The sequence below is a fragment of the Corapipo altera genome, unplaced genomic scaffold, assembly GCF_003945725.1.
Source record: "Corapipo altera isolate COAL_440 unplaced genomic scaffold, ASM394572v1 2b, whole genome shotgun sequence".
NCBI lineage: Eukaryota > Metazoa > Chordata > Aves > Passeriformes > Pipridae > Corapipo > Corapipo altera.
Genome location: NW_020884874.1, coordinates 26,629,237 through 26,773,415, shown reverse-complemented (window position 1 = coordinate 26,773,415; position 144,179 = coordinate 26,629,237). Strand labels below are relative to the sequence as shown.

Below are 144,179 nucleotides of genomic sequence, written 5' to 3'. Positions count from 1 at the left end.
AATAATCTTGGCTGTTGTATGAGATTGGTATTTGGCACTGAGATGAGTGTAATCAACTTAGTATAAATGTTTTATTAATCTGTCACAAAGAATCACTTTTAATTCTAGACAAGAATACACAATACTCCAGAGCATGAACTCTGTTTAAGGGGTCACTTTGGGCTTTGTTTAAAGGGTCAGTGAACTGAGCTCAGTACAGGCTAAACCTCATATCTTCTGGAAAGCTGGCAGGGACATGGCTGGAAAGGGCCCTGTGTTTTCAGGTAGGGGCAGGAAGGGACTCTGTGCTGAATTGCTCCAAAGCGACTGGAAGTGAATAAACATAGCTGCCAGGTTCATCATTGGGGAAGATCAAGTTGTCCCCATCATTTTTTCTAGCATTGGAAACTGCAGTAGCTCCTGTTCACTTCTCAGCGGATCTACCACGATGTTTGAGCAATTGGAGCAGCTACTTCTCCAACTAGGAGGGATTCAAGGGAGCATAAAACTATTTCTTTGGAACTTCAGCTCTGATTGCCTGAGGTGTTTGTGGATGACTAAACCACTGATAATTATTATGGACGTTACTACTTGTCTCGGTTTTAGCTGCAGTTGAAAGAGAGCAATTATTTTTCCAGAATGTTTACCCTGGAGGGCCCAAATACATCGAGTTGTTACATTTTTTTTCCATCTGACTCAGACAAACTGAGTTTGTAATAAAGTTATTTCCATATTTCTTAATTACCTTATCATTATTGCATAAATCCACTCCACATTTTATGTAAAAAGACTGAGTGTGCAGATCAGACATCTAATAGTTTTTTCATTATTTCAAATCAAGTAACCCAAGAAACAAAGGATGCTATTTACCTTTATAATCAGGAGGTTAATGAACATTAGAATGATTAATGGACAGTAGAATCTACCTTCCAGTTAACTTCCATAGATCTCCTGAGAGATAAAGACAGACTGCAATTTGGTTGTTCAGGACAAGAAGACAATCCCAGACCTGAGTATACCTTCCCAACACCTTCAGACATAGGATATTCTTCTATATAATGAATTTTGATTGAAGATGATATTCCCAACAGATATATGTTTTTTACCCCTGATTGGTCCCCTGACGTTGGGGAAAAGAGTCCTTCTGACAGCTGGAGAAACAAATTAAAATATCTGCCCCTTAAGAGTGAAAAAACAGAATTTTAAGAAGGGAATGTGCTCAGGAAGTAAGGAGACTGCTTAACATTGGTGCGTAACACATATAGGGGAACTAAAAACCTTTGAAGTAGTAATGATTAGGTCTTTACTTGAATGATGTAACTGAGGGAACTGCCCACCCACAGGGACTGTGCTGGTGTCCTATGTAAACCCAAGCAGGTGCAGAGTTACAATGTCTTTACACAATGACATTAATGTGCTCCTAAACATATTTCAGTGAGACATCCCGGGATCACATTTCTTTCTGATGGCTCTTCAAGACATCCAGATTTTTCTTCTTATCTAACTCCAGCAAGCGAGACTAGAACTTGCAATGTTATTAGAACTTATAGCCATGATTTTATACATTGTACGGTTACATTTTGTATCACTTTTTCCCTCTAGTTCCAAAGTCAACTAACTCTTAAAATATCAGACTGAAGTCCTGTGCGTTGATTATGCCTCATGTTCCCTTCTCTAGTCTAAGCTACTCCTATAGGTAGTAGCTTGGGGGGGATTTGCTGTCATTTATCAAGATGCTCCAGAGTTAGGTCATCAGTCTATATCTTTGTTGATAGATTTGAAGATGACTTTTTGCTTTGGACAAGGTCCAGGGGCTTTCCTTCAGCCCTTTGATCATCATTTTCTGGGCTGCAAGTTTACCCCTTCTTCAGTATTTTTCTGTTCCTCGTGGTCACTAATTGCCCACTAGACATCATGGTGGTAAACTCCATAACCTGCTTAGAGGAGATGTTTGTAGATGAAGCCAAATACGGAAGTTTTAAAATGTGTGACCTTAGAAGAAAAGTCAAAAGACATGGTTAGTCCAGGAAAGGGAGTATAATATTTTTTCAATATCTAAAAGTTTGCTATAGAGAAAACAGAGGGTAGCTATTTATGTATAACAATGTGAGGACTCTAAAAGGCTTTCCATAAATAAGAGGTTTAGATCTGAGATTAGGAGTGTTTCTAAGTCACTAGCTATAATCAATGTTTCAAGGTTACCTCTGGTTGATTATGGTCACCTAGTCCCATGCCCTGTTGGATAGGTGCTATTAAAAAATTCTGATTAATACTCTGAGGTAGAGGTTATTTAGTTAACCTAATTTCTAGAGCTCCGTTCTGCTTGTATCTCACCTGGAATTACATTAATTTCTTGTTACTTAACTCAACAAGCCAGTCTTCTTTTCTCTATTGCAATTTCTTTATGGAAAACTCAGGAAAAATAAACATTCTTTTAATTAGGATTATAACTCTATCTTCTGTACAGAGGCTTTTGTCCTTCAGAAATTGGTGTGTGGAAAGAAGATAGCTCTACTATGGGCTTAGAGATACCTATGAGGTTATAGTTGGAGAAAGCTGTTCCTAAATCTCAAATAACTCATAAATTTCCACTGCTCACTATTTATGGGATATTAATGGCATTAAACCCATTTTTTGTTGAGCATACTGTCTGGCATCTTCATTAGGTAGTAATGATCCTCAGTGGCAAAATTTCGATGAAGTTTGGAAAGGTAATGTAACTAAATATCTCAAAGGCAGGTGTCAAGAGATGGTGCCAGACTCTTTTCAGTGGTGACCAGTGACAGAACAAGGAGCAGTGGCCATAAACTAAAACACAAGAAGTTCAACCTCAACATGAGGAAAAACTTCTTTACACTGAGGATGGCAGAGCACTGGAACAGGCTGCCCAGGGAGGTCGTGGAGTCTCCCTGTCTGGAGACATTCAAAACTCACCTGGACATGTTCCTGTGTAATCTGCTCTGGGTGACCCTGCCTTGAGAGGAGGGTGTGACTAGATGCTCTCCCTGAGGTCCCTTCCAACCTTAACAACTTGGTGATTCTCTGAAAGATTTATTATTCAACAAGGCTCCTGCTTTGCCTTTGGAGTTAAAATCAGGTTTGATTCTCATTTTGTTCTTGCCTTTCTCACTTAAGCCAGAATTTGACAAAGATTTCAGCTACACTGCCAGTCTATGCAGGCCTGCTACCTTCTTCCTATTTTCTGCAATTGATTTTCATCCACTTCTGGGGGAAGAAAAGATAAAAAAAGAGATCATGGTTTCTGAAGATAATTTTTATTTCTTCAAATACCTTTTAATATGTACATTGTCTGTCAATGAATAAGTCATTCATTCCTGCCTGTAGTCTGTCCCTAATTGCTAGTTTGTAGCTTGAAAATATGGTGGAATTGTAAGTAGATTGAGATTTTTAACTTTTCTGCCTTTTACAAATGTCAAATTGTACAAAACTGAAATAAACTGTTTTAAAGTGAAAAAATCCTGTTACTTTCCAGTTTTTTTTCTGCTTAAATAAACCTTTGTGTTTTACTCTAGAGAAATATGTATATGTAAAATGTGTCTCTGTGAATGTATATATATGACAGAGTGGGTACAGGCAATTTGTTGGAAAATTAAAGTCGTGTTTTGATATACAGTCTTTTGACATACAGACAATTACTGTAGCTGATAACAAGGTTCTGGTAACCACATAGTTTTCAAAGCTCAGTTTCCCCCATGGTGTTTCATCTAACACTCTTGCTTATCATCAAGCCCACTTTTTAGACTATAATTACTGCCATACATCTACTGCCTCATTGCTTCAAATAAGTAGGAGGAGCAGTGCCCAAACCAGCCATGTTAGGAACTGGAGATGGTTGCTGTGGATGTTCAGATAGTTGTGACTGAGAGGATGATAAGTATCTTGGTACTAACTTTGAGGGTACTTTATTCGTTGTTTCTGTTTTAGTAATCTCAAAGAACTCATAGTGGATGGTATACATGCTGAGTTCTGTCTCCCTCCCATCTGTGCCATAATCTCAGTTGTTGTATCTATAACAGAACTTATTTTATATGCATATCTATTTTATAATCAGAGTCCAACAGCAAGAGAGATCATTTTGCTTAGCAACTTACCTGTAGATACTGTGATCTATTTATTAAGGTAATAAACTTAATAAATATTGTAAATTTAAATGTTCATTAAAATATAAAATAACTGAAAGTAGCATCTGAAGATATGTCAAATGCAACATCCAGTTAAGTGCAGGAAAACCAAGCTGTGTAAGTGATAACATATTTTCCTATCCACGGCTTGATGTTCCCGGCATTTAATAGAAGTGGAAAACAAAAATAAGCATGCAGTTCCTCATCCTTTTGAATCTCAATAATGTTTCTTCAGCAGACTTATCTTTTTAGCAGCAACTACATAGTAAGGCTGTAAGTCAACTGACAGCTTGTTTGAGATGATGAAAGGAACTTAGCGTGTTTTCATAGATGAGATGTGAAGGTGTAGTTCAGATAGCAGATCAAAATATATATTTCATTTACATGAAGAGAAGGACATATTAGCATTAAGGTTAAGTAAACAGGATTAAATGCTGCTATCTTAATGAAGTTAGAGCAACCAAGAGGCTACAGCAGCTTGAGGTTACTGTGAGTGATGCATTTGATATACTGTATACATGTAGTTAGCAATGAATATGCATATTAGTGAGATGACTTTTCACAGCCATTCCCAAAAGTGACATTATATCAATTCCAATATTCCTCTTTTCCCCAACTTATTAAAATCTGATTTTCTGAGTGCTAACTTTGAGTAATTAATAAATTTAGTGAGTTTGGGACTTGTTTGGTTTATTCAAATACATTTTCCTGTAATAACTATAACTCATTTTTTTCCCTGTTCAGGGAACACTCTTAACTAAAGAAATTACTTAAGCTTGATTAAATTGTTGAATATCGAGTACTCATAATATGAAGACTAAATCGCAGCCAATAGTCTTCCAAATCTGACAACAGTCACACTATCCAATACTAGAAGGGCATCCTACAGTGCAGTTTTCTAAGAAGGATAATGCTCAAAAGAAGACAAATTTCATACATGCCTGTGGACCCTTGTTTTTTTAATGCTTAAAATTGCATGGGAAATTATGGAAGAGACGTCAGTTCTGAGAAGGAATATCCACACTAGAACTTAAGAAAAAGCCTGTAAATGTAAACAAGCAAATGAAAGATATACTGGAGTTAAACCTTCAACAACCATAAAAATATACATGAATTTGTTCCTATATGATTTCTTTTTGAAGCTTCTTATAATTAGGAAGAATGTGAGAAAAAAATATGTCTCTCTCAAAGTCTCTAGAAAAGTTCTTGCAGGTACTTAGAGATATGAATTGTCTAAGAAGGAAATGAAATTTCATAAACCAAACTGTAATAAACAAGTAGTAGCACATATAATAAGCCTGTTGAATCCAAATCTGATTTATGTATCCAAATTTCTCATCAGAATATACAATTTAAAAAGAACTTCACCAGATTTTTTAGTGTTCCAAGTCTTTCTTCCAACAGACATTTCAAGGTATGTCACTTATGCAACTTCAATGGACAAAAATTTAGGAAAATAAACAGAGACAAAAGAAATAATGCAGCATAGATAAAATTTTTACAGTTTTAAATGCCAAATTATCTTTTTAACATGTTAGGGTTGTTTCATAGGTATTATTTACGTGCACAATACTTCCAAAGTCTGAAAAAACTCCCTCAAAGGGCTATTCTACAAAGACAGTGATAGCATTTAAATGGTGTCTATTAAGTATGGAAGTCTAATACGTCTTACTAGCAATGTAAGTGTTAGCTCACTGGGGTAAGTAGATACTGTAGTTTTAAAGATTTTTAAACAAGGAATTTACTGGGTAAGTAACTGAACAAGGTCATGAAAAATGTCAGAAGCAAGAAGGTGTTTTAAGAGAATCAGATCCATGGCTGTTAGGGCTAGACAATGGACAGACCTTTAAAAGTAAAAGAAGACGTGAAGTAAAGGAAAATAAACACAGATAAGTACCTAAATAGATATTAATACTATGTGTTGGCTGGCACATGCCAAGTTCTATGATTAGATCAGATTAGTATTTCAACATTGTGAGGAACCAAAAAGGGACCCTTTTCAATGCTTTGATAAAATATTTGGGTAGATCAGAGATCTTAGATGCTGTCACAGGAGTTAATATGATTTTTATTTCTAATATTGTCTTTTATTTTAATTTAAGTCATACCAGAAAGAAATAAGACACATAAAATTCATCATGAAAATAAGAAGCAGTATACAGCATAATGATGCTGAGCAAGACACCATATATTGAGAAGTATATATTTTTTTTCTCTCCTGGAAGTATGTGTTCAGAAATTTAATCTGAATTAAACAGGTCAAAATGGAATGACAGAAGCTTGACTAGACGTTTGAATAGATAATTTTCTGACACTATGAAATACGTTGAATTTGCCATGAGTTCTCAATAGCAGGCTGTGTCAAAATGTCTCTCTCTCTAGATCAAAAGAAGCACTTAGTGTAAAGTGCACACCATGTACTTTCTTTCAATTAGAGCCCCGTGCTGAAAAGCCAGCTTTCAGTCCTTGCTCTCTCTGCTCCAAAGTCCAGGCTGTCACCTCAACCTGTTCTGAGCCAAGGATGGGCAGGAGACTAAAACCATTTTTCACGTGCAGAAGTAGGAGGATCATACTAAGTGAGCATCTGAGAAAACGTGTTTCACCAAACCTAGTGCAGAGAAGCGTTGACACAATGCTTTTTGGGAGAACAGCCCCCACCACTGCCAGCATCACTTTTGCACTGGCACATCTGGTGTAAGCTGTTAGCTTCTTTTTGGAAGAACATCTCTTTTCCTTTCCCCTATGAAGAAAGAAAATAAGTCCTCTGATTCTTTTTCACATCAGGCCACCAGAATTGGTTCATTTTGTATCCACATAAATATCATATAAATAAAAATGCCTGAACTGGTTTTCACCACAGAAGTGTCACTACCTTAAGCCCACAGAGCATCAACGAAGAAAATTGCTGGCCCAGATTGACTGAAAACATTATATTATATAGGAATATTTTAAATGACTGAAAATGACAATGAGTGTCATCACCTACTCCAGTGGTGTATAGAGATCATGACACTTTCCAGTATCTGGATCCACCAGAGGACCTTGGGGTCAGGTTTATTCCAGTGCTTATTCATGTTGTTTTATTTGGATTATTTGTTACCTGCAAGGGAGAGAGGACTCTAAATAGGTTCTTTTCAAATCGCCTTCCCTCCAACACTAGACAGAAAAAACTTTCCATAAAATTATATTCTAGTTTTTGGACTATAAGTATTAATACAGAGTCAGGAAACCTGGAGATACAAACCTAAACTATGCTGAGCACCACCTTTCCTTCTTAATAGTTTTATTAATTATTCCATAGAATCTCCTTTTCTCTCTAAAATTTAGATCAAGCACGCACAGAGTCCTGCTTTCCATATCCACAACGAAAGGTACTTCTCTTAAGTCCAAGCCTCCAAGAGGCATCAGCCTGGCATCTTCCTTTCCTTTATTGCAAGCAGTAGTTTCGAGGCCTAGAAATTCAAACAATCTACATCCTGTAATATTTGCTATTATGACTTTTGTCTCTGATCTCAGCTTCCATCAAGAGGTGTTTCACTCTGCAGTCCTCCCCTCTTCTTCCTATTTGTACTTCTCTGATAGCATAAACCATTTTAAGCCTGCTTTCCTCTCTTTGCAATTTGCACACTTAAAATCTACCTAGTGGTATTCTTTCTTCCCACCACATAATGCAGAAAATGTGTCCAACTGAACCTGATAGAACCTGCCATTTTTGGATGTCATCGTTTGCTCTTATCCTCCTTTGCTCTGTTTTCAGTGGGTTAAACCCTCCTCTGATCTCCAGGGGATGTATAGCAAAACTTATCTATTTTGTCAAGGTAGGATGTGAAGTAACAAGTTCATCACATGATCTGGCAGATTTTTTTGGTTTTGGTGAAGATTTCTAATATAAACATTAGTTCCATGGAAGTGATGTATGCAGTTTGAAAAATATCAAGATGAGGTGTAGATAAGCTGTCTGTGAACATTAATACACTGGAACCTTCTGAAAGGATTCAGAATCCTGGTGCTGATGATTAGTATTAAGACAGTTTTCTGCAAGGAAAAAAAAAGATCCTTTAAAATCAATTGCATATACTTAAATATTTCTGGCTTCATCAAAGTGTCTGTTTCTAGCTGTAATAGTTATAAGGCAAAACGTTCTTCTCAAGGTTAAACTAAAGTAACTCCACCCACATCAGCTCTGCTTAATATATTCCAAATAATATGATTTATGATTTTAAAATCTGTACAAAAATGTTAGTCTAAAATATGTGTACAGTCATACTCTAAGCATAGAATGGTTATTCTCCTGGGCTTGAGATCTACAAAAGCAACTGTATGGGTATACCTTTAAAGGATCAGACTTCAACTTTTTAAATGCCCTATATATTCCACAAATGCATGCAAGAGACATGCAAGGCACCAAATACAGCAGTTGAATCTCAGGGTATCATATGGAGCAGTTTTCAAACCCCTAAGTAGCAGATATATTTCAGATCTTCACTGAGTGTATTATTTACAGTGTATAGAAGTAAAATCATTGGGTTCCTGGCAGGACTAATGAAAACTGAATTTTTTTTTTATTCTGATAAAAAATGAAATACAGCCTGTAATTCTGGAGCTTGGCTCATTACAGCTCTTTAACTCCTGTTCTTCACAGAGTGAAGTGAAATAGCAGCAAGTGCTGTTGCAAAATGTAAGGCTGCTATGTCACTCAATTATTGTCTTGTAAAGCAACAGTCTAGGGCAACCAATGTCTGTTGTATTCTGCTATCTGGAAAACATCAGATATTTTTCTTGCCAAAGAAGATTTGCAGTCACAAGGAATGAGATTGACTTTTTACTGTAGTCATTGCCATATAACCAGCTGGCATCATTAAATCCTGGTCCTTATGACAGCAGTCTTCTTACAGTTGAAGACTGCTACATTGAACAATGAAAATGTCTACACAACCTGTAATATTGTCGTGCTATACTCTAAAAACCCTTAGGTTTTTAATGTTTACACTGTTACTGTAATCAAATCAATAAAGCATTTTAAGAAATTCTTGACTTCTTAGTGCAATGTAATAAAGATAATAATTGATTTCTTTACATTATTGACACATTATGAAATAATTATTTTTCATTTATGAAATGTCGATTATTAGATGATTAATTACCCCAGTTCCATTGAAATTACAAGCAGCTTATTAAAGATTTTGGTGCTACATATTGACAAGTAAAATTTTTGCAGCTGAAATGATGCCGTGTTAATGAAGACAATTAGCAGAACTTTTTATACTCAAAGGGAGCCTTCCAGTAAAAATTATGCTGAAAATAATTAAGGTGGTGGAATTTATTTGATGAAAAATTCATCACTTCATCCAGCATACATTGGAAAGCAACTTGAAATAAATTAATTGGGATTTTCAATTTATTCTTATCCTATTTTTTATGAGGAAAGTTATGATGAACCTAAATACCGGTGTTAAAACCTGTTGCATTAAAATTTCTCAACAATATCTAATTAAGTATATAAAAATTAGTCCTACACAGCACTCCTTCAGCTCATTTTCCTCCAAGAGAGCCACTATCAGAATCAAGATGCCCCATAGTTCATAATGAACTGTACTTTAGGTGGTTTGCAGGAGTGCTGGTGGAGAAGAGTTATGTGGTTGGGGGGGCTGGTAAATCCCACTGCCTGCTGAAGGCTGTGCAGCACTGAGTTTCCATGCTGAGCCCCAGGAGTTAAGTGATGAATTTTGTGACACCAAGGAAAAAAAAGAAATCAAGTAGTGTAAAACCAGCAAAGTTCAGATGTGGGGCTTATTGACCCAGTAAGAAAATCTTGATTTCAAACTCAACACTAAATGGAGTCTTTTACTTGGGTGGACATTAGGTTTCTTCAAGAACAAATTTTGGTTTAGCAGTTAGAATTCTATCTTTGATCTTTCCCTGAATAACCCACACCTAGAAAAGGCAAGGAACCTGAGCACCTTGAGTCAGTCAGGACCTTTGAAGTATATGAGTTTTCGCTGTTCTCTCCTGAAAGTCCAAAATCCATAAGGCATGCTCTAAACTGTTCATGGCAAAGAGGCTGAATGCAGGGGAAGTTCCGAAGCCTGCCAACATCCACAGTGAGCAGATAAACCCCTAAAATCAAAATGGGGATTATCTTTTATCTAGTCATTCCAGTTTGCAGAAGGGAAAGTGTCTTTGTCGGGGGGGTGACTAGTTGTAAAGCACGAAACATGCAATACATGGCACTAAAAGATTTCCACACTATTCTACCAGTGAACAACAAATGACGAAGAAATATTGGTAGAAATGGTTAGATGTCAAAAGCCATGACCTTCCCTTTGTCTGAATGAGAGAACCTCCTCAAAATTAGTATAATAGGAGAATAAATTTAAAGCTGCTTGAACATGATGGCTTGCCCTGCTAAACTACTTCACTGTGTCCAATTAAAAAAGAACAAACAGATGGCAAGGTGAGGTTGTGGTTCACAGATTGATGGACTTCATTCAGGCCAGAAAAGCAAACCATGTCAAGAAAAGTCTTCAAGTGCAGGAACTCCATTTCTTGCACAGAAAAATTGCTGAAATAGTCCATGCTATCACTTCAACTTATTTCAACTGGCATTTTTCTGTGGAAATTGGAACTGCATGAGGCCAATCCATAAAGAAGACTGCCTGAAGTTAATCTGTTTTGAAGGGCTTCTTGGATTAAGTCATAGGGACTCAGTACATACTTCAACCTCAGTGACCAAAAGTGACATTGCTGGGCATGCTCATTAGTAGATACGTCTAACAGACAATTTCCTGATTACTGCTGCCAAAAGTTTACCTTAGAAATCAGAGAGAGTATTTGAGGCTGCAATTTTAGATATTTGTGAACTCTTTTCTTTCTTTAAAAAGAACAGTAACATTCTTCAGTGTTTGAAACATGAACTGAGAGAACAACATTTTGGAATAACAATTGTAAAATTTCTGCTAGATAACCGTCTACTAAAAAATGCAATAGGAATTATATATAAATAGTAGAGTGTGATGATGATCCTTCAGTCATGATACAATGATGCTTTTGGGACCTGCAAAATTAGTTTCTTAGTCTTAGTCACTTTGTAAGTTTTCACATTTAAATTTTGTAGGCTTTTCTAGTATAATCAGATGACTAAAAGGTTTTCTTCCTCTCATCAGTAATAGTTATCCTGCAGTCCTTTGCCCAGGAACATGTCTTTAGGTAAGGAACATTCTTTACTTGTAAATTTTAACCAGAGGCTTCTTTCTATCATCCAGAATTTAACAGTAAGACTTTCTCATTAAATTCCTGGTTAATTTGCTTTTGTGTATAGTGTGGATGTCTTTCAATTTCAAAGAATATTCTCATTCCTAAAAAATTCATCATTCATTAGTGGTTGAGTGATGACAGATGTTTTTACTGATTATCATATTTCTTTACTTTCAGAAGATCAACTCTTCATAAATACTGAACTGTGCTGTTATTTATGAGCTTGTTTTCTTCAAAGAGTTTATTAATTTAGTAGTCACTTTATGATCAAGAAAAATGTCTATAATTACTGAAATAAAAAAAATAATTGGAAGAGGTTACAATTTGCTAACTGCTGTTTTTTAAAAGATACCTAAGGCAATTTATTCAGGCTGAATCTCCAACCGAGATTTGGTCATTTAGAGATATTATCGACTATTTTGTTGCAAACTCCTTCTCTTCATCCTTGGCCACTACTTCAACTATCCTCTGTAAGACCATTGCTGCTGTTGTCTTCAGTGTTGTTTTCACTAGGTTTACATAACAGAAGAGCAGGATAAGGAGTTAGTGGTTTGTTTAAGGATGAAGAAATCAGGGAAAGCAGCAGTCAGGCATATGTAGATTATGCACAGAGGCTACCTTGTACCTAAAAGCCTCAGGCAAATATCAGAGAGACTTGCCTGAGTATTTACCCTGAGATTGATGAGGTGCACATCTGCCAGCAGTGTGCAGAGACTGAAAACCTTTTGCTAGGGGTCCTGCTGTGTAGCAAGACAAATAGGCCTGAGGCAGGTGAAGCACTGAGTGTTGTGCCTGCTGGTTCTGAATTGGAGGAAAACCACTTTGAAAATCTGAATGGGGTGAAAGCCAACACACTTTTGATGATGTGCTGAAGGCTCCTGAAATAGGTGCTACTCATTAATTACTGTATACAAGAAAGAAATGAGCTAGATTAAGGGTAGAAGTATAAAAACGTGTTTTTGTGTTGCACGGTGATTTTGAGGAAGCTAAGGCTGTGCTTCTTTGTAGAGAGCAAAGTGATGAGACACCCCCATTCCAGTTGCAGTCTTTCCTCCCATGCAATGCATATTGATGGATATGGGATTTTAAGAACTTAGATGTATTATATCCCGTAAACTCATACATAGGCTATCAAAAATGTTCCAGTAATTTACATGGTTGATTTAAGAAAAGACAGCCTGTACAGACTTTATCTGGACTAGCAGTTTATTGTGTTCTTGGCAGTTCCAGTGGACTTGGTTTTATTTCTCCTTAATTAACCACTCCTATTTCTCAGGCTTTCTAAATCAAGAAGGATCTTACGCTTTTCCAGGGATGAGAAGCAATTTATGTGACGTAGCTTTTTTTTCTACTGGGTATGAACCACTTATTTATTTCTTGATAATGTTAAAGAATGTACTAAGGATGAAACTATTTCTGGTATTTTTTTCTGGATTAGAAATTGCATGGCCTTTCTTTAAGGTGAAATATCTTTACTGAGTTTAACAGGCAAATTACTGAGAGTTTTTAATTCTGCTTAGGGAGAAAATAGGCCAAACACAGGACTTCCAAATACTTGAAGGGTTTGTTTCTAATTTATTACATTTGACTTTATAGCATGAGTTATTCTATTGTGTTGCTATGGCAATGTTAACCAGGTTGCCTATAAAATTGTATTCTCTGATAGAGCAGTGGGATGAACTTATCACATTGGATATACTGAGAAATTTCTATATACATACCTACTCTAATAATTTTTGCTCTTAATTTGAATAGTATTTGATTTGCAGTGCCAGAAATTTGCATCAAAAGAAATATATATGCTGTTTATACTACTGGTTTCTGTAATCTTTATGCCGGCACATTTTCCTGTAAAATAATTTTCTTTAGGATAGAATTGTACATAGCATATGTCTACATGGGATTCGTCTGAGAGAAAGTTTTGAATGAGGAAAATTAAACATATTAGGATTCTACCCTACATTTAATCACTATGCCTTGCAAGGAATATATTCAAGTAATGATTTTTTTTGTTTTAAATCAAGAGCCAAGATTAGAGAATACAGGGAGTGTTGGTGTATAAAAGCCAAATAAGCATACTTTTTGATGTTTCATAAAGGGTTTGATCAAAAGGTCACTACTTTGAAAACATGAACATCTTTGTCCTTATGACAGCTGTGTATATAAATCACATAGGATTTGCCAATTGTTATAATATTAACTGTACAGTAAAGCTAATTTGCTGGGAATGTGTAGTGTTTCTAGCAAAGCATTTTCATCCAAGTATTTTTCCACTGACATGAATCTTAAAATACATTTCTATTAAGGTTTTTCTATTACGAAAACATTGTGTTCTAAATATTTGTATAACTATTTTAAGCTTCTGTTCTTAAACAAGCAAATATTTAAAATCTCACACTTTACTGTTAGGTGGAAAAAAAATAAGCCAGAAAATACTGGCAAGTACTGTAAATAATATCTGTTTCCCAGCCAGGGCATCTGGTCTTTTGGCAGACATCCTTGGCAGATCTTTTATATCAGAGGCTTTGAGTTCCTTTCCCTGAGAATTTTGTTTGGTTTATTTTGCAAAGTGGGAAATGGACACTGATGTTCCTACTATGTATGATATTTGGAAATCCCATTTTGCCTGAGACCTTGAAGGGAAGGTTCTGTAAGTATGGCCAATTAAAAGATTACATCATATTGTTTCTTGGGAAATTAGTTTGACTGGAGCACTGCATGTGGAAAGTATCTGCTTCTAAAGATTTTCCAAATTATACTTAAACAAAATACAAAGCAGAACAAGCCACAGACAGAATTTCTGTTTCGGATGGATAACTTTTAAAAGAAAAAGCTAAAAAATATCTAGAAGGAAGGCCAACACCATATATTGATTAACCTTATTTATAAAAGCTGTTCTATAACTGAATACTATTGGTTGGGTACATTTGCTCCTGGCTGGGAGCAAATGATGTATTTGACCTGTAGATTGTTCAGGTTGTTCTAATCATAGTCTGTTCATCTACTCAAAAAACATGACCACACCGATACTGTGATTTGTATTAGTCATGTCTTACCCCTCAAACTGCCCTCAGGAGGACTTATCATAAAGTCAAATCCAGAACTGTTGACTACAATCCCTCTGAAAATTATTTGTTCATAAATTTTCCAGTGAATAGCTTTTACAAATTAATTTAATACAAATTTTTAGAACAAGTTCATGAGTATTTGATATTCCAGATGCATTATTTAGTGTTTTTAGTGTGTAGTCATTTCATTAGGTGTGTATTTTGGTGAAGTTATGAGCAGTTACTGCAAGATAGGGTTTGTTTTAGTCCAAGAAGTGTGAAGTTTTTAGAAGTACATCATAAAACATGGTAACAAGCTGAGGAAATGTTATCTCTTTTTCCCTATTTTACAATCAAACTGAGAAGCATAACTTTTCAGAAGCTGCTGAGTTGAGTACCCAGACTCAAAGGCAAATCTCAGAATTAGGCTCGGCATCTTCTGGAAATTGAACCCCTTTACAGGTGCTGCAAGAGAAGAATCAAAAAGCACAGGAACACGAAAGTCAATAGACCACATGGAGACCCCAACTATTATTTTTCTGTACGTAATATTTATCTAGAATATTACAGCTAAGTATAGCTACATTTCCCTCAGCTAATGGTAATAGAAGGATTGGTGGTTGTTTACTCTTGTATTAATTTTTATTAAATAACTGTAATATGTCAACTTCACTTCTGAATATTTTGGGTGGCTTTCTGATTCCTTTCAGTATTTTATAGGGTTTTGAATACAACTGCTTCTACTGGCTCACAAAAAAATGTTACTTTACAACCCTTTTTCTAAAAACAAGCACTCATTAGAAGGTTCACAGAAGTGTAAATGGAGATGCTAAGGAATGGACAGTCTTGTTCTCTAAGCAACTTCAGAGATGAGATTTTCATGATTCACCCAATTCTAGCAATATTTGCCATCAGCTATGCTGCTCTCCAACTGTCAAAGTGGGAAATGCTGAAGGATAGAGAAGTTGTTACCCTGACAGTCTGTCTTTGAGTACAAAGATTATTTTGTCTACAGAAAGGGCTCTAAAAATAACCTGCCTCACAGAAGACTAAATTTTCTTGTCCCATTTTGTGAGTTCATTGTAGAACTAGATATCAAAGTGTCTGCACTATCTCTGACCACAGATCTGTCTTGCATGATTTCCTGTCTGATACTAGCTTGTTTCTAGGAAATGCTGAAGGATTGAATATATGCAAGGTATGCATGCGCTATTATTTTATCTGTTATCCTTTCCTAGCTTCTGACAATCCATCGACTGGAAGCCAGAATTTGCAGTACTAATAACTCTTTTTCTTTCATTAATTTACTAGCTCCTTTTTAATCCCATCTATTATTTTGACATCCACAATTCCTAATGACCTCTGTTAATGTGTTATGCAAAGAAATACTCATCTTGTTTAAACTTTTCAAATGCTTTCCCTTAATACACATTACTCACTCTCAGGACTTCATACAGCAGCCATATCCCACAATTGTTGCTTTTCCAGAAAGCTCTAGAGACCTCTTCTTTTGTAGATTACAAGTTATGTTTTGCTCATTTTTGATGCCTTCTCTGCTCTTACAGAGTCTTCTTATAAGAAGAAAGGAAGGAGAGAAAAACCCGATCAGAAATATATTTCTTTCAGTTCCTTCAGATAGTTTCTCTTATTCTTTGTAAACCTTGTTTTCTTTAAAGTTTTTGGTAAATGATTTTGGTGTTGGATGAATCATGCTTTCCTACATATCTGTAAGTTCCACAAAATATTAAAATAGATTCGTGAAAAAAAATAAAAATGAGAAAACCCTCTTACCCTGCTATACTGTCATGCTTTCATCCATTAATTATCTTTTTTCCTATAGTTCAATGTCTACTGGTCTGTAAATCAAACTTATTGAAGTGTAGTTTCTTATGGCACCCTTTACAGAAAATGACATTATATTTTCTGGCTATTATTACTCACATGCTGATACATACATATATATATATATATATATGTGTGACAAAGACGTTACATAGCACAAATCATAAGACAGTAATTTTCTATGAATTTCTTTGAAACTTTTAGGCAAATATGATTTGCTCTTGGCAGTTTGCTGCTATTCTCTTTGCCAGTGTGTTCTAAAGCCTTCCCTAATGACACTTACATTTGAGATAGTGCCTGTGACTCATCCTGATTAAGAAATGGCTTGGGTCTGGAAAAATCCTTTTGTTCCTCAATAGGGAATACTAATCCAAATAGTTCATTTTGGTTTTCTGCTTTCTGTTTATCACCACTGAATTTGACTCTTTATGTCACAATTAAAATTTTTTCTGTCTCACTTAAGGACAGGTTTCCAGCCACATAGGTATTTAAAAATATGTTATTAGCACTTCTTATGAGTTTAGAAAATTGATCATTGCAATCTCCTTCTGCCTGTTTTACTATAATTATGGAAATAACCTGAAAATATTCTTAATCCTCCTCCATTTCCCTTACATGGACACTGTCTGTACTTTCTGAAAAATATCTTTTGTTGTTTTAGTAACTGCCTTTGGCCCATTGTATAGACCTTTTCATATATTGTACATGTTCACTTTGAGTGTCTAGATATTGCCTTTGCTACCTATAAGCATTTTACTCTTATGCTGCTCATTATTAATTCATTAATTAATTTTTAAAAATATTTCTCATTTTTAAAAATTTAATACTGCTTACAGGAATTATGTTACCCATTTCATCTTTTATTCAGTAAAATTATGCTTCTAGTTACGCTCACTTTATTTTAATATAATTCAAATAAGTAATATCAAAATAACATGCTCATATTGTATTGCTGCCACTGTGAACCAACGGAACAATTTTCATATGGGCATTCAACCACTATGATTTGCATCTTTTCAGTCATCTCGGGTAAGAAAGGTTACCCATAGCTTTTCAAGTACTTTTCAAGCAGGATTTTCAGGGTGACAGAACTCTGCAAAACCTAGTGATTAGTCTCAGCCTCTCTCAAAAACCTGCTTCCACTGAGGTGTAAGACAGAACTACCTCCTGAGTTTCAACATCATATGTGTGGGTTAGATGAGTTGACAGTGAGGTGGATTGAGAACTGTCTGAACGGCAGAGCTCACGGCTGTGATCAGCAGTGCAGAATCTAGTTGGAGGCCTATCATCATTCCACAGGGATCAGTACTGGCTTATTAAAATAACAGCTTAATTTACTAGCTATTCACCTGGAAGTAGAGAAATTATTGATCTTATCCAACAATGTGCTGGAACTTACTAAGCAGGTAGCCCAGAGAATTTTTAGAGGAGCTGGAAGATAATAGTGTCTTTACTTCCTCTAAAGGAAGCAAAAGGCTTGCACATCAGGAAAGCACCTGCTGCGTTCAACACCATGTGGTCTATGTCCCAGTGACTACTTCCCCTGCTCAATAAACAAGAATTAGGTATTTCTTATTTATATGGTTAAGAAAAAACAGTATTTAAAATAATCAAAGTCTGCATTATAAAGAACATTCTTCATCTAAGACATCTGTGAGGAAAAAAAATCCTGGCCAAAAAGCTACTGTATTGCTGTTACTGTGCTATATGGGAGGTTATAAACTGAAGTAACTAATTTGTCAGATAAAACTGAGTTGCATAAAGTGAATTGAAATAGACTGGAGATATGCAGTAGAGAATTGTGTTGCTATTTGGAAACCAGTCTATGGCTTGCAGAGCTGAGATACCAACCATTAATTTGTTGGTGCTGGACACTGTCAGAGGCAAGATTATGAGAGAAGTTCACACCTCAGCAAGTCGCTGCTATATCTGAGCTATCACCAATAGCAGCATTCAGGGTAAAGCCTCACAGACCTAATCTTTGTAATATCAGAGAATCAGAATCAGATTAAATGTCTTATTTTCCTAATTTATGAGAGGTATTTTGTAGCACTTGTCTGGCACGAACACAGCTTGCACACGTTTGTGCTATAACTGAATTAAGTTTATTACCAAGAACATCGGGTTAAATACAATGTTCAAACTGTAACACGTGATGCTTCAACCAATGACATTAGAGCACGTCAACGCGCATGTGTGAGAGTCCTAGAGAACTACAAGTCCCAGAATGCCTTTCAGTATTCCTCCTGTAATAAGAACTGCTACAGTGTTTAACGTCTTGAAAATTTAGGTAGTTTAATCCACACCCGTCTTTAAAACATCTGTTTTAACATTTTGGGCAAATGAAGACTAAATATTTCCTTTTCAATGCATTTAATAGAGTTCTAGGCTTTTTATTTGATCCACTTTCTTGGAGGAGTCACTGCTTATTCTTGTGATTATTCTGCTTTATTCCTGTTTGAGAAGGACTAAGAATCAAAAAAATAAAATTAAATAGGAGGAAAACCCTCTGAAATATCTCTTTATTCAGAGTTATGACTCGTTACATGTAGCTGCGATAACAGATCCAGCTATCTCAGCCTAGAGGTAGCTTTTGATATGACAGCTCTAAGAAAATAAAGTGTTTTGCTTAATCATAAATCATATGTTCTTTTGATTCCAAGTATTTTCAAAGGAAAAAAGCAAAATGAAATCTGTAAGCAAATTTCAAAATGACAACTCAATTAACTTTTATTGAAAAACACTCAAAAGTAAATAAATGTTTCTTGTTGTTGTTCTTTTTTTCTGGCACCCAATCATGCATATTTTTAAGAAAACAAAATGAATTTAGAAACTTCTTAGTTTCTCTCATTCTATATCAGTTCTGTTCTTCCTGTTCAAGTCATGCCCTGAACAGTGAGATACTGATATTTCACAAAAAACTGTTACAAAGTTTTCATTTACACTCTGTGATGCAGATAAAATTCTGGGTCTTCTCAGCTTTTCCACCTGATCATATATTAGATATGAGATTTTATTTTAATGTAGAACAAACAGTCTCTTATAAATCATTCCGTGAAGTTTCAGCCCAGATCCCATATTAAAAACTATGTCTATGTTCTTTTACTCTGCTTATCACTATGGAACATCAAACTTCAGCAGTGTTGGGTGCCTTGAAAAGCGTTTCTGAGGTCAGTGTACCAAGACGTTCCTTTTTGCTGTTTTTCTATATGTAGAGGTTACTAAGTACAGATCTCCACATTCTCAGTAGCTTGCCTTAAAACCTGATCTTAAACATCGGCATTATTACAAATGAGCCAGTTGCTTTGGGCACCACAGTCACAGGACTGTGCTCTTATATTTTTAAGATTGCTACATTTTGGAATTTTAGGACATTCTTAAATGAGTCTTTATATCATTTAAGGACCCCACAGTTGCTATTTAATGAGACAAGAATAACTGTATGAAAGAATTTGTGCTTAATTAAGTCCACATATCCTCAAAATAAATCCCTTCCAGATGACTTCAGACACTTGGTAACTTTATGATAAACCTGTAGACCTGTTTCAAAATAATGAGAGAGCATGCTCTGCATAAGCTGCTGACAATGAGATACCAAAACCATTACATTCACTCAGGAACATGTTCGAGAAACAGGATCCTGGTTGAAATAGTAACCATTGCCTATTTCAATTAGCGTTTTCTTCTCAGTGTGGTTATGCTGATCACTGCATTACAAAAGAGGGATCAACAAACCATGCTGGAATTTATCAGAGCACACAATTTACTAATTGTGTACTAATAATTTACTAATAGAATTCAAACTCTGGAAGGAAGAGTGTACAGCTCTGAAAGGAAATTAAATTAGCTTGGATTTGCTATTGTAGCGATTGCTTCTGCTGCTCAGGTTTATTTGCCTCTCACTAGTTTAGACATACCTAGTTACATTTCTAGTTACATTAATTTCAGTGAAATGATCACATCCTGATTTTTTGACAGCAGAAATGACGAACATAAACATGTCTCAGTACTAAAGTAAATTTCATGATTAAACAGGAAGGCTATACAGCTACTTGTATTTGGGTAGAAGCCTGAAAGTACATATTTTGTCCTCATCTTTATCTCAGAAACAAAAGAATGTGGCTCTAAGATTATTAATTCACTGTATTCTGTGATGCAATAAGGCTTTATCAGCACTTAACTTCTACAATTTACTCTGGAAAAAATCTGAGTTGTTAAAATTGCTTTCACTGTAGTTAAGTCTCACTGTCTCAGATGAACTAAAATTAGACTCAGATTGTTCAGAAAGCAATACCTTTACTCTGAAACATACCTGAAAAATTAAGTTAAAATTTAGTCCTAAGCAAACCATTTTATTACATTTACTTTTTCCTGTTTTTCAACTCTCCACAAAATATCATTCTAGAGGCCAACATGGTTTTTCAGATATTTTGAAACCTTGTCACTTTTTTTTTTTCATAACTCCTAAACCTGTGGAATGACCCCAAGATTAGTTCAGTTGTTTGGAGCATCTGCTACTAACACCGAGACTGTGGGTTTGATCCCCATGTAGGCCATTCACTAAAGGACTCGATGATCCTTGTGGGTCTCTTCCAACTCAGAATATTCTGTGATTCTGTGAACTGAAGTGGACTAGAACCTTATTGGTAACAAAAAGTCTGAAATTTTCTGTCTTTTAAGAAAATGTGTGACAGTCCATCAGCATTCACTTAATCTTGCACTAGTTCAAAAAATCAGGATGTGATCATTTCACTGACATTAATGTAACTAGAAAACTTACTGCACTAATAAAGAAGTACATTTTTACATTTTCCATTTCCCAGAGAAGTCTTTTAATTACCTGACAAATTGTGTATTTTTTAAGTAACTTTTCATCTGAATCAAACAAAAAATTGTCAAAAGCACAGCATGTCAAGAAAAGGGGAGAAACAGCCAAATAAAATTTCAGAACATTAGTTTTTATTAATTTTCTTATTATACATATTGGATATCAAAGCCTAACATTATTATCTGAAATGAAAAAAAAAATTCTCGTAACATCACACATTTTTTGTGGATCTGAGATAATTTGTATCTTTTTTTTGCCTTGCTTATATTTTGCCTAATTTCTTTTTGATAGATAAGTGAACTCTAGGTAATTGCATTTTTTGTATTCCTACCACAAGTGCTGTGTCCACCGTTTTATAAACCAGTTGTTTCATGTTCAAAGAGGAAAAAAAAAAAGCACAAACCAAAACAAGGAAAACTTTGGTTCAAATGAAAGTGTACTTTATGCCACATTAGAATGATCAAAAATCTAATTTTCTAAATGTGGACCAAAAGAGAACAGTGAAGATTAAGACTTCCAGAAAAGCGAATCTTATTGGAGGATGCAGTCCTCAGACCCAGACATTTAATACTTATCATAATGTGGAATGAGAGTACCATCTAACTGCTTGGCTATACTAGTTAGTTTGTAATAGGATTAGATTATAGATTTTTAGTGAGATACCAAACCTCTGTGATTCCCCAGTTAAAATTCTGTACTGCTCATGAACCTCACCCAAAGAGTTCTACAAAAATCTATAGGGTTGTTGTTTTATTGGTTTACATTTTGTTTTGGAATGTTTTTGAGGGGGTTTAGAGGATACATTTTCCTATCTAATGCATACAAGCTATATTTTGTTTCATTCTTTGCATTCATGCTTTGCATTTTGTTGTTTCACATTAAATTTATATGATTATTAATATTTATCACATATTTATGGACATTTTAGCTGTCTTAGATGTTCCATTGAGCCACATAATTCGCAATCTTACTTATCTCTTCTTTAATTTTATTTTGCAGCTGTTTTAGAGAATTTAGATCATAAATCTATGTGAAATTTTGTTAGACATTCAGCAACAGATTACTCCTTCTCCATGTATAATAAACACATTTAATATTTACATCCATTTTACATACTACTCCTATTAGAGTATGATTTAGTTCTAAGTCAGAGTCTAACAAATGTTTTTCAGGTTTATATATTATGTGTATTTTTACCAGCCCAGTTTATACTATTAACTTTTACAAGGATTTATTCATCTAAAATGATCTTGATTGGCAATATGTACTGCTTACCTCCCAGATAATCTTTTTTATTATCTGGTATCAGTGTCAGTCTTATAGGATTCTACACAACTGGAATGTGGAAAAGGGATGATCCTACATTTTCACAGCTGAAAGATAGTAAGTCTGACTTTTTTCCATGGCCAACACACTCTGAGGTCCTGCATTTACCAATTACTTGATACAAACAGGAAAGACTGGTAAAATAGCTTGGAATTACCTTTAATTTTCTTTATTCTAAACTAGTTTGTCATCAGTGACACTGACAACAATTGAAGTTAAAATAAGCACAAATTTAATAATTCATTCAACATACGCAAAACTATGCTTTCTTTGAAAAAGAAGGGGCTACTATTGTAACTTAATACTGAACAAATAAAATACATATCAGCAGTTGAAACCAGTGACTGAGATTTGCAATAGAGTGTATATATGCATTACCAAGGCACTGAATCTCTATTAAGTGATAAAGAGTGACATAGACTCATTCACACACATTGATTAAATCTCCTGTGTTTAATTTTCCTCATTATTTAGGAATTTGTTTCTTGGTTTCCACGGTAGTTGATATACAAAGCCAGGGCGTCTGTGTATTTGCTTGTACACTGTCCTCTGACTTCTTCCTCGTATCTTTCCTGCCAGGGATACTAGCCTGTGTTGGGCAATTCAGTGTTGAGATGAGTCAGCCTCAAATAATTTACACAGGTGGATGTTGAAGATGAAAATTTATGGGTCTGCACCTTATTACTGGTAAGTACACCAGTATTGAGGAGCCAGGTTATGTTAAATCCCAGGCAGAGCTCTTTCTAACCAATTTTCCCCAGTACAATCCTGTATAGTGATTACTGAAAAGTATGCGATATTTTTCTTCATGATTCTTAAGGCTTAAGTAATTTCTTACTTCTCTCCAACTTTTAGAGTGTTTGCATGGGGAGAAAGTGCATACAGCTTATTATTGTCTATGGCATGAATATCTAGAATAATTCCTAACCAGAAAAGCAGAGACTGAAGTAAACCCATAGAGCTGTATCACTGCACAAAAGTGTAAAAAGCCAGAATGATGGCAGCTTCTCTTCATGTTTATAAATTTTAGCAATTCCATCATTCACTAATCTTTCTGAAAGTCTTTTCTTATTTAATAAATGTTTTGATATTTTGTTTCCTAGCAGTCAAATGGATGATATGGAGGATGCAAAGGATTTGTGCAGTTACTTATCGATGAGAAAGGCGACATTTCTAAATGGGAATGGTTTCAGCAAAACATTTTTTTTTTTCAAGTAGAAATAACATTTTCCAGGAGATAGAATAGTGGAATGTGCCACTGGCAAATCAGGGGATACTAGCACATTTTAAAAAGTGTGAAACCCCTGGTAAATTTGTGTAATGTCAGACTGTGTTTATTCTTTGCTTCTCAAAAACTTGCAAAAGTATTTTGCTTTGTTTCCCATTAGATCAAAGATTTATAAAGAAGTGAGAAGTTCACAGATTTGGTCCTGTCCAGTCCCAATGGACAGTGAGATAACTGAGAAAAAGAGGGAGGAAAAGGCAGGGAAGACAGAACTCTATAATCTTCTGAATCCTTTGCCTTGGGAGATAGCAAAAGAAAGAGCTTTCTCCACCAGCTTTATGGATGACATGTCTCTTGATGTACAGAGGGCAGTGGGAAGATAGGCCTTTCAGGTGTGCTCTCTTCCATATATCTCCAGAGACATACACCAAGAAGAACCCTGCATTAAACTTTCTGTTAGGTCTCAGAAGATTTATAGAATATGGGGAGTCATGTTTGGGGGCCTAGAAATATTCCTCCACACATTTGAGTTTGCTAGGAGCCTGGGTGTTTGAGAAATGCTGCTGAGGTTGTAAACACAGCTCTGTTCTAACTAGTCCTAAGCAGATTCAATGTGGCATTAAACAATTAGAAGGAATCATATTTAATAAGGAAATGGTTAACCAGTGCATGGAAATATTACCCCAAGTATTTTTTTTAAATAAATACTAGAAGGTTTGGGGGTTGTCTGAACTTGTTTTGTCTGTTTCTTTGGCAATTCAGAGGGTGACTCTTTTAGGCATGTGGGGGTATATTTCAGGTGTTATGACAAAAAGGGACCTCACTATCATTTTAGATTAGTCCTAAAATCAAATTTGCATTTTGTAACTTTATCTCCCTGACTTTCAGTTAGACGACTTCTTTTAAGAAAGAAATTTATATAATGAGGGCGGAGAGATGCTGGAGTAAGTTGCCCAGAGAAGCTGGATGCCCGACTGGAAGAGTTCAAGGTCCAGCTATAGGGGCTTTGAGCAGCCTGGTATAGTGAGAGATGTCCCTGTCCACGACAAGCAATATGGAACTAGAAGATCATTTAAAGTTCTCTTCTATCACATATGATTCTGTGATGCTATGATAACCTCTATATGTGGGAACAAGCTGAGCCAGCCTGCACTTGGGGATTCAGTTAATTAGAATCAAAAAGGAGTGTTTTGGCCTTGACCATGTTTTGAAAAAGGGAGTACTGTGTTCTCGAAGTGGAAAATCATTTAATGGTCTGTATGATAGCGTGCATGGTTTATACTGTGATTGAAAACAATCACAGAATGATAGTGCGTAAAGGTGTGAAATCAAAACATCAGGTCCCCGAAGTCTTGGAAATTCTAGTTAACTGCATGGCAACACCAGATGCTGTTTACCTGAAGAGGTTAATAAAAGGGGAATGCAGAGAGAGATCTGTGGAGAATCCCGAAAATGGAACTGTGTGTGTGTGCAGTCCCATTCCTTAATCGCCGATATCTATACTGCAGAGCACCCACCCTGGCAACATTTAAGCATTGATTTATTCACTGTTACCATTACGTGAATCAGAGAGACTGAGGCATGAGTTGGCAAATAAGACAATTCCAACCCAGATGCTTGTTTAGGAGTCCCGTGATCTCAGTGATGCGCCAGGTTTTTAGCAAATGACTGCAAAAGTTCGGCAAGTCTGCTGGCACTGCAGCCCTTTACCGGAGTACAGTTTATTGCTTCTTGACTTTTAACAGACTGAGAGAAAACTAATAGTCTGAACAATTTAGAGCTGCAGTTTGTTTGCTTTTCAAGGCTGCAGTAGCTCATTGAGAGGCAGACAATCTCTGCAAAGCGTGGGCACTTGACAGGGAAAAACAACACTGTGATGACTACCTGAATAAGTGGAAGGGACTTCTGGAGGTCTTTCATCTCATTACTGTACAATTAATAGCTAGACATAATCTAGACATTAATGAGGGATGCAAATGGAACTTCAAAGAAGTAACGTAATTAGTTCCTGAATTTAATAATTCACAAAATTACATGGAAATGCTGTACTCTTTTATTTTAAATAAGTCTAATTAGTTGGTTTTTTCCTAACTCGGCTTTTTTAATAGACTCTAAGTTTTGCCATATGGAAGGTGTACCTTAGAAAATTCCATCCCTGACTCTCACATGTTCATAGAATCATTAGAATCACAGAATATCCTGATTTGGAAGTGACCTGCTTGGATCATCAAAGTCCAACTCCTGGCCCTGCACAGAACCATCCTCAAGAATCACACCATGTGCCTGAGAGTGCTTCCAAACTCTCCTTGACCTCTGTCAGGCTTGGTGCTGGGCCCACTGCCCTGGAGGGCCTGTTCCAGTGCCCAACTACCCTCTGGGTGATGAACCTTTTTCTAATACCTAACCTAAACCTCCCCTGACAAAGCTTCAAGCCATTCCCTTGGGTCGTATCGCTGGTCAGCAGAGAGAAGAGATCAGTGCCTTCCCCTCCTCTTCTCTTCACAAGGAAGTTGTAGACTGCAATGAGATCTTCCCTCAGTCTCCTCTTCCCCAGGATGAACAGACCAAGTGACCTCAGCCACTCCTGAGGTCTTCCAGGTGTCCATTAGATTTAACAGTCACTCTGTACTGTAATATGATTTCTTAAAACCTGTTGCTTCCTTTCATTGTGGATTTCTCTGGACTTTAAGTTCTATATGATGAAATTGCTGAAGATACATGGTACCTTTAAAAAACATGGCACCTCAGATTGTGTACCAAAATTTCATCTGTTAACATTTCGTTAATACCAATTAGTTGGTTTATAAATGTCTACTTATAACTGTGTGATTAAAAATTTTGTCTGAAAATATTTCAGTAACTTTTATCCTCACAAAATGGTGTTATTTTACCTCTATAATGCACAGTTTACCACACTATCAAAATAAAATAATGAGGTTCTTTCTATTCAGACTAAGCATGCAAAGACTAATGACTACAAAATCTTTATCATCTGAAACGGGCAAACAAAAGTTGACGATCCATTCTACTCCTCATGTATTATATTTCCCATTTTCTTGTGCAGCAGTAATTATTTTTATGTGTGCAAATAAATTGTATTTAGTGTAATTCGCTTGTTTGGGTGTCTCAAAATTCCACTTTAGGAAATAATTGTCATAATAATTAAATGTTCTTTTCACTAGAAGCATCAGCTTATGACAGAGATCCCTATTAAAGAAACCAGTACAATTGTGGTATATGAGATGGGCAATATCTCTTTAAGCCAGGCCCTTCCAGAGAGGCAGACTGATGGGCTTATAACAACCTCAGTGCAGCAAACCTTTAGACTTGAGAACATGAATGGATGGCAACCAACCTTACTTTCTAACCAACAAAACTAAAATAACCTGAAGGAAAAATTAGTCCAAAAACTTAAAAATAACTAAATGTCTGAAAATTTACAAGTTTACAAGATAGAGTGATTTAACAAGAAGATATGTCTTTATCTTAAATAGAACACCTTCTGCTCAAATAGGCTCTTACTTTGTTAAGTCTGTTATGCATGCAGTTACTCATCCCGAAAGTAAAAAAGTTGTTGATAGCATCTCTAGTTTTCTTACAAAGATTTAATGGATTTTCAGGTATAAAAGCTAAAGTAATGAAACAAAGCTGAAGCCTTCTAACCTGGAAATATTTGTTTCTTGAAAAGCAATTTTTTTCCTTAATGTTCTTCTCATGCACATTCTCTGTTAAAATAGTTGATTAAAAATGAATTTTGAAAATGAATCATTCTGTAACATCTGATAGTTGTATTAATAGCAGGATATCATATATTATTAGATAATACTTATTATGTCAAGACTTTGAAGACAGAAATAATACCAGATTGTAATTTTTAAGCTTCTACCAGAGCATTTATTCCTGTCTGAAAGAAAATGGCTTATTTTTACCATGCTAAACAAGTAGAAAAAGAAAATTGAAGTGTTGAAAATAAAAGCTGAGTAGGAACTTTTCAAACTGATTGTTTTCTTGGAGTAGTGTGATTTTCTAATTTTCATTTTGAAAAACTTCTCTGCAGTTTTTAATTTAATTTATCTTAATTTTAAAAGAACTTTAGCATTATGCTAAACAATTAATTAAAATGGAGATTTTAACAAAAGTATTCAGAAACCAGTAGAAAGATTTTAAAACTTGTCTGAATGAAATATTTTGATTTACCTTATCTAAATGTTTATCATTATGATGGGGAGGGGAATATTAATTAATTTAAACAAAACAGAAGCACGTTTTGCAAATTTCATAACAAGTCTCAGCCTCTATTCTAAGAAGGTTATTTGGAATTATATGGAATTTTATTGTTATTGCTGCAAGGCTATTAAAATTTGAACTAGTCAATTACACTTTTTGGACTTCATGGTGAATCCTAGTCCCAGAGGGATGCAAGGGAACTAAAGCCTTTATTGATTTGCTTCATTTCAAAAGCAAGAGGAATGAAGCCTGCTACCACAATTCTTCCAAATCATTAGAGTCCAGAGTGCACAAAGGGAGACAGATTTAAACAGACGTGACATCTCTTATATTTTAGGCACATGCTCCCAGCAGTTGATCAAGCTTAGTATGTGCAGGTTGCAGGTATAGACCAGGATGTACAATGAGACAGGAAGCCACTGTTCTGCCAGATAGATTCCAGTTAATTCATCTCAGCAACGTGTTTGCTCAGAGACAATAAAATTCAAATCAATTTGAATTTACTTACCACACTGGCAACTTTGCTACCAGCTCCCAGTATATTAAGAAGCCAGATGGCCTGAAATTAGCCTAATAATACATGGAGTTAATGGTGAAATGGATTCCTGGTGATTTGTGATTTAGGAGTGATAATCAGCACAGTATGGGTTGATAGGCGCTCAGCTTGAGGATAGGATAGACAGGAAAAAAACATAGCATTAACAGGGACAGGCAGGCACGGCTTCTGTCCCTAGGCTACTGAAACCAAGCTCAGCAGCAGCAGAAGGTGGCATGTTGGCAGAGGTCCCACTAACACCACCTTGGACACAGCTAGCTGGATTGTGAGTTTGGAAGGAAGAGTGTGGAGTGGTAGCCACAGGTTTTCTGATGCTCTGACCTACTGCTTTCCCTTCAGGAGTGTCCAGCACCATGACTGAGTCCAGAGTGGTGGCTAGACAGAGCTGAGAAGTGGTTCAGGTGGTTTCACAAGAAAATGAAATAAGAGGCTTGTAAAGGACACCTCTGCCCCAGCTGCTTTTGTGTTACATTTTGGAAGGTTCACAAGAGCTGGACTGAGAATTTGCCTGTGTGGAGATTGAATGGTTTGATCCCACCAATGAAGATGTCAAAAATTAGCAGATAAGAGAATGCAAGTCCTGTGTTTCTGAATACTGTGGAAGTACAGCACTTTACCTGTGAGTTATTATAAATTGATGCCACTTTTTTGCTTCTTTACAAAACTGTGATTTTACAGAACTGAAGTATTGACACTCATGCATTGGGGAATAAAATGCGCAGAATAGTTCATCTAAAAATCCACAGAATAATGGATAAAAAATACTGCTTTAAATCCTACATATAGTAGAAAGGAAGATCCTATTTGCCATGAAAGGATTTTCCAAACTGCATGACAGTCCTAAAAGTTGGTGAAATGGGTACCTTGACTGGAGCATATATTTTTACTATTGCTTTTAAAAATTACTTGAATATTTGAAGAAAAAAACCTGCATTCTTTAATGCACAAACTGATAGGCACAAAAATTCTGTGAGCAGTGCTGGAGAGAAATTCTCCCTTTATTAACTGTACAGTTGGGGACAGGGGATAAAAAAAATACCACACGAATTTTGTCACTGTAGCTAAGGAAAACACTTAAGATACTTCTAACACATTGAGTTACAACCCTTCCTTTTACAGTCATAGCAGTACAACAATTGAATTACTCTATCCTTCAGCATGGATTGGCTAATATTTCACAGTATTTCAGAGTTTCTTGCTGCTAATAATTTGCTTTCTTCAGGCTGTACACATAAACACTGATGATGTTTATACAGATATATCACTGGATGACTGAGACCAATACCTTGGAATTATCAACCATTGTGAATTTTTGTTTGGCCTTCGTGTTTATTAAATCTTAAACCCACTCAGAGAGCCCAAAATATGCTTCTGTGAATAATCCGTTTTTCATCCCTTTCTAACTCACGCATAAATCTCTGTCAGGTGTCCAGAATTCAGGTGGAGAATTTTCTGGATGCATCTTCCTGCTGAATGCAACTTCATTGGTAGTTTATTCTTTGCCTTTGATGATTCTAGGGTTTAGAGGGGGCAAGTAGGGTGGAAATGGAAGATATTTTCCCACAGTTAATTTATTGCCCATGAGAAAAAACTGACAGTAGCTATTGGACTGTCTGATTTTCACATGAATAAAGACAATCAAGAGATACTACTAGTCATGTCTTGAGCACTACCTGTATTTTACTTTCACATGACTCTTAGGGGGTGCCAGGGCTCTGGTGTTAGGTTCTGACCTACAATTTCCTGAGCAGAACTCGTAACTTAGGTTATGAGACTTTTACCTCTGAACAAAAGGTGATCTGAGGCACCTATTTAGAGTTCCAGAATTGACTGAACTGTTGGGTAGAAAGAGCTACATCTTTCTATTTATTTTTAGTCTGAGTCAGCTCTGTGTACTATACAAATTATCCATTCATATTCTGGTAATATTTTCCAAGAAGTTATTTGGTAGTTCCATTTTTAGGAACTTTTCTTCTATTCCATTTTTCAGAAACAAATCAATTGTTACCTATCCTAGGAAATATTCACCCTCCCACATACCAACTTCCTAAAATAAAAGTTTCTCATTCTAACCGTGTGCTTTAGGCAAACCTCTTTTACTTTTTTGTGTTTTGAAAACTTTTCAATGACATTAATTAGAGCTTATTTGTTTTCAAAAAAAGATACAGCTCTTCAAGTATATATGATGAAGGATAAAACCTTTATTTTCTTTATTATAGCACCGGGAATACCTTCCAGAATATAAAATACTTCTTTTTAACAGAAGAAAATACTGGAATAAATTTGGTAGTCTTATAGGTTGAATAGAATACTTTGGACGTCTGGGGGCAATTTGATCACACGGAGGACTAATTGCAAGGTAAAGGTAATTTTCAAGGTGTGAAAGAATGTCTACTTGAGTTTCCGTTGTTGAAACTTTTGTCCAATCCCTCTTGTACTTTTGCTGGTCATGTCCAAAAGGTTTTTCTGAAACTTGTCTGTAGCCCAACAAGTAATATAAAATAGTAAGAAGATCCTCTCTTAGACTTCTCTTAAAATTGAAAATACACCTTGCTATTTTGTCCCCCGTTTCAAAGCTGCTCTGACTTACAGAAGAAGTTGTCTCTGCTTGCTTGCTTGCAGAACTCCAATTGGCTTCTCTTCTGCAGAAAAAGAAAAGTAGAAGACCACATCTTTAAAGAGACATAGAAGGCAAGGAACACAAATTCTGGAAAACAGCAGATGAACCCAGGTAACCTTGTAACTTATAATAAATTAACAAGATGTGCCTACATCTGTAGACTGAGTAATTAGACTTAGAGATTTTTGCTACATACCAGGTCTCATGCTGAAAGTTCGAATTTTTCTTCCCTTTTTTCTTTTTTTTTTTTTTTTTACATTTTACATGCTTTAGACTTGGATGTTATTTTATTAAGTGCTCTGATTGCTGGAATATAGGACTTGATGGACAGATTACATCTTAGGAACATGATATTGCTTTTTTTTGGTCTGATCTCCCTGAAACCTGAAGTCTTGCTGTCAATGCTGCAGTTGTAGGAGAGACAGGGGTTTGTTGCTACTCCCCAATAATTTTTTGCTTCCTGTAACCAGAAAGAATATAATAGAGGAAATATTCCCTTTACTGCTTCAGTTATTTGCATTCAGGAACACAGGTAGGTCAGAGGAGAGCATATCTGAGTCTATGACTCCATGATTAGAACTACTGTGTCTGAATCACTCTTATCAGGAGAGTAGAACAGTTAAAAATCAGAGTTCAACAGGTCCAACAGTGTGAAAAGACAGCATCTGTTAATATTTTATATTCTTCTTACAGCATTCTGAAGAGGCATTGCTAAGGCTTACTCTGAGAGACATCTCAGGATGCTTGCTTGACATCTGATACCATCATTCAGGACCCCAGTTTTCATGGCCCATCGGAAAACATATGCCTTAGATTTGGAGGAATACATAGTTCATGTGTTTGCTAAGGAAGCCCACTGAGCAAATGTCACTCCCTGAAGCATGAATTCCTCTGAGTTTGTTAAGTAATTCAGAGACATTTTCACTAGGCAAGATTTTAAAATAAGGGAAGACATCTATTTTATTCCATATATGTATTGGAAGCCAATCCACCAAAACATTGCCAAAAGATGTGGTTCCTTTGTGCCAAAATGTGACACTCGAGTCTAAAGGTGGGTGTTTCCCTGTCAAATAGCAGAACTGAAGGGAGTCATGTCTTCTGCTTTCTCAGTTTGGTCTTTCATAAAATACAAATACAATATAAAGGGGAAATATAATGGGTTTCAGCCCACTTCCTATGCCATTCTACATTTATTTTGTTATATCTGTAAACTAGTAGATTCTTTTTTTGGTCCAAATACTTGATTCAGTTGCTGATCTAAAAGTTATATTTCTTCAGAACCAGGGTCTGCTTTCGATTTTAAAATCTATCAGCACTGAACACAAAGTAATGAGATGCCTGGAAAAAAAGGAATTGTCTCACAGTAAACCAAAGACTTAAAAAGAATAAAAAGAGAAAGACAAAGAAGAATTTGTCAAGGAAATTGGTTCCACAATTGCTTCAGTACTTTTTTACCTTTTACTCCATTGCATGTGGTTCATTTTGTGTGGTGAGCCAGCAGAAAAGGTACATGTGTCTGGAAATAGTGTAGCAGTTGCAGTTGTGTGAGTGTAATAAGAACTATCACGCTAAAAATGAGCCATGCCAAATGCCTCTCCAATAAGATTTAACAGCCATGTATCTAGATGGCTGACCACACTGATGACTAGAACAAATATATCATTGGGTTGTTTTATGAAGCGGAGGGATATATTCTTGCAGTGAATCCCTGAACCATCAAATACTTTTTACTACTCTCTCATCCCAAAGTCTTTCCTTTCGTTGCTTCAACAGTACTCTCCTACTTTTAATCTCCCTTTTAGTAATAACTACAGTTGTAATAAGCTCAGTTAGAATGCAGGAACTTCAATCCAAACTCCCACTGTATTTACCAGGATGAGCACTGTCTTGATCTTCTTTTCATTCTTTCTCTCATCTTTCAGCAACTGTTTTTTCCTGTGATTCACAATTCCCCACTGTAGAGGAGTTAAGAGTGGAAATAAGGACATGAGAAAAAGATGAAGGTTAACCAAGAAGACATAAAGAGTGCCATGAAAGTGTTGTGTTCTTGGATTACAAAGAAGAATTATACTAGCAGGATAAAGAGAAGAATTTATAAAAAATTCCTGCAGAAATGTCACTAATGACAATGTGACATGAAATTACCAGAACACGAATAGTGATTATGATGAGTCAGTTACACAGTTCATTTTACATAAAAATGTGCCCACTTGAAAGCTGTAAATGGCTTGGTTCCACAAAATGGAAAGTTATGCATTTAGGAACAAGAAATATAAATCATAACAATGAAAGAAAAGAAAAGAAAGAAAAGAAAAACTGGAAAGCAGTGATTTTGATGAAGACTCTGGGTTAATAGAAGACAAGCCACTTAAGCTTCAGATTAAAAAGAAAAATGTGATTTTTCTCTTTACAAAAAGGAAAGTTTTGGTAAAAAGTATGCATGGCCTGTGTTTATTGTGTTGATGAGATTAATTCTGCAATGGTGCATTCGGCGTGGGTGTCCATATTTTTAAAAAGAAATTGAAAAGAAGAAGAAAAGAAACAAATTAAAAATTTGTTACATAAAATATTAATGAGTTTTGTATAATTTAGAGTATCAAAGAGAAGACTAATGAGACACAATTACAGCTTACTCCTTGCTTCACAGGGAGAAATTATAAAGTCCTCAAAGTCAGTTCATTCTGGCAGGAACCAATAGTTGGAATTTGAAGCCAAATGAATTTGAATAGAAATAAAAGTTTATGTTTCAAAAGATGGATTCTCCATCTTCATGGATAGCTGTCTGTGAAGCAGAACATTTCTGTAATATGCCCATTCTATTTTATTATTCATTTCAACCTTTTTTTCCTGGGCAATAGATAGTATTCCTAGCACAACATCAACATACTTTTTTCTTTTAATGTATTTGTGTATTATTAAAGGAGGAATTCTTAGCCTTAAGATTTATGATGTCCATAATGCAGCAATTGGATGGTTACTGAACGGAAATATGTACACTGTCCTTTATCTTTAAACATTTTGGGAAACACTGGAGGGTGAAAGGTTGTATGAGTTTACTGGGTGAACGATTGTGTGAGTATATTGATCCCTTTCATTTCTATTTTCTAAAGGAGCCTGGAACAGGGTTTTAAATCATGTTTGGAAGATGGCTTTAGATTGGACCTCGACTGTGTCTTTTCCCGTGATGAACTTTCCCATTCCAAATTGATTAGTCATTGACTGTCAGGAACTGGGAGTTGAAAGGACTTACAGGGCAATAAACAGGCTCTTGCACAAACTTTTCCAGTTTGACCCAACAGGAGTTAAACAAAGGTAACTAACCCATGACAGATGGTCTTGTTCATTTTATTCAATGTCTGAAAGACTTTCTTACACTGCTGGCTCCCTCATTGTTGAGGCAAAGTGGTCCCACCAGTCTGACATCATGTCACTGAACAAGATCTCTAGCTGAGCAAGGCTGAAAGTCACATAACAAGGACTTGAAGACAAGTCCTTGACTATACTAACTTTGTCAGACAGAAGTATATCCAGAAGGGCTGTATTCATTTCACCAAAGACATGTCATCGTACAGTTGCTGCTGCAGACATAGAATGAAGTCCACAATTTCTCTATGCTCTACAGTGCCCTTGCTAGTCAAGAGGATTTCCAGGCAGCCGGCTACATGGCTCCCATAGAAACGATGTGTATATATGAAGCTCTAAATGAAGGTTGTGTCTATGTCAGTGACACACCCTAGTCGTGTGTGAAAGCAAAGAGCTTCCCTGAAATGTTCATATATTTGCACATGGATACACACAGTATGTATGAACGGTGGCACAGAACCCTAATTTTTTAGAATTAGAGATTAATAATAAATCAAATTTTCTTTGTGTTCCTGAATGATCTTAGTACCAGATTGCAGGGGCACACTAGTAAGTGGTTTTCTACTCTGAGAACACAACGCTCTCTTTGGCAAAACATCGGTCAAGGCTGACACCCCTTTTTGGTCCTGATTAACTAAACTGCAGGTGCGGCTGGCTCAGCTTGTTCCCGCATCAGCTTCCCTGATAACAGTGTGAGACTAAACCACCCTCATTGCTAGGCCTTCCATGTTAGGAAAATCATAGAATCATTTGGGTTGGAAGAGATTTTAATTATCATCTGGTTCCAACCCCCTTGCCATAGCTAGGGAATCTTCCACCATGCCAGGTTCCTCAAAGCCCCATCCAGCCTCACCTTGAAAAATCACCAGGGATGGGGCATCTACATCTTCTCAGAGTAACCTGTTTCAGTGCTTCAGCATCCCCACCATAAAGAATTTCTTCTGCGTATCTAATTAAAATCTACCCTTTTTCAGTGTAAAGCCATTTCTCTTTGTCATATCACTACATACCCTTGTAAAAAGATCTGTAAATAGTTCCTCTGCAGCTTTTTTGGAGGCCCCTTTAGGTACTGGAAGGTTACTGTAAGATCTCACCGGAGCCTTCTCTTTTCTAGAGTGAACAAGCCCAACCCTCTCAGCTTGTCTTCATAGGAGATATGCTCCAGCCCTCTGATCATCTTTGTGGCCTCCTCTGGCGCAAGTGTACAAGCTCATAAGTTTAGTGCTGCCACAGTGATCCTGCATTTGGTAACTGAGGCATCCTTGTCATATTGCAATGGCATAAAGTTTACTCGAAAAAGTAATATCTTCTGTTTGGTGAAGTAAAATAAATTGGAAAAAAAGATAAGCTTTTGGGAACCTAAGACTATATCTCTTTAGGATTTGTCTGCTTTTAATTTTATTTAGTCAATAAACTGTAGCAGACTGATATCCTTGACTCATTGGTAGTGCAATGCTCTGCATTGTAAATTGCCTGTAAACACAGGCCTGAGGTAACTGAACCCAGTTCTATTGTTCTCTAAGTAGAATTAAAATGGGAAACCACATTCCCCAAATGTTTACTTCTAATTTCTGCTGTGAAACTGAAATGAAATATAAAGAACACTTGGGTGAATTTGTGCTATGACTTGATTTTTTCTTAGTCTAGTGGGTGGATAAGTAATTTTCTTCATTATTAATTTTTAATTCTAAAATGCTGTGGCTGAACATGCTATCTTCAAAAGGAAAACATGTTTTAATGCTTATTTTGAAACTAATAATTTGTTTTATAGAAGACTTTCATTCTGTAGATACCATCTTGTAATACCAGACTTGGGGCTATCATCTATAGCTGTACTAGCTTAAGGACTGTATCTTAAAATGATTGGAAATATTGAAATACTATTTTTACTTTAATGTTTAGACCTGTATCAGAATGGATTTGAATTCTACCCATTTCTGAGAACCCTTATGTTGCTCTGAGCATTTAGTAACAGTGCTAAAACTGCTTTTGGGTAGTAGGAAGCATGATCAGTTCTAGAGATTGCTAAAATGCACAGCTTCCAAGGGAATCTCATTACTGTATTACAGCAAATAGCTACCAACCTCTCTGTACTTCACCTGTAGCAGAACCAGCAAGTCTCTTTGGCTACCACACTGGGAAGAGGAGCTGTTCATGAGAAGTGCAGTGGTTGTTCAGGGAGGGTTATCTCTGTCTGGCAGCTCAAGTCTGCCTGTGGTGGTAGAGAAAACCCATCCCTCCATACATCTGAGCTCCACTGCTTTCCATGCTCTACTGTGTCCTAGTTAGGACAGCTGAGACCAGTTCATCACTGGATGGGTATAATCCAAAACTGTATGTTCTATAGCCTTCCATGCCATTTCCCAGAAACATAGTAAAATGCTGTTTTACATGAAATAAAAGCTTACTAGTAGCTTCCATGCTGTCAGAGAAAGTGAAAATTAAAATAACAGTTTTTTGAGTATTTAAGTGAGTGAGGAGAGGATTGATTAAGCAAGAGCAGATTCAAATAAAAAAGATACAGATATAGCTTATTGATTTATTTTCATTTAAAAATTTTTGCTCTTTCCAGCATGTATGATGTTATGGGAACTACAATTATAAGAAACTATACAAAAATAGAAAAATATGAAAAAAATCAAAATGCCAACTGTTTCTAATTTCTTACCTTGAAAGAGTTCTTACACTTGCATGAATCTATGTCAATTACACCTAATAACTTCCTGGAAAATACTGACTCCCAGGGAGAGAATCTTGTAAAGGTAGCCTGATTTTCCAGAAGTTGCATGGATCCTCAAACTGAATTATGAATAGTTCTGCTTTCTTGAATGGGCTATTCTGTTCACTCCAAAGAAAGGGCATATATGCCTCTCTTTCTTAGTTCTTCAGTCTTGGTTTCATACAATCCCGTTGTAATCACTTAAATAAAGCATTAAAGAGAGACAAATAGCTCATGAAAGTTGTGGGTTGCCTTTCCTGGTGACCCTGTTCTCAAATATTTTTCTGCTGTCTTATAGAACTAATCTTAGTGCCTTAAGCTGGTAGGCAAGCATCCAACTTTTACCCCTTTTTATTCCCTAGTTGTTTTGGTTTTTTCCCTCAGTAAATCATTTTCAATGTTAAGTATATATGTAAGATTAGGAGTGTAAAATATAACCTTTTGTGTAGTTAACACTTTGAAGAGTAGTAGTATTGGCCTGTAAAGTGTTATTTTTATAAATTCTAAACTGATTGTGTTTTCAGTAATATATCATATTTGAATGGCAACTATGAAAGTAGTGTATTGATCTTGTATATTGTCAAGGAAATATGATTTTTTTCCCCAAGGTTTTTCTTTAAATTAAAGTTTAAACCAGTTTATTATTCTTGAAAGGTAGTTTGGAGAATAAACTCCCATTTTAATTAGAACACTAATGAAAAACAAAACTGTCTTTCTTTTAGGGGAAAAAAATCAATAATACTGTAGTTTAAACAGAAAGTGATAGTTTGAGGCCTCCTGAACTTTAAAAAAATATTTACATCCTTTTGACAATATGTCCAAATACTGTTTTAAACTACTGCATCTTGAAATTTAGCCAGGATTCATTCATTACCATTTATGATAAGGAAATTCATCTACTGAAAACAATTTAGAATGATCATATACTGAGCAAAATATATTTCCTTCTGATGGTAAGAGAACTGAATCTTAATATTTCAAGGAATCGTTAAGTAATATTATATTCCATTCCATTTTACTACACTTATCCATAATAAATTTTATTAGCTACATTAACATAATGAGTAATACATTATATCAACTAGAGCAAAACTGATAATGTACCTGTCCAATGTGATTTTTTAAACACTAAATTATCTCACCTGTTTCTCAGATGGCTCTAGACATCTGCTTGGGTGGCTAGTTTGTTATTCAAATATCATCTTTCCTAGATGGACATGTTTTAATGAGACTTGGAAATGTCAATGAACCTAAAGTACTGATACTCAGATCCTCACACACGCTGTTTTCAAATGTCCTTAAACACAGTAATTGTCTGAATCCCAACCTAGGATTTGAAGACAGACATTTTAGTTTAGAAACATGTGCACCCGACCTCATAATTCCATTATTTCAAACCAAAATAATGCAGATGATTCTGCATTTGCTGACATAGACACACCTTTCACGATGATGATCACTGCAGTGACTTGATATGGTTCTAAAAAAATCCCAAGTCCTACTCTTTAAAGATCCTGCACGTGCAGCAATGCTATACACTAAACAAGGTGAGGAATGGAACTTCACTAGTCAAATACTCCTATACTTGTGTTAGGATACTGTAAGGGTGTCCTTGCTCTTGCTCATGCAACTGAAGAAAGGTAAGAAAGAGAGTCAAGAAAGAAGTGTGTTATAAGCTTTATGAAAACCAGAGGGATACTCTCCTTCCTCTACAGAAATAGAAGAAATTAGAACTTAAGAGTATGCCTGAAATAGTTTTGAGCTATGAAAGTATAGCTTCAAAATGCTCATTTTTTTCAAGATCTTAAAGAAGAAAAGAAACCTTCTTACAGGCAACCAGTTTTCTTATTCAATCGCTATTTCTCAAGGCAATTAGGATACAATTGTTACAAACTCACAAGAATTCCTGCTGTTTTCTTGGTTTTTTTCTTGGTTCCTTATGTTTTCCTAATATAAATAAAATTATGAATGGATTTCCTCTTAAAATCGTTTCATCAGTACACAGCACAGGAATGTGGTTTCCTGAGCATGACTTCCTATCAGATCTCTGAACATCTTCTGTGAACAGGTTTTTACCACTTCTGTCTTTCTTTGTGAAGGAGAAAAATTCATGTCTATTAGGTCTGCCAGAATGAACTGTCAGGGCACTGTCAAGGCCAGTGGCTCCCCAGGAGGAGTCCCAAGGGGAAGGGCAGGGACAGTCAAGGCTGTTGGTGCCCCCATAGTCTTAACATCTGTCCTTGTCATAGTGGTCATTCAAATGCCTTTTAAGAAGAACATTGATTTTCAAAGACTTATACTTTTAGACATTAAAAAAAAGAAAAGAAAACAAACAAACAAACAAAAACAAAAAAACCCAACCTGCAGGAACATCTTCTGTCAATAAAGCTCTCTTTGCTTTCTTCATTTTCTGCCATACACAATAACAGCCTACCTTGACAGATGAAAAAGCCAGGTCTCTGCAATTCTTTTCATGGGAAAATTAATTCAGTCTGAATAAGTAATAAAGTCTGACAGGTTATTTCAATTTATTCTGGGACTGAATATGCTTGTCTAAGGCCCTGTAAGACTTAATGTACTGAAAAAGATTTAGGGATGCCTGTACATAAAATATTATGCTAGTCAGAGTTAACATTACTTTTATGTTTGAACTACAAAGGACAAATAAGTTACTATCAGCTTAATTCTTTGTAGTTTCTCTTCAGAGGAATTGAATCTCACACTGAAGGCTCTTGTTATGCAGACGGCTTACCTGAGCTGTAAATTTAATACATCGATTTTGAAGAAGAGCACTGGTTCCTTTTAAATCAATCTGTGTTGGTCTTGCATCACCCTCTTAGCTGTAGCATCCTGTTGCCTTTCTGTGTCACATTAAATGAAGTAATCAGCACCTTTAACATCGCATATACTTCACTGCAATGGAAGAGATTTTTCTTCTCTATATTCACATAGGAAGTTCCTGACTCTTCCCAGTTCACAGCAATCTTGAACTGAATATGTTTAACTTATGACAAGCAGAGTCCTAAGTAATATTTATGGATATTATATTAAATTGTTGTTGGAATATCGTAATCCCAAGGGCCTAAACACTGGTAGGCAATTTTTTTTTCTGTTAGTAAAAACCTTGGATGCTTTTGCAGCTTGATGTTGTTTATAAAATGTTGCCTAAATCAGTCCAACCCCCTAGTTGCACTGCTTTCTTGCCATATTTCCATTTTTTCCCTAAAAATTTTCCATGTTCTTTCTTCCATTGTAGTGGTTTAAGCCCAGCTGCCAGGCTAAGCACCATGCAGCTGCTCATTCACCTCCCCAGCCCCAGGTGGAATGGGGAGGAGAATAAAAAGTCGAACTTGTCAATTGAGGTAAGAACAGTTTAATAACTGAAACGAATTAAAATACCATAATCACAGTAAACAATAAAAATTATAATAATAATAATAAAGAACCCCAAGGAAAATAACAATTGATGCACAATACAATTGCTCACTGCTCACTGTCTGATGGCAGACCCTGTCCCCAGGCCCTAATTGGCCCCTCTTGTGGGTAACTCCCCCATTTTATATGTTGGACATGGCGTTCTTTGGTGTGGAATATCCCTTTGGCCAGTTCAGGTCATCTGTCTTGGCTATACCCCCTCCCATCTTTTTCATGCACCTCCTCACTGGCAGAGCATAAGACGAAGAGGTCCTTGACTGAGGATAAACATTGTTTAGCAACAACCAAAACATCAGTGTGTTATCAACATTATTTTTGTACTGAATCTAAAACACAACAATGTACCACCTACTCAGAAGAAATTATCTCAGCTGAAACCAGGATGTACATTTATTGCATTTTTGCCTTGATATCTTTTCTTGCCAAATCTCGAGCTTATGGAAATTCAGCTTCACTCACACTGTTCATCCTAGCATGTGTATACAAGATCCTTGCCACTGTCAACTCAGGCATTTTTGATGTAGAGTCTTCTTTCCCTTGATTAAAATAAAGAAATGTCCACTTATAAAGAAATTTATTGGTTGTACACTGACTGAGTGTTAAAGCTATGCACTATTTATCAACACAACTTTTCTGCTGAGTGATAAAGATGGATGTGAAGATAAGTGGAGCTACACTGAAAGTAAAGCAGGCAACACTGCCATGAAAAGGGCATACTTTCTTTTGCAAGTTGTTGTGCAGTTTGCAAGTGTGTTTGCAAGTGTGTGTCTGCAGTCATCAATCCACACAGCCACAGAAAAAAGGAAAAGCAAAAATATGTCTGTAGTAATCAGAAAGAGGTGCTTCAGACTACTTCCACAGCAGTGTTGATTACGTTTCACTTTCCTAAATGTGCCTATCAAAGGGTTTGAAGTACTTTCAGCTGATTGCTTAGGCTGGATTCTATAGAGTAAGACTCAAAATAATTTTACAACGCTCACCCCATTTCCATTGCAGTGTAATTCTGATTATGGAAGAAAAGAAAAGTTTTGTCACCATTTCAGATATAAGATATACTGCCTCTCAATCTCTTCTTACAATGATTAGCATGCATATTAACATGAATCATTCACATTATATTGGTCTAAACATATGTTCGAGGTAAGGCAGCTATCATCTATATATTTCAATAAATTTTTTAGAGAACTTCTTTTTAAGAGTTTAGGTAATAATTTCCTGCAATTGACACAATGTTGTTGACTATTTCATTGTTATTCTTTAATTCCTTAGTAACTGGCTAAATATTCCATAGCACTGAAAATAAATATTATGCTGCTGCTTTTAGCAGTAGCAGTAGCATAAAATATAAAAACATTATGGTATTTATCCAGTATTGACAAACTAAACTGCATGTATAATATTGCTGAGAAATGCCCTCACAGCTTTTCTTTTATCAGAAGAAGGAAATCAGCAAGCAGATTTGTTTTTATAAAACAGGTGTTTCCTTAAGGAACATAAAAAAATATGGAACAGATACATAAATGTTTTGCTTACATCCTAAGGGGTTTTCAATTAGTACAGAGAACTCAGTCAAAGTGACTAAGGCCTTTACAAACAGATAAACAGTGATATTTTCAGATATATTTATTTGAGGAAGGTGGAATAGCAGCCCTGAGTTTACCATTGGACAGGTATCCTCAGTTGAGACGGGGAAGAAGAGGGAATGGAATACCAATGATACCACTTTCCCTAAATACAAAATGAATTGTAATCCTTCCCTCGATCTGAACACATTTATGTGTGAGTTTCTCATGTATCTGCTATTCATACCCTACCTTTTTGCAGTACATTCTGTGAGACTACACTGCAGAGGAATTCTGTGAATGCTTTTCATTGTACATGGGCTGTTCCTATAACATAGATAAAGTAAATATGTCTTCAGATCTCCACTGAAGAGCTTTCCCGAGATATTTCAAAAAATCACCTCTTCTGCTCTCTCAGGTTTTTACAATAGTTTCTGATCTCAGCTAGGCTGATGGCTGTTCCATGTTAGACCACTTATCATTCTGCTAGTCACCTCTGCCTCTGATATGTCAGTGTACTTCCGATACCATAATGACAAACAGCGTAGAAAAAGCTGATCTGCAAGAACATGTGGAAATTAATTACTTTCACCTTTCTCTTTGCTGTCACTGTAGTTCATAGTTAATTCACAAGTATTCACACACACAGGTCTGAAAATTATCTTGTTCATAATCCTGCAAGATTTCTCATTATGTAAAATAGCTTTTTACCTGGACTTCTCAAACCCCCTTTGAGTGCGCTGTTAATGCCAAAATCTGTCACTTGAAATAATGAACCCATCAGGGAAAAACATATGATAATGTTTACTGTCAAAGAACTTAAATAGGTTGAGCCTATTTCTTACCACAAATCACAAATATGAAGTGATTTGTTGCTTAGGAAATACCTCTTTCCATCAGCTAGTTGCAGCTATAATCAAACATTTATAAATCATGTCAACAAGGTACAAATCCAGTATTCAGATTTACATATGGCATGTAGATAAACCTCTATTTTAGCATGAAACAACATAGATCTATCTGTAAATATTACAAAGCAAGTAAAGAAACCACTCTTGCTAACCACAGTTCTACCCAAAAATCATTCTAATTCTGATTCACTCTTTCATCCATAATGGCAGCAGACAATTTCTTCAGAAATATTCTAATACTACACACAGTGTCTTGTTTTATACAAGTAAATGCTGCTTAGTCGTTCAGTGTTCCCCTCTGCCTCAAATTCTCTATATCTCAAGCTATATGCCTATATGAGCTATGTCTCAAAATCTGACTCCAAGATTTATCACAAAATACTAGAATGCTTCAAGTTGGAAGGAATCTCTGGGAATCACAAAGTCCAATCCCCAAGTCAAGGCAGGGCCAGCTTAAAAATTAGAATTAATTCCAAAGTTTGATCAGATTGCGTAGGTTCACATGAAGTTGAGTTGACTGTCTCCAATGTAGGTGACTCCACAATCTCTCTGAGAAAAAAATTTCGCTGTTTGATGACCCTCTTTTACTAATGCCTAACCTGAACTTGTCATGCTGCAATTCGTGTTCATAGCCTCTTGGCTTTTGACCATTCATTCAATTCCAAGAAAAGTCTTCTCTCCATTATTTCAAGTGACAATCCATTATTGGGCAGTTTTATATAGCAATAGCATCTCTCCTCAGTCTTTTGTGCTTTGAGCTGACAAGGACCAGAGAGCAACCTTCCAATAACATTGATGAGCTTTAGCTTAGATGCATTAGGTTCCATGCCTGTTACTGCAGTGTTCTCTAACTGATCCTCCTTCATTATGGGTAGTTAGTATTCACTGTGGGTAGTTCAGCATGTAAAGTTCTCCATACACACTCTTCTTTGTCCAGACCTGAGTGTTCACATGCTTCAGCAGAGATATCTTTGTGTCAGATATCAAAGCTCTGCTTCAAGACAGAAAAAATGCATAAAAATTTACTTTTTCTCACCATATACACAATTTTCTAACGCTCTTCCAAAATCATTTACCATACATGATGAAATTCATAGAATCTTATATTAGTTGCGGGATGATGGATAGAGTTAAACCTAGATGGGACTCAGAATTTTAGGGTAAAAAGCAGTTGCAACTCTCTGGATGGACTGAGATCGACATGCTCCCCAATACAATGATAAACATCTGCTCAGAGAAGCAGAATGGAGTGTGGAATGAAGTAGAGATTACGTGTCCCCCTCTCCATTCTAATCCCAGCAGAATGGGAGAACGTTGTGGTACTGAGACCCTACATTACCCGTCTGACAAGGGAGAATCAAGATGTTCTGCTGTTGAAGCCAACAGGCCTGTGGAATCCCCTCCTCAGGTGCCAAGCCATGACCACCCCCACCCCTCCCATTAGGTACACCAATCAAAATTAAAAGGTATTTATGACTAGAGCCACTCAAACTCCACCCAAACATAAAGAAAAGAGAATAAAAGTAAGTTGGGGGGGAGAAGATCTCCACTGAAACTGCCAGAATCAATCAACAGGCTGTGCATATCTTCTCCCTTCCCCCAGAAGGATGTCTTGGGTGAGAAATATGCTCTACACGCATTAAATGTGGTTTTAGGACTAGAGCTTTTGCTTGTGCTTACCCTATAGCATATTAGTAGATTGCTTCATATCAGAGCTTGTGCTTGCTTAATATATGTATCAGTAGATTGCTTTAATCATATTTTTGCAGTAGACACTATCACCCACAACCTTTGAACCTTATTAATCTCTCACAATTTGTATTAATAAAAAGTGTTATTCCATAAACTGTTAAAGTGAGTCCTTGCAGCTGCTGGCAGCAGATAACACCTTGGCAGGATCTGTTGAGTCCCCCCTAACAAGGGTGGTTGAGGTACCCTCTGACCTTGTGAATCTGTTGGTGAAGTGTCTCATTATGAGACACTGACAGACTGTTGGACACCAGGGTTTCAACTTTTCTGGGGGTACCGTCAGGCAAAAACCTAAACTCCCACCTTCCACATGACAGTAGCTATGGCCAATATACTATTTTGAAAACAGAAGAACCAAAACCAGATTTGTAATTGATAACATTTTCTAATTTGGAGTTAAATATAAAGTTGCTAAATGATTTGAAGACAATTTGTACTGTTTTGCACAATTTGTAGTGGTTATCAGAGACACTCTCTCTAAATTAATACCTTACGGATTTAAGAATCTGATATTTAAATGATGCATATTTGAAAACTTTGATCACAAGCTAATTCCCAACTGAAGATGTTCACAGAACTGGGCTGAACTCAGTAGCCACTTTTATTGGTACACAAGAGATAGCTTACAGCAACAAACAGTAGCTTGTTGCTACTGATATTCCAGGTAGAGTTTTTTGTTCTTCCATGTCTTTAATCAGAATTAATTTCATTTATCATATGTAGAACTATAATATTCATTATGTGTAGGATTATATTAGAATCTGTAAGATGATTCTGTTAATTTGTGATGTGTGCTTTAACTTTATCCTCAACTAGAATAAATTGTCTTTTTTATCTGTGGAATAAAGATTTGAGGTGGAAATATTAAAAATATATTTCCCTAGAGCAAAACCAAACTTATGATTTCCTTCTTGAAATGGATTTAATTGCACAATAGAAAGAGGTGCTTCATGGTTATTTTGAATTTGTTTTATAGTACAGAAAAGTTCTATGAAAGTTTTCTCTTTCTTCTTCAATTCCTTAAAGGGCAGAAAGAGTTCAGAGAAGCTATAAAGAAATAAGTTCTGAACATTTGCGCTTTTGTCCATTGCTATTTTATTGAGACCTCAAAGGCAACATCAAGGGAGTAGATAAAATCCTTTAGTTTTTAGTTGTATATAGATTTCCTATGTAATCATAACATGCAATTACTGTAATTTTATATTTTGAGTTATTTCTACTGTAACAGCAAAACATAAACTTTATAAATATCACATGTTTTCTTACATATTCTACAATTTAGATAGGCTGTTTCTTATTTTTTGTGCAAGAAAGTGAAATAGATACCTAAGTTCATATTGAAAGTCTGCAGTTTTACTGAAAAGATAAAGCATAAGTAATTGTCTACACAGAGAAATAAGCTGTAGAAGTAATTTTGTCCCTATGGCACAGCAAAATTCCTGAATAAGTGACTTCTGAAACAGAGTAACTAAGTTGAAACAAAGAATCAACACAGAAAATTATGATTTTATAGTTGCATCATTTTATTTTTAGAACCTACAAGCCAGTTTCTATGTGCAATGAATGCCTTTATTTTTGACCCCCCTATTAAAAAGTGTTTCAAAGACAAATGTGACTGCATAGAACACAATCCTTCCTACATCTATCCTGAGATCTATTGCACTGAACAAAATAGTATGCACTGCAATTTCCTGCTGTGTTTGGAGAATAAAGGGATCAGAGAATCTATATTTTAACCGTAATTTGAAAGACAGGTTTGCAAGTGTACGTTTTTCAGTCCTCACTTTTTCCACGTAATTACACTTAATTACTGTTTTCAAGAGTAAGCAAAAGAATACAAGTGAGAGGCTTATCAAATTCTGGCTCCTAAATGCACAGCTTGTCAGTAATGGGTTGAATCAAAGTTTTAGCCTGCAAAATTCAAATCTGGAGTTTAAAGATGAGTTTCACCTATGTAGCTTCACCATGTAGATTTGTGAGTTTCTATCAAAATATTTCTTTCTCTTTTTACCAGGAGTAAAGAAAGACACAACATACAGGAAAAAAAAGTCGTATACAATGTATGGATATATGATGTGGATAATTATGTAGATAGCTGTTATGATCTAAGACTATGGGTATGCAAAGAGTGCCATACTGGGCTCATAGGATTTCTTAATACACAAAGACATGGAAGCTTTTATCCTCTAAATTTCTCTACTTTATTGCAGATTATCACAAATCCACAGAAATCACCACTAGAAAGTATACCTTAGATCAATAAAGCAAATATATATAAATATATCAAGCTATTACAAATTACTATCAGCAATCAATGATTAATCAATGTCAATCAATAACAGGACAGTGATCAACTACAGCAACAACCAATATAATAACAGCAACCAAGTAGGTACATTACAGGTTATAATTAATTTATTAGTGAAGAAACTTATCAACAATATTAAAGCAGATATGCTTATGATAGGTTACTTTTATGAATATATATAGAAGGGGTATCAAGTGAAGTATATTTCAGAAAGGGTGAAACCATCCCAAGCGGAGGATAAATCAGTCCCAAAGTTGGATCCAACCATCCCAAAGGTGTGAGGACAAACGAAACTGACCCCAAGGTGGGACCAAAGTGGACACAAAGAGAGACAGAGTCACTTCAAAGAGGGTCCATGTCGCAGAGTCCAGAGTCATCATCCAAAATCTTGTAGAAAAAGTTCATGTGAAATTCAATCTTTTCAGGAAAGGAAAATTAATTATAGAATGAGAAGTTCTCAGAGAAAGAAACTCCATTTTAGGTAAAAATGAAGCTCTTTTTATAGCCTAAAGATATAAGAGGGAGTAGAACTACACCACTTCAAGCAGTCAATAATGTTGTTAATTTCGATTTTTCATCTGTAACAGCCAATAATTAGATAATTAAATTATGCTTTCAGTTCTTCAAGACTAATTTTATTTTCCCTGGCTACTTCTACTTTTTCAGATGATAAATTGTCATTAGAGCTTCTTGGTTTTGTTCTTACTGATGGTATCTCAGGATGTCTAGAGATTCTTGATACCCAGCTGTCCTCCAAAGTTACCAGATGCAGTTTTTAAGGACATTTCTAGTTCACAGGCCTTGTTCTGAGACTTCCAGCTCCTGCTTTGGCAGGCAATTTTTCTCTCAATATTTTTCAGGAGCCATTTTCTTCTGTTAGTAATTTTATCTTTTTAACCAGGTGTGGTGGGTTGACCTTGGCTGGACGCCAGATACCCACCCAGCCGTTCTGTCACTCCCCTTCCCAACCAGACAGGGGAGAGAGTAAGGTGGAAAAACAACTCGTGGGTTGGGATAAGGCAGTTTATTTAAAGCAAAAGCAAAGTGGAAGCTTGCACGAGCAAAAGTGAAGCAAAGTGAAAGATTGCATGGTTTATTCCCATCAGCAGCAATGGTTGGCCACTCCCAAGAAGCAGGGCTTCAGCACGTGTAATGGTTTCTCAGCAGGCAGCCACTGGAGGCAATGAATGTCCACCTTCCCGCTCCTTGCCTTAGCTTTTATATCTGAGCTGACACGATATGGTCTCAAATACTCCCTTGGTCGATTTGGGTTAACTGGCCTACTTGGGTCCCCTCCCAGGGTCTTGCCCTCAATTGAGGAAGGAATGTTACAGTGCTGATGCTGTGCTCAGCAGTAGCCAAAACACCAGTGTGCTACCAACATCCTTCTAGCTACCAGGGCAAAGCACAGCACTGTGAGGGCTACTATGGGGAAATGAACTCCAGTTCAACCAGACCCAACACACCAGGCCACCTTTATGACTGCTCACGTTAATACTGTAGTGAAAAACACTTACCATCATGTAAGTTGTTGGGCAAATATTATCAAAAATACAATACAAGTTTGCTGGTGCCTAATTTCTGAAAAGTTATACCGGTGGAAATGAGGCAGAACAATTACATTAGACACAGTCTAAATTGGATGCAGGGGACAAAGTACTCCCTACCTTCAGAAGAATGCAGTTAAGTCAGCAGAGAACATTTCTGTCAACAACTTGTAATGGGTGTTGCCGTGGGATTTATGGTGGTGAAAAAATCTCCAGAGCAGTTAATTAGGGGTGAGATAAGAAAGGGTTTATTTGCCAAGGCTAAGATGTTACAAGACGCGCGCCCCTGTGCCCGAGAGGTTACATTTTATAATACCATCCATCCAATCCCAGATGTGTCCACCCTGTGGCTTTTACTCTGGTCCGCCCCGGATCCACCCCCTGAAAATGGGTCTGGGGTGCATTTCGGGACCACCTACTTCATCACCTTCATCATCATCAGAGCACAAAGGGTACATAGTTACCTAATTCTTGACCTATTCTGTGGTTTAGGCCCAGATATGCTGTTCTGCCAACAATCTAGGCCTTACCTTGACAAAAGACTAAACATCTCTGCTAGATTCAGGAGTAGGATTGATATAGGGAGCATAGAATGGGGTAAGAGGGTTAAGGAATGTGTAAACAAAGGTGCTACAGGGAAAGGGATAGGGAGAAGGGACAAGGGATGCTGCTTTTAGAGTCTACCTATAAAACTTACAAGTCTTACAAATATTAGAAAAATAAAAAACTATTAGGGATTTAAGGCATCATGGGCATGGAAATAATGTGTGTGTGTTAAAGAGAAACACCTCAGAAAATCTGAGGATAAGCAGTTGAAGTGTTATTATGCTGCATTTATAATGTTTGATATTATCAGCTCTGCCCTTGTGTCCCTCCGTCTGATTTAGAAAAAGGCTGGTTCAAAATAGTTAATATTACAGTGTTTGTTGGTAAGCTGATTCAGCATCTACCAAGGTAATTGCAATTTATTTGTTGTTCAAATACCCATGACTAAACTGGGAGATTTTCACCTGAATTGTTTTGTTTGCCTTAAGAACTTTCTGAACCATAATTTAAATGGATGTAGGCTGAAGGTACTAATTAAAAGTTGTTTCTTGTTTGGTTTTATTTTAAGTAGAAAGAAAATTTTCTGATAGTATAACAATCGCAGCACAATTTTGAAGAAGAATGTCTCTCTCTCATGTATAGAAACAGATGCAGGATTGTTCTTCTTTTCCATCTCTTGCTCCCCTGTTCCTCCTACTATGTAAATAAAGTTTTAACTAAAGTACTTTCTGTTCTCTTCTTCCATATTGTGTTCAGCTTAAGATCACCTCTCTCCCCAGTTTCAGTCTCAAATCCTGTCAAGCTGCAACTGCAAATACATTCAAGCCCTGTAAAATGAGCGTAAGTAAATACTAGTATAGGTGAGAACAGTCTCACACTGCTCCTTTGTACTTAAGCCTTCTCTATTTCTACACTAAATCCTACTGTACCGTGCAGAGTTTAAGGAATCTGTATAGCCTTTTATTGAGAATTAGACCAGATAAGCCAAAGTTAAAAAACTCACCCAGATTGCTTTCTTGGGCCACCTACATAGATAAATAAATGACACAGCATCTATTTCTTTTCAAGAATGCAAAAAGAAAGCAGCACCTGCCTGTTCCATGCAGACAGTGTAATTTTTTTTCTGTCTGTGAAGGTAGCATTCAGCTAATTTTTGTTCACTAATTTTTGTTCACTTGTATCATTGGGCTGATGGCAAAATTTGATTAGATAAAGCAGAGTAAAGAATGTGACTACAGGAGATTAGGGTAAATTTCTAATACAAGACTGATTTTTCACTAACATCATGTTCTGACCTTAGCAGGTTAAAAATTATGGGCTTTCTCTGTATCTTCTTCTTCTGCATTTCCTGAAATTTTGATAGCTTCTTTGGCACACTTTTTTCTGGTTACATAGCATTGGTTATATGGTAGGGAGAGGTGAACCTCCATCTGGTCAGTAAATCTCCAAAACATTTTGTATTATAGTGTACTGAGCTTGAATAGCCCAAGCTTACTGCTCCTGAAAGTAGCACATCCTGTTATTGAGGGGCATCCTTCAACTCTGGACAACCCCATGACCTCTTATCTCTGCCTTTCTTATATAACTTAGCCAGAATTCAGGTGAGCTGACACAGCTGAAAGCCTGACACAGAGAGATAAATAGAAAAACAAGAACTTAGGAAACAAAGGTTGTTTTCTTTTCCACTTAAGCAATTTATTTTGTTGCCTCTTTTCTGTTTCTGCAGCCTTGTCTGTAGATTTCTTTCATTAAGGCTGTCTAAATGACAAAAACATTGTTTTCCAGGAACAGGAGAAAATAGAAGAGCTAATGGGAAAAAGAGATGCAGTTTGAAGCAGTAAAAAAAGATCAAGAGTTAATCTAAATCTTACTTATTGGGTTTTTTACATCCCTTTTAGTCTAACTTTTCTCCCTTTTGATAGGTGGTTTATACTTGAACAAAGCTAGCTGCTTTTAAGCAATGATTCTCTTCAACTTGGTCAACACCAAGGCTGGCCAGAGAGGTGCCCCTAAGGCAATGTTTTATCCTCTGGTGCCTGGAATCAGAGTATTTCCACAGAATTTGCAGTTCAGAAAATCACAGAGTAGCTGAGGTGAGACGGCCTTTCAGGAGATCCCCTAATCCAACCCCTCTGCACAAAGTATAGTCACCTACATAAGTTTTCACAAAATCTGCATCCAGTCAGATTTTTAGTATCTCCAAGGTCTGAGACTCCACAACCTCTCCTGGTAACCTGTGATTGTGTTTCATTACCCGTATAGTAGGAAAGTGATTTCTTACATTTAACTGAAAGTATTTAATGAAATATATGTCAGAGAAAATTTCACTAGATAATAAACTAAAAATTGTATTCTTACATGAAATTAGTTACCTGACATGGAAGAACTTACATCAAGTTAGTTACTTTGGCATTTTTTTATACCAATGTTCATTTTAGCTCAGAAAACCCAACAAGTACAACTTCTTATGCCTCAGGAAACTTTGACTCATCTTTATCTTCTGGAATTTCTCAGTAAAACAGAGCACCAGTATATTAGATTGATGAAAAGAGATAGCTGAAAAGCCAAAGCGGTGGGTTTTTTCAATTTTTTTACAGGTTTTTAAAGAAACCAAAGTTCATCTTGAGAGGGACAATTAAAATTAATAAAGGGGTTCTCAAGTGGACTTAGCGTAAACACAGCACACAGTAAACCAGTAATATTTATGCTGACTATATAATCTTATACTCAAGACAAGAAAACAATATACCCAGAAGAGAAAACACATATGAAATTAATGAATGTGAAAAGGGCAAAAACGCAACAGGGTGCAAGAAGAAAATAGTGTCTGTAGAATTGTTAGACTCTGTGGTCAGGGAAACAGCAGACAGAGAATAGTGGTTACCATGGTATTTCAGTGCTAATTTAGTGCATATAAATTTTTGGTAGCATAGTTGGTATATCGGTCACAGACTGAAATGACGTTAGTAAATGAAAGGCAACTATGGCATGTGGTGTAATTTGTTTTGTAAAGATCCAGTGTTTAAAGATTCAGATGTGGATAATTCTGTTATTATAGGGGCATGCTAAAGTTTTTTCTCTGGTAAATTTACCAGGATTAGCCTAGCAGCTGAAGAGAGAGGGATGTGAATTAGAAGAGCAGCCACACTGATCTGCCCATCACTGGACACAAAAGGTTGATGTCGTGTCCCTGGACCTTCAAGCTTTCAAGGTATCTGTTAACTGTTTCCCCAGTTAATGAATTTCCACTTTGAAATACATTTTTTCTCTCTTCATCAGTTCAAGTATTTGGTTGAAGTGAAAGAATAGATTAGAATGGTTCAATTTTGGTGTATCCTATAGGGGCAAGGAGAGCTGGTGAGTCTATAATAATTCTCAGTAGGGCATTTACAATTACAAGACCAACAAGAGATGCAGGATCTTTTACTTTATTCTGCTTCATTCCACTACTTTTTTCCTTTTTTTTTTTTTTTTTAATAAAAGCAAACCTTGTTCAAACAATACTGGTTATTGATTATATGAGCTTTTGGACAAAATTCAAGTTCAGAATGATGATATAAAACTGAAGAAAATGTCATTATTTAGATCTTGAACAGGTTAGTCTACAGGACTTAGGACAAGTAATGGAGTCATATATGAAGAAAGAACACACTGAAAGGACTGAGTATGAAAGCAGGAAACAAGACTGAAAAGGTAGCATCATCTTTCGTCTTCTTGATTGCAGTGGGTTGATTTTCTAAATTATCATACCAACATGTTCCACAACCATAAAATGGCACCTCAACAGTCACAAGTAACTCTGCAATAGAGGCAATGAGATACAAAACAATTGTGAACATGTGACGGTGGCCTAAATGATGCTCTCAGACTGCAGGTTGGCAGGCAAAAGCTTTTATTGTAAACAAACTTGTTCTTTTTATCTGCTTTTCCTCTGTCCACATGCTAATATAATATATGTCATTGGTTAAGTTCTCTTGTTCACGCATCTGTATCTCATCGCTAATTGATCTCTACCTTCTGTGCATGCGCCTGACAGGTCATCAGCATCTCTTCTCATGTCCAGACACATTCCTCTATCTGCAGCTGTTTTTCTTCTCTTTCTCACACTTTCTTCCTTAATGATGTTTTACTTGTTCCTTTGCCAGGCCACAGCTGTAGCTCAAGGTCAAAGCTGCCTTACTACAAACATGTGACTGCACTGTGTATATTAAAGCACAAAAATCAAAATTTACAATGGTTTTATATGTCAGTAGAAAGACATATGAAATCTGATCTGATGCAGATTCCTTGTTGTGGACAGATGTTACACAACATTTTAAAAAGCCTGATCTTATGAACTGATCTGCTGGTGCTTGAGTGACTTTGAGCCAGCACCAGCTGTTGTGATTTCGACATATTTGATATGACAGAAAGAGTCCCAGAGACTGCTTTGTTGCACTGCCAAACTGTGTCATTTTTACTGAATGTCAAATGAGCAAATATTCTATAGTTTTATCTCTTAGAACTGCTTGAAACCATGTCTTAACACCACTTTAGCACAATACCTGCACTCATTTTTGCACATTGGTTCTGAATCATTCTATGAACATTTTAGTTTAGACATAGTTTTATTTTGGCTAGATAACCATTCCTCTTCATGCAGACAGATTTACTATGAATTCAATTATATTGCATTTGGAACAGAGAAGGGGGACCAAACAAAAGTGCTTAAAAGTTAGTGATATGAGTCTGTGCAATTTAGTGTTCTAATAATGAAAGACTGTAGGCTTTCGGGTTTTTTTAATTGAACGCTTTTTCGATGCATCAGTATTAAAATACTGCAAAGAGGTTGATCTTCTTCATGCTATATACTATCTCCTATAATTTGAAGATTTAAAAAATTCCTTAGACAATAGTCAGAATCATATATTAAACACAAAGATATTAAGATAGCTGAAGGATAGCTGAATTGCTATCCTTCTGAGATCTCCATTCAAGTCCAACTTAGAAACTCTAAAGTCATAGAAATCTTAAATGACAGCAAGATAATGGTCTTTGATATTTGTTACTTATTAATCTTAAATTCAGTGATAGCAAAATAATGCTATTTGAGATTTATATGCTTAATTATATAAGTAGTTCTTCAAAGACTTAACCCATATTTTTCATTCTTTGAGTTTAGTGGTGTTGTGTAATATATAAGAACTCCATTATTTTCCTAAAATACTTTTGGATTATTTTACCAGTCTTTTATTTTCCCCTAAAAAGCGTTTTGATTATACATATGGACAGCTGCCATTGTAGCTTCCACTTTCCAAGTAAGGCTAATTCTACTTTTGGCAGTGGCTCTTCACAGTAAATAGTCTGGAAGGTAAAAAAGGAGAGAAACTGTATTTCCAGACACAGGTCTTTCCTAGGCAGTACAGTATAACATAGGAATAGAAAGGCATGGAGTCTGTAAACTTTTTCAGTTCCGATCTTCTTGAGTATCATACTTGCTTAATTTTTTTTCTCAGTATTCACCTATATACAAAACTAAAAGTTTTGTATCATAAAAGTTATTGATTAGGAGGTAAATCCATTTAATAAATATTTTGATAATCTGACATAACTTTGATCTCAAGGGCTTTAATTAAAATTTTCTAGGGGTTGTCTTCTCCAGCCTGACTTACATCTGTGTTTTCTAATCACTTGCCTTTATTATTCCACTGGTGCATTTTGTAGCTTCTACCTTCCTTTGGCATTTTCTGTAAGAAGGAATGTAGTTCTGCAGTATGTCAACCAGAAAATATCCTCCAACCTACTGCAAATCCTTTGGCAGATACTTAATTCTAGGACTGAGAACCCAAAGACCAAGGAAATTATATCTTCTGTTTCATTTCTGATTTACTACAACCTGCTCTATCTAATGGCTCTAGCTCCTACAGCATTAAAACAGGATGAACAGTCAATGTTTAAATAACATATCACTCACCTCTTAATCACAGGACATGCTCAGATCATCACAAGGCCCTAACTTACCATACAATCATCCCTGCATTGGATCATGATGATTGAAGAATTACTGCACATCCTTAGTATGCTACAAAATCCAGATATTATGTAGTCATATGAAATGACTACAGAAAACCCTTTAGTTCAGCAGATGTCCTCTGAACGTCTAGATAGGATTAGTTGTTGTCTAATCAAAGTCTTATAATCATGAAGATGATGTGATGATGCTTATTCTGTGCGAATAATATAACAGTAAATTGTTCTGAGGCATTTTCAAGTTTTGTTTTAGGAAAGGAAAATTTACTTAGCTGAACTTGCCAATGAATGATTTCTTTACCACTAAAATGAGACTAGTTGAATTCCAAGTAAATGAAAGATGAGAGCAGACAATAAAGATGGACAGTGCATAAGTTAATTACTGATAAGGTAATAGCAATTGCGTTGACATTCTGAGGGTGACAGTGCAGTATGTACAGCAAAAACTATTTGGGCTAAATTTATTTTTTTAGTCTTTTCTGGAGCTTATCTGTACAGCACAGCTTACAGCATAGTCACAGAAAATATTAGCCCATGTCTGTTAGATTAATTTTATCTGTTTTAAATAGGGAATAGACCCCAAGCAATTCAGCTGCATTACCAAAAGTAAACCATCCTAATGTTTGTGATGTTTCAGGCTATTTGAAGGTGTTTGATGGATCCCCAGTGAGATTCTGTGTTTTTTCGGCACTAATTCAGCAGAAAACCTTTATGAAGGTCTGTAATAGATTTTCTCTTTAAAAAAATTCAGTGTCACCTTGAAGGTAAATAGCAACAAAGAAAGCAAACACAGGAAGGTTTTAAGAAATGTATGTAAAATTAAACCGAGAAAGCAGTAAGACTACTTTTAAATGAAAGAGGAAATCCAATCAAAGACTACTAACTTTGACCAAAATTATTAAAATTAGTCATTCTTGGAGGTTATGAGATGTTGAGTAAACTGTTGTCCTTCTTCAAATTCATTGCAGTGACAAAGGATACAAAAACTAACCCAACATATCTCTATTTGCACAAGATATAAGCATGTCACCTATTAACTGATGTTTTAGGAGACAGGAACACCTGACCATTTACTTACATAATACAGAATTTTAGAATTAGTAAAGTTGTAATAGTATTAATAGAATAATTCAACAGTTTTTCACACCAGTTAAATGAGAAAACATATAAAAAAAAGATTCTTTATCATGTTGGCACAATCACATCTAATATGATCTAATATCACTACTCCCATTAATATTATTATGTAGTTTTCCTTCACTATTAGTTTTTTAATTTTGATTGTTTCTTGACTGATTTTCTTAAAAATCAAATTCAATTGATGCCTAAAATGTTGCTAAGAAAAAACTCCCAAGCAGTTAATAGAGGGTGAGATAAGGAAAGGGTTTAATTTGTGCCAAGGCATAGATGTTACAGGATGCACGCGCAGGCTGTACCTGAGATGTTACATTTTATAATACTGCTTGACCAATCCAAGTTTTGTCCATCCTGTAACTTTTGCCCTGGTCCACCCCCTGGCCCACTCCCCAGGAATTGAGTCTGGTGGCTTTTGGGACCGCTTCTTCATCATCTTCATCATCTTCAGTGTACAGAGGGTACACGGTAACCCAGTTCTTGACTGTGTTCTGTTGTTCCAGCCAAGATATGAGTGTTCTCTAAATAGCCTAGGCCTTGCCTTGACAGAAGACTAAACATTTTCTACTGAATTCAGGGGTAGAATTGATATGGGGAGCATGGAATGGGGTAAGAAGGTTGAGGAATGTGTAAACAAGAGGGTACCAAAGGGTGAGGAATAAGGGCTGCTGCTTCTAAAATCTACTTCTACTTCTTATAAAGCTTATAAAATTGGGAAAATAAGAAAAAAACAGGTGGACCTTACGGCATCAAATGATAGAGCAGACTAATTATCCACCTACTGTAATACCAAAATAATTTTAAATTGAAGTATTAAACCCCGGAAAGATAAGTATTAAACATGGAATTGTATTTGCTGTTGATACAAAATATAATTCTGAATCTTTCTGTATTCTCTGGTCTCAAGGTCTTTTTCACTATTTAAGTAGAATAATTAATTCTGCGATTCATGTCTCTAATGAATAGATGAAAATGCTGTTATTAGAACATGTTATGTACTGTATGCTGAAAAGACTCTAATTTGTCTTGATATGAATTATGTCTTTCATAATTTATGTCTTAAAGATCAGATATTAGTTTGAACTGACCTACATAGCATTAAGTAAATGTCAGCGCTGGGCAAAAGCCTTCCAGTGTTGGTGACCTGAACAGAAATGTTGTGCCAACAGTACATCAGGTTTAACAAAGAGATATTCAGTGATTGCATGCAGATAATTTTCTATTAGCATTATTTTTCATCAACATTAATTGCTCTCAGTTTGCTTTATAATATCCTGCAAAAACTATGTGGAATACCCTATGGAAAACACCATGTGCTCGATATACAGCACCTGCTTTAAACAAAAGAAATTCTTCTCATGATAAATTCTGTTTTTATTGACACCTATGAAGGGTGATTGAATTGTTGTTCCTCTCTGTTGAAGATATGGTTTCAGGAACACAAAAGTAATTTTCATCAGGAGGAGAAAGTATCCTTATATATAGGATGTAAATCCATATGTATGGCATGATTTATAAGAAGACAAAATAAATAGTTTTAGTCAATAATAAGAAAAAGTATTTATTACATTAATAGGAGATTCACAGTAAGCCTGTGAAAGATGATATGCTATATTGAGGAAGAACATGTCACTTGGTAAAAACCAGGAGAAAGCTGTTGCCAGTGTAACTGATGGCCATAAATCCATTCTGACTGTAGGTGCCTGGAGTTTCCTGTGTAGGTCAGCACAATTTAGACTTTCAGCACTTTATTTTCTTTCTTAACAGACTCTGGTACAATAATTGAGTAACTCATTAAATACCACAGACTAAGTAAGATCAAGTTGCACGCATGCTCACAGAGAAGTCCTTAATGAAAAATTCTTAATGATATCATATGTTGTTGTAATAATTCAGCAACAGAGGCAATTTCCTGTAGTGTAGTTTTTAGAATTTGAATCATTATCTACTGCACACTTGCACTGTATCTACTCTTTCATTATTAGTCTTGATTTTTTCTTCTTCCAAACTCTTACATGACATCTCTGGATGCTGAGGAGCAGTTTGGCATGTCAGCCCCCGAGTACCTCCACAACCACCTTGTAAGACAGGGCATAGGAGCACATCTGGGGAGCCTGTTCTGCCCTGCCCAGACCCCGGCACAATGAGGCTGCAGTGGGGCTGCTGAAACAGGAACCAGGACTAAAAGAGTTAACTAAGATATCTTGACCTGCTAAGAAACCCCAATACCTGTTTTGCTAGAACATTTTAGGAGCACTGGTTAATATCATGTTCTGTTCTGCTCACTGGACCAAAGGCCTTATTATAGAAAGAATAGGAGTAGTACACACACAGTAATAAATTAGGTAAACTAGACGTTTGAATAAGACCTAGAAGGCCCAGAGCCAGGATTTTGCAAGCTTGAAGAATTCAGGTCACCTAATTGAAGAGGTCAAATTGAGGAAGATGTCCATGGCAACCACCAGAGGGATGAAGGCTTGAGGAGAAGACCCCCACAATAGAAGATTGTGCATGTCTGGATGGACTCTGCCCAGAGACTAGCCTGTTTATTAATATATATGTTAAATGATGTAACCATGTATCTAAAGTGTATAAAATAGCTTGCTTTTGCACTTTCAAGTTGAGTAAGTTTGTCCAACACGAGCTGGCTTGCTCCCAACGTTGAATAAACAAATACCTTGCTGCTCAAAGATCCAAAAGTCTATGAACAGTTCTTTATACCGGATTTTTTTTGGATTCACTACTAAAGGAACAGTTGCTCCTCTCTCTGACATACGTCTCTGAAAAACTGTTTAGTGACTGGATTTTGACCATAATGACCACTTTATCCTCAGGAAATTTTTTTAAAGGAAAATAGCAATCTTTGGCTCTGGACATGTGTCACCTTACATTTGTGAAGTGGTGTCCATGTGGAGAGCTTGTATGATGCTCTACAAAGACCAATGTTGGTACATTTTGTACCAGTTACAAAAGATTGTTAAAGTCATAGCTTTTTAGACTCCTTAAGAAAAATATGAACATACTTTTCTGTAGAGTCAATTCTTTCAAATACTTCAAAGGACAAGCCCTCCTGAAGGTGACCAATAAAAAGGAGAAAGAACCATCCAGCCTCTATTTCAGTACTTGTTAAATTGTATACAGCACTTCCATATTTGCAATATTTCTGCCAAAGTGTGAGCATCCTGGCATAGAATTGTTTCTTTCTCTTTCAATATGACCTTTTAATAGCCTGAAACTATGAATGACAAATAGAACCATGTTTTCCCACCACCTATTTTGTTTGTGTATACCAAAATGCGACTCCCTGTTTCACAAAAAGTGGCACAACAAGGTGTTCATTTTCCAGTGGCCAGAAGTAGAACAAGAATGACTTCATTTCTTTTACTTTTCCAAGTGCTTTCCTCTGTACTTTTTTTTTTTAAATATTACTTCATGTCTTTCCTGAAAAGCTAATGCTTTTACATGTAATATTACAGGGGAAATAATCCTTAGTATCATACTTTTAAACTGAGAAGAAAGTCTGGATATTTGCTGTGCAGAATCTGTAGGAAGTCTGGGACAAAATCAGTACTTCGATCACTACTTCACTTCTTGATCTGGGTCATTTTTACACCTGTAGCTATTGACCTTTTGAAAAAAACTGTACAGTACCTAGTCTAGGTATAAATATGAAACTTTATTCTCCAGAGTTGTTAGTCTGATACTTCTTAATAACACATAAGTTCATACTTAAGAACTACAACCACAGAATGAAAATCTTTGAATATGAATGAGAAGTAGTCAGGAAAAAAATTTCCTTCAAACCTGAACTCTGTAATGGAAGCAAGCCTGCAGTCAGTGAAAAAAAGTCTGTTTGAGTATAGTCTGCCAGGACGATAAAAATCACCCTTTCACTTCTCCTCCGATACTTCGAATATCTGCTGAAAATATAGGACATAGTAATTGATTGATACAATATTTTGTATTTATTTTATATTTTCCACATAAGCAAAATATCTCTACTGTTATCCTATCTATTAACTATGCATTGACTATGTAGGATGTTTGACATTTATAATTCTAGACTAGAAGACAGGCATTGGAGAGCTGAAGCACTATCTCTGTCCTTACCTTACCCTGTGGCCTTAGGAAGCATCTTCAACTTTTCAGTTTCTCCATCTGAAAAACAGAGATAACATTTTCCTATCTAGGTAGCAGGAGTCCTTTGAACTAATTCATGTCTTATCAATTTTATGCAAAAGCAATAGGAGTCAGTCATTTCTGCAAAAATGATTTAGCAAAATGGGTTTTAGTCTGTTGAGAGACCATTTAGAGACCATTTAAAGACCATTGGGAATTAGTATTTTCAAGTCATGATCAGTTTAACACACTTTGGAGGAGTCTTCATCAGTCATGGAAGAATAAGCATCTTAGGTTTTTTGGTTTACAAAGGAAAACTCTGAAGAGATATATGATAACAGATTTACAGACCCATGAAAGTATTGTATAAGATGACAGTGGTACTGTTACTCACCATTTCTCACAGTTCTGGAACTTGGGGACAATTGGTAAAACTGATAGATAGTAATTCCAAAAGACATATAAGTATGGTTTTATACAGCAGGTCATGAATATCTGAAGCTTCCTGCCACAGGAGTTCATGGAAAGAGGAAGTATTTTGAGGTTCAAAAAGGAGCCGAACAGATTTATGGAATTTAAGCAAAGAATCTAGTAGTTTAATAATTTGCTCTTCTGATCTTCTTTGCTTTTTGTTTTAATGAAGATGTGAACTGATATTTATGGAGAACTGTTGGACTTTTTTCTAAAGAAAAATGAAAGGAAAATGTCTGAGAAGGTCTTGAGTTCAAAGCTTTAAAAACACTTGCCATGAAGAAATCTTGGTATCTTAATCATTACAGACTTATACAAGTTTCTTCATGCTTCCCATTTTTTTGGGAAATCCACTGGCAAAAATGTTTAAAAAGTTATGTTATAGGCTTTTGACACATTTTTTGTCTAACAGTTTTATAAATTCTGACTTAATACATTTATTTGAATAAAATAACCCTATTAACCCTATTTATTACCCTAACTGAATCAAACAGCTTTTAACTTATTCTCTGTATTAACCATATTTAATTCAAAGGTTTTAAACTTCAGCAACTGCCAGTGCTTAGAGTTAAAATCTCTGCCTGCAAAGTTCAAAAAAAGATATTTCCCCTCTCTCTGAAAGAAGCATTCTTCAATAAAGCAGAAAGGACTGGGAATCTCTGAAAAAATAAAAAATCCCTTTTTTTATAAGATGAACCTGACCTAAATTGTAGAGAATAAAATGTCAAAACATCTTTATATCTACAATCAAAATATGAACTTGTTGAGCTTATATTTATACAAAGAATGTTTATGCAGTGCAAAACCCATGAAATTATCATTAGGCAGTTAAAATACTTACTTCTGTTCTGTAATTTTTGAATGACTAAGAGGGATGGAGGTTTTATGAAGTGTTGATTTACTATTTGAGAAATGTCACTTTTTGTAACAAAAGAAAGGCTGATTTTCTATTCACACCAACTATTTACATTTACTCAAGTAAAAGTACTTGAGGATTCATGACAGTTTTTTTTTCCTTTTCTATACAAAGATTTTTTCAAAATAAAATGAAAGGCAATTTATGCTTCCTCATCTCTATCAGTTCCTTCTTTCCAAAAGAAATGTCATCCGTTAGTGCATTACTTTTAAAATATTTTTCTCCAAATCTCTTTATCAATTTGTACTCCTCCTAGTTTTCAGACCACAGAAGTTCTTATGACCTTTTAGTGATATTTAATATATTTCTCTAGCTAATCACGAAGGAGTTTCAGTGCTGTCAAAAAAACCCAAAAAACAAACAAACCAAAACCCTATTTGCTTTTAATCTTTTTATTTTTCAGAGAAGATAAATGTCAAGCTTTGTTCTTTGAATACAGCTACTCCCTTATTACAGCTTAGAGTAGTGCAGATACATAACTGTCTGTCTCCAGACACCTTCACAAAAAGAGTTGTTAATCACAGAGCATTCTGCCATGTACAGATTTTCTTGAGTTGTGGTAAATATGGTAGTAACCTTCTCACAAGTGGGATATTCTGCACTTTTATTAACTAGGACATTGTCTTGTAAGGAAAGCACTTCATCATGTGCTTACTGATAGACTTCCTCCAACTTTCTTTTAGCAGTACATTGAAAATATTGATCCTCCTTTATCACTGGCCTATTTAAATCCATTCCATTTGCTGTTCATCTTCTACTCTCTGTTTTCTTCTATTTTCTACCTTATAGTGCTGAATCTGCCTTGCTCATTCTCCCACTCCCCAGTATTTTTTGGTTTTCTATTTTTTTTTTCTTATAAACCCTGCTTGCCACACCTGACAAGGCAGGAATTACCCGGTGGTTCAGGCACTGAACCCAAGCCTCACCATAGATCATATAGATAATTTGCACACTAAATGGGAACGACTGTGCAAATATCCACATAAGAAAATTATTTTCAGTTCAATTTATTCCAAAAACATAATTGTTAGATCAGAGATGGAGAGAGACATTATTAAAGATTATTTTGACTAACAAAGCAAATTTTATTTTTTTGCAATTTTTCTTATGAGCTTTTTAGTTGTTTATTTAATATCTAGTGCAGAGTAGAATGGTCAGTGGTGACTGTAGTTTCAGTTACTCTGAGAACTATTATTGCATATAGCAGTATTTTTTACATACATAATCCTTAAATCAAGGTAAAGAGTACAGACAGTGGGATGCTCGACTGTATGATATTCAGAGGTCCATTCAAAAATTATAATGACCTCTAAAAATTTATAAAGTTTTGAGTGCTCCAACTAAAGAAACATACCTTAAATTAATAAAGTCCATTCATCATTTTAACTGCAAGCTGGAAACCCAGAGTGATTGAAGTGGGAAGAGATCTCTGAAGATCATCTAATAAAACCTCCAGCACAAACCAGGGTCATCACCTACAGCAGGTTGCTCACAGCTATGTCCCACTGGATTTTGAACATAACCAAATGAGAAGATCCAACAATATCTTTGGATAACCTTTGCTAGTGTTTGATCACCCTCAAAGTAAAAAGTATTTTCTTACACTTAATCGGAAATTTTTTCTATGTTTCAGCTTGTGCCCATTACCTCTTTTCCTGTCACCGGCCATCACTGAGAAGAATCATGTACGTTTAATCAAATGTACGTTAAGTAATTTTTCTGACAATACTAAACTGGGAGGAGCTGTGGACTGCCTTGAAGGTAGAGAGACCTTATGGAGATATCTGAATAAACTAGGGAGCTGGGCAATCACCAAGCGCATGAAATTTGACAAAATCAAATGCTGGATTCTCCCCCTGGAATGGGGCAATTCTGGTTATAGGTACAAATTGGTGGACAAGAGTCTGAAGAGCAGCCCCATGGAAAGAGAAATGCAGGTCCAGTTCAATGTCACATTGAACGTGAGTCAGCACTATGCCTTGATATTCAAAAGGGCCAATCATGTCTTGAGGTGCATCAGGCACAGCATCACCATCTGGTTGAGGAAGGTGATTGTTTCACCTTGCTCTGCACTGTGCTGGTCAGCCCTGCCTTGAGTGCTGGGTGCAGTTTTGGGCACCTCAATACAAGAGGGATATCAAAATATTAGAATACGTCCAAAAGAGAAGGACTGAGATGGTTAAAGGTCTCAAGGACAAGAATTATGAGGAATGACTGAGGTCACTTGCCTTGTTTAGCTTGGAGAAAAGAAGGCTGAGGTGTAACATAATCGCAGTCTACAACTTTCTCAAGAGGGACAGCAGAGGAAGAGGGTGCTGATCTCCTCTCTCTGATCACCAACAATAGGATACAAGGAAATGAAATAAAGCTACTTCAGGGGAAAAGGAAAAAGTTTTTCACTGAGGGGGTGGTTGGCCACTGGAACAGGATCTCCAGAGAAGTGGTCATAGTACCAAGCCTGTCAGAGTTCAAGGAGCATCTGGATAATGCTCATAGTCATATGGTTTAATTTTAGGTAGTCATTGCAATAAGTAGGTAGTTAGACTCAATCATCCTTATAGTCCCTTCCATCTTGAAATGTTCAATGATTCTGTTTCTCTCCTCTTTACTCCCTCTGATCAAATATTTATACACATTAATAAGATCACTCCTCTCCAGGTTGAACAGTTCCAGCTCGTTCAGTCTCTCCTCTTAAGTCATATTCTCCAGTTGCTTATTTATCTTTGTAGCCTTTCACTGGACTCACTCCAACACACCCACTGCTGACTTGAAACGAGGATCTCAGTGAGCTCAGTACTCTTCTGAAAAAATGAAAATTTTTTCAGGAACCCATTTCACTGATGTGTATAGTGGAGCTGGGCGAAGGGAAGGATTATCTCCCTTGACCTGTTGGCAGCACTCCTCCTGTTGCAGCCCAGTAGGCTGTTGTAATTTTTAGCCATGAGGGCACATTGCTGGCTTTGATTCTGCTTGGTGCCCACCAGCACTACCATAAACTTCTCTGCCGGACTGGTCTACAACCAGTCTCAGCCTGTACTGATAACTGGAGTTATTTGTCCCTAAGGCTAGAACTCAGCATTTCTACTTGCTGAAATGCATGAGACTTCTGTCAGTCCATTTCTCCATCTTTTCAAGCTCGTTCCCAATGGCTGCACAACAGTCTGGTTTAACAACTACCCCTCCTACTTTTGCAACATCACTTGTATGATTCAGGTCAAACAGCAAACAATGTTAATAATTGTTATATATACTTCTTATCTTACAAAAGACAAAAAACCCCAAAAATTGTTCTTGCATTTACTAGCAAGTGTTCATATATATAGATCAATTAGTTCTTGTATATGCCCAGGTTAAAAAATGTAGCTAATCTAAGAAACAAAATGCCCAGTAACATTTATTATGGGAATTGTTGAATTTTGACTCTGCAAAATGGGAAAAAATTCTAAACCCACTGCAGACAAAATATAAATTCAATTCAATTTTGCATATTTTTGAATGCTACAATAAATTGTAATAAACAGAATAAGATTATATGTATTTTTATTTTTGCCTGAAAATGCAGCCTCTAAATCATACTTTTTGTAATGTAAAATTGTATCTGCAAATGTGTAATACAACATGATTTATCTTCAGGCAAGACAGCTTACTTTGGAAGTCTTGATGTTTTCATTGGTAAAAGACATTTTAAAGAATGCAGGTGTTTTATATTAAAAGCACAGCAGCTGAAACCAGTATTTATTGATCAACAGCAATAAAATTTTGATATGCAGGCAAGCTGTCAAAATATAAAGTTACATTGGGTATTATCAGAGTTTTAATACCAGTGACAATACTAATATAGTGCATACATATGCAAAGTATTTGTTTCATCCCTGAACTTGGCTGAGAAATGCAGTGAGGAAGGTTTTGTTTTCACACCCCCTGTGATGGTGTGTATCCCCCCCGCCCCTTTTCTGCTTAGGCAGTAGACATCAGTGATGGTCCTGATTGCTCCATCTGGCTTCAACTGGTCTCTAGGAAGACAGATAACACACAATAGCTAAGGGCAATAAATCTTGCTGAGTTCTAGTTGAGCATGTGCCAACCAAAATACGGCTGGTATGCAAACGTGACTAGAAGTCAATCACATTAGTCCATAAATTATGGACACCCTAGGGTCCACTAGTTATCCTTCACAGCAGCACTCTGCATGCCAGAATCTCTTGACTATATTAAATATTGTATGAACAATATTTACAATATGAAGAACAGCTATGTTGTCTTTAGGAGTTTGAGGAAATTACAAAGCTCTAGATTTCTAGAAATTATTTCATGCTGGTTTTGACTGTCTATAAAAATTCTTCCAAGTGTTTGTCACATTTAACTATATAGAATTGCTTAATTACTTCAATAGAAAATAATGAAAGTTAGACTTTCCCATTTACCACTGTTTTATTTGCAGAATGAATCATACAAATATTTACACTACTGGAAAATCTTCTTTCAGTGATTTGGATTTACCTTATTACCAAAGTACTAAAAAGCAATTAAAAGTTTTGGAGAGTAATTTGTTTGTCAGAGTCTCTTTTCAAATACAGATTGTCACAATAATTGCTTATGTCATATGTCACTTTCCGTAGAGATGCCAGGAGTGACTGGAAAAAACTTTTTTATATGCTTTATGGAAGTAAATTTAATTTGATGCCAAAACTGAGCATGAAACTCCTCTTTCCCAATAACATGGGTCTTTTAAGCTAGTCGTGTGTAGATTGTTTAGTCTTCATTTCAGCAACTGCACATAGTGATTTCTTTCCACACCAGAGCTTTTTTTCCTCACAATCAGATAAAATATCTTTTAAACTGAAATTATGTGCTGCCATTTCAGCTTTGGGGCTAATGAACAAAACTGAACTCCTTGCACTGAAGTCTTGACAGTTCAAGGAGGTCTGAATGTTTGGAATTTAGGTACCATGTACTCAGTTGATAAACTTTTCAGTAAGTGTACCTCTTTCATAACTGTGAAATCACCAATGTTCTCCATCAATGTGAGACTTGCCAAAAGCTTAGCTAAATATACTGACTAAATCTCATTTTGTGTACGTGAAAATAGTTTTCTTCAATCAGTTACTTTGTTTTCACATTAAAGCTTGACAACTTTGTTTCAGCTAGCCTAATGACCCTTTCTCAACCTGTCATAATGGGATTTCTACATTGCTTCAACTTGCTATTCTTATTTTTATACGGCAATATTAAGTATTTCTTTTTTATGGAAATTGAACTGGCCAGAGTTACTCGTGTGAGGCCAGAGTTATTCATGTGATCTAACTCTTTTAATCCCAGATGTTTTGTACATCCTCTACTTGTTCAGGACCATCGCATCACACATCAGACTAATTAGTTCTGCATCTGCCTGTGTTTACAAGATTTTTCAAAAGTAATTTCCTAAAATTTGCTGAAAGGTATTTTAATGGATGTGTGGGATGGAAAGAAAATTCACTCTTCCTCAGTTCTTTGTTTATTGTTTGTTTGTTTGTTTGTTTTATGTTTTTAAATTAAAAATAAACACAAAATAATTCCCCTTAAGGTTTCACAATCAAATTTAATTGAATTATTCTATGCTGATATAATGATTTAATCATCTAAATGTAGTAATTTAATTAAAAATATGAGATTAACATGAACTTTCCACTGATCATTTTTTTTTGGTTCTTAATATGATCCAGTACATTTTCTCAGTGTATTTGTTTTTTCTCTTGTCTCATTACTTTCTTAAATTGACTAAGATGGTTGACAGGCTTATTCTGTCAGATTAAAAAATTTGGCATTAACTGAAATAAAAAAGAAAAAAACGACAGCATAAGCTAAGAAGTTTTCAAGCCACTAGTGTTTCTTTTTAATAGGTAAACTCTTCATATATTTCATTAGTTGAGGATTGGGTAAAAATAAATTAATAGGAAAACATAGAGAGAGAAACTGCTATACTGAATCTTCAACATTTTAGTAGAGTTTTACTGAGCTTGTATATCTGAGAAATATACATGTATTAACCTCTATGGGCTGTGCTGTACTGCAGAACAGAATAATTGCAGATTTAAGTTTCCATGTTAAAGAATCTGGGACCAGATCTAACACCAAAGCTGTATGCACATTTTTAGAATCTCCATACTGTTCTACTGTCTTCCCTTTTCTCCTTTCATATAGATGCTAAACTTTATCTTTGATTTTAATTTATTGTAAACTCTTCTGTCTTGCATTTGTCTTCTCTTTTATCTAGTAGTGATTTATTTGCAAGAATCTATTTTATAAGTGGTAAACACCATATGATGATATATATTCTAAAGACAGTGCATACCCTCATGTGGCTCAGATGAGCTAATATCAGTTGTTTTCTTCACATATTTTCCTGGATGGGCAGCAGATGCACGTACTTCTGAGTATCTTGTGGATTAAGAACCTACACTTCTAATGGATGCCTTTCTGTTTTGTTTTGGAATTACAAGAAACCTATTTAAAGATAGAGTATTAAGGACTGACTGTAATTTTGAAATAAACTTTGCATATATGTGTATGTAATAACAGAAAGTATGATTAATTGCTTATCTATGCATTTGATATTTGAGCATAACTTGGCTAGAAGAAACTGAAAACATTTTATTGGATGTAGCAGTTACTCTGAAGTGAAAAAGATATTTCTGTGAGAATCTAAACCAATTGGCAAGACAGTGCGATAATTTTCAAGGCAGGACAGAAGCTTTTTATGGAATTTAACGGGTCTCTCTAGTTCAAGGATTAGGGTCTACAGCTCAATGTGAAATTACTCCAAAGTAGAATTTGTGTGATGCTTATAAGTGAAGTCATCTAAATGGTAGTAGCAAAATTATAGAAGATTATAACTTTGCTTCATCAGTGTCTCAACACATTATACTGTTGAAGGTGCTCTGAATTAAATAACTCATTTGACTAGATGGTGATAAATAGTATGCTGGTTGCTGTCACAGCTACATTTTGCTAAATGATCCTTTTCCTACTCCCAGGTGCTCTGTTGTCACTAAAACATCAATTGTTTGTCACAGGAGAACATCTGCCATCTATATTAACATTTAAAAAAACCCAGAAAACCAAAAATCACAGAAGCCAAATGACCAAAAACAACAAAAAAAGAAAACACACAAAAATCCCAGGACTTTATAGGGCCCTTCACATTCCAAGAAAGCCAGATCTGTGGGCTTCACATTTGAGATTGATGCAAAAGATATTAAATGAGTAGTAAACACTGCACGTGCACCAACATGTAAAACCAATGGTAGTACAAACCAGAAGTAACTGGACTAGTTTCCAAGCATAGTGGAAAAATATTACTATCTCTGAGTAATGAATAATATGCCTCTGATATGTTAATTTCACAATCTTAATATCAGCAGTGGTAACTTTCAATGTCTGCTACAAAAAACTATACTGTCAGCTTCAAGTTTTGCAATAATATACTTCTGAGATGAAAAATATGTGCTAAGGGATCACCTCTGAAATGTCCATAAGGTGATGCTGATGACTATTATATTACTGGCAGCAATTTCATGCTGACAATTAAAAAGGAGCCATGATCATGTGGTTAGACTAAACTTAATTCCATATTTGAGATCTGAATAGAAGACAGAGTTTTTTAATTATATATCTTCCCAAGTGCCACAAGAGCTGTCTGTCTTTACTACAGGTGTTCAGGACACTTCTTTACAGAGGAACTACACTGAAATAATCTAATCTAACCTAGTCTAGTCTGGTCTTCTAGACAGTGTTTGTGACAGCCCCATCATCTAATTATACATCTCCCTGATGGACTCTGCATATAGCTTTTATTATATTTAATGGAATAAGATTATCTCCTCTTCTAGCTCTTTTCTTCAAAGGAGTTTTTAAAAACAGTTTTTTCCTCATCTTTCTCTCAAATTCAGAATCCAAGAACTGTTTTGTATCACGGTAAGACACTTCATTGATGTGCTGAATGTGCCCTGACACATGAAAAAAACCAGAAAAAGTAATAGGAAATAGGTATTTAAATGAATGATTGTTTATTTCTCTTATCTGCTTTAAAAGTAGCTGGAAGAATAGTGCATTTCTGTGACTTCAAACATATTAGGAAGCAAGTCTGAAATGGTTTCATGCCTTTTCAAGTTTAGTTGATTATGTCTTAGAAAACTGACATTTTTCACTTTCTCATAATATTGACTCTAACTCAGCAACAACAGAAACTACAATATTTAATAAACTATGAATTATCAGAATTATGAATTAGTCTTCACTTTGCTCCAGTTTGCATATTAGGGACTTCAGACTGTGAGTGACTAAATGGCTTTACACTGTTCTGCTTTATACTTGGTCATTAGCTTATGTTCCTATGCCTTATTTACTACAGCAATTTCAAACTCTCTTTTTGTTCATATTTTCTCTCTCCATCTATATTTTTGCAATATATAAAACCATTCCACTGCAAACATCTAAGTATGAAATGCCAAATTCTTAGAGAATCACAGACATGGATTTAAGATGAGTTGCTAAAAACTATTCTGGTCCCAAAATCTGCAATTGTGCAATGGTTATACAGCTATACAAGCTATATTATCTAGGGTAGTATTTATTATTTCATCCTGAGATCACTCTTCATCTTTCTAAAAAAATTCTTTCCTTTCCTAAATAATTCTCTACCATCAGTATCGTTGTAGGTGAGGATGTCACAGCAACAGCTTTCCTGCAGATAAGGCAGCTCATCTGCGGGTGTGCTCTGCCACATGCCTGTGGGAAGTCAGCTTATCGACCTGTTGGTACTGAACTGCTTATCTGAGATGTGCACAAAGGCTTAAACTACACATTTTACAGGCTTGTCATTTGACATCTTACATTTCACAATCTTAATTCTCTTTCAAACAGGTACTTGTTTGAAATGTAGTGTAATATTTTAATGTGATACAACATATTTGATACAACAACATTTGGTTATTCAGTAAAAAGGTCATCTTAATGACATTATACTCCTTTCTGCAAAGTCGGTTAACCGAAGCACCATTATTTTTATTAAATCCCCAAATATAATTAGTGCTCATATTTGACAAGAAATATACATAGATGGGTTGTTGTTTTTTCCTTCTTTTTTTTTTTCTTACAACTCAGATACTGGTGAAATCATCTGAATCTATTTTATTACCGGATGTACTATGATCTTATTCTCTCTAAGTAGAAACAATCTCTGTTAACTCAATGTTACACCGCAGCAAATCTCTGCATTTAAAGATTTGAAAAGTATATAAGGAAAGTATAACTCATATTCCTTGTACTTTACAGTTCTGAAAGCAAACCTTTCTCAAGAAGGGTGCTGCACTTTTAGTGGTCCTATCCTTTATACGTCATTTGGATTGAGTCTTTTTATGCTCCAGACAACCTTCAGTTTTCAAAACACAAGGCAAAGGAAAAGGTCTTTCTCAAGTTTCCAGTAGAGAATCTTATTTGGTAGTACAAATAAGTACTTTTGGCCTAGTAAATTGGAAAGCTTATCTATGAAGCTTCATTCAGCATTTGTTAGAAAGAATTTCTTGACTGAAGTGTCATGATGAAGTGCTAGGGCCTGAGATAGGCCAGAACTGACTTACAGATGAATCCTGTACCGTCCCTACTTAATATAGGAAAATGGGCAAACCTCATATATAACTCAGTTAGATTGCTTGTACTAAGTATGAACCTTATACATAGATTAGCTGAACTGCTTAGCATTATTATGTCAAACCATATATTTGAGACATCTTTTTCTAAATGTTGTCTGTTAAACCGGATGCTTAAGAAATTTTGGTATACTCTCATGACTGTCTGCAAGATATTTTAGGGACCTTAGGAACCTCACCCAGGAACCTCCCCCAACCTAGACCTGGACTCTGGCCAAGTCCTGGTCTCAGGTGTCACCAGATGTTTTGGCATGACAAAATATGCAAGTCATTCTGACTTACCAATTTGGCCCTATAAAAGCTGGACCCCCTCACAGGAAAGATGGAGACCTCACCTGCAAGTGGACGCACTACGTGGGATTTCCCAGTTACCAGCATTGGTTCTCCAACCCTTCTCTGTGACCTGGGCTCCCCAGCAAATGAAGCAGTCTGGATGACGATAATGTATTAGCAGGGTAACTGGGATGTATCTTTCTTAATCACTATTTTTGCTTGTATAGTAATGATTAGATACACTACCTTGCTTAGTTTGTTGCCAAAACAGTGCATGTGTTAAGCTTATTGCCATAGTCAATGCATTCTTTTGGTTTTGTGTTGCCTTAATCTTGCTAGTAAAGTGAGACCATTCTCTCTAGTGGTGTCTGTGTCCTCTGTTGCCCGTCAATTGGCAAAACACATGAGCACACTGCAGTTGCTACTGACCTTCATGGCCTTGTGTTTTAAACAAATGTTTCTAAAAATTAGTGTAGCAGATCAACTCGACTTCCTCAACAAGCACACCAAGTATAGGCAAAGACCATGACATAGTGAGTATGCATAAAGATTTTAAAAACTTAAGATAGTAAACCTGTTTTCTGAAAGCAAAGAAACCGACAAAGGATTTACAAGAATCTTCAGTTTTAGAAGCAGATGATGATAAAGTGGGCAGCAGAACCCACTCTGCACCTTCCCTACCCAGCAGCATAGTCAGGCCAAAGCTACAGTCGGAGCCATATCTGCAACATCATGGGGAAGCTTTCAAAAAGAAAGTTTAGTGAAAACAAAGGCACAACTTTTTATGTGCCCTTTTTTATTAGGTTGCCTTGGCACTGAGAACAAAACTGTGAAGCATCTTCTGTCTTACAGTGATTCACCTGTTCTTATGACAACTCCAACTATAATTGGCATTTTCTAGGGCTTTTGTAGAAGACCACAGATACATTGCCTGACATCCCTGAGCACAGTGGTAAAAAGAAGCTTTGCGAATAGGGTTATTTATCCAAATTGAGTTATTGATTGCTCTTGCTTAAATGATGACTTTCTGTGGGTTAAGCTTTGCTGCAGGACATCTAGAACTTCAGCACAAGTATCTTTTTAACTTCAAATCAACGGCCTCCTTACCTGAAGGAAAAGGCAAACTGTTAAAACCTGCTAGTAATTTATGTAGCATCACTTAGATGGATCATTCTCTTATTTTTGGCTTCAAAAAAACCCATAGAAAATAGGACTACTCTGGATAGATTGATAGAACCTAAATGATCAAATAAATACATTGATTTTTCTCAGAACACCTAGTGTAAAATGGGTGTCTGAGTTTTGAAAATCCACTGTAATTGTTGTATAGACAGACTCTACTTGGGCTTCACAGTGGAATTATTTTACTATTTTCAAGAAGTAATAAGTAAAAGGAAAGCTTTTCTTAAGTAAACAAAATCCTTAGAGCAACATTTTGAATGTAATAGTAGTTTTTGTATGGAAGTAAGTCTAGACTATATTGGAATGACTCTACTCAGCACTGGTGAGGCCACACTCGGACTGCCGTGTCCAGTTCTTGTGTCCACAGCTGTATTGGGTTTGTGTGGAGAGAAGCTATGTGGGTGGTTTCTGTGAGAAGCTGCCAGAAGCTTCCCCTATGTCTGATGCAGTCAGCGTCAGATGGCTCCAAGATGAACCCACCACTGACCAAGTCTGAGCCCATCAGCGATGGTGGTAGTGTCTCTGGGATATTATATTTAAGCGGGGAGAAACTTACTGTGCAGGAGCAATTGCAGAAGAAGAAGAAAGGAGTGAGAATATGTGAGAGAACCAACTCTGGAGACACCCAGGACAGTGAAGGAGGGGGAGGAAGTGCCACAGGTGCCAGAGCAGAGATTCTCCTGCAGCCCATGGTGAAGACCATGGTGAGGCAGGATGTCCCCTTGTACCCCATGGAGGTCCATGGTGGAACTGACGTCTTTTTGCAGAACATGGATGATCTCACACTGGAGCAGGTGGATGTCCAAAAGAGACTGTAACCTCATGTGAGGCCTGTGCTGGAGCAGGCTCATGCTGGAACAGGTTTGCTTGCAGGACCTGTGACTCCTCTTGTGGAGAAACCACACTGGAGCAGTCTGTTCCTGAAGGAAGACTACCTCATCTAACAGATTAGCAACAAATCCTGTTTTTATTTCTTCTTTGTAACCCTCCTTTTTTAGAGAGTTTTTTCCTGAGGTTTGTGCTTAAAGCATAAACAAACAAGTCATGAATAGTTAAGGATTTTGAAGGCTCACAGAAACTGATCACTATTTTAACACTGTGTTGGGATATCCAGGCTGCAATAAGACATTTCTTATGCAGGAGGAAGAATGCTATTCAGACACAACTTTTGGCCTAATATGACTAGTACTTTTACAAGCTTGTGACTATCCTCAGTTATCCTTCACCTGAAGACATGTAGCAGAGTGCAAAGGCTATTAGGTTCCTAATGGTTCCTCTTAATTCCTAATAGTTTTGATATAAACTTAGCGCTGTAGGTGGCTGATTGATTACTGGTATGTCTCGCTGTGTTTAACAGTGCATTTTACAGGATAAATAATTTCAAAAAATGGCATTCAATTGACATTAAAATCCACCTGGCACATTTTGAACAACAGACTGGCAAAAGGCTGACAAAAGAAATGAATGTCGTCAGTGAGATGAATAGTAGGAAGAACATACATCTCCGGTTGGGGTTTTCGAAAATTATGTAATCTCCCGTTATTATAGATATTGGCACAAATATTGCTCAAAGGAGAGGGGTAAAAATAGAACACCATATTCTGAAAAACATATTTAAGAGAAAAAAAGGTAAAACACTGTATTTTTTTTATATCTGTCCTCCATTAAGTTCTTCTGAACACTCATTAATTCCCTTGGCAATAGCCTTGAAACACATGAAACATGTCTTCTGCCTGGGTGCCTAAAAAACTTTTGACAACAGATAAACAGTGTTCTCTGCACACCAAACTGAGTGAGCAATAATTTAACTGCCTCAGTTATTCATCTGCTGTTGTATGTCTCGTGACTGGACTACAAACTTTCTGGAATGGGGCTAATTTATATGTTGTGCCTCGATTTAACGCTAACGATTTCTGATGCTGGCCTAGACCTAATGTCTCTAGTTTACTGCACTAACAGAAATAATGATTGTCTAATTAATAATTACCTAGAGGAAAATCTTCCTTTTTCCTATGCCAGTAGGAGAAATGCATCTCAAAAAAAGTTAAAAAGAGAATAAGTCAGGAGCAGAGTCACAGAGAAGCAGCAACTCAAACATGCAGTGTTAAAAAAGCAATAAAACTCAAAATTGAAAGAACAAGCTTGTTTTTAAATACCAAGTGTTTCAAACTCAAGTACATAATGAAGTTACTGAATATACCTCTTCCTTTCCCTTCCTCAGTCACTCTGTCCCCATTCCCAACTAAAGGGAAAAAGCAACGGAAATAATCATGTAATTAACATTAAATCCCTGTCTTTAATCCCTATCTTTAATTAACATTAAATCTCTAAATTTCCATCTCCAGAAAAATGTGTATTTTAAAATCAGTGCTTTAAATAAAGCAAGCTCACGTTTTGTTCAGAATTATTCTTTAACCTCACTTTGGGGAGGTATTCTTCTGCCTGCACCCAAAAACATGAGAACTGAGTCATCCTGTTTCCTTTTTCATCTGCTAAGTCCAAATAGAGCAGGGTAGATTTCATTGCCCTCAGCATGCCCTCACAACACTTCGGCTTTGCATCAGGACTGTTATTATAATCAGATCTCATTCTTCAGGGCTTCAACTGATCAGCTGTAAGAGTCTGGGTCATAATTTGACTTGTAAATTCTCCTCTTCCTTTACACATGCATCTTTTCTTCTGAAGGGCTTGTAATTAACTGCAGGTGGCTGCTGAGTGAGGGGTACCCATACTTAGGGTGGTACAGTGCTTGAAGGTGCTTAACTTATGTGTCTGATTAGGCACTCAAAGTCATTCTGATAACACATTTTAGGATCAGGATGGAACTATTAAAAAAAAATCAAAGCCAACACAAAATGTTCATGGGGTTATTTATTTGAATAGATTTTTTTTGGCAGATAAAACTTTTACTAGATGGATGCTTACACAACTGATACAATGCCACAGCATTTGTGGAAAACATTGATTTTGAGTTTTCTGGTTTATCTTTGCTCTTATCATGAAATGTTTGGGTTTTTATGTTAAATGACATTGAAATAGGCAGCATCTGAACTTTTTACTGTATACTTTGGTACCCAAGTTTCCCTCACACTGTGTGATTAGATTACCTATTGCATTGTGGTTCATGAAATGCACTCATACTTCAGACTGATGAGGTACTCTGCTCTGCTTCTCTGTTGGTGTTCTGAAATGCTGAAACTATTCTGGGGCTGGTGTTAAGGTGTCTCTTTTTAACAGTAGATATATTTCTGAGTCAGGGACACAATGATCACATAAATGAAGTATTTTTTAGTAATCTAATATATGATGCTGAGTGAGCAGTAATGGATATTTAGCGTGGTTTGTCACACGTTTTCAATGCTGTGATTTCAGAAACAAGTACGCAGCAACTCTTCCAAGTTTTCTGAGAATGCAGCTGATGATAACAACTCCTCCACCCTAGTTGCTCTATTTAGCTGCACTATTATCTTTGGTGAAGAAATCTTTTTCATCTCTATGTCCAACTAGAATTCCCAAGGAGGTGTTCCTGTTCTGAAAGCACCAAACATAATTCCTTCCTATTTGCTTCCAATAACACTCTACCAAAGTGCACCAGAAAACCTACACAACTGGTTGCTTCTCTCAGTGAAAGAAAGAAAAAAACGGGCGAAAAATAAGAATTTAATATATTCGTTAGGTTTCCACAAGTGTAGATATCTAGAAAAGAAATGTTAAGAAGAGATTCCAAAATTACAAACTTTTGCTGTGCGTTCTTGCCAGTTTATTTACTTAGATTACTAGTCCAAATCTTTATCCGTGTGACTGAAAACTAAGAGGAAGAGAAGGCAGTTGTCCTTAATGAATGAACTGGATTTGAAAAAGAAAAATGCTTCTGGGTTTGCTAAAGGTAAATTGAGAACTTACAGGAAGGGCAGTGAGTGTTTTGGACCCTATTGGTAATCAGAAAATCACAAATAGATGCTCAAACTGGAGCAGCGTTTGAAGCTAAAATGAAGTCAGGTCATTGGAAAGGGCAAGTTCTACTGAAATTCCTGGAGACAGCATATAAAGAGGTACCATGGAGCTCCACAAATAGCTGAAAACTAGAAATGGAGATAGGACTGGTCAATGAACTGCTATTCTGTCTAGAATGATCCTGTATATTTTAATCTTGGTAAGGTGTCTAGATCTCTTTGAAGACATGGTTGTCTGTCAGCCTTATCTCATAGATGATATACAAAAGGAGAAGGTATTCTCAACTAAATTATAGCAAAACAAAATAAAAATCCTTCAGCAACAGAAATGGTAACATCTTCATAAAATATGACATTTGACAGAGCGTGCTTTTCTTGCCACCAAATAAAAAACTCTATTGGAATCCACTAAGGCAAATACCCAAAGGATTTCCCAGATAAGAAAACACAGAAACATAGAAAATTACTCCAAATAATTAGGTTAAAAGAGCATTGTTGATTCATGAGAATATCAGTAGAAATCAAACTAAATAAGTCTTTTCCACCCTAAGAAAGCCCCTCTACTGAGTAGAATATTCAGGTAAGTTTATAATAATATTGGCAGTTAATGAAATATAAAAACACTGGGAATTTTAAATGGGATAAACAAAACAATGTTTCTAACAAAAGGGGCTTATTAGGGCTCTTAACCAATTTATGTGGGGGGATTTATGTGATTTTTTTACTGATGCAAACAGTGTTCTCAGAGCAGTTTTATTATAACAACTATATCTGATGTAAATTTCATAATTTTAAAATAGCTTTTCTATTCTATTCTATTACAATGTGTCCTCTAATCTATAGTTATGCTCTTTTATAGAAACAATTGCACCTGTTTAGCTATCTAAAAACTGTCACATTGATTTTTTCATTTTTTTTCTTACCTTTAATATCTGATTCCTAAATTTTCAGTTTAGGTGAACCCCAAGTCTCAAAACTTCAAGTTATTGCTCACACACATGGCAGGCAATTCCCTTGAGACTCTCCACTGAGCACTCTGTAGTACCTGCACCCATCAGCTGATATCTTGAGACCCACTGTCTACGTCCCATTGTACTGATTTAATAAGATTGCAGAATGATTCCAAAGCTTTACAAGCTTGTCCTTCATATTGGTTACCTATGTGGGGTATATGTTACATTTGCTTTTATAAATTCCTGTCAAATTCTGATTCTTCTGCTGTACCGTGTAAACTGGGGACAATGTCTTAAAATTTTCTGCGGTAAAGGTTAAATTAACAAAATATCCCATGTTTGGCACTGGCTTTCCCAAGTGAAGTCTGTGAAGAGTGGTGTTTAGGAAAGCTTCTTTGAATTCACTCCATGGTGCACTATTTTCACAAACAGATAACCTGCAGTGAAAAATGTGTATGAGTTTTGAGGTATGAACCAGACCTTTACGTCCACACTCCAGAAACTGAAGACTGTTCCCCTGCTGTTTTTTCCAAGCTTGTTTTTGTCTTAAAACAGCAGACTTGTTTCTTGTCATCACAGAATCCATTACAGTTTATAAAGTGAGACGACTTTCCTTATGGGTTCTCTTACTAATTTGGCAAAGAATATATTCAGGTGAATTAATGAAATTCTGGGGTTTCAATTTTTCCTCTTGTATACTCCCTATCAGTGCTCAGTGGGTGAGTGCATCTGTCTGCTGGAGCTATGAATGTTTCCATCTCTATGATTCTACTCTCGCTACAGCTTTTACCTTTCTACTGCTCTTTTGCAATCCAGGTTACTGTGTCAGACCTGGGCATCAGATCCATCCTTGGAGAGGAGGGGAAAAATTTATAACAGGAGTTTATAACAGGAGTTAAAGACAAAGAGTGTTACAGATTGGAGAGCAGCTGAGATATGCCAGGGCACTCACAGGGCACAAGATACATTGCAGGGGCAATTGATTCAAATGCAGAGTGTTCCGCTATAAAGCTAAAATACTTTCAGAATATCTGGGAAAAATGAAGCAAGCCTTCAGCTGTTCTCCTCAAGCATAAAATCCTTCTCTTTCTTTCTCCATTAAAAAAACCCAAACAAACAAACAAAAAAACAAAACCAAAAAACCCCTCTCACCAAATACATGTATTTCTAATAAATTTCTGTGTAATTTGTAGCAGATGTTAACTTTTTTTTCTGACACTGCATATCTTGGATGAACTAGTCAGTTTTTTCCAAGTTTATTAACTAAATTCCCATGATTCACTAAATTGCCTGTTTATCTCTTTTTTCCTAATTCCAAAAGTCATAGAAAAATAGAATCAACCAGGTTGAAAAAGACCTCCAAGATCATCAAGTCCAACCCTTGATCCAACACCGCCGTGGTTACTAGACCATGGTACTAAGCGCCACATCCAGTCTCATCTTAAAAACCTCCAGGAACAGTGAATCCACCACCTCCCTGGGCAGCCCATTCCAAGGTTGGATTACACTCTCTCTGTAAAAAATTTCTTCCTAATATCCAACCTAAACCTCCCTTGGCACAGCTTAAGACCATGCCCTCCTGTCCTACTGCTGGTTGCCTGGGAGGAGAGACGGACATCCACTTGACTACAACCTCCTTTCAGGTAGCTGTAGAGAGTGATGAGGTCTCCCCTGAGCCTCCTCTTCTCCAGGCTGAAAAATCCCAGCTCCCTCATTCTCTCCTCAAAGGACTTGTGCTTGACTCCCTACACCAGCCTTGTTGCTCTTCTCTGGACCTGTTCCAGCACCTCAATATCCTTCCTGAACTGAGGGACCCAGAACTGGACACAGTACTCCAGGTGTGACCTCACCAGCACCGAGTCCAGGGGAAGAATCACTTCCCTGGACCTGTTGGCCATACTGTTCCTGATCCAGGCCAGGATGCCACTGGCCTTCTTGGCCACCTGGGCACACTACTGGCTCATGTTCAGCTTCCTGTCAATCCAAACTCCCAGCTCCCTTTCTGCCTGGTTGCTCTCCAGCCACTTTGTCCCCAAACTACAGGGGGTTGTTGTGGCCAAAGTGCAGGACTTGGTACTTGGCCTTTTTGAACCTCATCCCATTGGAAGCAGACCATCTCTCCAGCTTGTCCAGGTCCCTCTGCAGAGCCCTCCTGCCTTCCAGCAGATCAACACTGACCCCTAACTTGGTGTCATCTGCAAATCTACTAATGGTACACTCAATCCCTTCACCCAGATCATCAATAAAGATATTAAACAGAACTGGGACCAACACTGATCCCTGGGGGACACCACTAGTGACCGGCTGCCAACTGGATGCAGCACCGTTCACCATCACTCTCCGGGCATAGCCCTCCAGCCAGTTCCTAACCCAGTACAGGGTGCCCCTGTCCAAGTCATGGGCTGCCAGCTTTTTCAGGAGTATGCTATGGGAGATGGTGTCAAAGGCTTTGCTGAATCCAGGTAGATCGCATCAACAGCCTTCCCCTCATCCACCAGGCGGGTCACCTGATCATAAAAGGAGATCAGGTTGGTCAGACAGGACCTGCCCTTCCTAAACCCATACTGGCTGGGCCTGACCTCCTGTCCATCCTGTAGGTTATGTGATTGCACTTAGGATGATCTGCTCCATAACCTTGCCAGGCACTGAGGTCAGGATGACAGGCCTGCAGTTTCATGGGTCCTCCTTGCAGCCCTTTTTGTGGATGGGCGTGACATTCACCAACTTCCAATCATCTGGAACCTCCGCGGTGAGCAAGGACTGTTGGTAGGTGATGGCGAGCAGCTTGGTGAGCTCTTCTGCCAACTCCCTCTAGTTTAATATCTAGTTGCTGAGGGGGCCAAAGAGATCTTGTCATTGCATTTCACAAGTCCTGTCAAAACCGATTATCAGGATGATGAGTGGTGTTTATACCACAAGCTACTAACAGAATTTGCAAGCTATCTCAAAGAATTTTTATTCCTGAAGTCAGTTTTATGTTTATTTTTCTGAAGAAGTAGGAATAATGGCTATTGTGTTTAGTATGCATATCCATGAAATGCCATTTCCTTTGGACTAATCCCTGAGTAACCAATTGCAGGCACAAATAGTCTCAATCTCATAATGCACTCAGGAGCACATTGCCCTGAAGGTACTGGAAATCCCTACATCTCCTCTGCATGAAAAGAATGTAAGTGGTGCTACTGTCTTTATTGATGCTTACAAAATACTGTTATAGATAACCAGAAAAAATGTATCTGATCATACACACATAATTATTATATTTTGTTACTACAAGGTTGGTGGCCTTATTACCATTAAAATCCAGCTAGTTTGAGTGACCTTTATATCATGTTCTGTATAAAATGCTTAGCAGTAATGATAAGCCAAGTATAAGCCTTTTGAATAAATATAACCCATATGGTATTGCTCAGGAAGTCAATAGCAGTTGAATATTTCCATTTGTTCAGCAGATGTGCTACTGCGTCGCCTAATGGTCACAATCAAGAGTAAACAACAGTGAGAAGGGCAAATTTTGCTATACATCGTACTCATCTTCAGCTGGGAAATGGCCAAATGGAAACTTTCATATATTTTCCCATTGGCTGAACATCTGGTTATGCTAATTCTGACCTCAATACTTCAGATACAGCCTAGGAACTATTAGTTTTAAATATTGTTTTTATAATCCCATGGGTTATGTAAAAATATCCTTAAAATTAGTGTAAGCTTACCTGTATGACTCCAGCTGCAGTGGTTTCCCAAGAATTGCCTGAGACACTGTATTACCTGATCAATCCCAGGATCCCACACTGCCTACATGCTCTTCTCATCTTGGCTTTTCTGAAATGCCACAGTTGCCTTGGCCACCAATGACATTTAAACACAGGACATGGCCTGCAGCAAATTCAAACTCTCTTCTTATAAGCAGCATAGATACCATGGCACCGGACCAGCTCAGGATGACTTGAACCCAATCCTCAAAAATGTTTCAGGAGCTGTGAGAGCCCCTAAGCCCACTCCCTTGCTCTTTCCTGCATGCCCATCTTCAGCAGTGAGCAGCCTCAGTCACTGCCTGTGCCAGCTTGGACATCAGTAAAAAAAAAGCCTCCTGCATCAGTGGGATATCAGCAGGCACTATGCCTGCTCAGAAGGGGCTCCACAAGATATCTTTCTCTCATCTAAATTCTTTGAACAATCCTCTTTTTTGTGGGAAGCTCCTTTGGACATCTCTAAGGTGCACAGCACCCCTCACACTGGTGACTTGGGCCAGGGGAGATTTCTCTAGCCAGACTCAAGAAGGAAGGTGTCTTCCTGGCCAAAAAAGAAAAAACCTTTTACAGTCTGCTGAACCCTTTCCCTCTCATCCGTTGGACTACCATAGCTTCATGGATTTTTCCTATTGCCCAGGAGCAGGCTTGTTAGTAAAACTGGACAGCATATAGAAAGAGGAAAACACATCTTGGAAGATGGCCCTTCCTCACAGCTCACAAGCATGTAGCAAGTCCTACCTGACCTCAGCCTGTGAGGTATATACCTGCACTCTTTTTATGGCAATCTGACTCCAGACAGTCAAGAAATTTGCTGTACAGAAAAAGCAGCTGAGCCCTAATTTTGCATTCACTACTGAAAAGTGTTAGGACATGTGCTTCCTCATAAATAACATTTTGGGGCAAAAATCATGAACAGATGTTTCATAAGATAGCAAGATATAGACTCGCATGAAAAATCATAACAATAGCTAGCTTCCCAAATGTATGTCATATGAATTCCTCTTTAAATTATGCTGAAATCCTTACATTATGCAATATTTCTGATAACTACACCAAACTGAGATTAGACAGGCTTGTCCCCACCATCTGTCACTAGCTCTTCAGCTCCTTTGTGCTCTGAAGTAAGTTATGATATTTTAACCAGCATGAATGCTGATCCTGTGGAAGTAAGCATTAATTTCAGCCATAATTATGTAGAACTGCCATTGAAGAAAAAAACATGAGGAATCTTGGACTCTCAGTCAATTGCTGCTTCACAGAAAAACCAAGACAGCACCACTGGGACATGGTTGTATAAAATGACAGAGGCAAAGAGACCAATAAGTATGCCACGGGAGGGGTGCAGGAAGTTAATAATTTGCATTTCCCTGTGAAACACTGAATAATTCAAATTAGCAAGTAACTTCCACTCCTCTGGTCCTGAGCTGGGGAGAAACTGATCACATTCAGCTACAGGAAACTGAGGAGTGCAAGAAAAGTCTTCTATAAAACCTCAGGGTTTTATAATTAGCAGGTCTTCTAAGTTCTTTAAGTTCTTTATCACTGCTCTTAGGATGATAAAAAGCTGTTTTCCTAATTTTTTTAAATCATTTTTCTGCTCTAGATTGGACTCAGTTAGCAAAAGAGGCATGGTAGCATAACAGACTAGGGAAATCAATTGCCACTATTACCCCTCATGCCATTTGCCTTCTGATAGCAACTCAGTATGTGGAAATAAGTACTAAAAAAATGCTGTCAAAGTGTTCATGTTTTGGAAGTAAGGGGTTTTTTTCTCAATTTCTTAATCGTTACATTTCAAATCTTACTTTTTTAGTAAAAATAGCAAATCATACATTTTTTTTATAAAGATCATGCTATAATTACAACTGCTTCTACAAAGGATCTGGTTCTAAGGAAGGCATTATCTCTCATGCCAAAAGTCCAGTAGTAGACAGTAAACCTGAACACATATGGAATTACTTCAAATTAAAGCAGTAGAGCAATTTCTGTCCTTGATCTTTCTTCCTAACTCCAACATTTTCCTCAACAGAGTACCTACAGTGAAGCTATTTCCCTTTTTGTTAAAGAAAGTCACTTCAACATGGTCTGAGAAACATTACAACATACCATTGCAATACAGCAACAGAATATCAAGTTTATGTAATTTACCTCAGTAAAGGGAATCCATTTTTCTAGACTTCTTTAAGTTCTAATAGTCTTGATCATATTATTGGCAGGGCTGCTAGCACTGCCTAGTCTCATTACTCACATTACTTGAAAAAGATCCTGTTTTCAATGGAATGGGTCTTTTCTAAAATTGAACCATTTGTGCTGAAATATTCTATGTCAGAAGACTGCCTCAGCATGAATTGGCAATTATCATAAAGTAGTGCTGATGACAGTAATTTCAACCAATATTCTTCAGAAGATGGAAAGAGTGTAACTCCTTTTTAAAACCCCTACTGCTTAATTGTGCAAAAACTATGCTGCGAAAACATTTCCATGGAAAACTTTTCTCAGGTCTGAATATATCCATTAGGCAATTCTACACATTGTTGACTGCTGGAACTGCAGGGTAAAAATGTTGAAAACAGATGTCAAGATCATTTGCAATGGAATATTTTATGTCTGTGGCTGTCCCAAAATAAACAAACAATATATCTACCCTTCAGAAGAAGGGTCTAATCAATGAACAGTGGAGCTTTTTCCTGTTATTATGTTTCAACTGATATTTCTATTGTACTTTGGTAGAGAAAAAAATCTTGACCTGAAAAATTAACTCAAGTTTTAATTTTCAATTCAGAATCTCAAGTCAAACTTTTCCCGTTTTTTCTCATTATATGTGCATTTTAACAATGACAGACTCTACTAGGCTTCATGTTAGTTGACCTGTTTGATCTTAAGACATACTGCACTTTAGCTCACTTTGGTTCTACCACAGCCTGACAGTGTCACTTGATGAGTCAAGGGGAATGTCATTCCACTTCAGACAGACATACACAGCTTGCCGTATTTCAATGTCATGAGAGCTAGACTGTCGTGTGTGTTTCAGTGCCTCTCGTCTTCAGCTCCCTTGAGGGGTATGGGTAAGAGCATTTCAGCACTCTCTCAAACAGCTTTATTTCTGCCAGGTGACTGAAAAATAAGTTAGAGAATGGAAGGCTGAGCTGTCCCCAGAGTACCAGAGAAACTGGAAGATGCAGTCACTTTATTTCTGATCAACATCTTTTCCTATCAGTAAGGTTTATGCTAAACCAACAGTTCATGTCCAAAGAAGCACTTGAGAGTGAGGAATTCAAAACAAAATGTTTAATTTTCCCCCAGAAATTAGTCTAAACACTATGTCATCAACCAGAGACATGTAAAAACTTTTAAGCTGACAGGAAGTATCATTGCCTTCTAAACTCAGAGCATGCTGTGATATTGTGGGTGTATTTTGACTTAGCCCCTGAAGGGGCTTCAGTTTCCCATGTCATGCTCTTTTGGTGTTTCACTATTAGAAATAGGAAGGCAACATCTTCTAACATCTTCTGATGGCTGTGTAGCTAATTGTGACAGCACTTGTCACACTCTGAAGTGTCTTTAAGTTATGGGTGAACACTTTTCACTGCTTCATTGCTGCTGCCTCGTGCTACATGTTCTGCTGTATAAAAAAGAGATGATACACTTGGTACCTGCCTAGTTCTGATACACCAGCATGCTCTACAACGATCTACCAGTGAATATAAGATTTTGTCAAACAAACCTCACAAATGATAGTCCTTCGCTGGGCTTGATTTCTTCTTTTCCTTCAGCAGTGAGATGAACCCTACTGCAAAATATTCTGGCTGAATAACAGATCATTCAGAGCTCAGGTACATTCCTGACTCAGGACAGTTCCATGAAAGTAAAACACCAGGTTTTTCTGTTGCATTCAAATGTACAGACACATAGATCACTTTATAGATTTCTGCATTTTGGGTTATAGCTTTATCTGTAGCCTCCATATGGTTTTCATTTTTTTCATTGTAAGTTTGCATTTCTATGAAAAAAACAACATATAGCCTTGTCTTAAAGGTTCTATCAATTTACACAAATTGAGGGCACAGATGTGGAAATTATGGCAACATTGTAGAAAAGTGTCACAGGGACCCCCTCCCCATATCCTTCAGTCACATAATCCCACTGACTTCAGCAAATACTGGCTTAAGTACAACAATGCCTCGATTATGTTCTTCCACTCAGAGCAAGAAAATGATTCACAGCAATTAGCTTGACAAACAAAATCATGTTTTCCAGTCACGAATGATTAATGATTAAGCTTTGATGACACATTTGTTTATCATCTGTGATTCAAGGTATGGTTTGTGCCTGTAGATCTTAGCCTGGGATTTGTTCCTGTGCTACCTCTCACATATATCACTTTGTAAATGCTTACATAGTAATTTGCTATTTATGCTATGTGGTACTTAATTTATGTTGTGTTATTTCTGCTCTCTGTTGGAATACTCATTTTATTTGGAAAGGATTGAGTCTAGAAACACAAATACGAATGCAAACTGAGGGTGGATGAAGTATTTCTGACATTTTCTCTTACAATAGATAGTCTTCTGATCAAAAATCATGATTTATATTGTGTGAATAAATTTAGTCATAAAGAACACTAGAAAAAAGCTTTATTTGCTCGAACAGATGTTCACAAGCAGTGTCTTCCTATTCTCTCTCAACTGATACGTAGCTTAAAAACTACTCTGTGAAAGTGAAAACATTTGATTTTTTACAGAACATGTGACTTGTGCTTCAAGACAATTTCAAGAGCTAAATGTAAATGTTCTTCTTTTTAATAATTTTCTTCATAGAGTCCAATCTCTTCCACCTCTTACTCATCACAATTTTCGGGACATGCAATTGAAATTTGAATATTTATGTATTGTCACTTGAAATTAGCTCTTCTCAGCTATTACTTCACAGTCATAATGAGGTGATAATGTGTCTTTGTATAATTCAAGAGCCAGCTGGATGATTCTTGTCCTTCCTGCAGTAGCCTGATGTTAGTAAGGAGAGCTGTATTTGATGTTTGCTAATTTATTCTATGTGACTTGTCTATTATACCATAGTGAGTTTGGATGACTGATACTTCAAAATGAATGTAGTGCACTCTCATATTACTTGCTCCATCTAAATTAAGTCTTACTAAATCCTGTTTAAGTGATCATAGTGATTTCTCTTCCTTTAGACATATATATTTGTATATATTAACTGTGTGTTTTCTCTCTTTCTCTCAAACTATTAAAGACAGAACCCGAGAAGATATTCAAACAAGGTTTTTAAAAACTGTAACTGTGATTAAAGGAAATAATGAAGTGTACCAGTGATAGAAGACTTAAAATACAAAGGGAAAGGAGAAAAATAATGCTTCCTGACATCAGGGTAATTAAGCATATAGAAAGTAGCCTGAAGAGATGAAGACTGGAGGTAATAACATACCATGGATGTTCCTTCAGCTTTATGTTTTTTCTAACAGCCTCATTTTACTTTCCTGCCTCATAGTCAGTGAAGTTTTAATATGCTGATAATTCAATGTATTACTGATGATGTCTCTGAAATGAAGAAGTTTTCAAAAAGACAAAAGGTCTTCTCTTACTCTTGTCTGATTTATTTGCTTGATTTGGGTTTAGAGATGGGATTTCTGAAATCTTTGCTCTGTTAATGAGTAGGCTTTTTTTTCAGCCTGTGGTCTGAATTGATACTGTGAATTGGTCAAAAGAAGGAAATAAAAGGACATGTCTCCCATGTGTTCTACATGTCATCCGTCTAGGTCCCATTTACTGTCTGTTTTTTGAGGACATTTTTGTCAATTCAGAGTTTATGAGGTGATATGAGTAGCTTGTCATGGTTTCTAACATAAACCTGGAAGTATATGTTTCATACCTTGTTTTTTTGGCATGTAGATGAATCTGGGTATTAGTGTACATAAATTTTAATGTTGGATGAATGTGGAAAGAACCTCTTTGGGTTATGTCTTGGTAGTGGATACCTATATAGGGTATTTGCTCTGGCTCAAGCCCATGCACCAAGACATAGATAATTACACGGTCCAAAACTGTGTAGAGAATTTGGATAATCAGCAGGCAGTGCTTGAGGGTGCTTGAGTCTGCTGTCTGTCCCTTTTTATTCAGCAGCAGTTGCGTAGCCTGTAAGATGGTCTAAAAATACCTTCCTCCCAAGATCTATGTGAAGGTACTGGGGTAAAAGTTTGACATGACTTGTAGCACGAAACATGGTGCTAAATGCCTTACTGATCTACAGGACAGCCCCAGGAGGATGTTTTTCACTTAAAAATCCACTTTCCCATCTTCTGAGCCTGCTCAGCTTTCATCACTGCATATGGCTATACCTAAAACTACAGATGGCTTGGAGGGAATACTACATATCTCAGACACTGAGCTCTCAGGTACTGTGTTTCATTTGCAGGGACTGTTCATTGGGCACTGTCTATACATGGAATTTGAACCTTTGCTCATTTGATACTGAACACTTTCTGAATTGCTTTAAGTAAAGAGCTGTGGACTCATTAATGGAAAATAAACATTTTTTTTCTTGTAGTTTAAATTAGTTTTAATATCTTTTGCTAATTTCCTTTTGAATTTAAAACAATTAAAAAAATTTTGATTTGCTTTACATTCTTTTGGTGTTTATTACAAGCATATTTCAGCTCTGCCCAATGTGGTTTTTTACCTAGCAGATTATTTTTTCCCCCGAATTACCAACTAGCATGTGCCTCTGAGATCCATTTTTTTCATTAAAAGGGTTTTATTCCCCTAGCATAGCAATTACACTGATTATTTCTAAGTGTAGACAGATACAATCATGCTAATAGAGGTAATTACTTCTGTTGCGTTACAGTGGTTTGGAGGGATTTGCCTAGGCACTAGCCATGCCATTTGTCGCACCTGTCTGTGGGTTGGGAAGAGCTGGACAGTCTGATTAGGATGATAATTAATGTCTAGAGGAACTCTGTCAGGTACACAAAATCCTTTCTATCTTGAGATATTTAGAGAGAACTACACATTCTGATGTACTTGTCTTTAAAAAAGCAATTGTCTCTGCGATATCTTGAAAATCCAGGTGCTCACTCAGAAGGGGGTCTCCCAATCTGTTTGTGAGAAGCTTAGAGTGGCCAAGCATATAAAGAAACTGCAGAATGTGCTAGACTAAACAATTCTTTGACCCACTTATTTACCCATTTGGGTAAATAAGACGTCTAGAGAAAAATTGAGAAGTTCTATAAAAACAATAGAGATAAACACAAAGATTGTTTTGGGGACTGATGATCTTGATGGCAGCAAGACTGATTTGGTAACATAAAACTGAATGATAACGGAGGCTGAGAATCTTTTGGAAAGAGGTTATTGAAAATTCTACTACTTCTGACTTTTGTTGCTTGAGTTCCTGATAATGTTTGGTGGGAATTTATAGCTGTTCTTTTCTGAGGTAAATCTTTCCAGGAGGAGGCAGTTCCAAATCCAGCGTAACCCATTGTGAAACCCTAGAGGGAACCTGCTTTAAACTACCCTTGGGAAAAAAATGTCGAGAAAGCTGATAGAAACCATCTCAAATGGTTGAAGACACCAAAAAATTAAAACTGGCTTAAAATAGTTCAGAAAAAAACCTTCTTTTTTGAGTTAACACTATCATTATTCAAATAAGAGTTCAGGCAGATAATATGAAAGAGAATATTTGGGACAAATAACTGATTAAGTGGAAAAAAAAACTGGGAGAAAGAAAGCCATCTTTGAAGGTGGCTTATTTATATTTGTGAAGTTTGCAATTTTCAAGAGAGAGAGTTCACACACAAGGGTACACATAGTATACCGAAAAGGACATTATTTGAAAACTTACCTTGGGTGGCTCATGAAATATCAAAACATCAGTCTTACATCTTCCTTGCAACATTTAAATATATTAGAGTTGACTTATCCCATTTCTGAGCACTGACATCAAAAACAACAAAAAAAAAAAACCAAAAAAACCCCAAACAAACAAACAAAAAAAAACACCAGAAAATCCAGTTATTATGGATGTCAGGTAGAACCACAATGGTCTAGGAGAATGCCAAAAATAAGCTGACAATCTAGGAACAGAATAAGAGGTACAGCATAAGAATGACAATCTACAGAAATCACTAGACTAGAAATGCATCCCGTGGTGAGATGCTATGGCTTTCTTCTTCATGTCCTCTATTTATCAGAGAATGAAGTTTAACGTTTCTACTCGAGATGATTAACTGCCAAAAGAAGCACATCATCACCATGACATGCACCTGAACTTATTGAAAGCTGCCACCAGACCTTAGAAATTCTTATTCGCTCCAGCAACAGCACTATTGTTTAAATCACTGTCATATAGGAATATGAAAGAATATAACATGTGTAGTTTTAAAACCAAGAGAATAAATGAAAAGGACTTTTCAGGCTGAAGAAAGGCCTTTAAAGCCATTCAAGATTCTCCAACAAAATGAGGCAGATATAAAAAGGGACTTTTACCACATCCACATTGGGCTACATTTCCAAAGAGAAGTTGCAGAGATAAGAACTTTAGTGTGTTGGCCTTCTCTATACTACCTGGAGAACTGAAAGGAAAATACATGATGTGGTTTATCAGAAGACAAGTTGTTCAGCACAAACAAATCAAAACTCCCTTTATCCATTTCCATTTGGAACAAACTAATTCCCGTTATCTTAATTGTTTTCCCTTTAAGTACTTTATAATTTTAATAGCTGTAAATAAAATTATAGCAGCCTAATGTAACATTGCCTTCTGATTTCTATTAGGATATTTCTTAAATTATGTATTACAATTATTTCCTTTGGCTTTTTGACAATTCCTTAAATTACTCTTAGGAAAAAATCTTGTAACTCACAAAAAAAAAAAATTCAGGAAAAAAAATTCCTTATTTAAACATGAATAACCATGGCACTATCTATCCCTGCAGTCTAGATCCAGTCACACAAAACAAAACAAACAAGCAAAAAAGCCCCAAACAAAACATTAATAACAAAAAGGATCTTTTACAATAATTTTCACCAAAAGGTGTCCTCTATTTTATGTAAAATTTTCAAAATTAGAAATATTTTAACTATCTATTTCTAAATTCTCCAAAGTACTTCAATTTTATAGTGTAGGATAAAACTCAAACAATGCTACTGCTCATTCTGTGCATCTGTTAGCATCAAACTATTCACCAACAGCAGGGAATCTTACTTAGGGCATCTGATTATGACCACGTGATATTTTGTAAACTGAAATGTTTTTCATCATAAAAGCAAATAGAGGTGGTAGCTGGACTCATGGAATGAATATTGGTACATGCTGACAATATTATGAAGCTTTGTTGCCTTATCGCTTTATCGCTTCATAATTTTTCTGTCAATTTTTTCAATTATCTTATTTTTTCTGTCAAGACTTTCAGCTATAGTTCACATTGGTTTTTATTTTTCAGTCTTCAAATCACAGAAACTACTTGAAACATGGTGATCATGAAGAGACCATTCCATTTACCTCTGAAGAGAAATTAACATACTCTTAAGAAAATTCTTTGCTTTAAGAATAGGCTCAAAATTTTGTGACTAATAGCAAGTTAATAACATCACAGTTTATCCATCACATGAAATTTGTAAAGGCCTGGCCACTCTGTTTTTGCTACTTGCTAGATATTTTGCTGAGAAATAAGAAGAAGTTCTGTGTCTGCTTTAGCTACAAATAATGTTTGAGAAAGTTACATATTACCCTAGCATTTTGATGGCCTTGATATGCAAGAAGAACAAGGCTTATATGAGAAGTAACATGATTTATTAAACCAGATTATTTATCTAGTCAAAGCAGACAAGTTTTCAGGAAGCTTTCTTTCTCACATATTATTATTAGTATATTATCCTTAATTTTATCCTATAAGCAACAGGTAAATTTTTATGTGATCCAGAAAAATATAACTTTCAAAAATATACAGTCTTTGCAAGAGAATGGTTCTTGTGAAATTCTTTCCAGTCAATAGTATACAATGCACAGTAGGTAAAAATCTGGTGATAAATAAGACATTGCTAACATACCCGGTATTAAAATTTACTTAGAGAAAGTGATATTTTATTTTTAGAGAGTGGAACACATATGAAAATTCCTATAAAAACTTTATTTCCATGAAAATTAACATAATTTCCATGAAAATTAACATACTACTAATTATAAATGCCTCCTAATATGAGAGAGACCAAAAGCTTTCCTTTCTCTTTCAATGAATTGTAGTGGAATTTTTGCAGAATTACTGCAGTCTTAGAAAAAGCTGTGAATTTTTTTTTTTCAGTGCTGTTACTAGAAGCAATTAAGCTGCCTATAATTAGACCTCATAGATTTTTTTCCAGGTTTATGAACATACATTTCCATTGATTTGAATGAGAGTCCTGCACAACAGAAGTCTTTGAGATTGCTCGATTAAACTCTAATACTATTTTAAATTTAGCAGACTTTTTGAATTGAATGACATGACATGACATGATATTACATGATGTCACAGACAGCAAAACAATAAAAGTAAAGAGATGGTAAATCACTGAAAATCAGATTCATTGTGTACTCACTCTCTATGAGCAATGACACTTCTGTACTGGGGCAAAGCCTCCCTTCTCTATTCCATTGTTGAGAATAAAAGAAGACTTTAAAAATGGCTTAGCTTAGATATCCATTAGTTGGTTAACACTAGAGTAGATTAATTCCACTGCAGCCTTTCTGCACCTACGCTTCCCTAAGAGAAGAGAAAATATCATTTTCTACTGGTTCAATGTTTGTACAGATGAGAAGTGAACAGGTCTTATCTAAATATGGCACACTGCTCTTCTGGAAGCAAAGATGCATTTCAGGGAGCTTCAGGGAGCTAAGGTTTCTCACTCTGTTCCCTCAAGGTGGTAATCAGTATCTGCTGGAATCCTGCATCTTTTTGTACTTCTCTGAGCTTCTACTCAAGGAGAAAAGACACAGACTCACCTTTCTTATATTTTTTTCTACAAACTCTTCTGCACTCAAAACCCAACACTTCAGATCCTGGAACATAATCTGCTGCTTTATCGAAACTAAATACAATGTTGCTTAAAAGAATTTCCACAGAATTTTCCCCCCATTATCTTTCTCTTTCTGGGGTTTGGTGTTCTATAACCATTTCCTTCTCTAAAAACTTGGTAAGATACACCTTCTTTATAGCATGGGGGGTAGTCAGCTCTGTAGTTATTTTGTTTGCCTCCACACTTACAATTTCTCTCCAGCATGTCTGCATTAGTTCTGCCTTAAATACTCTCCACAAAGATGTAGGTGATGATGCAGTGTGCCCAGTAGAGGAAATTAGTACTGGGAATATTAAGCAGTGTAAGTAGGATCGGAGAATGAGAACAGAGTCAGAAAGAGAAACAAGGAAAAGGATATCCTGTTTTTCTGCTCTAACTATCAGAACTATCTCTATCCTTTTATTTTGAATTGGTGCAACTGAAGCGTACTACTAGACAGAGTCAGACTGAAGTGTGATGATTTCAGTATAATGCAGGCAGTCTTGTTGGCTATTTAAATTATTTTTTAATAATGAAAGGCAATAAAACCTGAAGTCTTCATATATTTTCTTTGTTGAAGACCAGTATAAATTATATGTCTCCGTCTGGATTATAGTAATATAAACAGAACCTTATGAGTTGTATTGTCAGAAGTCTGTACATGATACCTTTAATAACAGCATTCAGTGAGTGTAGCAAGCTTGGAATGTGGCTTTAATTCAGTACATTCGATAACTGACAAAGACACTGATTTTGTACAGGTTATATTGGCATGTGAAATTACCAGGAAAGGTAAACACATTCATAACTGAAAGCAAGCTATATAGAGTGATCTTTTTAAGAGAAAGAATAATCAATATTAAAAGTAATAGTGCTCTGTCTCAATTGACAGATTTGAGTTATCAAAATTAATTACATAATACTGATTCCCTTCATTAGCCATAAAGTTGACAAGAAAATCAGAGCAACACTACATAGCACTAACTTCACTAGCACTAATTTCAAAATAAATTTGCTCTGAAACTAAAGTTGGAAATTTCATAGATGTATGATAGTTCTTATGGTTTCACTGTTATCCTTTTTGCTTTTCAAAAGATTTAGTGAATGTTTCTTTCTTCTGTTGATGAGGGAAAAATAGTTCCAACAACATTTCTTGTCCCATTATCTTTCTCTTTTTAGGACTAATTAATATCAATATTTCAATATTCTAAAATACCATTTATAAACTACAATTGACTGCTTTTCTTTTATTCATGATTTTTAATGTCAAAAGAGTAATACATTATTTCCTCATATTGTTCACCCCAAGTATGTTGGAGTTGTATGTAATTTAAAGTAAAATTTTTTACAGGACTTGGGAAAAGTTCCCGGTTCTGGTCACAGTAATTCAGAATGATTCAGAAGGGACAGTTGTTCACAACTTTGACTACTTTCTAGTCTACTATTTTAGTCTTAGGAATCAGAGTGGTAAGAGTCGATCTGACAATATGCAGTTGCTAAATTTTATTACACTTGGTAAGTATATTTTTAGTCAATACTCTGCAGGAAAAAACTCTTTTTATGCATGGAGTGCTGAAAAGCCATTTGTGAGGAATCTCTGCAGTGAGCTCAAAATCAGTTCAACTTCCTAATTTCAGAGGAATGACAGTAAATGTTGTTAAATTTAAGTGGGCAGGGGAATATAGGCAGAAAAATTCTCGTTATGGAACAATGCACACACATAAATGCATTTTAAGAAACCAGTAACAAACAAACAAAAATAGTAAAGAGAGCAAAATTGAAGTAGCCTTGCACATATGTCTATTATACATTGTTTTCTGAGTATGCTACTCACATCTTAATAAAGTTATTTTACTTTTGTGATCAACATTACTTTAAGTCACTGTTGTTTGCCTCTAGGGGATATTACCAGGAGGAGACAGAACTCACAGTTCTAGCAGCAGTGCTGATATTTGATAAGCATTCTCAGGAGACAACATACAGTGCCAACTCTTCTGCATTCAATCCCTGTGACATAGGCACAATTACACCAACTTCAAGATGAGCAACACCTTACACATTATGTTAGCTAATATGTTAATTTCTTTATTCTTAGACTGGATTAAGTCTTGTAGCTGTTGTAACTTTCAAATTGTACATTAAAAGATGTACCTTAGTTTCAGGTATCCTGTTTCAGTTATAAACCATGAGTCAACCAGAAAAGTCTTTAATCTTTAGGCCTTTTTATTTCTATTTATGTATTCTCATTTTATGGGTATTAAACATATATTAAATATATAACTACCTTTATAAAGTAACTGGTATGGTCATGTCCCCTGAAAAAATTAGAATAATTCTAGATTGTTTTCACTCCCTTTCTATTTTTATTCTACCTCCTACTTCTTGGTTTTCCTCTGCATCTTGTTCCAGAGAGTTTGAAATTATTTGTCATATTCACAGTACAGAAGACATCTTCCGTGTTCCAATATTGTTTTCTCCTTTCTCCATTTAAAAGTATCAAAGATTACCACACAGAGTTGAAGGATGTCCCACTGAGACATTCACAACAGAAGAAATCCCCTAGAATCCAATAAATGAAAGACATTTTAAGTGTAAGTCAGTGAGACGTGACCACTGATGGTTATAGAAGTTGACATGAGTGGTAAGAGTTTTACTAAGCCAGACTCAGTGGGTGTATGGATAACTGGGCACATGTAAGTCTCTGAGTACTGTATGATTCAGCCTGCTCTTCCTGTCACCTACTTCTTCTCACTCACTATTTTATTCTCCCCCCAATGCTTACTGTTTCTGTTCAAAGAGGCTTCTTTCACCTTAGTGCTCCAGCAATACCTGTTTTCAGGATGGAGCACAAAAGCACTGACTGCTAAATTGCCTGCAGCTTTCAGAGCAGATCTGAAGAGCTTCCTTAAGTCACAGTGCCTCCTTTCTTAACACCATCTCTCAGTACTTATGAGCATTTGGGGCACCTGAGCCATGTGTCCCTCTCTTAGCAGCAGCCCCTCTCTTGCTAGTCCCTCTGCAGACATGCTGTCAGCAGCATCAGAGAGGTCCTGTTGGTGTATAGATCCCACATTTGGTGTAGGGATTTCTCTCAACAGTTTTTACCTTTCGGAAAGTTTATTCTGACTTCTCTCCAAATCACAGGATCCTCTTTATTAAGTCCTTAAAACTTTTACATTTTTTTTCTCATTTTCTTTTCCTTCCAAAATTATAAAAAATAACTCCTGTAAAATGTGTCCTCACATGCAACCCAGTCCCTCCATCTGAATTCACATGACTTCTCTGTCACTATTTGCAGACCTGTACAAACATCTTCCTATGTTTTTCAGCTGGTTTAAGGTTTCAAAATTTGATATAGAGTGAGGAAAATATATCCACTGTTTAAAAATCTTCAGTTTCCGTACAATGAAGACCTGTAAAATCTATTCTTTCATGTCGCTAATTGTTTGTCTTCCTCTCTTTACTGTAGTAGTTTCAATTCTTTTGCAGAAATATAAATCTCTCACATTTAAAAAATTGTTGTCTCTACCTATGCTTTCTCTATTTTTTCTTTCCTTTGGTCCCTTTCTGACTTTTTACTTCCCTTCTTTTTCCCATTTAAATTCTCTCTCACTTTCTGGTTTATATCCTTTTAAAGGTTAAATTCTACCACAGAAGGATTCTTTCCTATTCTCTGCACCACAATGTGTAAAGTCTACTCCTTTTTTACTGTTTGGTTGGAAACCTAGACTAAATGCAAGAAAGTACACTGTTCTTCATTCAAGTATTACAGAACCATTAACCTGAAAGGAGTGTACAGGAAAAAGAAAGAAACGAGGACACTTCAAAATAGGGTTAATAACCATTTTTCTGGAAATTAATACATTACCTCTTAAAGAGACTTGTTTCTAGCCAGTTCTGTCAGCATTTCGTCTTGTTTTCTACTTATACCTACATAATTCCTCCTTTTTAAAATACAGTGTATACCCATGCTTTGCTGCATAATTATCACAGCACAATTTCCCACTTTTAAATTTTTGTTAAAAGAAGCTTTCATTTTTTCATTGTTCCTTTTTAATGAAAATTCATTTATGCTTTTTGAACATCAGAGCAGATTCAGTAAAAAGAAAAAGGAAAAAGAAATTAATATAAAATGCATAAACATATGCTCAAAAGTCATGTTAAGACTCTGTCATCTATACTGAAGCCTTTATTATAGGCTTTTATCTCTTTTTACTTATTCAGAAATCCACAGCCTTGAAAAAGAGTTACTTAACTTTCTCAGTGGGTAGCTGATTTGAGAAGTGGGATATGTTAGCATTTTCTTTTGTTGTTTTGTCTCACCTAACAGAATATTTACTTGAAGTAGATGCTTGGTTTATGATAATCATATGGGATATAACTGCAGGTTGACCAGGAGGCCTCGTTGAAAACTTATATCACAAAGGAATTTCATTTGTGCTTCTAACATACCTTGACCAAACATTATTGAAAATGTCAGTTTTTTCTAGCCTTGCTGAAGCAAGAGACAGATGACATCATCATGTCATCTAGTCTGACCTTCTTTATACCACAGGTCAATAAGGTTCACACAAATATTTTGTAATATCTAAGATTTATTTAAGCCAGATGTCTCATTTCAGATTGCTGTAGGTAGAGGTAACAACAGACCTAAGCACAACCAGTGGTTTAGGCTTCTTCATGGCTGGAAAACTGTTGTGGTGAGATGATCCCAGTAGGCAAATCATATCTGATGCATTAATTATTCCTCCTTCTTTGGTTCTTCATAAAATACCTACTAAGCCTGTGAGAAAATGCTTATTTATGCAAAATCAGCAGCCAGTGTTGGTCTGGGTAAGTGAACTATGCATTGCGGAGATTCTCTGTGTTGCAGAGTAGACTCACAGTACTCGTTATTTGCCTTGATTTTATATATAAACAAAAATCCCAGCAATTGCTTATTTGGTTTTTGTGCACTACTTTGACATGTCAATTTAAAAAGTACTGACTGGACTGGAAGCACTGAGATTGGAGACAGAGATTGTCCTGGAGGCTGCTCAGGAGAGGAGGGAGTTGAAAGGCGTGATGGGTGGATCCATCACCACCTGTATGGTGGCTAAGGCTAAGATGCTCTGCAGAGACATTACGGTCTCTGGAGAGACTAAGCCTATGTTGATGTTTGCCATACCATTCTCTGGTATCTCTCACACTGCATTCAACTGGCATGGAATAGCCCCTGTCTGCATTATGAGACTCTCTGACCCTCTGAAACAGGGTGACTGGGTCCTGTGCGTCTTTTGGGAATGATGTTCATCCATGTTGGCTCTGGAAGCACACCCAGGATTTTTCAGGGACGGCCTTGCTCAACACCTAGCACAGTCAGTGACTGATCTAGAAGTTTGTCTGTGTAAATCACTGACTCACAGCGTTCAGGAGTGTTCCCTAGAGCTGTTTGATGTGTCTATGTAGGCTCAATCCCAGGACCTGAAAAGGGTGACAGAGTGAAAGAAATTCCCTAGATAGCAGTTTACTCCCATGTGGGAGCTGCTATGTGGCTACCTAGAAGCAAGGACATGCACTATGGTCTGGGATGGAGATGTTCAGTAACATCTTCCAAGACATGAAGTTTAATAACTTTAATTTCCATTTTATCTTCCTTGTTTTGAGCTTTTGTTATGTAAAAAAGGTTCTGTTGCTCAGGTAAAAGAATTTAGCTTTTTATATTTAAAGGTCTTTAGACTTTCTCTAGAAACAACTATAGGAGAGACAGATTCACATCAAAGCCCAACTAGTCCCACAGTCTCTATCACTTGAGAAAGATATGGAGAAAAAAATCAAGAGAAGTGCACAGGCCACATGTACACAGAAGGAAATAAGTTTCTCCCCAATTCCAGAGAGAACCTAGTTGCATCCCAAAGGAGAAGATTTAAAGGTGTCTGCCTAACAATGCAGCTTCCTTTTCTTTTCCAGTAAAATAATTTAATTTTAGAAACAAAGTGCTGTAGGAAGATTTTTGCACTGGTGGGGGTAATCTGGGAATTCACTTCTACACCCTTTCTTGTTTGGAAAAAAGTAAGGAGAAATTTAGGGAGGATTTACCATCAAACAGAATGGTTTGTGGCATATAGAGCAATCCCAATCCCATGTTCCATTCCTTACACTAAAAGTAGTGCTTTACAAATGGCTGAATCATTTCCATTTGAGGGGCAGCACTTTGGAGCTTCTTTTTGAAAGGTTTGAAAAATAATGGATTGTGCACTTTTGAATTGCTGTGTGCCACAGCTTCAAGTGACTCTGAAAAGAGAAACCCATATTATGATTTAAAAATTGTTTTGTATATCGTTGGTTTGAGTCCTAAAGCCTAGCTGCAAAACATAGGGAATCAATAAAATTCTTTTTCCTGACAGGACAGACTTTAATTAGGCTGTTTTATAGCCAATTTGAAAGGTACAGGAAAACAAGCCTTAAAATGCCTTAAAACACTTTTTCTTGCATTTCAGGTATGCTTTTTCCCTTAATGTAAGCATCTAGGAATGAGAAAAGTTTTCTGAAGATAGAGTAAAATTTAAAAACTGGACCTTAAGAGGCTTGTGAAACTCACAGATCTGAACAAAAATGTACCACATGATCTCATTTTATCTTTACTAAACAGATAATGGAGGCTGCCGTACAGAGGTGTCTTGATAATCTTTCTTCTCTCAAAGCAAATGGTCAGATTGCCACAACAAGGAGCAAAAAGATTACATTACATTTACTTTCCCTAGATTTTGAGTACTAGAAAGGCAGTGCTTTCCTTAGTTTATGAGAAATGCTGAGAGGGAAGCTTATCTTAACAAGGTTTTTGTTTCATACCATTGCTGACAGGACAGCTACTTTTCATTCTCTCTTTCAAAAATTAATATCAGCATTCTTCCACAAAACAAAGTACGATATAGCTCCTGGTCAAAGTAATTTGTTTTTCTACCAGAAGTAGGCGCTGTGTACTCTAAGCCCGAGCTGTGCTGTTGTGTAACAGTTCAGAGACCGCCTGTCAGCTGTGCTGAGCCCTTCTGTGTCCTCAGTCTCCCAGGGCTTCCTATTTCCATCATCCTAGCCACTTGGTCCCATCTGTCAGTGTAGAGATAACTTCAAGAGAAAAAAAAAAAGGAAATGCTCAGGTTGTTGTCTAAAATTACTTCAACCCTTTTCTTGGTGAGGTTCAAAATACTTTTCTGACAAAACCACAGCAGCCAGGGAGCCTAGTACGATGCCTAGAGCAGTGCTGTAATTCAGCATTGTCTGAGAGACGCAGTGCAAGCACATACCCCAGTGTCATGGTTTAGGAATAGTATCCCCAGTATAGTGTTCCTACTGATACTATGTGCTGCTCACTTGCTTCCCCCTTGCCCTACCCCTGTGGCAGGCTGGAAAGGAGAACTGGAGGCACAAAAGGTAAAGATTACGGGTTTAGGTAAGAACGATTTACGGGAAACAGGAAAAAGAAAATTAACAGTAACAGCTACAATATCAATAACAAAGTGTACAAGACAGGCAAGCAATTCACTGGTGGTTGCTCGCAACTGGCAACTGGCGTTACCCTGCCATTCCCTCCACCACACTTATTTGATCTGAAGTAGCCTCAATTCTCTGGAAGAGAGTCCCTTCCTCCCCCCACCCTACCCCCCCTCCCCCCGCAATGATGTGAGGTGATATAGAATAACCTCCCGGTCCTAGCCATGCCCCCTCCTGGCTACTGCAAAAATTAACCCTGTCCTGGATGGAACCAGGACACCCAGGAGATCAGAAACTCCTTTTTTTTCTGCTCCCACTTCAACAGACAAAGTTTTAAACTCCAGGGCTTCACTCACGCAATTTGTCTGGCAGAAATGAATGTAAAGATAGCACAATCTTATGTACGGGTGTAGTTCAGCTTGGATGTATTTGTACTTTGGCAATATTAATCCCATAAGCTACATTTATCATTTATGTCAGGGTTTATCAAATAGCAGGAATGAGGTTTGTATTTCTACTCACCTCACCAAACTTTCATCCACCAAGGAATATGCTGGGAAACAACACACATAATAATAATGATCATCTCAATGCCAATGAAGCAATGAAAGAGAATCAAGGATGAATTTGCTGTACATTTGAAGGAGTGAGAAGAGAACAGAAACACCAAGTTGGACTGCTTTGTTTACTGCAACACATTTTAATTATGATTTACAGTTGTGTAGGAATTCTGATCCATTGGAAAAAGAGTAGTCAAGATGAAAGTATGAAATGAACAATTCAGAATTTACTATGATACAAATGAATTTTCAAAGTTTAGACTCTCTCATTGATCATCTGCAAGTGATGTAATTGAAAGAGACCTGTCCATTTCTTTCTCCCCTCTGCACTAACACTGCACTAAGTCTGTGTAGTTGGTTGACCCTGGCTGGATGCCAGATAGCCACTAAAGCCAATCTCTCCCTCCCCTCTGCAACTGGACAGAAGAGAGAAAAAAGAACAGCGAAGGATTCATGAGTTGAGATAAGAACTGGGAGATGTCACTTACTGATGACTTACTCAAAGTGGGGATATTAATTAAATTTATTATTAACAGGATCAGAGCAAAAGAGTGAGAAGTAAAATAATCTTAAAAACACCTTCCCCCCACCCCTCCTTCCTTTGAAACTTAACCTCCTCCCCTCCCAGCGGTGCAGGGGGATGGAGAATGGGGATTACGGTCAGTTGTTGTTTCTGCTCCTGCTCAGGGAGAGGAGTCCTTTCCCTGCTCCTGTGGGGTCCCTCCCACGGGAGACAGTCCTTGATGGACCTCTCTGGCAAGAGTCCATCTCACAGGTAACAGTTCTTCGCAAAACTGCTGTCCCGTGGATCACTTCTCCATGGGGGGTAGTCCTTCATGAATGAGTTGCTCCAGCATGAATCCCTCAGAGAGGCAGCAAGTCCTACCCAGGAAAAACCTGCTCCAATGTAGGCTCCTCTCTCCACAGGCTGCAGGTGTCCAGAAGGACCCTACCATTATTTATAACAGGCCACAAGCTTTGTAGTGAATTTTTAAGGTCTCAGGACTGAGGCTTGAGAGGCATGCTCAATCGAAACTTTTCTTGACCTGTTGCAGCTTTGTCATACTTGTTTTAGGTGTGACAATAATTTCTATTAGCTGGCTTGTTGTTTATGTCTAATTTATTTTATTTTTATCGTCTTTCTGTGGCACAATCAGAGTTTTAGATATGTAGCAACAAGTAGCAATTCTTGTAAGTAGACTGAGATATTTGTGACTCTGACACAATGATGTAGTGTAAAGAAATGCAGGTCTGGTTCAACAGCACCTTTGTTGAGTAGTGAAGCCACAGGATGTGGCACAGACTTGCGTAGTCATGGGGTAACAAAACATGGGGCGTGTGCTTAGTACTGCAGATCCAATAGCTATAAATATATCACCAAATAGTCTGTTAAAAAAATGTCACAAAGAGAACAAAGAAATAGTATCTGGCATGTATAAAAGACATCATATATAGATAATTCAGGTGTAATGTAGAGATATAGATCAAACAAGAAAGAAAAAAGTGTGGTAGTAAGCACATAAAAATGAATCTGGGAATATCCTATACTGAGGAAAAAAACCTATCACAATTAACACTGCATTCCTCTCAGAAAAGGACTCCAGGTGCTGGCAACTTACCATGAGTGTGCATAAAAATTCTAATTCTACTGTTATTTTTTCTTTAATATTCAGATCTGGACTAATAATTACTAGACTCTAAAGATTTCCACCATAGTAGTGTTACTATAGTAACAGTAAATCATGGTCACATATATATATGTGTATTTCTGCTTTACCCATAAAAAAGACTTTGAGTGCAATACATGCTCACATGAGCAACAAAAGCATTGATTTCAGTGGAGTTCAGGACTTCACACAGTAGACCAATTTTATTCTACCTCAACCTCCAAATCCTATTAAGTCATGCATCAATGCACTTCATCCCAAACTTTCTCTCAATGTTGTCTAAAACCAGGAAGGCCTTCTCTCCTGTAGCAGCACTTCTGTGGCAGCTTTTAGCTGCTTCTGCCCCAAAGGCCAGTCCCTATTCTCTTGGGAACCGATGGCATTTGCCTGCTAACATGTCACACCTCAAAGCATGTGTGCAGCACACTGAGCTCAAACCTTGACAACTTGGCAGAAGTCCTGTGTGTTTCTGGAATGGCACAGATGCTCCCACGTGCCCAGTAGAAAATTGTGGGCTGATGCCTTGTGCACAAATAAAACTGAATCTTTGTTGGTATTTGGCATGGACAGTGAGTTTCATAGGATGTTATGAACTGCTTCTCAAAATTAGGTTTTTTACATGGTAAATATCAGTTTGTACTTCTGTAGTTTATTTTATTTCAACTTTACGACTTTCTATAATGTATTTTTGGTTTATGTTAAGATTTCAGAGAGTGGCTAATTTAACATTGCTGTTAACCTTAACTTTACTGAGAAGACAAAAGAAACCTAATCTTTGAGCTACATTTCAAATCTGATTGTTTACAAATTTCTGTTTGATTTAAATTGGAGGCCCAGAGAATGACAACACAAAATCTAATATTTCTTTTCTCTCTTATTTCCCCAGTGAAAGGAATATGTTCTTTCCACTGCAATTAGTTTTCAGTTTCCTTTCTGCAATCAAGATGTTTCATGCTGGCCAAAGTATTAGTGACAACTGAATGACATATGAAGAGTTGTATCTAAAATGCCATTTAACAAACTGATTGAGTCCTAAACAGAGAAGTCTGACTTTAATGTACAGTTCTAATTCCTTTCTGGTCTTATGGGAAATTCCACTTTTTTTTAAACCACTGTTGACAGGATATTTTAAAGTCTATTTTTTTCTGGCTTCTGAACACCTTCCATAGCTGATTGTTCCATTGCCTATTATCATACTTCCTCTAACACACAGTAAGTCAGTAAAAGTTTCAGTTCTCATCAGACAGCCCTGAGCAGTTTCCTAGTTAGTGAGCCCACATCTCTGGGTCACATTGCAATAGAAATGTTTACTCTATTTTAGGTATAAACTCTCTGGGTAGCTATCGTGACAGTTCTTGCAAGAGTTTGTCCAGAGTACATGACAACTCTATGCTAAGATAAGAACAGTACAGGTCAGATAATGGAGTTGCAATCTCAAATAATTTCTTAAATATTAACTTATGTGCTAATTGATGGAGAGTGAGCCTTACATTTCTATTTGTGAGACTTTTTAGCTAGAAAAACTTATTGGTTAAGATGCATCCTATAATAACACAGAATCACAGAATCATTTAGTTTGGAAAAGACCTCTGAGATCATCAAGTCTAACGATTGACTAAACACCACCATGTCAACTAGACCATAGCACTAAGTACCACATCCTGTCATTTCTTGAACACTTCTAGGGATGGTGACTCTACCACCTCCCTGGGCAGTCTGTTCCAATGTTTAACAAAACTTTCCTCGAAGAAATTTCTCCTCGTGTCCAGCCTGAATCTCCCCTGGTGCACCTTGAGGCCATTTCCTCTTGTCTTGTCACTAGTTCTCTGGCGGAAGAGTCTGATCCCCACCTTGCTACAACCTCCTTTCAGGTAGTTGTAGAGACCAATAAGGTCTCTCCTGAGCCTCCTGTTTTTCCAGGCTAAACAACCCCAGCTCCCTCAACCACTTCCCATAAGACTGACTCTCTAGACCCTTCCCCAGCTCTTCTCTAGACACACTCCAGCACCTCAATGTCCTTCTTATAGTGAGGGGCCCAGAACTGGATGCAGGAATTGAGCTGCAGCTTCACCAGTGCATAGAACAGGGGAAGAATCAGTTCCCTGATCCTTCTGGGCACAGTGTTTTTGCTGCAGGTCAGGGGGTCATTGGTCTTCTTGGCCACCTGGGCACACTGCTAGCTCATGTTCAGCCACTGTCGAACAGCACCCCTAGGTCCTTTTCTTCTTGGCTGTTTTCCAGTCATTCTGCCCCAGCCTGTAATGCTGTCGTGGCTGAAGTGTAAGACCTGGCACTTGGTCTTGTTGAACCTCATATTGTTGCTCTTGGCCCACCTCTCTAGCCTGTCCAGATCGACCCTTCCTACCCTCTAAAGGATCAACACTCCCACCTAACTTGATGTCGTCTGGAAATTTACTAAGGGTACACTTGAACCCCTCATCCAGATCGATAAATATATTGTAGAGGACTGGGACACACAGTTCAGCTTTGTTGGACAATGGAACATAACATTAAGTTATAATGAAATAAAGACAATTTTTCAGCAGAAATATATGCATTCAGTAATTCAGGCCACACATTTTCATGTGGCAGTATGAAGTATTTGCAGTGAAGATAAAGAAAGCTTTTATTGAAATCAGTTTTGCAGTGTGAAATACTATTTCATATCCTGTTCTTGCTGGCACTACTGGGCACCTATATCAGTCTGTGATGTGTCCTTTCACACCTAATAAGTGTCTGTGCCCTTGCTAATCTACAGAGCAGCAAAGCAATGGTAAGTTTTATACTACACGTTTAAAACATGACTGGAATTTTTGCTGCCTTTTATGATAGTATGCAGAAGTAGAAAATTCCCCATAAGAAGTCAGTCATAGACTGTATTTTCTCATTTGCAAAAGCAAAGTGGATGCCTGTAGAAAGTATAAGATTGAAGACCAGCAGGAAGCAAAACTTTCTGCTGTGGAAACTGTATCCAGATCACTGCATGGAAATACAGACATATTATGCTCCATGAAATGGCCTAATTATTCTTTGAAAGTCTTTATACATTCGTCTACCAAAACATCCTAAATTAAAAGGTGTGTGAAGAGCTATGTAAGCTATGTGTAACCATATGTGTGCCATTCCCTGTAAGCCTCTCACTTCTAGCATTTTGAGACTGTGCAGAAGAATTCCTGTCACCTCCTCAGTGTCCTCTTCTTCCTTTAAGGACTCCTGTCATTTCTAGCTTGAGATGTAGGGTCTTTTATCAGTCTGAAGAGTTCTTAGTAAAGGTAGTATCCTCATAAGTTTAGAAGTTATTTACTTGCTGGCCTACTGTGTGGCTTATCTACTTTGCCACAGCATTTTCTCTCTTTAGAGAGAGAAAATGAAGTATATTCAGTTGAATCACAGACACTCCCAGTTGCACAGTGATGTTTTGACTTTATTTTCTAGTCTCTTTCTAATAGTGTATATTACTCTATTTGCTGTTTCCTTAGCATTAACTGAGGGTTCTCTTGACACTTTCATAGAACTATCTGCCATGACCAGTCCTTCCTTGGTAGAACAGTTGTTTTAATGTCATTATTGTTTATGTTTAGTTAGCTTTTTCCCATTTACAGTATTTCCAATGTACTACACAATGTCTATCATTCTATTGTCAGATCACTCAGCGTGGTCTTCACTCCTTGAAAGGCAGACTTAGTTGTAATATTCTTAAATACTTACGGTAAGTTGTGTCCTCTCACTATCTAAGTCCTTTTAGATCAGTTACATATACATTTGTGGTGGTTTGAGACCACCACAAAAATCCAAAATCCAATTTCCAGACTTCCCCCACCCCTTCCCATAATTTTATCTCAACGCCAAAGAGAAACTTTCAGGCAAGACGCTTCTGTAGGGGAAAAGGGGAAGTATATACATTTATTTTACACAAATAAATATACTGTACAAGCTAAAAGCAACTATGTATATATAATATTACACAATTCTATCAGTTCCTTTAAGCTTCTCCCTCAATTCAGTCCAGGAAAAGCCCTTCAGGCTGATAGGTAAACAATCTTTCTCTCTTGGGAGTGTTCAGGGAATCTGACTCACTCCCCCCACCAAACTTCAGCTGTTTACTGAAGTCTCTTCTTCCTTACGAAGTCCAAGAAAATAGCCTAAGTCCATGCTCACTTGGTTCCGTGTCAGCCTCTGCTGTGTGATTCTCTCTCTCTCTCCCCCTCGGTTCCGTAACTGCTGTAGTTCAGTTCAGCTTATCACATATAGTCTTCTTCGAATTTTCACTCCTCCTCTGAGTTTTCAGCTGTCCTCCGTTTAAATCACTGCAAGGACATCCTCCGGACCTTTCTCTGGTCCGTCTCCAATTTTGCCTGGGGTTATCTCCCTGGTGCCAGGCTGCATTCAGCCCGTCCACTTTGTCTCCACTCCAGTGCTGAGCCTCCCCTCCACTTTATAGTGAGAGGGAAAAGAAGCCCCCTCCGCAGCCTAGCTGGAAAGGGTTCATGGGGAGGAAGAGGGCCTGGCTCCTCTCTCCCGCTTACCTTCAGGTGCTGTGAGTCTCTTTCCTCACAACACACACTCACTCCAATGCTGCCTCCAACCCTGGCTTGGCCAGAGTTGTGGGGCCACAGGGCCCCCCTTCCCAGGAGGGGAAAAAAGGGGACCCTGCCACCCCTGGACCTTCTCACAATGACACACACCCACACAGCAGCAGACACAGCAGCAGCCAGACAGACCGATGGCCAGACAGACCAATTGCCAACAGCTTCTGGGGGTTGTGTATATATGATTTTTCACAGGAGTGAACAAGACAAGCGGTGATTGGCTCTTCAGAGGAGACTGCCCTGGAATCCAATCACCTCACTTATAGACCCCCCAGGGGGGGCAATTTTCAAACCATGACAACATCGAAAAGCATAGATCTCTCTGAATCTCTCTTTATTGATAAACCTCTCTTTATTGATATACTTGACCTTCTGCTCTTCCTTTCCCATCCTTTCAAAAATAATGAATCCACAAAAATTATCTCATTCTCCTATAGCATCTTGATTTGTTCAATAGTCTGTGCTGAGGGAAGCTGCCAGAAACATATTTAGAACCCTAAATAACATGTATCTGCTGAAACATCTTTACAGGAAAGGTGACATTATCCGTCCTAAGCTGTTTTTCTTCATCAGGTAAGGATCTCCTTGGCTACATATCAGTACTGACAATATTCTTAGTTTAATAATTACTCATCTAGCATTCAGCTGGAAATTACTTCACGAAAGGGTTTCAGTCTGTGTTATAATGCAGATAAAATGTAAAAATCACAGTGAGTCCTTGTGCAGTGACAGCTTTTGAATTAAGAGATATGTGTGATAAAGAAGGGAGTTACTCTGTTTATAAGGCAGGTCATTTATACATCCAGAGTGAATCCAAAGTCATCATGAAACTCAACAATTCTTACAGATGCAGTGATATTTCCAAAAGTTCAGTCAAAAGCTGAGCCTCTCATTTTGTTATTTACTGCATGTGAATGGAAAAGGGGAGAGTTTCTTCAGTTGTGTTCATTATTTTAAGTGATGAAGTTGTATAATCCAGGTATTTTTCCCTCTTTTATTCTTGAGTAATCAGTGAAACATGAAAAGTTAATTTACTGTGAAAAAACTAGATTTCTGTTCAATATAAAATTTTTGCTTTTTTTATTCTTTATTATGCACTGTAAATGGCAGCAGTGGTTGCTGCATGTAAAATCTAAATTTTTTTGCACAGAGTACTTCCTTTAATCCAATATGTCATAGACAGGAAAGTCACTCAAGGACACAGTAAATGGGGGAAAAAAATTGACTGGGATAAAAGCAGCCAGAGAAAGAATTTTAATTCAGTGGAGGGCAGTTGAGATGACAGGACGTGCATTATACTAACAGTGTTATTGTCTTTTTTTTTTTTTAAAGAATGTTGCTAAGATGCTAAAAGCTTTGCATTTCCCGTCTCTACAACAAACAGCAGATTGCATGTGGTCCAGAGCAGGTAAAGACTGGGACTCTAGAATTTTTCAAAGTGAAGTCCCATGGATATCCATGCCAGAGAGCAAACCTATTAATACAACTAATTGCTGGAAGTAATTTCCTTGCAAAATACGGAAGGAATATTCAGATGAGGGAGTGAGATTTAGGCTGTGGATTTAGTACAGATACAAATGGAGGATTAGAGACAGGTGAGAATTATCTGGATGCAAACTGGAACGTAGACCAGTAAGCTTTTAACTTAGTTTCATTACTTACATATAATATAATTGGAAATTAAGAGAATGCTTCCAAGCCCTATTCTGCAATCTATTTGCTTATATTTTATTTTCTGAAAAGCTGAGGTACACACTCATTATTTTTAGAAGTGTTGTGTGACGTAGGTTTTTTTTTTATTGGTCTGGAGTTGGAGAAAATGTGTATTCTCTGTGCATGCACATGCACACTCATAGTAGACACACACACAAACACACACATCCATGGTATCATAGAAGATAATTTTTTGGTTTTTTTGCCCAACTGCAAACTGAAAGGCTTCCTCTCTTAACCTTTCTCAAGTGATTTGTCTGAAGATTTCCTTTGATGAACGAGGTCCTGTAAGAACAGGACAAAACACAATATGGTTGATCAAAAAGTATGCTGGTGAATATCTAACTTTTTTCAATGTAAAGAGAAGTTAATTTCTAAGCCATATATCCTTCTAAATACTTAAGTGAGGTCTTCCTTAAAAGCAAATACTGCCTATATTTCTCTTCTGCTGCCTCTTACACTGACAGTAAATAAGAAAGGATCTAACATGATATTAAACCCTTTACGAAACACTTTGAGTTATTTTAGTAACATCTCATAGCCTATTCAGACCTTCTACATCCACCTCACAAAGACACTAGACAGAAGCTTGTTTTATTTTTCATTATGTTTTAAATAGATTTCTTGGGAAAGGAAGAGATTCCTCAGTTCCATAGAATCATTCAGCTGCTCTTTGGTCCTCACTGCCCAGAACCTTGTTTCAGAGGAAAATCAAATCAGAGATGATAAGGAGTAAGTAGATTACTGAGCTGACTTTATGATGTTTGCTGAGGATCATAAAAAGATTATATAAGGCATATTCTGATTTTCTTCAATTTTGTCATGACCTAGTGAATCATTTCATGTGCAGTTGCCTTGGATTCTCACCAAAGAGCAACTACATTTAAACAGATATTTTTATTTTATACTTCACATAGGCATCTTCCTTTGAGAATGAGAAAGGACTCTCGTAAGAGTACACCTACTTACAAAGAAAAAAGCAGCTAGTATTTCATTCTGATTCCTTACATAATCATCATTTTCAATATAGCATTACATTCATTATTCTTTGGAGAGTATTCTGCAAATGCTTATGCTAATTCATTGAATATAACTTTTATCTGTTTATCATAACAATTATTCTAAATCAAAACCACATTAAATGAAAGGGAAAATATTTCAAAATGAAAATTTTCAGGCAATATTAAACCATTGTTTCAATTTTTATTTTTAAAGATTTCCATTACAATTAAGTATGAATAAAGCATAATTCATTTACACTTAAATAAAATATCTTGACTTGAAATACAAGACAGAAGTGTTAGAAAGATGAAGCCCTGCAATAATATTGATGTAAAAAGCATGCTAATTTTTTTTCCTCATTACAGGTACTGGTTTTCATAAAGTGATATTTTCTGGTGAAATGAATGTTTTCCCCTGAAAAGTTCCTGCTAGGTCTAATTTCTTCTGAGATTACTTCTGCTTTATAAATCTGTGGTCCAACTGGAATTAAATTATCTTTTTATTGTCTCTCACAAACCAGGAGACAGATGATATTATTATCATCTCTGTGGAGACAAGTTTCAAACATTTCAATGACTTTATTAAAAAACAGTAGTTGATTTCTTCACAAAATTTTTCGAGATCCACTTAAATAATTATTACTCTGAGCTATAAAATAAAAAGATGTGTACAAATGTAATTTAAATACAAAAATATTGACTTTTTTTCTGTTTTCTTCATAAACTTGAAGAGAAAGCTGATACATTGATATGCTGTTAGATATAATCAAGTGCCATAAAAATGATATAATGTCAGTGAAGCACAGAAAAGGTTCATGGGATAAAACACCAGGAAAATGAAAGGTCAGAAGTGTCCAAATCGACTTCTTATATGTAAGTCAAGCAGCAAAAGCTTTTGAACACAGACCTTAATTTCATCTTTTTACAAATAACAAGCAATTCGGGTATGTTTAAAACATTATAAATATAACTGAATATTAAAAATATAGTTGTAATGTTTGTGGGGAAAATCTGTATTCTGTTCCACGCTGAATGTACTTTTTAACTTGGATTTATCTTGAATCTATCAGAAGTCTTGGGAAGAATTTATTACCATTATGAAAGCAGCAGTTGTCCTTTGTGCTTTGCTGCAGAGCAGCTACCACAAGAGAAACTCCTGCAACTCTGAATAGCAATCATCTCTCCTTCTTATGCCAGAAGTTAGACAGCCCAGTTGATGGGGATAATGTGGGCTATTATGATTGCCATGTGTATGCTTCCTGCTAAATAATGGATCCAGATGTGCTGAAAATCAGCTGCAAACAGTTTTTAGCTATGCACAGACTCCACAAATCTGTTATCAGCAGGTATTATTCTTATGTAGCCGTCATCCATTCCCCATCTCCCCAGAAACTTCTTTTGAAGATTGATGTTTCTCCTCTCTCTAGTCTTGGTTTAATAACTGTGTTGGAGTCATATAACTCCCACTTTCATTTCTTATTTAATAGAAGGGGAAAAAGAAACTCTGGCAAGAGCAATGAAGGTTTACACTGTTATCATGTGGATAACAAAAACTTTAAGAAGAAAATGCAGAAGGTAAATAAGGAAAAAACTGTCTGACAGCTCAGTTCAGGCAGGCTGACGTTCAGTGTGTTCAGCGACCCACAGAGGTTCTGGGAGGGGTTAGAAGACGCCTCTGTTGGCAGAAATTTGGGGCTTGATGAAACAAAGTCTCAGATTTTCTTTCTTGTAGCAAAACGACCTGCTCCTTTTCTTGACCAACCAGCCATGGGAGGCATGACAGACCCCCACCACCTACACATCTGAGTCTAATTCTCTTGCCCAGCATACTGACAGTTTCCCCTGTTTTATAAAAGAACCACATGGCTTTGGGGACTGCAGACCCAGGAGTTATCTGACAATGACTGAGCATCCATTTTCATTCTCTAATAAATTTGTGGATGATGGGATTAGCAGGACACATTAAGGGACCTCTTCATTCTTTACGTCTTTGGGTTTACAACAATTTAAGGCATGTTTGCTTAATGCCTGGCAACAACAGCATTATAGTCAGTTCATATTTTGGGTTTGTTTGTGGTTTCTTTCATGTAACAGTGTTGGCTCTGTGTCTTTATTGACCAGAAGGCGTGTTCTCAAGGGGCAGCTGACAATCTGAATAAGGAGAGAGCAGGGACTTATGCACAGATATCGGGGAGTGGACACAACCTGTGACAGCTCTCAGTCACCAACTCACACTTTGTCATGTAGCTATTTCATCACACAAACATAGGATGAGTGTCACTGACTCCAAAAAAACATCACCATGAAACTGTGTGAAGGGTCTTGCTCTGCTGACCCACATCCAGATGCTGAAGGTCTTACTTGTCTAGACGCAGGTTACTGTTACACTCTGAAAGATGCCCTTATATCTTACTAGTGTCCTGGGAGTTATTGGTGGTAAAGCAACTGTTGGTGCTGTGGAGTGTAGCTATTTGGTAAGCAGCTACTCTCTGGCACAGAAATTATAGCTCAGTATGAACGAATGGGCTTCCAGCACACTGTGGGCTGTCTTGCTAGTTCAGGTCTTTAGAATCCTGCTATCTTGAGCTGCCTGTAAATATTTATTTTAGCCAAAAGTATTTATGTTGATGACTTGCAGACCTTGATTCAATTTCATTTGCATTAGCAAGGATCATTTTCCTTCTTGTTTAAAACAGCAATGTCTAAACTGCAGGGAGCTATAAAGTATCAAATGCCTTAGAGTGCTGGTGCCATTCAAATCTAGCTCAGTTATCTGTCCCAGTCATTGAACCACTCTTTTATAGTCTGTTTCCTCATTTCTTCTCACAAAAATTATAGATTCATGATATGCTTTTGATTGGAAGGAACCTTAAAGATCATCAGTTTCAACCCCCACTGCACTGGGCAGGGACACCTTCCACTAGAACCAGATGTCTCAAAGCTCCATCCAGCCTGGCCTGGAACACTTCCAGGGATGAGGCATCCCCTGGCTGTCTGGGCGGCCTGTTCCTCACCACCCTCAAAGTAAAGACTTTCTTCCTAATACCTAATCTAAACCTACCTTCTTTCAGTTTAAAACCATCATTCCTTGTCCTATCACTACAAGTACCTCTCTGGGTTTATTGTAGGCCTGTCTAGGTACTGGAAGGTGTTATAAGACCTCCCTGGAGTCCAGGCTAAACAACCCTAACTCTCTCAGTCTGTCTTCATAGGAGAGGTGCTCCAGACCTATGACCATCTTCGTGGCCCTCCTCTGGTCCTGCAGCTCTTTGAGCGTGACCGTCCAGTCAATTCCTTATCCATTCAGTGGTCCATTCATCAAATCCACGTCTCTCTAGAGACAAGGATGTTGTGTGGGATAGCATCACTGTAAGTGACCTGTTTGCCATGAAGTTCAAATGGACTCTCATAAACAGTGGTTTAGGGAAATTTTGTATTTGATGATGAAATATAAATAAGCCCAAACCCAAACTTTTCACTGGGTATGAAGCAGCGGTATGTTACACAAATGTTATTCCTGCTGAAGGGTCAGCCACTTAATGTGGCAGTTCATTAAAAATATTATTATTGAAGTGAGGGAATATTGCTAAGCATCAGTTTCAGGCTACCTTTAAGAACATCATGTCTCTAACAGATGCTGGTTGTTGATTCTCCTGGGAGATGCACAAAAAACATTCAACACACCAAATGGCCCTTGACACTTCTGGAAAACAACATTGGAAATTTTCTGATTGAGAATTTTAATTTGTTTTGTCAACTAGAGCTGATGCTTATGCCTCACTTAAAAAAATAGTGTTTTCATGCAAGATTTAGATATGATAAACAAAAACATCTTTTTTTTTAGTTGCTAAAACAGTTAGCTCTAAAACTGATGGAAAATGCAGAGAAGGGCAGAGGAGATAAGAGATTATTTAGAAAAATAATACTGGAAGACTGGAAAAAACACTGGAAGACTATAATTTGTGGTATTGCCCAGTAATATCTCCCAGAAGACCTCACAGTGATCCAATGAGTGTGGAATGATATGAGGCATGTACAATGTATTCTTCTCATGATGTGTGATTTATAAAAGATACAAGCAGTCTTAGAAATTAAAGATCAGAAACTAGATGATCAGACTTTCTGCCCAAGTTTCACAGGCAGAAAAAATGAAGGAATAAAAGTGTCAATTTGAGTATCTCTGAAGGACACATTGTACTCATTATTATGAGTACAATTATTATTATTTCTTGTTATTTTCCCATGAGCCCAAATGCACAAAAGGGAGGATATTTAAAAGCAGAGTCCTCAAACACTAGTTATAAACCAACACATCCTGAATAAATGAAAGGAGAGGGATGTGGGGATGACTGACAAAGCAGTGAGATGCAACACTAAACAAGAGGAAGAAAGAAAACAGTAGTGAAAGGACGTGGCTTTAAAGCATCAGCAAAGGTGAGAGAGTCCCACATGTGAGAGAGGCAGCTCCCCAGTCTGGTGACGCAGCTGCAGGTTGGAACAGCAGGACTCTGCCAATGTAGCAACCAACAGGTACAATGGAAAGACTGAACAAGATATTAATTCAGCCCATGTTAGCTGTCTGATTTTAAGATATTCATTTTGATATGCGGTTTTCACTTCTGTGGTTGAATGATTGTCTCCTGCATTACCAAGCCCCCGGATTTCCAGGCTCTCTGGTGCTATTTTGACTGCAAAAAACCACATGTCCATGGAGACCCTGGCTCCCATATGCTCTAGTGGTCTCTGCTAGGCTATCCTGGGAAGCTGGGGCTGCTCTTACTGAAGCTGGCTGAGGGCAGGCAGGCTGCATGCTCTGGCAAGGATTAGGAGTCTTGACCATTTGCTGTTCTTCCTTGGTCTGTAAAGGAGCCCTTCGGTGTTACCCATCAAATCAATTCCAATACAAACACAAATGATAACTTTAGTTTTTCCACTGTTGCTTCTTTTCAAGTTTTGACTGAAAGTAATTACTAAATTTTTTTGAAGTCTGAAAATATTTACACTGCTAAAAGTGTTTTAGTGTCCAACTCTCTTACTATTTCCACACAGGTGAGCACCCCAAAAATCTTACCTCACAAGGTTCAGAATGATTTTGAGATCTGAAACCCACTGAAGCATAAAACCTGTGTAGGTTTCTTAATTAAAGGTTATACTATACACTTAACTTCAACATTTCAAAACATTTATTTTGTAATACTGTTTACAAATTGTCTTCTTTTCTAATCTTTCCAAAGTTAGTTTCCCTTACATTAGTTCTTACATTGCAACTTATTTCCTTCAGTCTTTTATACACATTGTGTGGTTTTAGAGAGGAAGAAATATTTTTACATTTGTATATGTTTATAGAAAGTGAATTATACATTAATAAAAACCTATTTTTGGTATTATTTTAATATATTACTTATCTCTTTTTTCCTTGCTTTTGCATCAGTCCTATTTTTCTCTCTTTGTACTGTGATTTCTTCCCTCTGTTTCACCTCCAGTACCGCTTTCTTCTTCCCTGTCTTCTTTATTTCCAATCCTTCATATTTTTCCTGCCTAACTGCACAAAACTCAAACTATTTCACTAATGAAGTAAATGGTTGGACTGTTGTGAGGATCATTAGCACAACAGATATGAGAAGCTTCATAGTCTGCTTATATGAATTTATGAAGTTTAGACTTAATCTAGTTAAAAATCAGATATTTGTTTTTGCATTTCTGCAGAGACTATGAGACATCCTCTTCTCTGCACAAGATTGTGTCATTCTCCGCAATATGCCAACCCCACCTCCCGTTCACATACAAACAATGGTCTGCTTGCATACCAAAGTAAATGATGTTTCTGCACACCAGTGCTATGAGCACTCAGTCCTGGGGATGAAGTGCAGACAAATCATCCACTCAGTCACAGCCTTTGCTGGGACACAAAAAATCTTCTCCCGGATTGTGTACTTTTGCTTTTGTCTGCTTACCTTCCAGCACTTATCCCCACAGAAAAATTATGCTCCTTCTCAAAAAGAGATGAATTCAGGACAAACTGTAGCATGTGCAGCAGGAGCTAGTTAATCACAATAAGCCATTTAATCAGGCAGCATATCATTTGTGAAATGCATTAGAGTTGAACACCACCCTTCATCTTTTTTCAGTTCTGTATCTGGCAAGAGAATGGTGAAGTGACTCATTTTAAAACAATTAGGTGATAAGTGTTTTGGGCTGATTAATCATGAAAAATAGGCCTGGCAAATACAAACAAAGCTAATGATTTTCCACAGTGATTTTGCTATTTCAGTCTGGTATTTTTTGAGCAACCAATCCAGTGAAATAAGAGGGAAGGCTGATAGCCTTGTTTACAGTTATGGTTATTATAGTCCCCTATTGGCCTTTTGCCATTCATGCCTAAAAGGCTAAATGAGAAAAACCCACCCAAATTACAAATATTTTGGGGTAAAAATGCTTTTAACAGCAAGTAGTGAAGGGACAGTAAGCCTGGACCAAGAATTTGTATTAAATGAACAGGATTTCTGCCTGGCCTTCAGCTCTCCACCCTTCTATCTGAGGTTGAAATGTGAACACATATATGTAAAGGTGCATAAATAATGCATGGTATGTCTATACTCGCTATATTTCAATGAACTAGGGATTATCAAATGAAACTAATAGGAACTTCTCTATTAATGAAGTTAGTAGGAACTCTGTGGTGACCACTGATAGGACCAGAGGGAATGGCCTGAAGTTGTGTTAGGGGTGGTTTAGGTTGGATGTCAGAAAAATGTTCCTCACCCAGAGAGTGGCTGGGCACTGGATTAGGGTCCCTGGGGAAGTGGTCACAGCACCAAGCCTGACAGAGTTCAAGAATCATTTGAACAATGCTCTTAGGCACATGGCGTGATTCTTGTAGATGGTCCTGTTCAGGGCCAAGAGCTGGACTTCAATGATCCTTGTGGGTCCCTTCCAACTAAACATATTCTATGATTCATTGAGGTTCAAAATAAACATCGGGATTTTAGTGAAACATAATATTCTAAAACTCCATTTATGTTTATAAAAGTACTAAGAGTAATAATCTTTCTATTTTTCCTTTGCTTCGTTTCTTAGACCAATCAGAGAGTAACATATAGAGTCTATTTTAGAGTGTGGTGACTACTTCAGAAGGTCTGAAGAAAATTCCTTTTTCAGTCCTTTACAAACCATCTCTTCAGATCTGGCATCTCAAAATTATTTGTTCAATGAAACCATAAAACAGATGCTCATGAGATACTTCAAGAGATAGAGGCATCTACTCCCTAGCTCAGAAACAAGATCAACTTTTGAGATCTCCTGTAGAAACTATATAAACCCCATAAAAATGCAATATAAACCTTAGTTTTTTTCTACTGCAAAATACAAACCCAACTCCAAACACGTTATTTACGTTACTAAACAGGATATTTATGAAAACTTCTCTGAATTGCATTTGACTAGACATTGCCCTCTACATTCAATTGCATTTTTAAATGGACTAACTTAATGCTTCAGTCGCACACAAAAAAATTCTGTCTCCAAGCTTTCATTGGGATAATCTTACATGCACAGAGAACCAAATGTTTAGAAGTACACAGAAATTTAAACTTATAAGGTAACTGGAATGTTGACCAAATATTTTAATGAAGATTTTGATTCAAATTAATATTAAACAAAACCCAGGCACTCAATATTTGATCTGTGAAAGTTTAGAAAATTTGGAGTTTGAGGAAGCAATACTGATAAATTTGGACATTTAAAACCAAAAGAAGCTGTTTAATAGTGAAAGTGATGACTGGAGCTTCTAATAAAACAGGGAATTGCCTCAGCCATGAAAGGATGGCTTTTGCCCTTCGGATCTGACAAGGCAACCACTGCAAGGCTGTCGATTTTATAATTGTGGGGAAGACAGGAAAACCCTCATAAAGTGATATAGAATGCTATAAATTATTTGGATTATTACATCTCTTATCTGTTCTGCCACAGCAGTACTGAGTTAAGAATGACAGTTATTTACTCTGAGTTACAAAAAAAGTCAATTATATAAGCAGCCTTTGCTTAAAGGATAGGATAAGAGGGCACATGCATAAAGCAGCAGGTTGTGGACAATGACCTGCACACCAGCCAGTGCCTGGTGAGAAGACACAGGCTCTTCCAGACTGAATATCAGACTCAGTTTCTAGCATCATTGCTCATTACTGTGGTTGCTGCAGCTGAGGGAAGGGTTGAGCTGTGTAGGCCCTACTCTACAGAGGGGAAAGAAGTGAATCCTCTCTGCAGAAGTTGATTGGTCCACTTGTGTTACCATTCTTGACTCACTTCATGAAGTGAGTCATAGAGTGCACAAAGTGGATTTCTTTTGGGTAAGATGGGAAGATGTGCTCCAAGAGCACTACTAATGTTCTCCAGCTGCTAATGGATAGTTAGTCCATGGAATGTGACTATAATTAAAATAGGGGATGAAAGCCCAAGTATAGAAAAAAATCCAACATAAAATCAGAGTTGTGACTCAGCTCTCATCACAAACTGTTTTGCTTTACATTCTCCCATTACTATAATACCTCCCAATGCAGACATAGCCACAGACCAAAAAATGTCAGACTTGAAATTGACTCAGAGCTCTGAACTTGCTATTTGGTTTCCCCACCAGCCATTCTTTCAAACTCTTTTGGGTGATTAATAATGAGCTTTCTCCTCATAGTCTCCTAGGAGAAATTGGGATGCAGTGATTATTTAATTTGATTCATATAACAAAGGTGTCTATTTTGTAAACTGAAAGGAACAGCTTTCTGCACACTATATCGAAGTTAGGAAGATCTAGCTTGGAAGAAAGACAAAAAGCTCAGTACCTTGCTTTTGATCCTTCCTTAGATATGACAAAAGTGTGCCCTCTTAATCATAGCACTTTCTCTTGTTCTTATTGTGATGTGTCAATGAAAAAAATATGCTTCGGATGACAAAAGTATTGCTTCCAAGGGGTTTGTTTGTTGTCCATGATGTGCATCTTTGAAAGTGAGGAATGGATGACTCATCTCACTGGGGATCAAAAGAATACAGGAATGCTAGGCTTATTTTACCTGCTCTAGGAGGTAAAGCAGTCAGCTCTCTTGGGTTTTTTTAATGTTGACATCCTGTATATCTTCAGGCTTCCTATACATACAAGAAAGGGTTTGTTTGAAGTGTAACAACTGCAGAAGCCTGAAAAAGTACTTATGACTGTCTCTTCTTTGAGGCACCCTGCCCTTTGAGCATCTCCATTTCTGTAGCAACTGACATGCTCCCCAAGCTACTGAAAAGTCTCTGTTTTAAACCAGCGATAAACACAGCTCAGGTTTTGCAGCATCCTTTCACAAAGGCAAAAGTCATCCAACTGTGACCATTGAGATTCTCATTTGCCTCACTTTTGGTATCTCTAGCTGCTGCCTTGCACAGGTTTTCCTTGCTTTGTCCTGTGTTTGGAATAGAGACATTTTACAAAAGTTATCTTCACTGATTATCTACTGTCCTTTCTGTTCCCTGCTTAGATCTCCTTGGTTGTTACTCTTTTCAGCTTTTAAGAAAAATCTTTTAAAAAAGACTAAAATGAATTTACCTGAACTGATTTCCATTAGAAACCTCTGTCTTCATGCTGAAGTAATTTTCTCAGTCCATCAAAGAACAGCTATGTCTATCTTTTATTAATAGTGACAAGCTAATATATCTTAGCTGAGGGATTTTTTTTTTTATCTTTCATAGGTATTATATATGGGAAATACAAAGCATCTATGAAAGTTAACCTCAGAATTACTTCATTAACAAACTTAAAAATCACTGAAAATCTTTAGGGTTTCCCAGAAAACATGATTTTTTTTCCTATTAGTATTTTTTCATCTTTTCTTTTATAATTGTTCAATAACAGGATGAGACTTTGCATATGTAGAATACCAAAATAACACCTTATTTTAGAACAGTTAAAATTAAATAAATGTTACAACTTGAAAAATTAAAAATGTTTGAGGTAGCCTTAAATTAGAGCAACTTCCCATGCTATGTCAATCTAATTCTGAAATCTAGTACATTTTGGATGATTTTATACTTTACTTCTTCTACCTATTTCTTTTGAAAAGAACACATATTTAAAATTCAATTAAAAATGTTCAATGTAAATCTGTGTTCATAAACATGTTTTATTAGAAGAGAATAACTAGTCTTTTTAAAGAAAAAGGGAATTTCCTAGGAAATTTATATGCCATACGACACAATGTAACAAAACGAAATAGTAATTTCCTGAGTAAAATCAAGATAGTAAGCTTCCTAAATGCTTTCTAAACAATTTATGATGAATATTTAAAAGCTAGTACTGTGGTGATGCTGACCTGGAAACCATCACACATCGAAGAGTTAGCGATCAGCAAAAAAGTTGATCTGAGGAGACTCAGTCCTGTGATGTGCTGTGCTGCACATCCGGCATGGCCTTCAAGCCTGTGTTGGGCTGCACAAAACCCTTGGCTGCAGGATCACATCAGCTGGCTTATTGTCACAGGGAAGCATACAGGTTCTTCCCACTGGGTACCAGCAATGGCAGAGCCTTTCTGTTCTTTTCTCTATCCAAAAGTGCAGTAGGAAGTTCTTCTGTGAACATCCTTTTTGTTTGACAGCAGAAATAATGAACAGAGTTATTCTCATTCAAGAAATTCCTATAGTAAATTGGGTCACTCTTCCCATGGTCAAGGTCTGCACAGTCTGTACAGAGCGTGTATCAGAGATCCATTCAAAGCTGCACAACTCAGGATTCCCAGCATTTAAAGAGATGTAAGATTATCTGTACTCTTCTTTCTTTCTTTACAGTGTTAGCTCTAATACGTAGCATTTTATAGGATACTTTACAGAGCCTGAGTGACTTTTTTACTGGGATCATAACAGGCCAGTATCTCCTAGTGCAAAATGACTACTTAAAATGACTATTTGAAAACACCAGGACTATGTAGACTGCAAATGGAAATCTGAGTTTCTCATAACAGCCTAATTTCTATTTTCCTTTTCTGTATGTATTGAAAGTGCAAGTGCCACTATTTGAGTAAAGGGTTGATACCCAGCATGTGTGAAGCTACTGCTGAACTTCTGATTGGTTCTGAAATACATTTTCCCTATTCTCTTTCCAGGAACACTTTCAAGAGGTATCAAGAAAATTATTTTAGACAACCTGCTCTTTCCAGTTTTCAGAACTATTTCTGATGTAGTCAAATACATGCAAATGACATACAAAAATATTCTTTTTGAATCTTAAACATTCTAGACATATAGTCCAAAATGCCTCCATAGGAATTACATATAGCCATTATGGGATGTAATTCTGTCCTTAGGGCCCTTCAGTGCTAGCCCTAAAGCTCAAACTGACAATACCAATAGCAAAATTCTTCAGCTACTTGATTAAGAGACCATAAGACAAGCAAAAGTCAGAACCTGTACTGGTTTTTTATTTTGGCTGTTGCCTATATGCATACTCATTATTAGAAATGCTCAAATAATTGTATATTTGCTTCAGAGAAAATATACCCAGCCTGTTACTGCAGAGTCAGTAATATGTTGCAAATTAATACACTGACTTATATCATCCACTCCTCACAATTTTGTAATATCTGCAAATTTGCTGTGAACACTATCTGTCCCCTCCCCCAGGACGTCATCAAAGATGTTAACCAGTATTGGTCCCTGTATCAAGACTTGGAGCACACCAGTAGTTCCTTGTCTCCAGCTGGACTTTCTGTCACTTATCACAACCATCTGAGTGCAGCCGCACTTTTCAATCCACCTCATTCTCCACTTAGTAAGTCAATGCTTCGTTAGTTTGTCTAAGAGGATGCTGTGGGAGACAGTGTTGAAAGCCTTGTTGAAATCCATATTAAGAGTATCCAGTGCTCGCTTCTCATCCAAGACAGTCATGTCATCACAGAAGGTTTTAAGGTTTGTTATTTTCCTCTTCATCAATCTATGCTGACTGCTTCCATCCATTTTCCTAATTTTCATGTATTTACAAATGTTTTCCAGGTTTAGTTGGTTCATAACCTTTCTGGGGATCAAGGTGAAACTGACTTCCTGGTCGTTTCCCAGATCCTTCTTTCCCTTTGTGAAGGTACAAGTGATATTTACTTTTTTCCAGTTCTCGGGTATCTTCCCTGGTCACCATGATATTTCAAGTATAATCAAGACTAGCCTGACAGTGACACCAGCAAGTTCCCTCAGCACTCAGGAATGCATCCCATCAGGGCCCATGGACTTGTGTTTGCCCAGATTGTTTTAATATTCCCTAACCTGATCCTCCTCCACCAAGGTTAAGTCCTGCTTTCTCCCGGCTTTTCCCAAGGCTCTCAAGGTGCTGAGATTGCTGAAAGCAAATCTTAAAGGTCAAAGTAAAGAAGACACTGGGTATCTCCCTCTTCTCCATGTCTTTTGTCAACAGGTCTTTTATCCCAATCCCCATATTTCCCCTAATCTTTTTTTTTCTGCCAATTTACCTGCAGAAGCCCTTCCTGCTGCTCACCACATCCCCTGACAGGCTTTCCTAACCCCATCTCTACACACTTGTCTTTCTCTACTCCTCCCAGCTCACCCGTCCCTTTCGCATCTTCTAGGCTTCCCATTTACATTTGAGTTTTGTCAGGAGGGACTTGCCCATCCATGCAGGCATCCTACCACTTTTACTCAATTTCCTGCATATCCAGATGGACAATTTTTTCAACCTGCAGGATGCAATCCTTAAAAATCAACCATTTGTCATCTCCCATGCAATTCTTTGAGAAGCTCCCTGAACAGGAACTTAACTTATAGTCACTGCAGCCAACACTGCTACAGCATTCATATACCTAGACAATTCTTCTTGTTTGTAAGTATGAGGTCCTACACAGTACCGTCCTTCATTGGCTTCTCGATTATCTTTATCAGGAAGTTATCGTACATGCACTCCAGAAACATCCTGCTCATACGGTGTCATGTTGCTTTTCCAACAGATATTGGAATGGTTGAAGTATTTCTTGAAGACCAAGGATGGAAAGCTAAAGATTCTTATACAAGTTGCTTGTGGAAGGGTTCATTTCCTTCTTCTTCCTTATCATGCAGTCTGTAGCAGACACTCACCATGTTCATCTGCCTGCTAACCCTGATCCATAAGCCCTCAACTTGTTGTCCATATGTCCCAAGGCACTGTTCCATGCATTGTCACTGCTCTCTCACAAGCCAGGTTACTCCTCTCTTCACCATCTCAGATAGCCCTTTCAGAAGAATCAATACCTAATCACTTCAATGTTCCAACTGTGTGAGCTATCCCATCATGCCTCTATGATCCCAGTCAGATCATAGCCCGTAACTGCACACAGATCTCTTAATTCCTTCTGGTTTTCCCCTATGCTGTATGCATTAGTGTACAGACACTTCAGAGAGGCACACAGTTGTGTCAATTTCCCAGAAAGTAATCATACGAAAATATCTCATTTGTCTCATCTAGAGAAGAGAACACTTGCAATTATATTCCACTACTGAGAAATGACCTGATAGCTCTTCCTGACAATCACATCAGGTTAATTACGCTGAAGGTGAGAGAATCTATTCAATATCATGTGTTAAATAGTGGACATGACTCAACACTCAGGTTTTGAAAAGAATACGCCACTTTATTGCACTTGCTTTGTTATGCTATTAAAAAAGCCAAGCAACCAACCAAAACCTGACAGACAAAAAAACACAAAGAAAAACTCCCTAACCCCCCTAAAAAACCCAAACTCAACCAACCAAACAGAAAAAAAAATGCAACAGAAACAAATAAACAAACAAACAAAAATCCCCAAACCAAAAACCCCCACAACAGTCAGGATAAAATACATCAAAATTCATGACATTGGTTCAGCATTACAGAGAGAAAAACAACATACAGTGATAGAGCATGTGGTAATGGTGGCTGAAAGGGAAGGATGAAGGTCAAGTCGGCCTAGGTTTTGTTTAGACAAATCTCAAAATTTTTAAAGGATGGAGGATACACAACTTCTCAAGCTGCAATTGATGGCCCGTGACCCTTGTTACATCATTTGGTACTGTGAGCCATCCATTAGGATGAATTTGCATCCATCATCTTTGTAATCTAGTAGTCATAGGTTATTAGATCTCCCACCCCTGCATAAGAGGAACTTCAAATTGGACATTTGTAAAAGGTTCTTCACTGAGAGAGTGGTTGGGCATTGTAACAGGCTCCCCAAGGAAGTGGTCACAGAAATAAGGAGGACAATGAAGATGGTGAAGGACCTTGAGGGGAAGCTATATGAGGAGCAGCTGAGGTCACTTGGTCTGTTCAGCCTGGAGGAGTCTGAGGGGAGACCTTATTGCAGTCTACAACTTCCTTGTGAGGAGAGGCTGACACTGATCTCTTCTCTGTGGTGACCAGTGACAGGACTCGAGGGAATGGCCTGAAGTTGTGTCAGGGGAGGTTTAGGTTGGATATTAGAAAAAGGTTCTTCACCCAGAGGGTGGTTGGGTACTGGAGCCAGCTCCCCAGGGAAGTGGTCACAGCCTGCCAGAGTTCAAGAAGCATTTGGACAATACTCTCAGGCACATGGTGTGATTCTTGGGGATGGTCCTGTGCAGGGCCAGGTGTTGGACTCAATGATCCTTGTGGGTTCCTTCCAACTTGGTATATTCTGTGGTTCTGTGACTAAGTCTCTCAGATTTTAAGGGGCATTTGGACAACACTTTTAGTCATATGGCTTAGTTTTAGGTACTCCTGCAAGGAATAGGGCGTTGGACTTCATCCAGATAGGTCCCTTCCAACTTGAGTTACTCTCTATGATTCTGTGATCCCTTAGCCCCTTCTCTGGAGAAACAAATAGGTCTCCACCCTTATGCACTCCTCAGAAATTCATACCTGACCATATGCAGAACATTCTTCAATTCCTCGATACCTTTCTTGAACTGTAGAGCCTATAACTGGACCAGGATCCAGATATGGCCTCTACAACACAGAACAGAGTGAAATAATAGCTTCCCTCAATCTGTTGACCATACATCTCCTATTGTAGTCCAATATGTAGTTTGTAGTTTGTTTTTTTCATGATGAAAGGTCAGTGTTGGATCATTAGTATCCACCGTAAACACCAGGTCCTTTTGCAACCTCACAACCTGCACTGATGTGTGGGGCCACTCTGTTCCCAAGTTCAGAGATTTGCACTTCTTGAACTTAATGTGATTTATGCTGGTCAGGTTGTCCAGTAATTAAGCTGTTTCTGGAATGACTGTAGTATTACTTTCTGTTACTCTTTCTGTCACTCACAAGTTACTTCTTCTGCTACAAGGTTTTGGCCTTCCTGATATCAGTCACAAGTGTCTAAACAGTATTGTTATACTTCTCCATCATTTCCTCTTCTTGTTTCTATGACTTTTTTGCAACCTTCTTGCACTTTAGTTGAGCAGTGAGCATATTGTTTAGTCATGTAGGGTTTTGGCCAAAATGTTGAATTATTCAAGAGATGTAAGCTCAAGATGATATTGAATGACTGGACATAATTATAAGTTCAAGTTATCTTCATAGGTAAAAAAAGGCACATGAACTTTCAGCCTCTTGTTACAATAAAACCTTGGAAGTCCCATTGATTGTGAGTGGACATCTTGAGCAACTGGAGAAGTTGTTCCTTAAGCATCAGCAAAGAATAATAACGTAATACGGTCAAATATCAGCAGAACGGATCTTAGCAGCAAACCTGAAAGAGAATGAAAGGACCTGAATATGAGAAAATGGTTGTGAGGATTACAGTTTGCAAATATATAATTGCAGTGCTTTTCATGAAGAAAAAAGCTCTGCAATGACAGTCTAATATAAATGGATATAGGAGCATCACTGGTTATCACCGATGCAGAAAACAAGGCCAAAAGCAGTTCGAAGGGGCAAGTCTGAGTTCGCTGCAGAAAATCTGTACAATAATTGCCTCTTCACTGATGCACTGAAGACAGGCTGTTGGCCCTCCACAGCTATATTTGGTTAGCTTGACAAGGTTTTCCTAGCAGGTCTTCAGGGGTGGTTTCTCTGAGGAACTGATAGAAGCTTCCCCTATGGGAAATCCGATGGAGCCCATACCAGCTGTCTCCAAGACAGACTCACCATCAAGAACTGTGTGTTTCAAGTTACCAGTGCTAAGGCACTTTGCTGGAAGAGCTAGAAGTCCTGGGTTCCAAGCCTTCTTTGACAAATTTTACCAATTGCATATTTTATCTAGTTATCTATGATAACTATCACTGAGATGACCCCCTTAGCCTCAAAAGTCATGCTCATTTGGTTATCACTCCTTTCTCTTACTCAGTGATCTTCAGAAATCTTCTTGCCCACATGAGAACCATTTCAACAGAAAGGACAGATTGTTCTATCGCTTTGGTTTTTTGGGGGAGTTGTTTTGTTTCTGAAAAAGATGTCTCTAATTTCATCTGGATATAATTTTTAAATATTTTTTAGGTGAAATTTAAATAGATACTGAGTTATCAGAGGCTCTCTAGGAACCATAGTCCTTGGAGAGTTCCTAAGAAAGTTCTTAGCCTACAAAAAACCCCGCGCATTATGTCAATGCTGTTGCAATTTACAAACCTGAGGGAAAAGTGGAGGATGACAATGATTAATGTCCCTTCTCTCCAGTCATATCACTGGAAACCTGAAGAGATAATAAATAAGGAAATACTCTATATGGATGACACCACCCGCTTTCAGTCTGAGGGACAGGATTTGCAGTTTTCTCTGTACTCAAGTGTTCTAAGCTTTGGAGGAAAACCTTCACAGGAAGGGAAGAAATTAAGACCTGCAAAAGGGGGCAGAAAATTGCTATTAACAGAATCAGCCATTTATACTGCCTGACTTTATAAAATCTGTAAATCCTTGGTTTCAGAAGCTGCAAATTCAATCCCTATTGAGATGATAGGGGACAAAGTTATTTATGTTGACTACAACTCCTGCCATTTCCATAACAGTAACAGTTAGAGAGGCACAGTTATCTCCATGAAGGTAGTCACTGTCTTGAAGAATGAGAATTCTAAGAGAGTGATTCAATTGCCTAAACATAGGCATTCACTGTTATTTCAGATGACCCGAAAGACAGCTGTGAGGGCAGATACTTAGGGAGAGGCTGCTAGAGGCCAGGTAGGGTATGCTTGAGTTTCTAAAATAGTATCTGATACTTGTGTTTAGGTGGCTGACCTACCCATTTTCAATTTTTCCTTAAAGCTGCTACCTCTGGAAAATGTACTCCATATCTTAACTGAGACTATATTTTTAGTCCAGCTATCAAAGATGATGAGATTCATAGAATCATAGTTTTCATGGGGCTTTATATGCAAACATACTTTTCTGTCTATCCTCATTTTCTATTTAATAATTTTTGAACAATTCCAGCCAATTTGACAGATGGACACTAGCTTCAAAGGCATTAACAACCTCCAAGTGTCATGAAAACAGGCTGGATGAACAACCCTATTAGTGCCCTGACAAGAAAAAGAGTATGGTATGAATTTTATCATAGACACAGAGTACGAGCACTCCAGCAGCATGAAAACTTCATGTGGCATTAGCAGCTCCATAAACAGCAATAAGTCCAACTACAGGAAGCCAGGTTTCATCGGTTCCACTGCTCACAGAGCAATTACACTTGTTATCACACCACAACCTTCTCCATTACCACTACCCAACAGACAAGGAAGTTCAGCATGGTATAAGAAACAAGAAAGAAAAAATTTTAAAAGAGGTAAAGGCTCTAAACAAAATGCAAAACCAAAGATCTGCAGGGCCAGAGAAAGACTCAAGGTTTTATTCTTATATATTCAAAGAAAACTGAAATAAAAATAAAGAAAAATAAGAAGTGTGTAGTAACACATTTGTATCTGAACTAAAAGAAATTTTCACAAGTACTCACAAAAATCCAATGAATATTGTATTAAATGTGTTAGTAGTTGGCACTTGCAAAGTCTTGTGGAAACAATTCTACCACATCTAACTGGCTGTCCCACACTTGTTTTTATGGCTATTGCAAATCTCTTCCTTGCTTGACAGAGGAAACCCTTGGCACTCTAACTTAGTTTTACAAGTAAATTTCATGTAAATGAAAATTAATTGTTCACCTAATCTTTCTGCTGGGGTTTTTAATTTTTGGGGTTTTTTACCTGTGTTATACCTATAAAAGGCATCCATGTCCTTGTCTACTTTAGGAAGTACTTGCATGTTGTCTTTGTTCTGCATAGGAAAGAGATGATTGCTTGCAGATCTGGGGGAATAAACATACAAACATTTGTTTACAGATTAATTGCTAACAGAATCACAGAAGTTAGAAAATGACAGAATTATACCGTCTGTGAAATTTTCCTTTTTCTCTCCGTACATTATGGTGCCATGTTTAATGGAATGCTTTAATACATCATTTTATTTCAATGGAAACCATTTTGCCCACTAACTACTGTTGATTTTGTTTCAGATAGCTTGGTAACTATAGTTTCTTTTGCATCAGCACAGAGATTTTGTCTCAGCTGCTTAGACTGGCTGATTAGCAATTTAATGGGATTTAGCTGATCAGAAATGAGAGGACAGACAGCTCTAATGCCTAAAAGGCTGTTAGATTTATATAAGCCTTCTTACTAAATGGGTTGCCTCAAGTATTACAGCAACCATTTCCTGAATTTTGAGCCCAAATGGATATATGCTTCTACTTATACTGGAATTTAGGAGGTGACAGACAGAAGGCTTTAATTGGATTAGTCTACTGGTCTACAATGTAAATTTAGTATAACAGTAAGTAATAGTATCCAATATAAATATTTCCTTAGGTTTGGGGACCAAGAACTGTCCTACAGGCAACAACTCTAATTTAAGTGCAGTGGTGTAGATGTAATTAAGGGAACACACCGACTTAGTATGGATAAACGACTTATATAACCTTGCACACCCTAATTGAGAACAAACTTTTACAAAGTGTAACAACAGAATGATGCATAGAGGAAAAGGAATACAGTGAGCAGAAGTAATGATGTGATCTAAAGCACATGTAAAGATTTTCATTAAAAAGCATTGCTCACACTTTTTCTTTTATCTCCATATACTGGAATATTACATTTGATCTTTTCTCCATTTTGCCACTCGATTTGACGGTGTGGAGAAAAAGACATGTTGAAAAACTCAGTTGTTTCTGATGTGTTGTCTGATTAGTCATCCATGTACTGGTTTCTTACTAATAGAGATTCCTCAAAGTAATTCAGAAGAAACTTTGAATGGTTTGAAGCCCAAAGGTATCCTATATGGATTTATTCATTCTTGGGATGAATGGGATGAACTTAAATCTCTTGAGGCCCAAAAAACCCCCATAAAAATACAACCTTATTTCTATAAATTTATTATTTTAAGCTGATAGAGATTCCATCTGAATGCTTACTCATGTATAAAGAAATACTCTGCAGCAAAAATTGCCTACTCCTTACCATTAAATTACCTGTACATTGAACCAAAGGACATCATTCTTCACCATCCTACTGTCAATATATAGCATAGTACATGTAAAAATAAAGGATAAATCAATGCTATCTTGAGGACTGTCCTCATCAAAGCTTTTACACAGATGTGAATGATTTTAAAGTGTGCTAGGCATGAAGCCTGATTCCTTCCTTACCCTTAGCAACGTGACCAGAGGAGCCCAAAGTAACCTGGACAATAGGTATCCTTGGGTTATCTGGTGAAAATCTCAGCTAAAAAGATTCAGAAGTAGACAGTCATGGTGAGTTTTCTTCAGGAAGCGCCAAACCCTCCTGACATTTGTTTAAAAGTCTTTCTATAGCATTGCTGAATCAGTCAGATAGAATAGGGAAATTATTGTCTCCAACTGAAGTATCAGGTATTATCTGTTGCCACAAGCATGATTGGAGATTTTATTGTTCTATTCTGGCATGGTAAAATCTTCAGTGAATTCTTGCCATTAGTCTGACTGATGATGTAAGCATAGCTTGCCTACTCTGTTAGTCATCTCTTAAAAAGAAATTGCTGTGTCTCCTGTAGTTACCTTGACAATTCACAAGGCAAGCTATTTTTTAATGCAAGTTTACCAAGAAAGTGCATGCTGTACATTGCAGTCAAATGGATCCAATACTCCATTAGCATAAATTACATTGTCACTCAGGTAGAGTAGGCTGTACATATGCAAAACACTATGGAAATGTTTTTACCATTCAGCAAAATGATTTGTAGAAGTTATATGGATATGCACACATTTCTTTCATGGTTTTAGAGTCCTGCTGTCTATGTGTCCTCATTTGCAACAATAACCAGTCTACAACAAACCTCACATAATTAAACTGAACAGAATGACACTTTCTTTAGCAAGGGTAATTGTTCATACGCTGCCTCTGTATAATGAGTCACCATAAACTAAAGGACACTTTAATAAGTATATGCACAGCTGGCACTTTGGGCTGGATTCTGGCTAAATAAGGACAGCTTAGCAAAACATTCCAAGCATCATGATCTTTCAAGCCACAAAATAGCCTCAATTAGGAAGAAGATTTTACGCTGCAGTGTTTATCTCCCCTTGCATTTTCATCATGAGCAGCTGAGATTTTAAACACCCAGAAGTTTCTCCACTGCTGGAATGTGAAACATGTTCACCTTCACAAATTTTTAATAAAACCATATCTTCACCTAGTATTTTTAAAAATTTCTCTGAGTACTCCCCCACTTAGATGTGCTGGCTGAGCTCTTCTAAAATATAACACACTTCATGCACTTACCTAATTGGCAGATGGATTTTGGTCAGGTTTATCGACCTCAGAAAGAAATTAATAACTGCTTTGGTCTCGCTCATGCAGTTACTCAAATAATATTTTCAATTCTATATAGAAAGTTAACAAAAATGTAACAGGAATGAAAAAAATAAAGGACTTGTAGCATGGAGACCTTAGAATGATTATGAAAATAATGGTTGCAAACCATTGGCAAAATGATATTTGGAGGACAGAGGGAAATAAACACAGTAAAACATTAGTATGATATTTAGGAGGGTATTTTCTGAAGTTTAGACTATATGAACTGATAACCTTCATTTCCTACTTGAAAAAATACACTTGAACTGTAACATGGGCATCAGAGGGCAAAAAATGACAGATAGGGGTTGAAGAAGCTCTAGTTTTCAGGAGGTTATTCTGCTTAGTAAGTGCCATGAAGCACATTCCCAGATGAGTGTCTTGGTGGACAGAGTTCAGCTGGAAGTGTACTACTGGGATTTCACAGACCATATTTATTTGGAGTTCACTACTGCCTTCTAGAAAAAGCCCATCTGATTAAAGGCTACTTTAAAGAATTACTTTAGAATGTGTTTCAGTCATGACCTGTTTGACATTAATGAAATAACTCATCAGCACCCATTATGTGCAACTCAGCAACTGAAATGCTGTTCAGCAAAAGCGAGTAACTTTTGTTTGTGCAGTCACTAAGTAAAAATTTGTAGCAGTGTGTATAGGTGCAAACAATGTTATGTGGAAATAAAAATGATCAGAAAAAGGTGTGACACAAGGTAACATCATTTGCCATAACAGTTTTCCAGTGAAGAATGGGAGATGATGGATATAAAATGCAACTAGCCGCCTCCAATGGCACTGCCACTCAGTCGTGAGGTTGTTACTCCAGTCAGAAGAATGAGGCTAAGCTTCAATTTAATTCAGAAAAGGAGCAGAAAAAGAAGGAATTAGATAGTCAATACCCAGGTTCTGAAATGGAATATACTGCAGACAATAAATGGCTCACATATAGCTGCAGGATGAACCAAGCATCATACAGAAGTAGAAAGAAAGGTAGAAAAGACTAGACTGATGGGGAATGGGCTGTTTCCATAATCTGAGTGTTACTGATCATTCATGTGCTGAAGAAAAATACATCCAGAAATGTAATGCTGCAAGCAAACATTTTGAAATAATCTTGGTGAAACATTTTAGGCATATCTGTGATCAGCAACCAGAGAGGAGAAGAGAGTCTTTCCTGCTGCATCATAGGCTCTCTCCTCTAATATCTGTTAAATTACCCACTTCCTTACAAAATACCAGTTTGTGCCAAGTGTTCTGTGATACTGACCTCTCGTTAAGTGTCAGTAAAATACAGTATGAAGATTTATTGACCGGAATGCAGCAAGTCAGGATGCCTTGATGTGGAAGCAATATAAGGCAGCTAGCAGTCAGGCATGTTGCCTACTTCTGCACTGACCACGTCTCCCTGACATTCTCCTGCCAAAAAGCATACATCATCTTAGTGACCCTGAACCCATATCTGACTCACACCAAAGTAAAATTGAAAACAAAGCACCAGGGCAGGAAAGTTCATCAAAGCACATTCTTCATAGGGACTTAGGCAAGATGGGCTCAGACACCTAACTCATACGGTGCTTACTGTGCCCACAGTGTGGCTTATAAGGGACTCTTTATTTACATTAACCTTAACTTTAAAAATACATAGAATCATAGAATCACAGAATCAGTTGGGTTGGAAGGGACCTTCGAGATCATCAAGTCCAACCCTTCATCCAACACTGCCGTGGTTACTAAGTGCCACATCCAGTTTCATCTTAAAAACCTCCAGGGATGGTGAATCCACCACTTCCCTGGGCAGCCCATTCCAATGCCTGATTACCCTTTCTGTAAAGAATTTCTTCCGAATATCCAACCTAAACCTCCCTTGGCATAGCTCAAGACCATGCCCTCTTGTCCTGCTGCTGGTTGCCTGGGAGAAGAGACCAACCCCCCATCTGGTTACAACCTCCTTTCAGGGAGTTGTAGAGAGTGATGAGGTCTCCCCTGAGCCTCCTCTTCTCCAGGTTGAATAACCCAAGCTCCCTCAGCCTCTCCTCTCAGGACTTATGCTCAAGTCCCTTCACCAGCCTTGTTGTCCTTCTCTGGACCTGCTCCAGCACCTGAATTGAGGGGCTCAGAACTGGACACAGTACTCCAGGTGTGACCTCACCAGTGCTGAGTCCAGGGGAAGAATCACTTCCCTGGACCTGTTGGCCACATTGTTCCTGATCCAGGCCAGGATGCCATTGGCCTTCTTGGCCACCTGGGCACACTGCTGGCTCATGTTCAGCTTTCTGTCAATCCAAACTCCCAGGTCCCTTTCTGCCTGGCTGCTCTCCAGCTACTCTGTGCCCAGCCTGTAGAGCTGCAGGGGGTTGTTGTGGCAAAGTGCAAGACTTGGCACTCGGCCTTGTTGAACCTCATCTCGTTGGAGGATGTTTTAGAAGAGGAAGGAGGTGTAATATTTTTTCTCCTTCTGCCTATGTTGACAGGTACCCTATCATCAAGACAGTGGGTATAATTTGAAGCAGGACTTTTAGGACTTTTTTATAACAGTTTATCTGAGAAAGGATGTCATAACCATCCGGAAAGTGGCTTTCTTGTGGTGTCTACAGTCCATACCAGGTCAGCATATACTCATGTAGGTGTTGGAGTTTGAAACTTACTCTACCAGCCAAACCTAATTTCAGAAAATGTGACCAAGCTGATGGCAGTCAATGCTAAAACAGCCCTAGGAAAATTCTCAACATCATTTATTGATATGTCACTATATTTTTTCCCTGTCTCTACTATGTCTCTACTATGATCCCACATCCAGATTTTAGGGAATGTGAAAACATTTACTGTTTCTTGGTACATTTTTCAACACATTTTCTCTTTCCCTGTATTTCAGCAGGCCTGCATGCATGGCGGCTTGCATATTGTATGGGATCTGAGCTAGAGTTCATTTCCCCATAGCAGCCCTCACAGTGCTGTGCTTTGCATTGGTAGCTAGAATGATGTTGATAACACACCAGTGTTTTGGCTACTGCTGAGCACAGCATCAGCGCTGTAACATTCCTTCCTCAATCAAGGGCAGGATCCTGGGAGGGGACCCAAGTAGGCCAGCTGACCCAAACTAACCAAAGGTTTATTGCAGACCACATAACGTCAGCTCAAATATAAAAGCTAAGGCAAGGAGCAGGAAGATGGGCATTCATTGTCTGCAAGGGTTGCCTACTGAGAAACCATCACATGTGCTGAAGCCCTGCTTCTCAGGAGCGGCCGACCGTCACTGCTGATGGGAAGTAGAGAATAAACCCTGCTGTCTTTTGCTTTGCTTTTGCTTTAAATAAACTGTGTTATCCCAACCCACGAGTTGCTTTCCATCTTACTCTCTCCCCTGTCTGGCTGGGAGGGGGAATGGTAGAGCAGCTGGGTGGGCACCTGGTGTCCAGCCAAGGTCAACCCATCACAAATGTCACCCTAAAGTCTTCACAGAATTGTGCTTTGGATCTACTTCTCCTCCTTCCAGATGTTCCCTGTGATTGAGGTGTGTTCCTTCCCCTGTGGCAGAGACAGATTGTTACCTGTTGGAATGTTGCAAGTCTGAAGTGTGTAGGAGGAAGGAAGACAAAATGAAACTATCCCACATGGAAATGACCAGAGATTTTTTGCACCATTTGGCAAATCTTTTATGACCTGGTGTTGGAGAGACACAAGGCAATGAGCTGAGGAACAGGGTGGGAATCGAGTGACTACATTTGTAAAGTGTGTAATAAAGAATGTTATAAATCTTATTCCACCTCTTTTGAGCCCAGAATCTATCTGCTCAAATGGCTAGAGAGCAATTTTTTTTTTCTTTTCATAACAGCATTTAGAAAGAAACCCCTGTAACTGGGGCATTGTGTCTTACTGTAAGCATAGGCCTTATGGATTTCCACACATTTCTACAGCACTGAGTGCTTTTCTACTGAGTCTCTCTGTAAGCTATATCAACTGTTTACTTGAAGATGAACATAGGCATGTATTTTCAACACTTGATACAAATGTCCATATAAGACACAGACAACCAGATGGACTGGACATATTACAAGTTATATTTTTATATATGTGTGTGTTTGTATCTATTGTACTTGAATATGATGCTTTTTGTGCATATAATACCCTTTCTTACAATATACAGATAACTAAATACATGAGCAATTCTTCATACAACTCTTTTTTCTCATAATTTTTAAGGGGATATGTTTTTGAGCTTATGCTGAGTGAGAAAGACATGGATACACAAATCATAGTGTTGCAGTACATTGAAGCAAGTCCTTCTTACATCCTCCATTCTATACAGAATAGACAGCACAATCTTCTAAAACAAATACTGAAATGTAGAAGACATGGGTTTATAAAACACACATAGAACTGGTAAGTGATGAAAATGTATACAGGAAGCTCAGCTCATTATCAAACTCATTTTCCTTCTCCAGCAAACTCCTAATCTTTTCTATTTTAGAAGTTTGAATTATGCCTAATTTAGCTGTGTGGTACCTCCGATCAAACTGAGGATGACATTATTTCATCATCAAACTTAAATCAAATAATTTAGATGTCTTTCTCTATTCACTTAGTGCAGATCCTTGACTGATGCTGTAGAAATGCCTGCTGGCTATGGGTTCTGGTAACAGAACAGCATACTTATGTTTATTCATCACGTTTACGACATGTTTAATATATCTCAGAATTGGTTTGCACAGTCAGTCTTATGCAATGCTCACTGTGGATCTCACCAACATCCTTCATTCTACCTCTTAGATGTCATGCAGTAGCTTCTAGGGTATTAGTAATAACAGTAATCTGATTAGCATGACTATGAACTGGTATTATGTGCCTTTTTTGTGTGTTTCTTTAATTATAACATCATCTGCATTTGCTCTGGGCAGGACATCTCCCTATCAAGGTCATTTTCTTGTGTGAATAAAGCATGGACACAATCACAACTTACTTTCTCTGCAGTTATGACAACCTTTTCTTTTTTTACTTTCTCATTTCTACTTTTCTATATTGTATACACATGGCCATGTCCTTTTACATACTGCTACTTCCTCAGATTGTTATAATTCAGATTTGTAAAATAGTGTACTGCAATGTCAATGAAGCACCTTATAATTTCTGACTATGTAGCTCATGGCACAAGAAATCAGTGGTCAAGTTGACCCCTTTCTCTTTAAAGACACTATGATTGTCCCGGCTGAAACAGAGCTAACTCATGTTCCCTTTTTTCAGCTGGATACTTTATTTAGATTTATTTCAGCATTTCCCCTGAAAGAGCCAGGCATTCACTTGTGATAGCTGGAAGCATTCTTGGAGAATGGAATCAATCACCATCATTCGAGCCAAAAAGGCACTGATATACTAAAATAGTTCTTATCTTTTGACATAAAATGTCACCTCTTGAGTTGTACATTAATCATAGCATTCAGGATTATCAGAGGTATTGCTGGCCATGGTCTAACACTGATTTACCACAGAGATTTTACAGCGAGATTTTTTTGCTTCCTAGCACCTAATTGGGTTGAAACCATTCCCTTGATAGTCTATATCTGTGATCATCTTAAATTAAAATTTCATTCAGGCCTGTAATTGATTTTTTTTTTTAATATTAATAATTTTCTGAATTCCTGAGATTGAAAAAGCAAATGAGCTTACAGTTTTTCACCCCCTCTGCTGGGCATTACTGGTTCTGTAAATCTCTAACACTGGTGTTCTGACTTACCCAGTTCATTTCCAGCACCTACCTGTTAATAGGTGCTTAACCAGCAAGTATTATTGGCAAACCCTAGTAAAAATTAAAACATAGAATCATAGAAAGAGATAATTTTCAGTCTTGCAAAGAAAATATTTTTATGAATAAGGAAAATATTTTGAAAAGCTGCTATCTACTTACCCCTCTCCTTGTATCTCTAGAATTCTCTTTTTATCTTGTGATTTCTCTTTGAATGTCACTGATTTTTTAAAGGAATAGCACAGCACAGCACATGGTGCATTTAGAGGATTAATGGAGAGGGTTCCCACAATACAAAGAAAGTGCAACAGACTAAGAACAAATGAGAGGCTGAGACCAAAAAATGTCAAGCTTTGGTAGAATATTAGGGGAAAATTAGGGAAATATGATACAAATTATTGAAGTGGCATAAAAGATATTATAAAAATCTTCTTGCATTATTAACACACAATTAGATAGAAAACAGGGATTTATTCTATACTGACAGATAGGAGGATTAATCAGCAAAATATAATTTTATGACATCCAATAGCAAACTGTCAGGTTCTAGTTTATCAGACTGAAGATTCTGTCTAATGTGCTCTGACAGAAACAGGAGTGATTTCATCCAAAATACAAATAATTCAGATACATTTACTTGTCAACAGAGTAAACTTTATCATATATTGTAAAACAAATGCAGCAAAAATGTGTACGTCAAGAGCAGCAGGGAATGTATGTCAGAGCCGCACCAAGTTCCTGATACTCGGCTTTCCATCTTATACCTCTAGACATTGTGGACAGCAGATTGCACCTGTGTGGCTGCAACAGCTAGGTCTTGTTCAGAGTAAAGGGTGTAACCATTTATTTGACTTTAAAAACACAGTGTGACAAGATGCCTTACATACAATAGACCTTCTCTAATTTGAGAAGCATATTCAGTAATTTCCTTGAAAGAGTATGACCCAAATTAGACAGCAGAGCAGTACCCAACCAGTTGAAACCACACTTCAGTTTCCATTTATTCAGGTTCTCCTAAATAAACAGCCCAGCTTCGGTTGGCCTGAGTTGAGATAGTATTCAAACCTGGAGACTTTAATAGCTTTACCTTCAAAAGAATGCAGGCAGAGAGGAGAAAACCAGCTGATCTTTGTTAATTTTCAGCTAAATCAAATATTTCTGTCTGTTCTAATAGTGTAGAGCAAGAGAAGAAATGTAACATTCAGAGTCCTGAAAGTTTACAGAAAGTATCAATGTAAAGAGCTGTATATGTTATATGCATATACATTATGTCACTTCTTCTGAGCAGTGAATTAGATAGCATCAGTTTTATTCTGCCTGTAAGGCCAAGAAAAACAAAGCCCAACCATTTTTGCCAAAATAAATGTTGGTCTTGCCCCACAAGCAAACTAAAATATTGGGTTTGGTTTTTTGGGTTTTTTTTGCTTTTAATAGTTAAATATAATCAGTTTCTGAAAGGATTGTGTTATTTGGAAAGTTATTATTGATTTAAAAAATCAGAAAAATTTTATATTTTTCCTAATAGCCACAATACCAGCACAGAATACTTATTATAGTGAAAGCAAAATTGGGATCTCATGCTGTGGATGTAACGTGTGTGTATATTCACAGACAGATAGATAAACCAATACAGAATGTGTTCCATCATCTTTGCATTTTTTATCATTGGACTTCATCTGCTGTTTTATCAAAGAGTGATGTAAGAAACATGCTTCTCTTCATTATGTGCTTTAGACAGACTACATGAAAAAACTTTATGTTATCTACAAATGAGATTATTCCACCCTTCTTTTGCTTCTCCACAATTTGGAAATATATTTAGAAATAGATTTAATATCAGTTTTAGGGGCTCCAGCTGGTAACCTCCTACCACTGTGAAAACTGTCTGTAATGAATGGATACAAAAGAGTCTGATGTTCACTTCAATCTGTACCTTAGTTCCAAAGGCTTTAAAGGTATTTTTGCACAATCATAAAAAAACCCAGGATGTGTCATGAGCATGAACATGTACACAAAGGAGGCCTAGCTAAGCAAAGGTGTCCCCTGAGGGCCCCTTTTGCCATCCTTTAAGGTAGCCTAGCTGGTACAAAGGATGTGCAACATGAGGAAAGTAGGGTTCAGTGGTATTACAGGTACATGACCTATGAAAGTTTCCATAATTTTAATAACAAAATCTGCAAGTGAAAAAGATTACAGACAGATGTGATACCTCCCTTCGTCCTGCACTTTTGTCAGACTTTGTTCTTATGGAACTCAGTGTAAGAGAAAGACACAAATTTCAACACTCTACCATTTTGAAGAGATAAGAAAAGTCATTAACAGGGGAGAGGAAAAGAAAAGAGAAAATTTAAAAATAAATGTGCGGAGACTACAAGGGAAAAGTGGTAGAGGATGAAGCTGAGTACTGTCAAACTGATTGATGGAAACTAGACTACTTCACAGAGCTGCTGGACTTTATCATGACACACACTTGATCCCAGAGGCACTTAAATCAAAACTCTGCTAAGCCTAGGGGAGATTTTACCCTTGAAGGTAAACAACTTCAATACTTCAATACAGTAGTAAAACATCTAATGATGGTCATTTGTGATTATTGCCACATGCTTCATTGCGTTTTATTGGTCTGTCCAACATAACAACTACCCCAGGTATCTAGTAATATACATGTCAGAGTGACAGATTTGTAGAAAAGTAGGATTAGGAGACATAAATTTATAACACATGTAATACCCATCATGTTGGGTGGTGTGAAATATCATCCTTTTCCACAAAAATACAGGAGAAGTTAAGCAGACGCTATCTCTGGAACTTTTCCACACTCTTAAAAAGATAGACCTGGATCTGATCCACACCAGTGCAGAAGCTTCACCTGATTTAAAAATTATTTAAAACCTGAATTGAGAAAATAATATAACACATTTTCAAAACCCGTGTAGCTAGTTTCCTCTGGCTAAGAACATAGATGGACTCCTGAGAAGCCGTCTCATAGTAAATTTTGCTATTCTTCAATTAGTTTTGTCTTTTTGAGAATTGAATTGTAACACAGCTTATAGCAGAAACTTCCCTCTCTCTTCTACTTCTTTACTGATAGGACAGCAGAGCAGCTATTAAAAGGACAGTGATTAACCCTAACAAGTTTGTCCTCATTTGTTTGAAGAGTAATGTAAAAGCCTAATGCAAACATTTCAAAAGTAACTTTTTCTTCCATAGCTATCATTCTTCATTCCTTCTTTTTGCTACCTGTTCTCAAGCCTGTCAAAACAGGAGACATTTTGTACATGTCCTGTACAGATGTCCTGAACTAAGTGACCTTCATGCACAGAATGATTAAGTCTATGAAAAGCTGTCAAAAAAAGGGATTCATAAGCTCCTGTGAATGAAGCAATTTTTTGCCCAATACAGAACCCAATTCATTGCCCCCCTTCATATCCCTCCTCCATCCAAAGCACCTTTTTTTTAAAAAAAAAGGACTCTAATGTTCTTCCTGAACCACAGTTCTTTCTTATTAACCTCTACACTCCAAAAAAAGTGCATGTAGGTACTGCAATTCTGTCTCCATATCTTTATTTATAGGTTTTGTGTTCTTTTTAAATTACATATATTTTCTTTCGCTCAGAAATGAGTTTCTACTGCCAACTCATCTCTTGTAAATAGAAAAGTAGCCATATATAGAAAAGACTTAATCACTAGAGGTCCCAACAGAGTGCTTGATCTATAGAAAAAAAGCGTTCTTTCAGTTACTGTCTCATTTAATTGCAAATAAAATCACTATATGTTGCCTCTTGAAACATTTGATTAACTTAAACAAGCACAGTTTCAATAACCAAAAGTTAAAGTATTTTTTATAGTCTTTTGCTCTCTTTATTCATTACTTTTTATGTTACAGATGGAACAGCTTCTCCTGAACCAACATGAGTTTTATCTGGCAGCCACTTGTCAAGCATTGGCACTGCTATTACCCAGGAGGCTCTTGCACAGTAGCAGATAGCGCTTGGATGATTAGTCAGTGTCACAAAGATGAGAGTAAAACTAAGAAACAATAAGTACAACGTTAACAATATAAGGCTTAGAGAGAAAGAAAAAAAAATATTACAGATGCTTCTGAAAACAAATGACATTCTTAATTAAACTGGTAGTTATAAAACTAATTAGTTTTAATTCACAGTGAGCAAAGGTATTTTGTGATCAAGGGCTTTTTAAAAGATACTTCTTCTGTGATTACTTCCCAGGAAATAAATTCTGGCCTTTGTTTTATTTTAAGTTGCTAAGAAGTTAAGATGACTGGTGCTTATTATCCTGCCCATTGGCCTCTTGAAATTCCAGGCTGATTATATATTTAAACGGTTCAAGTCCATTCCTGACCCACAAGAAGATAGCAAACTAAGTTTGGAGACTTCACCCTAAATCAAGTTCACTTTTAGAAAAGTCCTTATAGATAAAGAGAATAGAATATTTATTGGAAAATAAATGTCAATAACTCAAGGAGTTAGGCAAGTCTAATGATAAAAGGAATTAAGGAAACCTGGCTATTCCTCATAGGAACAAACCAGGAAGGAACTGCTATGGCAGGAATAAATTGGAATGTGTTGTCAGAATCAGATCTTGTTCCATGATTTCAACCTCAAGAAAGCATACAGAAAGTGGAAAGTAGAGTGCACTACATAAAAACTATAGATAAAGTCTCTGTGCATACAGAGACAAATGAAACAAGGGCAAGGGAGAAACTGATGCACATCTCACAGGTGATACCTAGGATATCAAGAGATAGTTATATAAACTCAGGAAAAGGTTACCCAACACAGAAGGAAATCTATAAAAAAAAAGTGCTGTGTAAAATAGAATCTTTAAAATAATTTTTAGACAGTTCCTTAAAAAGAATTCTTGGCTTAGGGTAAATAAACATATGTTGGAGAGTTCAGATGGAGGCAAAATGTTTCAGACCAGCTGGGTGCAATATTAGGAAAATTAAAGGAGGAGTGAATAAATCTCAGTGAATAAACTGTTCAAATTTACCATCAAAATAAAGGAAGAAAGGTGAGGTAACAAGCAGCTAACAAAGGGGGTTTTACAATTGAAAAAAAAAAATTAAAAAATCAAATGTTAGGACAAAAGAAGATTAAGAACTACAAATCAATCAATTTACTTCAACTTATAGAAAGATACCAATAATGAAAGAGAATGACTGTCACTAAAATAAAACTGGAGGACTAAAAATCAAGACAGATGTCAAAAAAGTATTGTTTCAGATAAACCTGATCTTTTTTTCATCAACAGGAAAATGGTGGTTGGTTGCAGGCTCCCTAAGAAAGTAGTCACAGCACCAAGCCTGATAGAGTTCAAGAAGTGTTTCTACAATACTCTCAGGCACATGGTGTGACTCTCAGTGATGATCCTGTTGGACTTGATGATCCTTGTGGGTTCCTTCCAACTCAGCATATTCAGTGATTCTGTGCAGCCTTTGTGGAAGGACTAACAGGAATATCGTATATTTTGCCTTTGGCAAAATTTTTATTATTGAATATCAGTCTAGGATGATATGCACTAACTCCTGTAACTATTGAAAGCATACAAAACAGCTTTCATAATTATGTTGAAAAAAGTGCCATACATCATTCTTTAGCAAATTTGAAGGACAGATAATTGAGTGTGTACAGCAGCTCTGTTCACTGCAGCATCTTCAAGATTTTCATTAACATCCTAAAGAATAAATGTTATGCTTAATTATTTAGCAGATTACATGATGCTGGAAAACATGAGAGGTATATTAGAAGATAATTTGCTCATGAGAAAATGAAAAAAATAACCTAAGTACTATGCTATTTGATAGGTGCAAGTAAAGTATCTTTGCAGATATAGTCAGCAATACAAATAAAAGATGAACAATAAATAAGGAAGCAAACATTTCAAAGGCAATTGGTAATTTCTGACCACAAGTTAAACACATCAATAACAACCCAGCAAAAAAGGCAAATATCATTTCAGAGTGCAAACAGAAGTATAATTTACAATTACATGAAGCAATAGCCCTTCACTTGGTTCAGTATTGGTAAAGTCTCAGTTTGAGAACCATGTTCTGCACTTTAAAAGCATTCACCATTTGGAGACTTTCTAGGAGAGAGCAAGAATGATCAGGAGCTTCTAAAAATGACCTATGGACAAAGACTGACTGAGGCAAGGAGCAGGTAAATCTAAAAAAGAGAAGAAGACTCCTTAAGTGAATACAAAATGCCACTAAAGATAAAAATCTGCTGCAAACAGGAAGAAAATTATCTATTTTCACAGCGCAGTGTGAATGTAGCCTGAATAAGCTATGGGTCATGTGAAGTCATAAGCTCTGGATCTCTTTCCCCCCGTGGTGTGGGGCGGCCCAGTTCTAGTTCCATTTCCATCTGAGGAGCCATTTCCCACGGCTTGAGTGGATGGGGGGGGGGAAACTCCAGCACCAGGAGTTTCTTCAGGTCCTGAGCCTGGAGGGGAGAGGTGCTCTCCCCTCCCCACATGGTCCCACGGCAGCCAGAGAGACAGCACACAGGGCACAGAGAGGAGGCAAGAGAGTTTATTGTTGGGGGTGTTACATTTATAGGTTTAGGAGGATTCACAGAGTAACCAATTACAGGTTGTAGGAAGGGGTTAACAACCAATAGGAAGGGGTTAAAAGGGGTCAATGAGAACACCTTAGGACATCTTCCCAGGACATTCTTGCATGGGATAACACTTGTCGTGGGGGGTCTTGGGAAGAGTTAGCAAGTTAGGGGGTCTTTGCATGAGTTAGCAAAGAGACTACAAAAAGCCATTTTGAAACATGTTTAAACCACAGTTTTCTCATATACTGCAGATTTCCTGCCACAATAAGCTCTGTAAATCTTTAAAAGCAGGTTGGGCAAACAGCTCTCAGAAATAAAACACAATGTTACTTCTGTCTTGCAACTAGAGAAAAAGAGTAGTTGAAACTCTGAAGTTTCTTTTCTAACAAATGTTCTATGATGTCATTGATATATGTCATATGGAAAACTTAAGTTACAAGGAGGAAAATGAGCTCTTTCATATTGGTTTGTATGACATAATTAGCCATTTCAGACATTGAAATAAGTTTTGTTAGCCTTTTTTTACTTCTCTTGACCTATTCAATATATCAAAAAGCTGTGAGTTTACAACTAAAAGAGCTTACCTTTGTTTCATTTTGCTATCAAGTGTAACATAACCCTTAACAACTATGATGTTGTCTCAGACTTAAATGTGTATTCAAGCCAAAAAAAGTTTCACTTTCTTGTGTCTCCATATATTACACATACAGCTATAAATTTCTTTCTGTGCTCACTCAAACATGTAAGATTCAAACCATTTTTCACCAAGTGAAGTAAACTGGGCCACAGGATGTGGCAGTAACATTATTCAGCAAAGACAGACTATAACTGTGATTAAGAGGAACATTTTGATACCTGAACTAAATTACTGATGAAAAATGGACTTGTAGTGTCCACTGTATCATGAGGTGTTAAAAGGATCTAAGAGGAGTGAGCGGAAGTTTTAATCAGGCTGTAAAAGCTATGCAAGGGGTAGTTCTTGCAGACATAAATAACACATTTGCTGAGCTCCTAGAGACACAAGTCAAGGTTTGTGTTATCTTATACTCACTTTGAAGACAAAATAGATTATGTGATTTCGACAACTCCATGAGATGGAATAAAGCTTTCTGAAAATATTGCAAATACACTAGGAGTTTAAAACATGACCAGGGAGTTTGTCTCTATTTTTTAATTCCCAACTTGAAGGCTCTTTTTAACCTTGGAAATCATTTGTTATGCTCATAATTTCTGCATTCCAACACAATGGGTCCAAGATTATTTTTTATGTATTATAAAATCCTTATACAAATTGCTGCTATAAATTAAAATATCACATCCTACTTGTAATTCTATATTTATTCTTTACAACAACAGCCCAATTCC

The 144,179-nt window shown here is 37.0% G+C and overlaps 1 long non-coding RNA gene across 1 annotated transcript; it reads right to left on the bottom strand.

The window, feature by feature from the left end:
* Positions 1-47,464: 47,464 nt before the first annotated feature.
* LOC113942135 lies at positions 47,465-94,686 on the bottom strand. Its single transcript, XR_003525853.1, has 3 exons — positions 94,612-94,686; positions 60,440-60,487; positions 47,465-47,510 (listed from the first exon to the last, which is right to left on the bottom strand). It is a non-coding gene; the product is annotated as an uncharacterized LOC113942135 (long non-coding RNA).
* Positions 94,687-144,179: the final 49,493 nt, after the last annotated feature.